The sequence below is a fragment of the Cynocephalus volans genome, chromosome X, assembly GCF_027409185.1.
Source record: "Cynocephalus volans isolate mCynVol1 chromosome X, mCynVol1.pri, whole genome shotgun sequence".
Taxonomy (NCBI): Eukaryota; Metazoa; Chordata; class Mammalia; order Dermoptera; family Cynocephalidae; genus Cynocephalus; species Cynocephalus volans.
The window spans coordinates 166,232,163-166,376,341 of record NC_084478.1 but is presented as its reverse complement, the minus strand read 5'-3'; the positions used below and the strand labels follow the sequence as shown (position 1 = coordinate 166,376,341).

Below are 144,179 nucleotides of genomic sequence, written 5' to 3'. Positions count from 1 at the left end.
GCAAACACTATTAGACCTAAAGAAAGAGATAGACCCCAAGATGATGATGGTTTTTGAGACAGCTGTGAGGCACACAAGCACATCCCTGATGATAGATCAAATGTATGGATAAATTTGTTTTCCTTCGGCTGGAGATGCTTAGACACAGCTTATATAAATCCTTTCACCTGCTGCACAGAGATCTTTTATGAAGCCACGAGCTCCAGGCTTGTGCCTCATCGTTTGGAGAGGATGTCCTCCAGGGCTAGGTATACTGAGGTCCTTGGTTGGTCTAAACTCATGGAGGACAAGGAAGGCTGTGCCAGGCTGAGGCCTTAATATCACCTTTCAAAAAAATAAGCCTTCATTCAAGACTTGTGGTTCCCTATCTGGCCTCTAAGGAGCTTAGTAGTCATCACTGTCCTCCTCACAGCAAGAAAAAAAGATGAACAAACTGCAAATCAATATCTCTTCTCAGATTTATTCGAGAACTGAGGCCACAGGGCAACCACTGTCCCCAAAATTGGAGCAACAGATGGGTGGATAGAGAGAATTACTGCTTACCAGAATAGAAGGCCAGAAGCAAAACCCATTTTTGGAGCCAGGGGTGGGGCAGAAAACTTAAACTGTCATTAATAAATTGCTAGAAAATCGGTTAAAACAATCTTGAGAGTTAAAAACTTCAAGGGTCCCAAATCTCAGGTTGTTATTTTTTTTTTAACTTTATTGAGGTATAATTTACATAGGATAAAATTCACCCAATTAAAATCTATAACACATTTATTTTTAATAAATTCACCAAGTCATCCAACCAGCATCACAGCCCCAGTTTTATAGCATTTCCACCATACTGTAAGATCCCAAATGCCCACTTATAGTGAATCCGTGTTCCAAGCCCATGCACATGCAAGCACTAATCTACTTACTACTGCTAATGATTTGCCTTTTCAGAAGATTTCATATGAAATGAATCATATCTCATGGCTTGTTTGTTTGATCTGTACTGTACCATGTTCATGTAGCTCTTTCCTTTTTATTACTGAACAGTATTCCATTGCTAGGATATAGTACATATTGCTTATCCATTGATCAGTTGATGAAAATTTGGGTTGTTATCACTTTTGCCATTATTGCAACTGTGTTGCTTTGAACATCCATGTACACGTCTTTGTGTGGACATATGTATGTTTTCTCTTGTATAGTGGAATTGCTGGTTCTATGGTAATTTTATATGCCAATATTGAAGACATTTGGTTGTTTGTACAAGGATACTTCAAAAAGTTCATGGAAATATTCTTTTTTAAGGGAATTTATTTTTTAATTGAAGTGTATGGATTGTACATACATATGGAGTATGGTCTTAGATTTCAAAACATGTGAACCATGTGTGATGGCCCAATCAGGGTAGTTAGCATATTAATCGTTACAGAAATTTATCATTTGTCTGGGATGAGAGCATTGTATGTCCTCTCTTCTATCCATTTGGGGACAGACAATAATTTATGGTTAATTATAGATGGCTAACAGAACTGTGCAGAACTAGAACTTATTTGTCCTATCTAGCTATAATGTTGCGTCCATTGTCCATTGTGTCCATTCATCCCCTCCCCACTCCCCTTCCCACCTTCCAGCAACCACAGTTCTACTCTGTACTTCTGAAAGTTCAACTTATTTTTTTAGCTCCCACATATGAATGAGAATATGTGGCATATATCTTTCTATGCCTGACTTATTTCACTTAACATAGTGCCTTCCAGGATCTTCCTTGCTGATGCAAATGACAGGATTTCATTTCTTTTTCATGGTCGCATAGTATTCCATTGTGTATATATACACCATTTCACTAATCCATTCATCTGTTGATGGACACCTAGAGAGATTCCATATCTTGACCACTGTGAATACTGCTGCAATAAACATGTGGTGCAGATATCTCTTCAGCATGCTAATTTCTATCCTTTGGATAAATACCCAGCAGTGGGATTGCTGGATAATAGGGTAGTTCTATTTTTAGTTTACTGAGAAACTTCCATGCAGTTTTCCATAATGGCTGTACTAATTAACATGGCCACTAACGGTGTGTAAGTGTTCTCTTTTCTCTGCATCCTTGCCAGCATTTGTTGTTCTCTGTTTTTTTGATAATAGCCAGTCTGACCGGGGTGAGATGATACTTCGTTGTGGATTTGATTTATGTTTTTTTGTTTTTTGGGTTTTTTTAATTAGTGATACTTAGCATTTTTCATATATCTCTTAGCCACTTTTATGTATTCTTCTGAGTAATGTCTATTCAGGTTATTTTTAATCCATTTTAAATTGGATTTTTTTTTTCTTTTTTCTGTTGAGTTGTTTAAAGTATTTGTATATTCTGTATATTAATCCCTTGCCAGATGAATAGAGAGCAAATATTTTCTCTCATTCTGCTGGGTGCCTCTTCACCCTTGAGTGTTTCCTTTGCTGTGCAAAAAGCTTTCCAGTTTGATGTAATCCCAGTTCTTTATTTTTGCTTTTGTTGCTTGTGCTTTAGAAGTGTTCTGCAGAAAATTTTTGTCCAGACCAATGCCTTGGAATGTTTCCCCTATGTTTTCTTATAGTAGTTTTATAATTTCAGGTATTACATTTAGTTCTTTAATCCATTTTGAGTTGATTTGGGTATAAGGTGAGAGATAAGGGTCTAGTTTCTTTCTACTGCACATAAATATCCAGTTATTCCAGCAACATTTATTGAAGAGTTATCCTTTCCTCAATATGTGGTCTTGGTGCTTTTATCAAAGACGAGTTGACTGTAAATATATGGATATATTTCTATATTCTCTACCTTATTCCATGTGTGTTTTTATGCCACTACCATGCTGTTTTTATTACCAAAGATTTGTAGTATATTTGGAAGTATGTAAGTATAATGCCTTCAGCTTTGTTCTATTTCTTTGGGATTGTTTGGCTATTTGAGTTTTTTAGAGGTTCCATATGAATTTTATATATGTCTCTTTTTTTTTTTCTTTTTCTGTGAAGAATGGCTTTGGCATTTTGATAGGGACTGCATTGAATCTGTAGATAATATCAGGTAGTAAGGTCATTTTGGCAATATTCATTCTTCCAATTCATGGAAATGGAATGCCTTTCCATTTTTTATATTTGTGTCCCCTCTAATTTCTTTCATTAGTCTTTCATAGTTTTTATTGCAGAGATCTTTCACTTTTTTGGTTAAATTTTTTCCACGGTATTTTACTTTTTGGAAGCTATTGTAAATGGAATTGCTTTCTTGATAACTTTCTGTACTAGATCATTTTCAGTGTATAGAAATGCTATTTAATTTTGAAAGTTGATTTTGTATCCTGCAACTTTACCGAATTCGTTCTTGAGTTCTATGAATTTTTTGGTGGAGTCTTTAGGTTTTTCTGTATATAGGATCATGTCACTCACAAATGGGAACCAGTTCTCTTCCTCTTTTCCAATTGGGATGTGCTTTGTCTCCCTTACCTAATTCCTCAGGCTCAAACTTGTAGTATCAGGGTAAATAAGAGTGCTGAGAATGGACATCATTGACTTGTGTTTCCTAACTCTTTATTCTTGAGTTAATTTTAAGAGTTTGTTTTTTTACTGGAAAATCATCCATTGATTTTAAGAATATTGATGTTCTTAAAAGAAAAGCTTTTAACTTTTCCCTATTCAGTATGATGATCACGGTGGGTTTGTCATATGAGGTCTTTACTGTCTTGAGATATTTTCCTTCAATACCTAATTTGTTGAGATTTTCTTATCATGAAGGGATGTTGAATTTTATCCAATGCTTTTTTCTACATCTATTGAGATAATCATATGATTTTTGTCCTTCATTTTGTTGAAGTGATATACCACATTTATTGATTGGAAAATGTTGAACCACACTTGCATTCCTGGGAAAAATCCCACTGGATCATAATGTCTAATTTTTATGAAGTGCTGTTAAATTCTTTTAGTGTGTATTTTGTAGACAGTTTTTGCAATTATGTTTACCAGTGACATTGGCTTGTAGTTTTCCTTTTTCATTCTGTCCTTGTCTGTATTGGTATCAAGATGAGGCAGGCCACATAGAATGGGCTTGGAATAATACCTTCCAGTTCAATTTTTAGGTCTAGATTGAAAAGAAATAATATTAATTCTGTAAACACTTGGTAGAATTCAGCAGTGAAACACTCTACTCCTGGACTTTTCTATTTTGGGAAACTTCTGATTACTGAATTGATCTTGTTGCTCATTGTTGGTTTGTTCAGATTATCTATTTCTGCTTGGTTCTGTCTTATTGGTTGTATGTGTCCAGAGATTATCATTTTCCTCCAGATTTTCCAACTTCTAGGCATGTAGTTGTTCATAATACTCTCTCATGATTCTTTGTATTACTGTGGTATGAGTTGTAATGTCTCCATTGTTTGTTTGTTTGTTTCTGATTTTTGTTATTTGAGTCTCTTCTGATTCCCAACTCACTGTGGCCAGCTGCTTCACTTGTCTTTCTATCCTGTCATTCTGAGTTTCTGAATCTCAGGGGTGGTTTCCTCAGCCTTTTGCTGAACTCTGGTATTTTCTCAAAGGAACTCTACTTAACATGTTACTATCTACTTGTGGTTTTGGACTGTTTTGGCATCAAGGGTGAGAGCTGGTTGCCTCTAGTCATCCATCTTGAACCATCCCATACTGTCTTTTAATTCTACTTTTCCATGAACTTTTTATGAGGTACCCTCATATTAGTGAGTTTAAAAAGTTTTTACATCCTGGGAATAAGTGCTCTATTGGACATATTCTTGAAAATATTTTTTTCCCACTCTGTGGCTTCTCTTCTTATTTTCTTGATTGTGACTCTTCCAGTAAAAACAGTTTTACATTTGATGGAGTACAATTCATTGATTTTATTTTTTTTGCATGAATTGTGCTTTTGGTGTTGTATTTAATAAAACTTTGCTTAAGCCAAGGTCATGAATATTATCTCCTGTGATTTAATTTTTGGATATCGTCTTAGGTTACAATGCAAATTGGTATTTTTGCAGGTTCATATCAAATTTTCAATCACCATTTGTTAAAAAGACTAACCTTTCCCCATGAAATTAGCAAATTGCAAATTGTTGAAAATTTCAAATTTTAAATTTGAAAATTATGTGAATTTTCAAAGTTTTGAAAATCAGTTGACCACAGGAATATGTGGGTTTATTTATGTACTGTCAATTTTGATACACTGATCTATATATGTACTCATACCAAAACTATATTGTCATGATTACCATATCATTATTCAAGATTTTGAATCAGGAAGTGAATGTCCTGTACCTTTATTTTTTCGAAATATTTTGAGGTTTTTCTGGGTCTTTTCAATTTTGGTATAAATTTTAGAATCACCTTGCCAATTTCAGCAAAAAAAAGAAAAAGTCTACTGGGATTTTTATCGGGATTGTATAGAAATAATAGACATCTGGACAACATCGACTGACTCATGTGCAAGGTGCATCTCTCTTTAAGTTTCTTTCAACTCCTCTCAGCAATGCTTTGTGGTTTCTAGTGTATGAGATGTGCCCCTTCTTTTGTTATATTTCTTCTGAAGTATTTTATTGTTTTCGATGCTATTGTGAATGGAATGGTTTTCTTCATTTCACTTTGGTTTCATTTATTTCCTGTATATAGAAAGGCAATTAATTTTGTATATATCAATGTTGTATCCTGCAACCTTGCTGAACTCTTTTAATGGTTCTCGCAGGTTTTGATTTGTTAGGGTTCTCTACATAGAGAATCATGTTGTCGATGAATAAAATCGAATAAAATCAATTGCACTTTTTCTTTCCAAGTTTTATTAAACAGTAACAATTCAGACTTCACTGGCTACACTCATACATGCGTGATATTGGGTCTCTATCCACTTGGAAGCATGACTCACTTGTTTTTTTTAGAATTCCTGAAGTTGCATCATGTGCATTCCAAATAGTACTCCAGTGAAATTAATACTTACTTCCCAGGTGTAGACATTGGGAAGCCATGGAAGGCCAGGGTCCACAGCAACATCTGTGGTCAGTAACTTATGGTATTAGAGATGTGTAGGTACTATCTACAGCGTTCCTATTTGCAGTTGCACCAGAAACTGGAAGTGTATGGCCACCTGACCCTTTGATTCAGGGACTGGTACAGAAGCAAGATGGTCACAATGATTATAATAAGCCAGAAAGTTGAGTGGCACCCATGGAATCAGACCTGTAGAGAAATATCGAGTCTGTTAGTAGAACACTGTATTTAGGGCCAAGATATCTGGACAGTCAACAAGCATGTTGCTTAATTTATACTTCAAAAAGTTTGTGGAATTAAATGTAAGACCTGAAACTATAAACCTCATAGAAGAAAACACAGGGGAACCACTTCAGGACATAGGTCTGGACAAAAACTTTATGGATAGTACCATAAAAGCATAGGCAACAAATGAAAAAATACATATAAAGAATTGGGATTATATCAAACTAAAAAGCATCTGCACACAAAAGGAAAACAATCAACAGAGTTTTCAAAAAAACCTGCTGAATGGGAGAAAATATTTGAAAACTATGCATGCAACATGGGACTAATATCAGGAATATACAAGGAACTCGATCAAATTACCAGTAAAATATTCGTAATTATAATCCAATTTAAAAATGAACAAAAGACCTGAACAGACATTTATCAAGGAAGACAAAGAAATGGCCAATAGGTACATGAAAAAATGCTCAACATCATTAAGCATCAGGGAAATGCAAATCAAAACCACACTGAGATATCATCTCACCCTAGTTAGACTGACAATTATTAAAAAGACAGAAAATGACAAATGCTGGTGAGGATGTGGAGCAAGGGGAACCCTCCTGCAATGTTGCTGGGACTATAATTAGAGCAGTCATCATGGAAAAGAATATGGAGGTTTCTCAAACAATTACAAATAGAACCACCATGTGATCCAGCAATCTCACCATTGAGGATAAACCCAAAGGAAAGGAAACCACCATGTCAAAGGGATCCCTGTACTCCCATATTCATTGCAGCTGTATTTACAATAGCCAAGACAGGTAACCAACCTACATGTGCATCGGCAGATGACGGGATAAGGAATATATTTTATATATATATATATATATATATATATATATATATATATATATATATATATATATATATATATATATATATATATATATATATATATATACACACACAATGGAATACTACTCTGCCATAAAACAGCATGAAATTCTGCACTCAAAGCAACATGGATGAGCTTGGTGAAAATCAGTTTAAGTGAAGTAAGCCAGGTGTGGAGTGTACTAACATTTATAAAGCAAATGTATTTCACAGGGCCTAGCTTTCAAACCCTGTAGTTTCAAGTATAACCTGAATTGTAACACACCAAAATTGCTGGCTCCGAGGGCAGATGTCCTTACTGCTACTAAACCTAATGACTCTTTCCATGACAATTATCTTACTGTTCTTTTTGTAACCACCCACGTTCCTTTTCTGTAACTTTCTGGCCTGGAGAATAAATACTGAGAGAAGACCCCAGTTCGTTATTAGTTTTCCAAGGAATGCCTCTCTCTTGAGGGTTCGTGAAAATTAACCCCTTCATGGCTTCTTATTGCTTGGAAGAAATGGGCTTTGAGTAATCCTTTTTGTGTCTCCGTCACCCTGGGAGAGAGGTGACAAATGGTGCCCCATGTGAGGAATTCTGGCTCTACGGATCAGAGATCGACCTTCCAAGCCTTGGAAAGTAAAGGACATCTGACCTTTATGTTTGCACATCCCGGTAAGGAAATATTCATCCCGGTAAAGGGATCGCAGACAGTTCTCAATTAGGGGTCCACGCCTGCAGCAGGACAAACTAGCTTGCAACCCGAAGGTTTTTTTCTTTATCTTTCCCTTTAAAATATGGAAAATTCTTTAACAAAAAGGAAGACTCAACATATATTACAACTCCAATGTCTGCTTAAAGCAGCCGGCTATAAAGTAACTGAATGGCAGCCTATAAAACTGTTAGTGGTTATTGGAAACTACATCCTTGGTACCCCAAGGAAGGGAGTCTTTACATAAAAATTTGGAAATTAATTGGTCACTGGTTAATTTATACAATGGGTCTCGTCATGTTATCCCACCTAACAGTTTGAAATCTATGTCAAGTCGCTCTGAGACCTATTCAAGACCTTAACAAAAACCAAAGAGATGTCTATGTCACCAAATAAGGATCAAAATTAATCTTTGCCAGTAACTGAAGAAATTTTACATTGGACAATCTAAAGTAAAAAAAGTTAATATTTCTTTGCAATATTGGTTTTGTTAGAGCATGTTTTCTTATCTTATCTGCACAATGCTTCTCTTCTCTCTTTAAAGCAGTGGTTCTTTTCTTACCTGCATGTGCTTCTTTGCTTAAGATTCTGGGACTTTATGAGAAAAGCAGCCACGGTGCCAAGCAGACCTCCTTTTGGGTCTACTGCTTTTCTCCTAAAAACCCCAAAAGTCAAATGGCTTTCATTAGCTCAGCACCTAATTTCAGTAACCCATTTAAGAAACAAAAACTAGATTAAGTCTACCTGTTTAACTAGATGGTCTCAAATTTTCTGGCATCCAGCTGGTTATCTTGAACAGACTTCTAAATTGTTTTCTAGGCTCTTCTATGTATTTCTTCACAAATTCCTATGGTAAAGTTCTATGCCTTTTTTTAGAAGAAAACTTTCTCTGCATCTTCTTGAAAAGGCTTGCATACTTGGCTTTGCAATGCAAATTTTGCCTTGCTTCATCTAAAACAGGGTGAGGACTCACAGATAAGCTTTAACATTCTTTTCAACACAATTTAAACCTGACTGTCCTTTTATGCAAGTGAGTTTTCTATTTTATCTGTCTCCTTATTATATTTAAATCAAAACCTATAAAATCCTTATTGTTTCTGTTTATGTCTACATGTTTTTGTATGTAAGTGGAGGTTATGTCTACTTGTTCATGTCTATATGTGTTTGCATTGCCTGCATGCTACCAAATTGGCTTATAATTAATGCACGCTTATTAAATAAATAAGTATACTTTTCAAGTTCACCTGACTTTTCCAAAGTTTTGATAAAATAAATAGATCTTCAAAATTTGATATAAACCTTTTGCCTAAATTTGTCTTTAGGTCAATATGCCTCTTCCTTATCTCAGCTCTCCCTCCTGGCCATGCTGGGAGAAACAATATCTGTTAGACATAATCTTTGTGAATGCTGCCCTCTGCTTTGAGCTCCACACGGCCTCACTGGATTCCACATAGCCCTAAATGCCACATGGACACTTGGAACCCAGGATGGCTATTGGAAGGAGACCTATGCCCAATATCTCAAAGGCCCTAGTTAACATTAACTGATAAGGGTATAAATTTAATACACCAAATTTTTGGCTGGGAGACTATAAATCTTTATCTGGTAAAAGTAGCTGAGGCTCAAACTGGGCTTTATATAATCCGCTCTGAAAAATGGACCTCTATTTACTGACCTGTATGTGTAAAATTTTTCTTATCAGCACAAATCGCTGCCTGGGTTTACCAATCAGGCAGGATTACATTTGTCTTTGGTAGAGGTCTTTTCAGTTGTACACCCTGCTGAAACCAGAAAAACCTTTCTCTATATAATTTTTAGACAAATGAGGCCAATTTAACATTGATAGAGAAAAAACAAGTATGTAATAAAGAGGTAAATTTTAAAAGGATATGGATATAAAAATGTGGTTGAGGTTAGAAAGGATAAAAAGAGGGGCCGAGCCCGTGGCGCTGGGGAGAGTGCAGCGCTGGGAGTGAAGCGACACTCCCGCCGCTGATTTGGATCCTATATAGGACTGGCCAGTGCACTCACTGGCTGAGTGCCGGCCACGAAAAAGACAAAAAAAAAAAAAAAAAAAAAAAAAAAAAAGAAAGGATAAAAAGAAAAGAAAATGATTTTTATGTGAGAAAGCATCTGGTACAAGGCATTCTTGTCCTAGAGTAAAATGACTGGTTATTTAGAAAGCAGGAATTATAGGACAAAATCAGTTAGTCTGAGTAAGTTGTGATAATGGTTTTTATGGGTTATTTTGTAAAAGAAACTTTAAAAATTGGCTAAAATTAAAATCAAATTATGTGTAAATTTTCTAAAAATTAAACATTAATATCAAATGTATTCTAACACAGGGTTAGAGTTTGCTCTCCTGCAATGGAATGACCAGATTTCCTGAAAACACTTAACTGCCCTTCATACAAAATTGTAAAAGGTTTTCTTTATCTCTTGGATCACTGGTCTAAGAAACTTATTTCTTGTTTTATCATGATAATTTCTTGTTCTCTCTCCCTTTGAAATCCTTTGTCATTTTTGTTTTATTTTTGGTAGTAATTTGTGATCTTATTCTACTAAGTGTTTTAAGCCTTTGTTATTTGACAATCTTTCTAAAACCAAATTCTAAAATCTCAGCCTTTTGACTTAAACTAACTTTGAGGAGTTCCAAGGACCCTGGAGCTTCTCAAAGGATATTGAGATGTATCAAAACTCATTGGCTTATTTGATAAATTAGACTATATGGGAAGGCATTGTCAGTACTGAAATGTTATGAATATGTGTTCCCAAAACTTGTAAGGTTATTGAAAATCTCTGTCTTGATATAAATGCAACCAGTCATAATCTTGGTTCAATTTTATTTAAAAAATTTTATGTCTTCAAATATTTCATGGAAAAACTCTGATAGGTACAGTTTCCTGACAAACTTTGGGTTCATACCTTTAAACTGAATTTCCAAAATTCTATTGAGGAAACTGATGGGTTTATGAAATTACTCACCAAGCTCAAAACAACAAAAGTTCATTAATGAACTGATTAAAAAGAATTATGGGTTTTACAATTTCCTTATTTTAAAACACTGATGGTTTTCTTAATGTTTTTGTTTTCCGGATTTAAGAAAACTCTCTCTCTAAAGTTATCTGTAACTGACAACAGTTTGGTAAAATATCATTTAAAACAGAAATAAAAGCATTTGTTTTCTCTCTGTTTGATCCCCCCAAATTTAATAATTATAAGTATCTTTATGATTATTATGACAATGTGGCTATTTTCATAATTTTGATAAAATTTAACTGTCTTTATAACAGGATGTAATTTAAAACTTTAAGTTATAAAATAGCATGTCTCTTCTAAGTTCCTGACCCCTCTTTATTTTGCCCTAACTGCTCTTTCATCTTGCTGTTTCATCTTTCCACCTGATGTGGGACATTACCACCTGGGAAATGAGCCTTCCCGGCACCGAGGGATCTATACAAGGAAAAGTAAGACCTTTTCAATCAAAATATTGATCATCATGCAGAAGCTAAGGAAGTTGATCTCGTAGAAGTGGAGAGTAGATTAGTGGTTACTAGAGAGTGATGGGGAGAGAGGAAGGGGACACAAAGCACAGTGTAACATTGGATAACTAGTCAAGATGATATTGAATGCTTCTAACACAAGGAAGTGAAAAATGCTTGAGGCGATGGATGTACTAATCACCATGATATGATCATTGCGCACAGTATAAATCTACCCTAGTATCATATTGTACTCCATAAATCTATACAATTATCACGGATTGGTTAAGAAAAATAAATTCAAAAAAGAGAAAAAAGAGACAGAGTGTAGAAAAGCAATTACCAGAGGCAGGAAAGAGAGTGGGAAGGGAGTGACAGGGAGAGGTTGGTAGACTGGCACAAAGTTACAAAATTACACTTAGATAGAAAGAATAAGTTCTGGTGCCCTAGGGTGACAATAGCTAATAATATTGTACTGTATGTTTCAAGGTTATAACCACGAAGAAATGAAAAATGTTTACGTGATAGATGTGCAAATTAATCTGATTAGATCATTATACAATATATGTATGTATGTGTTGAAACAACAAATTGTACCCTATAAACATGTACAATGATATAAAACCAAAAGTTTACAGAATTATTGAAAAGACAGTTTAGAGAATTCTAATTTATTCCACAACCAGTTTCTGCTATTACTATCATCTTATGTTAGTATTGTACTTTTGTCACAATTTATAAAAGAGAAGACAAAAACAACACATTAGAGGAATTTGAAGGCTTTAGTACCTATAGCTAGAAGAAATAAAGCCCGACTTCTATCCAGATTCACATAAATCCTCATAGTAGATATCTAATTACTTCTGTTTCTCTCACACTACACAATACGTGTGGTTCTCAGCAAAAAAAAAATTACAAATGACACCAAAAGGTAAGAAAATATATTGTCTAAAGAGACAAGGAAAGTAACAGAACAAGACTCAAATATGGCACCGATACTGGTATTATCAGACAGGAATTTAAAATAACTATGTTTAAAATGTTAAAAAATGGGGCTGTCCAGTTAGAGCACAGTGTTATAAAGCCAGGGTCAAAGGTTCGGATACCAATTGGACAGTGGCCAAAAAATAAACTTAGTAAAATAAAAATAAAATCAATTTAATGTTAAAAGACTTTACTGGACAATATAGACAACATGGAAAGACAGATGGGTAATGCAAGGATAGAAATATTATGTTCAGAAAGGTCCAGAGTATGGGAAACTGGACAGAACACAAGGCATGCTTTTATTTTCAATAAATAAACTAAAAAAAAAAAAAAAAAAAAAAAAGAAGTGTTGTGGGCGAAATCTATAGATTTTAAAAGACTTAAGCAACAGAAACAATCACAATGTGTAAATCCTGTTTGCAAATAGGATCAAAGAAACTCCACTGAAAAGAAGTATATGAGCAGCAATTACGTGTGACACATAATTGGACAGTTGTTTATATTAATGACTTACTTAAATGTTTTGAAATGAAAACCATGCTGACTTTAAGTTTTATAAAGAGTAGATATCTTTAGAAATACGGGCTGATGCACTTAGAGATGAAATCCTATGGTGTCTTGGATTTGCTTCACCTTATTCCAGCTTCTCAGATGCAGAAGAGGTAGGGGGATAGTTGACACCAGACTGGCACTTCACTGAAGATTGTTGATGGCGAATTTCTGGTTTACTGGGTTCTCTATACTATTTGCTGTAATGTGACATGCGCTTGAGACTTTTTGCAAAAAAGATTTTTTCTTACAAACATGATATTACATTTGAAATCCTAAGTAAAATAGATGATGTTTTAGAAAAAAAAAAAAAAAAAAAGGAGTTCAGGAATAAATTTGTTTATAAGGAAGAAAAACCTTTAATCAAATGATGCAAAATAAAACCATTTTAAGCCCAAGCCATATTCAAAAGTTCCTGGACAAGGCACTTTTGCAGGTCAGTTCTACAAATTTATCAGGGAAAACTCATCACCACCTTAAGTAAACATTTCTAAAGCATCCAAAACGTTGGGCAATTATTCAATTCATTTTCCCAGGGTAGCTGTCTTCCATTCAAGCACCAGAAGAGGACACCACCTTGAAAAGGACACTTGAGCCAAGCTCACAGGGAGAGACAAATATCTTAATTAAATTAACGGCACATTCAACACAGCAGTGAATTAACAGGCTGTGCCTAAGGAACAAAAATGTGATTTACTGTAACAAAATATTTTTAATTGTAATTTCCTACATTAACAATTGAGCAGACAGAAAGAAAAAACAACATTTGATCACATCAATGTGTATAGAAAAAGCTTGTGAAAGAAATTCAACACCACTTCATGGTAAAAACTTTTAGCAACATTAGATTAGAAGGAGAGTTTCAATAACTCCGGTTGCTAAGGAATGGCGCTGTCCCTGCTGTGGACTCGTTCTGGGCTCGCGAGACTTGGAGAAGCTCTTCCCGCGTTTTCCCCGCCAGGCGTGAGGACACGGCTGTGGAGAGGAGGCTGCCCCCATGGGCTTCCTACAGGTGCTGGTCGTGGAGAACTTCCAGTCGTGGCGGGGCCGCCAGGTCATTGGCCCCTTCAAGAGGTTCACCTGCATCATCGGCCCCAACGGCTCCAGTAACTAGGCACCTCAGGGCAGGACCTGAACTCCTCCACCCGGCCCAGTTGGGAGCACTTTGAGGGGACTGAGGGGACTTGAGGGCGGCCATGCAAACTGGGCTGCAGGAGGCCCCTACCAGGCCAGGATGGCCCCACCATGAGTCCCGGGCCCCAACCTCCACCCTCCCTCGAGCCGGGTCCTCCCCCTCCATGCCCCCTCGGGATGGTTTAGGTAAAACTGGATTTGGTCTTGACTGTTCACATTCTTTTTGCTATATGAAGGCCAAACTCAATATACTACTCCTCCATGACTAATTTAATGGGTGATATTTCATTTATGTTCATTGGAACTCGTGTTAGATATTTTTAATCTCAAAGAATTACTGGCACATTCATGTAGATTTCATTAAGGCAATGGATCATTTCCTGTTATATTTTAATTTAGTTGGTCATTCTTTTTATAGTAATTTCCTATTGTCACCACCTGCCAAAACTCGATATGTTCCTAATTTGGAGGAGGAGTAAAGGAAAAATTTCGGTTTTAATCTTAACCTTTACGTTTTCCATTCAGTTAGATTAAGCAAATAGTTGTTGACGTAAATCTAGTGCTAGGAGCAGAAGAAGATATGCAGAATAAGACAGCTATTGATCCTAACCTACAGGGAATGTAAGAAAGTAACACTAGATACTCTGGTTTCTCATCAGATTGTGTAAATCTTTTGCTTTTTATTGAAGATTTCCATGGAGAGAAACAACTCTGAGTCTTAAACGAATTTTTTGGATCCTTGTTTTGGCAAGGCTAATTATGTTGTTAAAACAGCGACTTTACTTATTGGCTTTTCATTAGAGTTTTACTTAACTTTCTTATTGTCTTCTTATACTAAGTAACTTAAAATTAATTGACTGATATTTTAACCTATATTCAAATTAGTTAAGATGTTTTATTTATTTATTTATTTATTATTATTTTAAAAACATATTTTATTTTATTTGTTTTTAAACTTTCCACAATTATCTATTTTTTTTTAAATTTTATTTTCTCGATATACATTGTGGTTGATTATTGTTGCCCCTTACCAAAAGATGAAAACTGCCTGGTCATTTTGTGAATTTATTTCATGAGCTTAAACTTGGGGGCAAGTGTTCTGTAAACTTGGGGGCAAGTGTTCTGGAAGCAATAGCTCCTTCCATTCTATTTGCAAGCTTTCAGATCACCCGCCTCTCTTACAGTCATCATTTCCATCTTTGTTAGGTCACCTCCTGAAACCATGTGGTGAAGTTGATTTTAATATATTGAATCCAACAGATACAAAATAATATTTTATTGTGTAATCAGTATAAAAGATTATTAATGAAATGTTTTACTTAAAAAAAGAGAAAATACCACATTAATTGAGATAGAATGCCAGGTAACAGTGGTTATGAAACTTTAAACAAGGAAAGTAAAACATTTGATTTGGGGAGGTACACATAGGAAGAGGTTTAGATCAGGAAAGGTTTTCCAGAGAAGATGGCGTGTGAGCTGTACTCAAAAGAGTAGTGTGTTTCCAGGGTTTTGTGAATGTCTATTTGTGCCACAGCTAATATTCCAAACTGGCCAGCATGTAGTGTTTATCTAAGGAAACAATAGAATATAAGGTTGGAATCCCCACACTTACTATACTTGGGTCAGAATTGCTTCTTTTATAGCCTTCCTTGCATAGGCCCAACACATTGCCATTTTCAGAGTGTTAGCATTTGCTGGTCCTGGGGCTTAGAAGGCTTTTCTCCCAGGGTTTCATCTGACTACCGACTTGATGAATTTTCCTTCACCCTTGATAAATGCTCCCTATTACAGCCAGTATATTACCAATCATGCCAGTTCTACCTCCTTAATAGCCCTGTGCTCTTCCCTATATTCCCACTGCTATCACTTCCCTTCAGGATCTTATCATCTCTTTTTTTGGATTAATGCAGTAACCTGATTACTGAGTTCCCAACCTTCAGGCTTATCCTACTGTAAATCCATGTGGCAAAGTGAAACCAGAGTAATCTTTATTTGTTCCATTTTATTTTCTTGATAGATGAAGAAAAGTCATTTGACAAGATTCAGGATTCATTTCCATCACCAAGATTTTCTCTGAATGCTGTGATTTTGAGCTAATTATATTTTCCCAATTCCCTATGTTGAATGTTTTACTTTTCTAACCAGGAAAGTGTTTCTTCAAAAAAAAAAAAATAATAATAATTCATAATGGCTGCAGAATTCTTAAAAAAAATAATCTTTTATTATTACATAAGCAATATATATCTTTGTAAAGAATTAGAAAACAAACAAGAATAAAGAAGTAAAACTGGGAGGGGAATGGGGAGAGAGAAGATTGGATACGGGGCTTAAAGAATACGTATGATTTGTAACAATGAATACGCTAATAAAAATAAACAAAATTTAAAAAAGGAAAAAAAAAGATCATATTCCCACAATTCAGAGATTACTACTCTAATACTTAGGGCCATATTTTAATGCAAACTTGTAAAAAATGAAAATGAGATTATCCAGTACATACTGTTTTCTGACTTATTGTTTTCACGAAATTATCTTTGCCTTTTTTAGTAAACGACCATTTCATCTGCTGCACAGCTCAAATTAAGATTTCCCGGCTGACTCCAAAATGTTCTTTGACCAAACCATTTTCAAAACTAGAAGCACGTATTGAATCTGGTTGTTGCAGCCCTTAACTCTCTCTTTATTCGGCACAGTCTTTTTATTTATAACAGTGACTTGTTGAAAAGATTAGAAAATTTTTCCTACAAAACATTTAGGTTTGTTTGACTGCTTCCTATTGGCTAGACTCCATCATAGGAGATATTGTGTACTTCACATTGCATTATGTCACATAATACCTGCTTATTGTACTCTTAGTAATGCTAAAAATTGACCCGTGGATTGGGATGGTGACGGTGATCTCCTGTACTGTGTAGATTTTCTCCTTCTTTCTAACTAGAATGTCCACTGTTACTTTGGTATTATTCAAATGTTCTCTATTGACATTTACTTTATGATTTTAATGCCAGTGAATAATCTTTGAATCAGCATTTCATTAAGGTTTACAAAATTAGTTTTTCTAATTCTGTCATGCTTTGCACATTCAATGGATGGTATTTCCCTGCTTCAAAAAAGAAAAGTGCTTTCTTTTAATAAATGGGTTTTTTTGATTAACCTAAAATACAATTCACATTGGAAAAACAAGATTAATGCCCCTTTCCTTTTAATTAATATCTTCAAACAAAAAAAAAAAAGATTTGAATAGCTGCCCTAAATGGTGAAAATGAATTTTTCTCTTTTATGTTTTGTTAGTATCATTATAGACTCATGAATTGTCATTGACGCAGTGTGTTTTAATCCACCAAAATCATTTTTGATGCTCATATTATTATAATTTCATTCAGTCAGAATTCCATCAAGCTTCTTCCTGTGATCTTTCGTTTCTGAAATATGATGTCCTAGTTCCCAGGCTCATCTTCAATTTTCCCTGCCTCAGACTTGGAATTAGTTAGTTCTCCAATGACTTCTAGTTCGTTTTAGTAGGAAAGATATTAGAGACCATCTAGGAACTAGACATACTCAGTGCATTCAGATAACATTGGTTCTGATCCATTTCAGTGTACAGGGCTAGAAAATATATGAAGTACTCTTTTAGAATTTTTATTTACAACAGCTTTATTGAGATGTAATTAACATATCATAAAATACATTCCTTTAAACTGCACTCTAATGGTTTTTAGGTTATTCGCAGAGTTGTGCAACCATCTTCAAATCACTGTGTACCAATTCCATAACATTTTCATCACCCCAAAAAGAAACCTCGTACTCATTAGCATTTGCTTGCTGTTATCTACTCTCCACCCATCCCTCGGCACCTACTTTCTGTCATTATAGATTTACCTCTTCTGCACATTTTTCTTTTTATGAGTGAGTTTGAGCATCTTTTCATATGGTTAAGGGCCTTTGTATTTCTTTCTGAATTGCTGTTTGTGTCCTTTGACCATTTTCCTGTAGGGTTATTGTCTGAGAAATCTTTGTAAAATATATTTTTGGAAAGAAAAATCCTTTAGTGGCTTCACATAATGTTCAACACAAAGTTTAATTCCTTTAATGTAGCATATTGTAATTCTTGCTTAACTTCCCCATCTTTGTCTCTTAGGTTTCCCAACCTTGTAAGCTCTGCTGTACCTACATAGAATTACTTGGTTTCTTACTGAAACGGTACAATGCTCTATCACTTCTCCGTACCTATGATGAAGCTATTCTCTTTCCTGGGATGGTATTTTATCTTCTGCACCCCCTTCTCTAAACTTTTAATTACTCTTTAAATCTTAGCTCACAATTATCTCCTGCAAAGCCTACTCAGAGCCTTCAATCATTAGTGCATCTTCTAAGCGCCTATATATTACTTTGTGTTTATTTTATCTTAGAATTTGTTAAATAGTCTATTAGAATTTCCTGCTTTTTTTTTTTTTTTTTTTTTTGTCCTTTTTTCGTGACCGGCACTCAACTAGTGAGTACACCGGCCAGTCCTATATAGGATCCGAACCCGCAGCGGGAGCATCGCAGCGCTCCCAGCGCCGCACTCTACCAAGTGCGCCAGGGGCTCGGCCCAGAATTTCCTGCTTTTAGTGGAAAGAGCATAGCTTTTGGAAATAGACACATCACTACGAAACATGATTTGTTTGACATTGAGCCTCTGTTTCTTTATTGGTAAAATGAAAATTAAATCCCTGTCTCATAAGATGGTTGCACAGACAAAATTACAAATGTGTGGTGTCTGGCATAAAATAGGGTTCAATGAAAATTGACATTCCCCACTGTAAGCACCTTGAAGGAGTAAAAAAATAAAATTACAAAAGAAAATTAGTTGAAAGATCTAATTGGCATTTATTTGTGATTGTATGATCAGGAAGTACCTCATTCTATTTTATAGAATGAAGTTCTGCTGAGCATGACAGAGCGGTTCGTTTTTCCTGGGAGGGACCAAGGAAACAGAACAATTAAAAGGAAGTGGACTGGTTAACATCAGGTCACTACAGGTTACTATTTTGTGAGGATTAAAGTAGAGACTTCCTTATTATGCCGACTCAGGTTAGCTGGGCTCTTTATAAATGGTTGCTGTGAATCTCCTATTTTCAGGAAAAACTGATCTGTTTGGGGATTTACCTGCTTCTTTAAAGTTTCAGTTGATTATGTAGCACTTCCATGAGTGACTCCATTTCGGTTTGGTCTCCTCTGCCGGGGCCTAGTGCTGGTGGCTAGTCCAAAATATGGCCTCCCATAAATTTTAACAGTGCAATTCTACAGATTTGTATTTTCAGCCTACTACTTAGCAAACTGCCTGATAAATAGGTGTTCAGAAAATGCTTCTAGAATGAATGAATGAACATCAGGGGGTAAGAGACTGAAAGTTGAAGAGTCCAGATAAGGAGGTTCATAAAAGTAAGGAGGACTTGAACTAGTAGAAGGGTGGTAAAGAAGCAGAGGAATGGGAGAGTCATGTAGAGTTAAAATCAAAAGGGACTTAGAGAATGACAGTGTAATTTTTATATCTTTGAATACTTGATCCATCTTTATCAAGTGATGACAGCCTAAAAGTTACTCTTTCAGCCTAATTTTCCTGATGTTGGTTCTAAATTATATACAGTAGAAGTCCCCAATCTGATCATTATAAAACCTGCCTTGATTCGTTCATTCATTTTTTCAACATGGTTGTTTAGCTAACACTAGCTGCAGGTAGGCACTTAATAAATGTTTTCTGTCCATCCTATCTGACCTTGCCTCTCTGTTACTCTATTTCATCACCCAGTTTATGTCCTTATACTTATTACAACATATAATTGTCTTTTTTGTGTACTGTCTGACACTTGACAGAATACAACCTTTATTAGTCAGGGACAATATTAATTGAATGAGTGAATTTGGGTGGGGAAGTATTTATTTTACGCAGATTTTAAATAAGGATTGATCAAAAATAGTTTCTGTTTAGTTATGTTAGTGTTAGACTTAATTATTCAATTCCACTAATGTTTATTTTGTCCTACATGCACTGTCTTACAGTAGCTAGCCCAAAAGCCACATTTTGTAGCTATTGGTTAACTTTGGTTAACTGTGACGTGGCTAAATGAATTTGCAGCATGTTAACCACTTCTGTTTTTTTTTTTTTTTTGAAAGATCCTAAATCTCTAAAACTAAGCCATATTTCTAGTGACTGACAGTATACCTTTCTCTTTCTTCATGTTACTTTCCTCCTTCTGTCACTGAAAATTTTAATTGCTTGTGGATATGGGGGAGGAATGTGAGAAAGGTAAAAATAAATAAATACAGATGGTAGTAGCTGCATTGATATTGCCTCTTGGAAAATAGAGGAAATTACTGGCCCATGGTTGGATAACAAATTTAACATTGGGGTGGGGAATCCCCAAGGCTATCCCCAGGTTCAGTGATTTTCAGGGAGGACTCACAGGATTTAGCACATAGTTGTACTCAGGACTATTTATTATAGTGATGAGATACAAAGCAAACACAGCAAAAGGAAAAGGCACGTGGGGCAAAGTCTGAGGAAACCAGGTGCAAGATTGTGAGCCTTCATCCACTGAAGTCACACAGTGCTTAATTCATCCAGTAACAAGTTCGCAGGTGTGAAATGGTGCCTACTCAGGAACCCCACTGAAGACTCAGTTTTTACAGGGAGATGGTCACACAGGTCCTCTCTGCCTGGCACATACCAAAATTCTAGATTCTTAGAAATAAATCATGTGCTGGGCCGAGCCCGTGGCGCACTTGGTAGAGTGCTGCGCTGGGAGCGCGGCAACGCTCCCGCCGCGGGTTCGGATCCTATATAGGACTGACCGGTGCACTCACTGGCTGAGTGCCGGTCACGAAAAAACGACAAAAAAAAAAAAGAAAGAAATCATGTGTTAGCATAAATCATGGTGTTTGCACAAACATTTAAGGCACAATGAGCTATTCTGATCAGGGAATGGTAGATACCCTCCCCAAATCCCAAACCCAATCCCCAGATGCCAGCCAACCTCGTAAGCAGGACTTTCACAGGATAGCAGTCTCAGGCCTGCTATATAATTTTTTGTAGCACCATCTCATACCAGTCATAAATAGTCTAGCAACCTTGGTTTGTCAGTTGGGAAGACCATGGATTTAGTTAGCCTTTGTTTTCTTCAGTATGTGAGTGCTTAGTGCAGCACTGAAGATGCTTATTTATAAAATAACAATAACTGAAATTCATAGACGTTAAATGATTATCTGGGGCGTAATGCCTAAAAATGGGAGAGAGCTGGGATTTAGATCCTTAAATTTAGATCTCTTAATGCTCCACCATAGCTGCATGATAGAAACAAGTAATCAAAGAAAAACTTGTCAGTCACGTGCAATATGAACATTGACAGGACAGAAGTATTTAGGCATGTATATTGGCTGTATTTCACTCCCAGTCGTGTCCTGATTTCTTCAGCTCTGGTCAAGGCTTTTTATAATTAAGAACGAATGAATTTTTCTCTTTCCTTCCCCAGGAAAATCTCATGTAATGGATGCACTCCGTTTTGTAATGGGAGAGAAAACAGCTAATTTAAGAGTGAAAAATATTCAAGAACTTATTCATGGAGCACATATTGGAAAATATCTTTCTTCTTCTGCAAGTGTAAAAATTGTGTATGTGGAGGAAAGCGGGGAAGAGAAAACATTTACAAGGATTATCCGAGGTAGTTTCTGCAGATTTTTGCTTTTGTCATTTGATTGTTTAGGATTAAGTCAGATTGCCTGTTCATTTTTTTCTTTCTTTGAAGGGTGATCATTGTTGTTCCACTGGCATAGTGAAGGAGAGGGTTTATTTCCCCCTGTTCAATAGAAAATCTCAGAGGCAAGGAACAGAATCTATTTGATGCTCCACTAAGACTCTTCCTTAAGCAGACATAATAAGGGTACTTCAAAATCTTTCTACAAAACTTTCGAAGTGCCCTTGTATTTGATCAAATCCCCCTACTGTCAAATAGCTTTTTTATATCTGGATATTTGGATCAGATACAAGGAGTCTACCTCAAAGAGAGAGAAGTTATAAAAGTTCTTCCTGAGGTTATGTTTATCTGCTTTTCTTATGATGAACTAATTACATGCATAGTTTTGGCTTGTATAGACAGATTTTCTTACCATGAAAAGCAACTCGAGTGAAATGTTTGAATTTGTATGTTGTGATTTCTTCATGAATTCCCTGTGTTGTCTGAATAAACAACATAGAGAGTTGTTTATTTATTTATTTTTTTATCTTATGCTTGGATTTCACAGAGCCTCTATAAATACGTGTTTTTGTTTTTGTTTTGTTGTTACTGTTCAATGTCCACCGGAACACATGTAATGTATAAACGCTGTCTTATTAACCTCCCCCAAATGCTATCACAGATGATTTTAGAAGTACTTACTCTTTTATACATGTGCCTTCATGAGTAATTTAAGCATTTCACCACTTTGTCACCTTGATATATTCAGTGACTAGTTTTCTCACTTTCTTTAGATTTTTAAATCAAAAGTTTCCATATCAGTAAGGATTCCTTTGCCTGCACTTTTTAAAATTGCAAAGCCTATCCCCGCTAAACAGAAACTTCCATTCCACATTCCCAGCTAATTTTTACTCCTCAGCATTTACCACTTTCTCATATACTATTTATTTTTATGGCATATCTTATTTTTGTTTGTCTTCCTGACTAGGATATAAGCTCCTTGAGATCAGAAATTTTTAACTGTTTTGTTCACCACTGTAGAATAGTCCTTGGCATATACGAGGGTCCTGCAAAAAGTTCATGGAAAGATTTGTATTATCTTTCAAATCTATTTTTTCCATGAACTTTCTAAAGTACCCTCCTAATAGACAATCAGTATTTGTTGGCAGATTAAATGCATTTATTAATATGTATATGATTATGTTATTGCATCACTGTCCGTTTCAATAACAAAAATAATTTTAATAAACTTCTTTGGTTGTAGAGAGATGTCTGATATTTATGTTTCCTGTAATAGTCTTTATCCTTTTATATTAGGCGGATGCTCAGAATTTCATTGTGATGATAATCCTGTGAGTTGTTCTGCTTACACAGCAGAGTTGGAAAAGATAGGCATAACAGTCAAAGCGCGACACTGCCTAGTTTCTCAGGTAAGTAGCTGTAGTAGTTTATTGGATTCATAGCTGGGAAAATACATCACTATATTTTATGTGTTGGTGTGATTTACTGTTTTTAAAAGGAAAGTGTAGAGTCGATTTCAATGAAAAAACCCAAAGAAAGGACCCAGTTTTTCGAGGAAATCAGCAGCTCAGGAGAACTAATGGGAGACTATGAGGAAAAGAAGAGAAAGTTACAAAAAACTGAAGAGGATGCACAGTTTAATTTTAATAAGAAAAAAAGTGTAGCTGCAGAGCGCAAACAAGCACAATTAGAGAAAGAAGAGGTAAGATGTCATGAAGATGTAACAAAGTAAGTGTTAGATACCAAAACTTTTTGTCTGTTAGAGTTGCTAGGTATTGGCATGGGATTACCAAGATGATTTCTTTAATAATATAAGAAAAAAAAAGCCCAGTGTTCAGTAAAGATAAACTTTTGGATATATATTTCACTATTTGCGTTCTTAATCCCAAACAGGCAGGACAACCTGAACTACTAAAATGTCTGATTTTCTCAACTAGAAACACGCTTGATAGGTTTATATCTTATGTAGCAGAGGTTCTGAAACTTCTGGATCTTGAGCCCCTTACACACTTAGAAACCACTGAGGACCACAAAGAGTTTTTGTGCATGTGGATTTTATCTACCAATCCTTATTGTATTTGAAATCAAACTGGAAATTTTAAAAAGAGATTAAATGGTCCATGTAAAAAACAGCAATAATAAACCTATTACATGTTAACATAAATAAGATTGTTATGAAAAATAACTACATTTTCCAAACAAATTATTTAGAAGAGCAACACAGTTTTACATTTTTACGGTCTCCTTAACATCTGGCTTAATAGAAGACAGCTAACTTCTCCTAAATACTTAGCATTAAATCTTTTTGTGCTAAGGCCTAGCAGTTTTATCCACCATTGGTTTTTACATCATCAGTGCAAATGTCAACACACTGAAAAAGGTAAACGATGTCTTAGTATTATTATGAAAATAGTTTTGTCCTCTGGGTTTCTCTAAAAGGGTCTTGGGGACCCCTAGGAAATCATGGCTGTACTTTCCAAATGCTGTGGTATGTCTTGGTGCCCTTCACAATGCCTAGTACGAAGGGTCCTCATGAAGTTCTTGGAAAGATTAGTATTATCTTTTAGCTCCATTTTCCCACGAACTTTGTGAAGGACTGTATAGTGCCTTGTCTATGGTTTGTAATCGTTTGCATTTTAGAGTAATCTTATTCAAACGTAAATCAGATCTTGTCTTTCCCTTGCATGAAAGCTTCCAGGGCAGTGCTTCCCGCTGCACTGAGAATCTAGTCTCCTTTCCTGCCTACTGATCTGGTATCTATTCACCTCTCAAGCCTTAACTTCCTCTATTTTGCTACCCTATTGACCTTTCTTATTTGGCGAATACATCAAGCTCCCATTTATCCTGGTGCTTTTGCTATTTCCTCTGCCTAGAGAGCTGTATGCCTGATTTTTTCATGGCTGGTTCTCTCGTTCACGTCTTTATAAAAATGCCGTTTTCTTTTCTCAAGCAGGCATTTGATGTCCACCACCCCCAGCCCTTGCCCCAATCTCAGTTAGCATCCCCTCCCTTGTACTGTCACATCAGCCTGTATTGTTTCTTTTGGAACATGTATTGCTGTATGAAATGATCTTGTTTATTATTTGTTTGTTTGTTTGTTCTCTGATTCCCCTTCCTCTACCCCGCCCCATACTGATAACTGGAATATAAGCTTTACAAGAGCATGGACAGTCTGTATAGTTCTTCACTATACTCCCAGCAGCACATAGAACAGGGCCTAGCACATAGTAGATACTCAATAAATATTTAAGGAAATAAATGAGAAGTGGATATGTTTCTTATTCGTGGTGTTTCTCTGTTTCTTCATATTTTTTTAATGTGTGTGTGTCCGCTTGTCAGTAAAAAGGTGTGGTAGCAGTGAAAGTCAAACTGCAGTAGTCACAGTGTAAAGAAATAACATAAAATTACAGAACTTGAAACATGATAAGGACAATTAGAATAGTCCAACTTCCTAATTTTTTACAACATCCTGGAGGATGACCATTTAGTTGTTACTTGAAATTCTTCATTGATTAGGAGCTCTCCTCTTGAGGGACTTCATTCCTTTATTTCTTTATTAATAGCATCAATGTTAAGGAAATTCTTCCTCTTCACCTATAATTAAGAACTATAATAGTCCTATTAGTTCTATCAGTAGGAAAATCACTTCCTGTAGCAGGAATTTTGCCTGGAATCCTTGAATTTAAAATTGCTAGGGACCGTACAAGTTACATGATGCTCTTTCATCAGTTTACAAATGAGGAGGCTGATGCTAGAAATGTTAATGGACTTGCCAAACTCCTCAAGACAGAAATGGGATTAGGAGCCGGGTTAGGGGTGCCACTCCATTGTTCTTACCAGCACACCACTGAGCGCATGGATACAAAATTAATGGTTTCCTGGTTTAATTTAGAAATGTATTCAGCAACCTTCCCCAAATAATGCTATTTTGGGCAAGAATACTGTTTCTTAGTGACACAAATGAAAATTCATTAGACATAATTTGTTGGTACAGTCGTTGGGTTTATGAAAGGTCAGCTTAAGTATACTCACTTTTTACTGCTGTTGAATTTTACTGTTTTATAGGCAGAGCGTTACCAGAGTCTCCTTGGAGAACTGAAAGTCATCAAGATACAACTACCCCTTTTCGTACTATATCACAATGAGAAGAAAATTCGTTTTCTGAATTCTGAGTTAGAGCGTGTGAATAGGAATTTGAGTGTCACAAAAGAGTCTCTTTCTCATCATGAAAACAGAGTTAAAGCCAAGAAAAAGGAACGTGGAATGCTAACCAGACAACTACATCAGACAGAAAAAGAAGTAAATTGAGTTTTTTTAAAATAGGTAGTAATAGCTGGGCTTTATGTTGATCAATAGAAAATAAAAAATAAATGACACTTTGAAAGTTGACTTTTTAAAATAATCTTTTTATTTTGGAATCCTTTTAAATATAAAGAAAAATTGTAAAGATAGTACAGAATTCCCCACCCTGTCTCTCCTGTTATTAACATCTTCGTGTGATAATTTGTCAGAATTAATAAATTAGTATTGTCCCAATATTTTTAATTTAAGTCCACACTTTATTCATATTTTCTTAATTTTTTCCTAATGTTCTTTTTCTGATCCAGAATACCTTATTACATTTAGTTGTCTGTCTCCTTAGGATTCTCTCAGCTATGACAGTTTCTCAGGCTTTTCTTGTTTTTGATGCCCTTGACAGTTTTAAGTATTGGTCAGGTTTTTGCAGAATGTTCCTCGGTCGGGATTTGTCTGAAAACTTTTCTTATAATTAGACTGGGGTTGTGGGATTCGGGGAGGAAGACGACAGAAATAAAATGCCATTCTCATCATAAGGCATCAGGATGATAACATGTGATATGTGTCATAGGACATATCACATCCTGTATCACATATCATAATATCAACATGATATCATGGTTGTTACGTTGACCCTGAGCACCTGACTTTGTCAGGATTCTCCATTGGAAAGGTCTTCTTTTATTTCCCCCAATTTCATACTATATTCTTTGGAAGGGAGTCACGAGGCAGAGCCCAAACCTGAGGAACGGGGCGTTATGTTCTGCATCCAGGGCAGAGCATCTAGATAATTTATTTAGAATTCTTCTATACGGGAGGTTTGTCTCTGAGTTATTTATTTATTCAATTATTTATTTACATCAGTATGGGTATGAGGATATTTTATATTTGAGGTTATAATCTAATACTGCATTGTTTATTTTGTTGCTTAGATTATGGCAGTTTACATTATGAAGAACTCTGAATTGACTCCTGTGTCCCTTCGACATATCCCCATCATTGAGATTTTGGTTTGGGGGCAATTCCTTACGTTTTTGGCACTACAAGATGTTCCAGGCTCATTTCGTAGGGGCCAGTCCTAGAATCAGCCTGCTTTAGCCTGTGTGAGCTTGCCCAGGAGTCAGTAATTTCTTCAAGGAGTTCTGGTCCTTTTAGTATTAGGAACTAAAAATCTGGGTGCTAGGTGTGCTCTTTCCTTCTGGATGTCTTTGTTTCTATGCTTTCTCAGCTGACAGAACTGGGAAATATGTGTGTGTAGAGTAACTCTTGTAAATACATATATCTAAATATTTCCATACATCGTCATCTGTATCTTCATTGAACTAAACTTGAGTTCATACTGTCTCTCCATTTTAATCCATTAACACATGGATCACTCTAGCCTTCTCTTGCTTATCTATAACCCCCTATTTCAATGGTGAGAAACCTGGCATCCACCATCAGCCATCCATTGGCTTAATTGTTAGATTCCAGTAATCACGTATAGCAGTATCGGAATTGTTCACCCATACCTCTAAGGGAAGCAACTTTATAACTGGAGTACAGTGCTTATGAACAATTCCTTTTGATTTTAGTCTTAACGACTCTGCTCATTTCCAAAATTACTTAGGTGAGCCAATTTCCTCCCACCCATTCAGTAAGGTTGTTTATACATTTGGAATTCTTTTGTCACATTCTCTTCCGTTTAGGATCCCTCAGGCTTTAAGTGATTTTTAAAAGAAATTTGCTTACGTTAAGAAGGTTCACTCTTGATGCTCTAAAATTCTATAGGTTTTAACAAATTCATACTGTCATGTGTCTGCCACTTCAATATCATACAGAGTAGTTAAAGCATAGTAAATGTTTAGTGAAATCTTTCATTTGTGTAAGGGTTTGTTGTTTGGAAATGCTTCTTTATTACAGCCTACACCATTTAAAAGATCATTTCAGTTATCATAACTCCTTCAATCTCAAGGTTCTTGCCAGGACAGTAACAAGTAATTGAGAACAGCATATATTAGAACAAAAAGCAGGTTATTGAAATCAGAAGTTAGTAAGAATAAAATTTTGGTCAACTTTACACTGTATACTAGTAACAATATCCAAGGCTTTTTATGCATCGCTTTTGAAATTATGAATATAAAATTCTGCCTGGAAAAAAAAAAAAAAAAAAACCTGAATTGTTTTCCTGCAAAGATGGTAGAGAGGAAGGAATGGGTTGGTGACAGTGAATTTTTAAATAAAAATATTCTCTTAAGGATTAAAAAATATTATGGGATTTCTAAATTTGCCAATTAATGCATTTGAAAATGAAAATTGGTGCTACATTTCCTTGGTCTAGTTCTCTAAATAATAAGTAGCTAGCATGTATATGCCTGGAAATCTTAACTTTATAGGATTTTTCACTGAAATTCTATCAGCTGGGCCTTCAAGACCCTGCTCGGCACCGCCTCGCCCAGGAAGTCTACCAGGTTTCTGCTAGGCACAGACGACCGGTCACTCTGGGTGCCTTTGTGGCACTGTGTAGATCTTTCTCGGGACTTGTTCACCTTTGTATCCTCCCGGTATAAACCGAGTCTTGCGCCCGCCTGCAGCCAGCTCTCCAGCAGGTTCAAGCGGACCTGGGAACTCTCCTACCACACTATTCCCAACCAGAAATTCGTTAGGCTTTTTTCCGAACTGGTGGCCGCAGAGATGGTATCTGCCTCCCAGTAACAGGGAGTTTACCAGGGGCCGGAGTCCACGGTGCGGTGGAGTGACAGTCGGCCTGCCCGTACTTCCTTGCCCTCCCAACACTGGCCAGGGACGCCCCACGCCACCAACCCGCCAGAGAACCACGGAGGGAGTGGGAGGGGAGGCCGCCCGTGTGCTCCGGAAAGCCCCGTGCCAGGCCAAGCAAGTGGCAGGGCTCAGTGATGGCCGAGCGGGGCAGAGCTGCCCACACCGGGGAAAATGGAGGCAGCACCGGGGCGGTGAGTGGCCTGGTGATGCAGGCGGGAGTCGGGTGGGCTTCTGCCGCCCACAGGACTGGTCCAGGGGTCACTCCCAGTGCTGTGCCAGGTCGGGTGCTCACTCTCTGTCTTTGGTTTGCACCTTCCCTGTTCTCGGCTGCTGCCGCCTCAGGCTGTTCAATCACGGCGTGGCTCGGGTGCTCCCAGGAATCTTCTTTAATGCTGGCCTGAAACCTCGAATCCTGAATAGGGCAGCTGGCTGCCTTCAGCGCGGCCCCGGCCTCCGAGATCCTGTCTGCATCCACAGCAGCCCTGGCACCGCGTTCCCTGTTTCGAGACTCGCTTTTGCAGCTAAGAAACAGTTCTTTTCCTGCTCCACATTTCAAAGCTGTTGCCTGTAAGTGAGGCAGCCTCTCCTGCCGGGGGCAAAGTGGCGGTCACCCCCCACGACCAGCCAGCAGCAGCGGTCCTCCCTTAAGAGATGGCAAGAGGAAGGTCCACAAGTTTCCCAGCTGCCTAAGGCCCAATGGCCGCCTTTTCCACCTCAGCTACTCCGTGCCAGCCACCGCAGCCACCGCCATCTTGAAAGTCTCTCCCTCATTTCTGAAGGAAAAGCTTGCTGGGTAAAGAATTGTTGACTGGCAATTTTTTTTTTTTTCATTTAGTATTTTGAATATATCATTCCACTTTCTTCTTGCCTGTAGGGTTTCAGTTGAGAAGTCTGCTGTTAGTCTGAAGGGGGATCCCCTATATGTGACTTGTTGCTTTTCTCTTGCTGCTTTTAGAGTTCTCACTTTGTCTTTGGCCTATGCAAATTTAACTATAATGTGTTTGGGGGAAGAATTTTTTGATTGAATCTTTTTGGCGACCTTAAAGATTTCTGAATTTGAAGATCTGTATCTCTCCCTACATCTGGGAAGTTTTCTATTACTATTTCCTTGAATAGATTTTCAATACCTTTTCCTTTCTCCTCCCCTTTTGCAATACCCACAATTCAGATGTTAGAGCGCTTGAGGTTGTCTGCTATCCATCTTAGATTTTCCTCCTTATTTTTAATTCTTTTTTCCTTTTTTTTTTTTTTTTTGTCTGCCAGGGTTATTTCAAGAAGACCATCTTCAAGATCTGAGTTTCTTTCTTCTGCTTGCTCTACTCCACTGCTCAAGCTCTGTGTTGCATTTCTTATTTCATTGAGTGAATCTTTCATTTCTATGGTATTAATCTCTTTGTGAATTTCCTCCTTCATATTCTGGATACTTTTTCTTGGTTCATTGTGTTTTCTGATTGAGTCTTCTTCTATTTCTTTGAGTTCTCTTAAGATCATTGCACAGAGTTCTATTTCAGACATTTCAAGGATCCCCTGTTCCATGGAGTCTGAAATTTGAGCGTTACTGTAAGCCTTCAGTGGTGTCACATCTTCTTGTTTATTGGTAGTTCTATTATTTTTTGTTGACGTTTGGTCATTTGGTAGAGGGTTTGCTTCTACTACACTGAGGATTGTTATGAGGATAAAGGTTTCTTCCTCTATTCTCAGGCTTTACCGGTGACTCTTCTTGTATCAGTGTAGTTGAGTGAGCAGTAAGTTACCTGTGGTGTGGCCCTGGGTGCTACTGTGGTGATGAATTGTCTTTGCTTGACATTAGGTGTGGTAGTGGCTATATTAAACCACCTTGGGTCCTGTTCCAGAATCTGTGGCCGAAATATGAGCCCACACTGGGTCTCCTTGGCTCACCTTGGTGGGGCAGGCTGCAGGTTGCTGGCACCTCCCTCCGTTTCCAAGGAGAGGGGAGGTGTCAGTCACACCACGCATGTCTCGTCATCTCACCATGGCAGGACAGGCCACGGGTCCTCACAGTAGACTTTTTATTTCTGCTTGGCAGAGTTATGATCTTTGTTTGGATAAATAAAGTTTGGCCTTTAAATAAGATTGCAGATTTGTGGAAAAACAATTAGTTTGATACAGACTAACTAGCATTAGTCTGCTTATATTTCATTACAGCTTCTAAACCTCTATCTAGGACAGCACGTAGTCAAAACTTGAAAAATATTGGGTTTTGACTAGAAAATGTAAAGTTCCGCCATTTTCCCAACAAAATAATCTTTATGTTGAGTTGGAAAAAAACACCAACTATGACTTTCTCAAGAAAGTCAGTCCCCGAGCCTCAGTTTCCTTATATGTAGAGTGCAGTAATGTGGTGAAATGCAACCTCTTCTCAGAATTCACTCCTGAGCAGCCTACTCTCTTGTCCCTCCCCATCCTTCTTCACCGAGAGGCTTTCAGAGTACTTTCTCTATACCTTTATTTCACTTGCTCTACCCAATATAACAAGGCAGAATTCAATATCAGTCACCAAGGGCATTTCTCAACCTCCTTCCTTAACTCCCCTCATCCAAAGAAAAGATGAGTAGTGGGATAATTTTTTGAAATATTAACCAATATTTTTTCCAAGGTTCTGTGTTCTCACATCCTTTCATGGTTTAATGTACTGCATTTAATGCTTCAGGAAAGTAAAAACAAATGGGATTTCAGTTTCAGATACTTAGCCATTTAGATTTTTATTTTAATTCAGGGCCAGGAGGTATCAGGAGTAAAGAATAGAAAAAGAGAAATACAGCTATAAATTAGACACTGGCCTGTGTCTTCTAGGCAGGACCCTGTATTCTAAAACTATCCCCCTTCCCAGTTGAATCTCAAGAAAGGATGGTTAATAATAGAATCCCATGATAGGCTGGTGTCTGAGTGCAAGGTGACCAGTGTCTCCACTTTTCCAAGTAAACTCTTGGAAGGTTGTAGGAACCTTGATCTGGGCAGAAGAAATGGCTGAATGGATGTGTAACCAATGGATTGGAGATGTTTTTTCTGGGTCCCAGGAGAGCAGTATAGTGTTTTAGCTTTATCACACAGTGGCATGGATATGACACCAGGAGCTATGGGACTCTAGAGTTCAGGCCATCTGGATCCTAAAGACAAAGCATTGACTAACTTCTTTCTCTGCATCTTACCTTCTCTTCATCTTATCTACCTTCCTGGTGCAGCTCAAAGCTCACCTACTTCAGTGAGGATGCAAGTCTACTAGGCTGGAAGTAGGTGGTTGCTCTTTGAAATATTCATGGCACTTTCCCATACTTCACTTTGGAAACTAATTAGTTTTTCTTTCCAAGTAGATTGCAAATTCCTTAAGGGTGAACTCAGTTCTTATATTCTTATCTTCAGTGAAGACACATAATGAGGACTTAATAAATATTTGGTGAGGTAGTGATGGAATTAATGTATGTATGTTTAATTGTAAATTAGAAAATAGCCCTGATGGAAAATATGAAAATAAAGTAAGGTTACTGAAATCAGGTGAAACTGAAAGACGTTTGTTAAATGACTATAATATATCAAACAAAGGGAAAAGAAATCAACTTCATATCCAAATTTCTGTGGCCCATGAATATAACTATTTTTAGATGAAGTCATCTTCCCTTTCTCTCATATATAAAGAACACACAAAAAAACAAACAAACAAACAAACAAAAAAACAGCGGGGTGGGGGAAGAAGATATAACAACCACAATTACCTGAAGTCGATATGACAAGCAAACATAGGGGGCATCGGTGGGGGGAGGGGGAGGGAGGAGCGAGGGAGGTTTTGGTGATGGGCAACAATAATCAACCACAATGTATATCGACAAAATAAAATTTAAAAAAAAATTAAAATAATAATAAATAAATAAATAAATAAATATTTCACCCTGACATCACCTTCCCAATGGCCATGAAAAGAATACTAATGGTCTTGTTGTGGTCTTTGGACAATCTGATATGTCAGTATAAATTAGCTCTACTTTTCCTGCTTGCCAGCTTCTATCTGCAACCAGTTTGCAACTTTGTTTCTCAAACTTGTAACCAAATAGACCACTTTAATGGTAAACACTCAACTTCCCCTTCCCAGGCATTGACATCTCTATGATCTCTCTGACCACCTTTAGACAATGCTCTGTCCCTCAGAAACTTCTTTTTACACAAATCTGAAGTAAACCTACCTTCTTCCCAGGAGGGCTAAAAATCTCTATTTCTCCTTTTATAGTACAAAATAAAAGGCTTATTCCCATCAGACTAAGTAGTAAATAAGCAATAAAGCTTGAATTAGAGGTGTGAGAGTAGTTTTCGATTCTGTCTGATGAATATTTATATATGTTGGCTAATTCCTTAGATAAATGATTTATTGAATAAAATATTTATCTTCTGCAAAAGTAGCAGTCAAAAAATAAAGTCGTTATACCGTTTGGTCAAATGGGAGAAAAAACCCCAACATATCATTGTAGGAAAATGTTGAAAGGTTTTACACATCCTAGACACTATACCTGGAAATAAATAAATCAGGGCAAGTAAATATGGCAGAAATTTCTTTTTCAGTACAGTTTTTTTTTTAAAAAAAATCTGTCAGTTGTTTATATGGATAATTCTTGGCAGTACTCTTCTTTTTCATTATAATACAAATCAAAATACTGTGATCCCCAAAACATTGACTCTATCGAGGCCGGTCAGAGCGTGATTCCAGGCCAATGCTCCTCTAACTGAGAGAAGCCTAATAGGTATAGTTAGTCAGAAGGCAGATTTGATATACACATTAAAGACCATTCAACACAATCACAAAATCTTTCCCTATGTCTTTCTGAAGAGGGAGAGAATGAAATGTGATAAATAGCTGGTTATTTTATATATAGGTGAAAAACTTAATTGACTTCCAGAAATGTATGAAAGGTATTTAATCAGTGAAAACAAGCCACAGACTGCAAAACTAATTAGTCAAATACAAAGAAGACAGAGAAGGAAAAGGAAAAGAATTGTTAGTTCTAATTATGTAGCAGATATTTTTCTTCTCTGTGCCTGCACTTCATTCAAAGATTTAGTTGCTTCTCAACAAAATCCTAAGCTATCAAAATGTCCCTCTTAAGAGAAAAAAAAAAATGGCTAACCAAAGCAGAATAATGAATGAAACTTATTATTTTACCTTTTCGTTAACCTGAGTGTCTAATAATATTGGATGTTTGATGCACAACCAAAAAATCAACAATTCTATGCTTCCTTTAAATTAAACTGAATGCCCAGTAAAATTCAGCTGCTTTTAATTAGCCAGTATACTTATTTTTATTCTCTGTCTCCTGTCTTTCTCTTTGACTATTTACTAAGTTTATCCCAATGCTTTTTGTACCTTCACTGCTTTGGGGGTAAAAAGAATTTCATTGAGTCTTATGGAGAGGAAAGAACAGTTAAAATGTGGTTTTTGTGTTGCCTGTGGAATTTTCTTATCCATGTGATGTTTTCTGTTGTTATAGAACTTGAATCATAGTGAGTGGCAAATGTATTAGCAGTAAGCAGGATACTGTAATGGCTGGGCATACTGACTTTATAGGCAGCTGCTGGAGTTGAAATCCCAAAAAACTTGCTATATGGGTGACCTTGAGCAAATTGTTTAATCATCGTGTGGTTTTTGTTTTCTCCTCTAGGAAATGGGCTTGATAACAATAGGTTCTATGGGAGGAATAAATAAGTTAAAACATGTAAAGTACTTAGAAAAGTGTCCACACTTAGTATATAAGTATCTAGTGCTAACAAATATTAATTACCAATTTAAAGTAATGTTAGGCTTCTCCCCTGTGTCTGCACCCAGGGGAGACTGCTCACCACCTATGAGTGCCAGTTAGGGGTTTAATAGGAGTGATAAATAAACTTCTACTATGTTTGTTATATCAGCTAGCATTAACTTAACTAATTTAAGTATCATTTGTGGTTTAGTACATTTTCCGCGTGTTTTTGCAAATACAAAGTCAATATTGTACAGCTTTCTGGTTGAAAATTATATAAGTGATATCAAGTTGCAAATTTTCCCTTGACATTATGTTTTCTCTTACATTTGTTGACATTTAAATGTGTAGATCTAGTTAATTCATGTTTAACTCTTGTAAATAATTAGCTTTTGTGAAAAAATCAGTTTATCTGTTCTGCTACTGATGGATTTTAAGACTGTTTCTAGTTTTTGTTTTTGTTTTAAATGGGCTCCAGCAAACATCCATGTACGTTTGCAGATGTGAAAGAATTTTTCTATAATGAATGCACAGCAGTGGATTTGCTGCATTTGGGACTTCCATCTTCAAATTTAATAGAGAGTTCCAAATTGTGCTTCTAAGTGCATATTTTAACACATTGGTTTATCCAGTTTAAATTAATTTCAACAATCTGATATGTACGAAATGGTATTTTCTTACTTATTGCATTTTCATAGTAACATTGAGCACATTTTTATATGTCTGATGGCTATTGAGGCATCTTCTTTTATATGTTACCTGAGCAAATCCGTTGTCTATCATTATATTGGAATGACTATCTCTTCATTATTGGTTTCCAAAAGCTTCTTGTTTATTCTCAATATTAAGCCCTTACACATTTTAGATGCTGTAAATATTCTCAACTGTGATTTATCTTTTTTGCTTAATTTATTGTGACTTAGTTCATTCCAGTAGTATTTAGTTTATTGAAGGTATTTTATTAATATTGTCCTTTTTGTCTCTCTTTGTGTCTTCTTAAAGAAAAATTTTTATGCCTAACATCATTAGGGAAAAATATCTCTTATGCTTTTTTCTGACCATTTTTACAAATCAGAAGTAAATATGTCAGTTCCTTACAAAAAATATTATACCCACTTCATGAGAGTGTTGTGAGACATAATAAAAACGAATATTTAAGGTTAAATGCAGAGCCTGGCACGTATATGGCAGATTTTCAAGAAATTCAAGAAATGTTAGGGTTTTTTTTGGTTGTTTGTTTGTTTGTTTTCTTTTGGTGGTTTGCTGGAATGTGGATCCAAACACATGACCTTAGGGTTATACAGCTGCACCATAACCAACTGAGCTGTTTGGTATCCAGGGGATCTGGCCTCAAAACATACTGTCTTCCTTTCTCCACCATATGTTTTTCCTGTACCTATAGTTGGGTTTCCTTCCCAATTCATGATATAATTGCAATTTATCCACCCAATCTGCAAATATGAGGAAGAAATTCTTCCTTAGATTTTGCTGGCTTCACTCTTTCCAAATATTTTCTGAGATCTAACACAAGTAGACTTGAACCTACTGGGTTCACTGGCCTTTTGGACACCCTTTCCCTCCACTTATTTCTCTTGCAAGGTACCCGCACACCAGACCACATTTGTTAATGCTAAGGGCAACTTGAGGCTTTAATATTTTCTTGACTATGCCTAGAAGAAAGTTATACTAGAAAACAATTCTCATATCCCAGGGCTTGAGTGATTCTTTTCTATACCATTTTTCCCTCACTGTTTTTTAAATCATGTTAAATTATTTTATTTATTTTCTTTTCTGCTTTACCTATGGATTTCACTGGAGACAGATGTCTGACTGTATTTGGAATGTGTTGATGATGAACCAATTCAAAAGTACATTTCTGATGTATTTTTTCCAAAATTAACTTGTATAAATCATTCTCCCTAAACTATTTAACCTCAATTGTTCTTAAGTTATTTTTCAAATGTAGTAAAATCCAAATATTAATACAAATTAAGATATTTTAAAAAACACACAAAAGGAGTCTTTTTTAAATAATGGTAATGTAGGTAACTTTTCCTGGTCTTCTCAGTGAGGGCTACTTGAAAATCAAGAAAAAAAAAAAAGTCTCTTTGAAGGTCTGAGAGAGCTACTATGACAATGAAGAACAGATGGGTCAAATTTCAGTAAAGGAGAGACCCAAGGAGACATGTCCAGTGTTAGGGCCAAATTTTCCCTGAGGCACTTGCTTACTCCGGAACGGATGGCTTAGAGGATGAAAAACTAAGCAGTGATTTTGACAGCCTAATATGGCTGGGTAGACAGATGCTGGCATTCATAACTGACAAGGTGAGATACTGTTGAACGCCTCTTTATTTGGACTGAGAACTGAAAGAGATGCATCCTTAGAATAAAAGCAAGCCAAAGGTAGATGATCCTTTGTAGTGGTTGAATGTCTGCCTGTCCAGAGTTCAATCTCTGAAGTTCTGTTAAGGTGATACGAGATTGCTCTGGTCCCCAAATACTGAACAGGAGCTGCTATAAATCCTGTCAAATTATTTCTACAAATAACTTTGTAAATACAGCGTGCAGACATAATTAAAAATAACTAAAAACAACGTCAAAAACATGCCCACAAAAGGACACGATTCAGAAACTAGGAGAAACAACAGACAGCAGAATTAAATTACCCAAAACTACAGATATGGACACATTTATTTTCTTTCTGTATTCAAGCCGATAAAAGTAAATATTGATAATACTGGCAGAGAATTACAATATAATAAGTAGAATAAAAGGTGAGTCTAGAAGTAAAACCAATCAAAACGAAACCAGACTTATCTATTCATTAACAGGCCACAGCCCGAAGCAGAATTAGTAAATGGGAAGAAAATATGTAAAAGATGAAGATGATCTTTCATCATCACATCACGTTCTCTGATTCCCTCTTATAAGAACCCTTGGGATTACATTGGAACCACCCAAATAATTCAGGATAATCTCCCATCTCAAGATACTTAATTACACTTGCAACATTCCTTTCGCAGTTAAGGTAACATATTCACAGGTTCAGGGATAGAATGTGGACTTCTTGGGACAGGCGCATTATTCTGCCTACCACAAGTGGATATGTCAGGTAGATAGTTGTATATAAACATGGAGCTCTGGAGAGAGGACTGAGGTTGGGAGCAAATTTGGAAGTCATCAACATACTGATATTGCTTAAAGCTAAGGAATGGCTGAACCTGAGGAATTTCAAATTTACAGGATGTGCACTCCAGGTGACTTGAGGTTGGAAAGCTCGGCAAGTGCCACACCTGGGAAGCCAAGAAGAGAGCAGCCATGCGGCCGAGTGGTCAACTAAGAGAAAAAGTATCCGTTGTATTTGGCATCATAAGTAACGTTCGTGATTGTGACAAGAGTGATTCCAACCTAACTGAAGTGAGCTGAAGAGTGAAATGGACCCAGCGAATGAAGCAACGAGTTTGCAAAACGTCACTGTTAAGAGCAGTGAACACACACGAAGGCTAGAGGAGTGTTTTAGTGAAGAAAGAGGTGTTTCCCTTTCTTTCCACAGTAAAGGAGATGGAGAATATATTCATTTGTTGATAGAAATCTAGCAGAGATGGAGAGATTTATAATGAAGGAGAGAGAAGGGGTAGCAGAAAAGGAAAGTCCTTGACAAGGAGCAGCAGTGTTCCTCCACAGCATAAGAGGAAGCCTGGGATGGCAGCAGAGCACTTCTCTGCGAATAGAAGAGGAAAGGCTGGGAAGATGGGCGCAAGCAGAAGCTGGCGGGTGACTTTGTGAACAGTCGTGAGGGAGATGTCCTTGAATAGCTCTGTCTTCTTACTGATAACACAGGTATGAGAGCCGCAAGTGGATGGAGTTAGGGAATCAGTTGGTGGGGAAAGGTTCCAAAAGTTTCTTCCAAAGGACAGAGGGAAAAAATTCTTTCAAAGGGCCAATGAGCCCCAGTCAAAATAAATGAGGGAAAGAGGAGGGCTGTGGAGTCCTCCTGACGACAAGGAATCTTCCCCTTGTGATGAAATGGATTTGGGAGTTCACTTTGGTAAGTCAGATAATTATAAACTAATTCTTTTGAAGTGACTATTTAATTATTTAACTATCATCAGCAATAATGATTAGACTGATGTGATTACTATATCATATAGTTGATTATAAGAGTGTTTCTTTTGTGCTGATACAACAGGAGTTATTACGTTGGCTGTTTGAAATTCACTGTACAGTAAGAACTTAACTTTTCAACGTATTTTAATGAGTTGTTAAGAAGTAGACATAAAAGTATGTGAAAATGATACAGTCTCCCTGGAGCCTTACATGAGCATTTGTCCCTAAGTCCTGACATACGTTAATGCCCCTGAGCTCCATCAAAATGGAAAACTCTGGGGAGAGAACAAGGCTCCTGTCGCGAAAGCATCACTGTTAAAGTCTAGGAGAGAAAAAAGGGCAGAGATCATGTTCAAAAAGGAAACAGCTGAAAACTTTCCAAAAGTAATTGTTTCACATCTTTCTCCCCCTGCAAATGCAGGACGGACCTACATGCAAAACTTGATTCAGATGTGGAGGATGACGATATGTTACACACCTAGAGAATTTAAGAGGTAGTTTGCTCTCACACAGGGAACTCCTGGAGTTAGTTGAGTTGGAGCAAGCAGTTGGCTTAGGCAAAAGCTGGGAGTGTGTTTCTGGGCCTTCATGGTGGCTAAGGGTTGTAACTAGAGAACAGTTCCAACACCCTGGAGATTCAAATTTCCTGCCTGCACTAAAAGAGGCAACTTCATAGCCTTCTCATGTGAAGAGCTGTGGGGCTAAAAGGGAAAGGGAGGGTGAGGTTTAAAAATAAGTCAGTGGTCAAACAGAAAATCGAGGTCAAACTCTTACAGTGATGAAAGCGGTGAAACCAGGTATCCAAAGACCACCACCGCCCACACACAAATTCTAGACGGAAACGGCAAGAAGAGACTACTGAAAATCTAAAACGAAGTGAAAAACATTTAAACAAGCAGAGGGTAGAAAAGACAGATTGAATTTATAGGAGTCACAATCACATTGACAAAAATATCTGATGAATATTCATAACCAATAAAAAAGAAACAACTGAATAAAATGAGGAGAGTGCGGAAAAAGTAATAGCCAACTTAAAAGTCTATACCCTACGAAAACATATTTTAATAGATTTTAAGGAAAGTAAACCTGATAGAATTTGCTAACTGAATAAACACCCCAAATTAAATTCTAAAGTGCATTCTTCCAGCAGAAAAGAAATAATCCCAAGTGGAATATTAGAAATGAGAATTTAAACACCAAAAACTAAAAAGTTTGTTGGTGAATCTAAATGACAAAAGAATATATGAAACAATTACTGTATGTTCTGATATTAAATTTTGAGATATTCGTAACCCAGAAGTCAGGAGTGGGGAGAAAGGTGTCTTCAGAGTTGTGCGTTGTATGGGAAGAGAGTAAACTCAACAATTGTCAAAACATCTAAACTAAAATTTTAAAAGAAGAGAAAAAGAAACATGAACACTGGAACATCAAGAAGCCTGAGTAAGATGATACACTTACACCACAAAATATTAGAATTGTATTAAGTAATGCTCCAAATATAGGCAAAGTTTGTATAACAGGCCATAAGCCAACCACATGCTGTCTTCCAGAGTTTATCTAAAATACAAACACAAAACTTAGGAAAGGAATCAAATAAAATCAAGTTATGCAAGAAGTTCTCTTTTTTCCAACATTAATATTCATGTCACTACGAGCAATGAAGAAGTTGTGGAATAAAAATTGAAGAAACTTATAAAGTCCCATAATATGTTCTACAACATTCAATATCAGCAAGCATCGAAGTATCATCTAAGTTCTAACAGAATGATGAACCAAGAAAGTTTTTAACAGCCATGCTCTCAGGTGGGTAAGGTATAAATTCAACAAACACCTTAAAACTCAAAAGACTTCAAGAACAGGGTGTTACTTTTTTTAACTATTCTGTATTTATATTACATTATTACTACATGAGCAATTTTTGAATGTATTTGTTTTTTATCTGTCAATCTACTGAAACGTAAATGCAATGAGAACTTGGAATGTGTTGATCAAGTTTGTACTCGTATCGTTAGCACCTTAAGACCGCCTAGGACAAAGCAGGCACTGGATAAATACGTGTGGAATGAATGAATGGAGAACAGGGCAAAAAAGGCTCAATAGTCCACTCTGAATGAAGATACATAATATGTTATTTCTGATAGACTATTACTGAAGGATTAACAATCAAGGATAATTGGTACAGGATGTTAGAAAATGGATAAAGAGGAAAATCTGGTATGATCTCTCTAGTCTAAATTAGTTAGAAGTAAAATAGATAACAAGGGCCTGGGCTGTAGGACGAGAGAAATTAGTTGTGCAGTCCAGGCTCCTCCACCAGTGTGTGTGACCTAAGAATAATAATAGCAGCTACTGCTCACCCTCACTTTGGGTTCATGTGTGGGGGAGGGAGAATTGAGAACAGAGTGGAGTGAGGGGAGGCTACGAGGAGGCGGGCCCAGCACAGGGCACCAGAGCCTGAAAGGGGATCAGGAAGGCAGCCCCTAATGAGACCTGAGTGCGAGATAAGGAAGGTGCCCAGAGAGGGGCCAGTTGGGACGGCACCCAGTAGCTGGACGTCAGAGTTTCAGATCCCAGAAGGAGAAAGACCATAGAAATGCCCGGGAAGAGGTGAGATGTTGGAATCCAGGCAGGGAGCTGAGAGCAGTCACGCTGGAAGATTGGTTACATACAGGGGAATTAAGCAAATACAAGGGTATTTCAAAAAGTTCGTGGAAAAATAGAATTGAAAGATGGTATGAATCTTTTCATTTACTTTTTGAAGTACCCTCCCATGCTAAGTAATGTCTTATGTAAATGTATTAAGGATAACGGGAGCCAGGCTTCTCACTTGAAAAAGAGGGTTACAAATATGGAAAGGGAGAAAACTAAATGGAATCTTGATGGATTGGAGTAGAGGTATTAATGTGAACTGGTGGATTTCAGTATAAAAGTAACTTTTGGAAATGAGAATAGATTTAAACTGTGTAAGTTTGCGAAATGGTTTATGTATGTGTTTACAAATATAGTCACGCATCACATAACCTAGATGGACACAGATACGACATTGGTCAGAGTAACAGGCCATGCCACATAGCCTGGGCGTGCAGTAGGCTCTACCATCTAGATTTGTGGTAAGTACACTCTATGATGTTCGCACAACAACAAAATCACATAATGAGACGCATTTCTCAGAATGAATCCCTATCGTTAAGTGATGCACGATTGTTTTGGCAACATATGTAGTATAAAGAAATAATTTCCCTAATAAATGAAAAAAATTAACCTGAATAAATATTTAGCAGCATGCATACAATAAGGTTTAGCTATAAGCACTTTTTGTATGGTATAATACAGGAAATAGGGAAATAGAGAAAAAAAGTGTAATAAGTAATAAGCGTAATAAGGTACTACAAGTGCAATTGGCACGACAAGCCAATAACTCCCTATATGTGATTATTTAAATTAAATATTTATTAACCAAATATCTTTTGTGAAAAATAAAACTCTCTACTCTCTTAGAACTTACAACGTGGTAGAAAGACAATATTCTGCATGACTGATTGCTACTTGGCAAAGTGTTTTCAAACTTAACAGTGTAAAAAAACAACCATTTTTTATGGTGCTTGCAGATTCTGTAGGTAGGAATTTGGATTGGGCACAAAGGGGATGGCTTGTCTCTGCTCCACAGTCTCTGGGGACTTTTCTGAGACGACTCCCAAGTTGGGGACTGGCATCATCTAGAGGCTCCTTCACTCACATGTTTGAACCCTGGGCTGAGATGACTGGAAGGCTGACCTCAGCTGGGACTGGTGAGCAGAGCACTTACGCATGGCCTCTCTCTGAGACGTGGGCATCTCACAGCACCGCAGCTGGATTCTGATTCTAACCTAGGCTTGGAACACACCCAGCATTGCTAGTACCTTACCCTATTGGCTGAAGCAGTCACAAACAGGCCCAGATTCAAGAGGAGAGAAATTAGACTGCACCTCTTCATGGGAAGTGACCTTTATAGAAGAGCGTGTATGATGGATGATATTGTTAGGGCCAACTTTGGAAAATACAATCAGCCACAGATTATGAGGAAGTTAAAACTAATATGATATACTTTTAAATAATGATAGAAAGTGCATCAAAGTATACTGTTAGTGTCCCTTTTAGACAGCAGGTTAAGGGAAGTCATTGCAGAAAAAGCTACATCTAGGCAGAGGCAAAGACGATTAAAATGAAAGAACTGTGCAAAGATCTGTGAATAGTATGTCCTAGCAGAGGCCATGATGAGCATAAAGGCTCTGAAATGGGAAAAACTTATCCTGTTTGAAAAAAAGAAAGACCAATGTGTCTGAAATGTAATGAGAGTAAAAATAGAGAAAGAACAGAGAGATTGGGGAAAATAGCAGGACCCAAATCTTACAACAATTAAACCCACTAAGTAATGCTAAGACATATGGAATCTATTATAATCATAATTGAAAGTCGTTGGTGAGTTTTAAGCAGGATGAGTAAGTTGATCTAATTTATTCTTTTACAAAGGTCACCCTTGGTGCCATATAGAGGAGTAAAAGTGAAAGCAGAGGGTCTTTAGCAGTCTGGAACAATAAGGCAGGGAGCAGAGGTTAGTGACATGTACTATGTGGGTAATGAAGGAGGCGGTAAGAAGAGGCCAAAGGAAGATACATTATTTTCACAGCACATGAGAGAATTTGCTGATGGATTGGAAGTGACATTGCAGAGGCAAAGAAAAATTAACGATAACTCCATAGCTTCTGGGCAAGAATTACTGAGTAAATTGTGGTGTCATTAACTGTGATGAGGAAAGCTGGGGTAGAGAAGACTTTGGGAGAGGAAGTAAAAGCTCTTGTTTGAATATATTAACTTTCAGATAACACATTAAGTGTTTTGTAGGCAGCTAGATGTATTGGGAAGAATGTCAGGAGAACAATCAAAATGGGGTATTCTTCAGCATCTAGTATATACAACTCCAAAATGCATTATAATTATGTAATGATTTACATGAAACAATTTTATAACTCAAGAAAAAATAACTTAGAAACACGTTACTAGTTAAATGTTTCTAATGCTACCCAGTACAGATTCACAAGGTAAACTTTTACTACTAAGTCACATTCTCTCCCTAACAAATAAGAAGTTACAGGAAGAAAAATGCATAGGCCCAAAATGGCCTGTATTATTTAACATCAGACTCAGTCCCTTACAGCATTTAAATTATTAACATGGTATTCAAGGTCAATGTCCAGAAACTTTATTCTGTTTGCAACCTCATTTCATTATTCAGCTCAACTTTAAACAAATGCTTCCAGCAAAGGTGAACAACCTCGATTATCTTCCTCCCAGGCTCTAAATCATCCATTCTTATGATCTCCAGGGTGTTTAAGAGGAGAGTGTTTGAGGTCGAGAGGTCTATGTGCTTGCCAGAGTGTATCTTGCAGTTAGGTAATTGCACTTGAGAACCTGTCTCTTCCCTTCCTGAGCCTTCTGGTCTATAAGATTTTTCTCAGGAGCACAAATTAATCATTCGAAAAAATTATTATTTATTATTTAGAAATTAGTTACCATATAACTTTCCAGAAGCAATAATTGCAACTAAAATTTATTGCACTCTTCCTATATGCTCTGCTTAAATGTGGTACAGAAATCCCAAGCCATATCAAAATTATCTTCATTTTGCATATGAGCAAACTAACACCTAGCAAGTGTAAGTTGTTTGTCCAAGTTCACACAGCTAGAAAGCAGTGGGGCTGTAACAGAATCCAATCAGTGTGACTCTACAGACAATGGTTAAAAGTGCAGTTAAGCCAGGAAATTTGAAAAAATCAAGGACATAAAGAGGAACAGGAAACAAAGAAATCAATTATAGTTATTGCTAATAAAGTTACTGTCATTGACATCTGATTTTATCCCGAGGTTTCCTGCTGCCAACTAAGTAGAAAAGGAAAACTTGGTGGATCCAGTAATGTCCTTTTTCTGACTTTGTAAAGATGGAGAGGGGGCTGCGAAGAATTCCAAAATAAAGATATACATGTCCCTGGAATTGAATGATAAAAGTATTTCTCTCTGGTGACCTGATGTCCACGAACATGATGTGTGTGCAGCATGTAGTCCACTGTCTTCCCTGATCTCCTTCTTGGGTTTCTTGATGGCCTCCTTGGATTTCTGTGCTCCTCCATGTTGCCGGACAGCTGACGTTAAGGACTTGCTTCTAAGTGTTTCCTTACCCTCTTCTTTTAGGTGTGCCCAGTGGAGGACAGTCAGGTAATCTTAGGGCCAGCTATAGGAGAGTGAAGTGGGGGAATTTATTCACCTCAGGTCCCCTCCTGCTGGGCCACTGCGGGTCATCTGTGTCCCTCTGTTACAGGCCACCTATCAGTCAGCCCTCTCAGGATTCTGGCAATTGCTTCTTCCCCACTCCTTCAGACATGGAGTAATGGCTCCTATCTATTGTGAGCCCAAAAGGACTACACTATCCATTGTCGAGTTTCCAAAACTCTGTCCACCTCTTTGCAAATAGTCCCTTTATAAAACTCCTCCACTCTCCTATCCTCCATGTCACACAGCTCATAAGTGTGAGATCCCACCCATACCTCCAAGGTAACTCATCCGCCGTCAGGATCTATAGGCTTTCCACTACCACATGAAAGTCATATCATACTACACAGATGACTCATCGATGAGAGAGGGCTGCCCATTTGCCTTTTAAATGTGTCAGATGTAACCACCCTGGAACAGGAGCGTCGCCTCACATTCAGCTATCCAAATACCTTGTAATTAAGTACTTGCTGCTTTAGGTGCTGCGTTGGACATTTCGTGTTATTGTACTTAACTTAAGAGTGTTGAATTTCTATAACTGTCTAACAAAATCAGCAGCAATTTTCCTAGCATTATCCACCTACCCCCTGCCCTGAACATTTACATCAACAACCATGTTGTCTACATATAGCAAAAAACACAATAGTCACCAGTAGCATTGTGGCTCATGGTAAACTTTTTGCATCTCTGTTTTTATTGTTCCTCAAACTCAGTTTTGTTTTTCCTAAGTCACTTGATAAATATGTACTTTTATTTGACGTAGAAATTACATGTATGATATGAGGTAATTAGATATGACAATTTTTAAATATTGTGTAGTTGTAGAATTCACTAAAATTTGTCCTTGGCTGCTATGTTACCCTGCTTAATAAATGAATACTGGATTCATTGTTTTTATCATTCTTGCCATCTTTAGCAAGAGATTTATTCTGTGTTTTCTTCTAGCAAGGTAAAAAGTCACTAGAAAGTTAAGGTCTTTGAAATAAAAAGTCATGCCCTTTTAGTGGAGAGAGTCGTGTATCAACCACTATGGAAAGCAGTATGTAGGATTCTCAAACAACTACAGATAGATCTTCCATGCGATCCAGCAATCCCACTTCTGGGTATATACCCAGAAGAATGGAAATCATCATGTCGGAGGGACATGGACGCCCATGTTCATCGCAGCTCTGTTGACAATAGACAAGACATGGAACCAACCTAAATGTCCAGCAATGGATGATTGGATAAGGAAACTGGTATATATACACCATGGAATACTACTCTGCCATAAAAAAGAATGAAATACTCCCATTTGCAACAACATGGATGAGCCTGGAGAAACTTATGTTGAGTGAAATAAGCAAAGCACAAAGGGATAAATACCACATGTACTCACTCGTAAGTGGGAGCTAAGAGAGAAAGAAGGAAAGAAAGACCAGAGTAGTGCATTAGACTTGCAGAGGGAGAGAACATTCCTTGGGCTACAAAGGGGAGTGGGGGGGGAAGTGGGAGGGGGAGGGAGGTTGGGGATTATTGGGTGTGGGACACGGGGTACAAATGCAATTTGTGGTAATAGGTATGCTGCCCGTGTAAATCTGGATTTCATATCAGGGGCACGAGGCGTGACAATCAGCTTTGTATCTCATGAATATTCATAACCAATGAAAAATTAAATTGCATTAAAAAATATATGCTTAATGTCAAGCAATATTGAAAGAACTTTTGAGATATTCACCAGCAAGAAAATATTGCAAAATATTGCAACATCTGGTTCTATGCAGGCCAATTCACTTTTTTCTTTTTCTTTTTCTTTTTTTAATAATTGCACAGTGTTCATTTGCTTTGCTTTTCTTTTGAGCTCCTGCTACACTATTTCAGATTTTCCTCAAGGTTTTTTCTTAGGCTAAAGAAACAATTGATGTACAGTTGCTGAGGAAACGTCAATAGTATATGTGAAAGTGTTTGTGACTACAATTGTGTGTGTGTCAGTAGTTCTGTGAAAACGTCCTCTTCCCTCAGAGTTCAAAGCAAAATAGACCATTTCAATAAAAAATATAATAAAAAAACTTTGACAACACATCTTAAACCTTCTCCCATTCAGTTACTGTTCACATTCCCTAGTCCCAGATCATAGTGATCATAATCACTAAGTGCCTTATAAATAATAATAATATAGTACTCTTTAGGGCAGACATTGGAATCAAAGAGCCAGACATGAAACCTAGATTTACCACCTAAAAGTTACGTGCAGACGTTGAGAAAATTAGCAACCCACCATTCTAAGTCTTTGAAGCATCAATAAAGCAGAATAAAAATCAGTCAAATCCTACCACCTCAAAAGATTAGTGTCTTTAAATGAATAAAAGGAGCAATGGCTATAGGAGACATCATTGGTTTCCCCGACACATAGTAGGTACAAAATAATTGGCAAGTTTTAAATATATTATTAATAAATCTCTTTTGTAATATGGTTTCCATCTCTTAAATTATTGATAGTATTCTCTTCAAGGTGAGTTAATAGAAATGGTTTAGGAAAAAGTATGAAATGAGTGATGTTAACCTTCAGCTTCCCTTACGTACGATTTATAGGCTGCTTTTAGCACTTTTTTTCCAGCTTAAATGAAGGCTTAATTGACAGATAGGAATTGTATATATTTATGATGAGAAACGTGATGTTTTGATATATGTATATGTTGTGAAATCAGGAAACCAATCTGGTTAATATATCCATCACCTCACGCACTTATCACTTTTCGTGGTGAGAACATGCAGTGTCTCTTGGCAATTTTCAAGTATACAATACATTAATTATAGTCACCATACTGTGTAATGGATCCTCAGAACATATTTCTCTTGAGGAACATCTCACCATTCCTCTCCCTCCCCCACTGGAGGCATTGGTAACTACCATTCTACTATCTGTTTCTATGAATTCAACTTTTTCTGATTACATATGTGTGAGATCATAAAATATTTGTCTTTCTGTGCCTATCTTATTTCATTTAGCATAATGTTCCCCAAATTCATTCATCTTGCTGCAAATGACAGGATTTCCTTCTTTATTTCAAGGTTGCATAGGATTCCATATATATGCTACATTTTCTTTGACCATTCATCTGTTGGGGGACACTTAGGTTGATTCCATATCTTGACTATTGTGAATAATGCTATACGGAACATAGGGATGCACGTGACTTTTCAACATACTAATTTCACTTATTTGTATATATACATAGAAGTGAGATTGTTGAATCATATGGTAGTTCCATTTTTATTTCTTTAAGGAAAGTTCATACTGTCTTTCATAATGGCTTTATTATTTTAGATCCTCACCAATAATGTACAAAGATTCCCTTCTCTCCACATCCTCACAAATACTTAACTTTTGTCTTTTTGATAATAGCCAAATACACGGGAGATAATATCTCATTGTGGTTTTAATTTGAATTTCCCTGATTAGTTCTATTAAGCATCTTTTTGTATCCCTGGTGGCCATTTGTATGTCTTATTTAAGAAATATCTATTTACATCCTTCGCTCATTTTTAAAGTGGATTATTTGTTTTCTTGCTGTTGAGGTTTTTGAGTTTTCTATGTTTTGAATATTCATCCCCTATCAGATTTGTGGTTTCCATATATTTTGTTCTCTTTTGTAGATTGTCTCTCTACTCCATTGCTGTGCAAAGGCTGTTTGGTTTGATGAAATCCCATTAGTCTATTTTTGCTTTTTGTTGCTTGTGCTTTTGAGATCATATCCAAAATAATCTTTGCCCATACCACTCTCAGGAAGTTTTCTCCTCATGTTTTCTTCTAGTGGTGTAACAGTTTCAGGTCTTACATTTAAGTTTTTTATTTTTATTTTTTTTAATAATAGCATAAAAATAAATGCTTAGGGAGAAATTTAACCAGGGAGGTGAAAGATCTGTTCACTGAAAAGTGTGAAACATTGATGAATTAAACTGAAGATACTAATAAATGAAAATATATCCCATGTTCATGGATTGGAAAAGTTAATATTGTTAAAATGTCTATACTACCAAAAGCAATGTACAGATTTGATGCAATCTTTATGCAATTTCTAATGACATTTTTCTCAGAAGTAGAGTTTCAACCTCATAAGCGAACGATGCAAAATAAAACCATTCTAAGCTCAAGCCATATTCAAAAGTTCCTGGACAAGGCAGTTTTGCAGGTCAGTTCTACAAATTTATCAGGGAAAACTCATCACCACCTTAAGTACACATTTCTAAGGCTTCCAAAACGTTGGGCAATTATTCAACTCATTTTCCCAGGGTAGATGTCTTCCATTCAAGCACCAGAAGAGGACACCACCATGAAAAGGACACTTGAGCCAAGCTCACAGGGAGAGACGAATATCTTAATTAAATTAACGGCACATTCAATACAGCAGTGAATTAATAGGCTGTGCCTAAGGAAGAAAAATGTGATTTACTGTAACAAAATATTTTTAATTGTAATTTCCTACATTAACAATTGAGCAGACAGAAAGAAAAACAGCATTTGATCACATCAATGTGTATAGAAAAAGCTTGTGAAAGAAATTCAACACAAGTTCATGGTAAAAACTGTTAGCAACATTACATTAGCAGGGGAGTTTCAATAACTCCGGTTGCTAAGGAACGGCGCTGTTCGTGCTGTGGTCCAGTTCTAGGCTCACGAGACTTGGAGAGGCTCTTACTGCATTTTTCCCTCCAGGCGCAAGGACGTGGATGAGGGAGGAGGCTGCCCCCATGGGCTTCCTGCAGGTGCTGGTCGTGGAGAACTTCAAGTCGTGGCGGGGCCGCCAGGTCATCGGCCCCTTCAAGAGGTTCACCTGCATCATCGGCCCCAAGGGCTCCAGGAACTGGGCACCTCGGGGCGGGACCTGAACTCCTCCACCCGGCCCAGTTGGGAGAACATTGAGGGGACTGAGGGGACTTGAGGGCAGCCATGCAAACTGGGCTGCGGGAGGCCCCTACCAGGCCAGGATGGCCCCACCATGAGTGCCCGGCCCTCGCCTGCCACCCCACTGAGGGGACGTGAGGTAGGCCATGCACACTGGACTGCGGGAGGCCCTGACCTGGCCGGGACGGCTCCAGCCTGAGTACCCGCCCCCACCCGCCACCCCCCTCAGGCCGGGTCCTCCCCCCCACCCTACACCTCCCTTGACCAGTACATGTTTGCCATTGTTGTAGCCTCTGAAAAAGTAGCAGAAAAATGTATTCGATTTCTGAAGAAGGAAAGAGTTGAACCTGAGACATTCCTTGCTCTAAATTAACTGGAGGTAAGAAATTTGTAATTTTTGGTATTTAGTAGTGATAAAAACTTGTCTGTCATAGTATGTCTTTATTGCCTAAAACTATGGTAGTGACTGAAAAAAATCGTTGCCAATTAACCCGTCATTTGCATGGCTGTTGTTGATGTATCAGCATGCAAAGAATAATATCAAGTAGCTGCTATGTTTCTTGATATGATAATATTTTTTTCCTAATCTAGTTTTGTCATAATTCTATCCTGGTGACTCTGATGTCATTGCTCTAGCAGTACAACACTCGCCATACCAGCCAGCAATGTATTTTGTTCTGTAGCAAATTACAAACGCTTCTCAACTTCACCATTGGTTTATGTCACGGTAAACCCATCGGTAAGTTGAGAATATCATCCGTTGACAATGCATTTAATACACCTAACCTACCGAACCGCATAGCTTAGCAACACAGTGCGCTGCAGGGTGTCGGCTGTTTACTCTTGATCACGTGGGTGGCTGAGAGCTGCGGTTTGCTGCCCCTGCCAGCATCACAAGAGAGCACCATACCTAGGCCAGGGAAAGACTGAAATTCAAAATTTGAAGTGCGGTTTATATTGAATGTATATCATTTTCACACCATCGTAAAGTCAAACGATCATACCTTGAGCCATCGTAAGCTAGGGACCATCTAGATAGGAGATGGATAATATGTATGGTCTGTGGGCTAGATGTCACCTCAGTCTCTATTGTGAATATTTGTTCCAGTGTGTCAACTCTTGGTGGGGCAGGCTAAATTTTGATCCTTGAGTTATGTGTTGAGATATGTTCACATATCCAAAATCTAAATTCCGGCAGCAGGAACTCTGTCATATCATAATTGATGTCCTTTGTGATTTTTTATTGCCTACCCAAGATAATGTTCTATTTGATCCGGCAGTCAAGACCCTGAACTGCAGGCAGTGTGCATAGTGGTTAACAGCCCATGCCTTAGAGTTGGAGTGCCCTGAGTTTGAATCTCAGCCCCACTTCTAATTTGCTCTCACTAAGTTGTTCATAACTTTTCTGGGCTTCAGTTTCTACATCTATGAAGTAGAAGAATAAATTCTTAACTTATTGGATTATTGCAAAGAATCATTACAGGTAAACCACCTGGCACAGGGCCTGCACAGAGGAGGGGCTCAGCAAATGCCATCTGCCCTTTGTACTAATACACTTTTGCTTAGAACTTCTGCCTCCTGAAACTTCTTAGCCCTAATTCATCTTCCTGTTAAAATCCTGTTCTACTTATTCCCCACTTGAGATGTTTTTCAAGGCAAACTCCTGTTTAACAACGTCTCATATAGAAGTATATCAAATATAAAGGGAATATTCTTATCCCTTTTCAGTGTCCAGTTCCTTAATAGTAACTACTTTAGATTGCTCCCATACGCTTCAATTTATATAAAATATATATTTGCAGGTGTATATACTCGTGTGTACGTGTGTATATATATATAACACAGGCAGACATATATACGTTTTGGTTATATGTAGCGTTTTTGCTTTGTTTTGCTTTGTTACCCAAAAGTGAGATCTTAGTTGCAGGTTTTCACTAATACATTGCAGGCACTTTTTTGATCTGTTTGTAGATCCAACCTACGAGTCATGACTAAGAAGGTCTGAAGCCTTTCCTGATCATTTATTCGTCAGGTGTTTTTTAAGTGCCATAATTTCGTACAGCTCTTTTGACACATATTTTAATGGATAGTATTTTCCACTACATTTCATGGTCTTCAGAGCATGGAGCACTTCTCATGCATTGTGTTCTCCCAAATAATTCGTGAGAGGGTTTAATCTGGAAATTAAATCTTCTGGGTTTTGATGAAGTTTTTTTTTAATATTACATGAGCCATTAGTGGGATATAGTTTATCGTGTTCTTGTCAAACTTTTATTATGTGTAAGTGCACGCTATTCATCATTTGTCGTCACGCCTGTATGTGTTTGGTGAGAAAGAACGTAATGACCATTTGGTTTATATTTTAGTGTATCTAATATATGAATTATTTTTTAAACATTTTAAGTGAAGCCAATCAATGAAAGATTGAGGGAGATTAAAGGCTGTAAAATGGCGATTGATGTCATACGGACTCAGTTTCCTCAGCTCAAGAAAGTGATTGAATTTGTGTGTGGAAATGGCCTTGTCTGTGAGACTGTGGAAGAAGCCAGGACTATTGCATTCGATGGACCTGAAAGACGGAAAGTAAGAAAAGATTTGTACTGGGTGCACTTTTGGATACATTGAAGCAGTATTTATAAGACTGATATATTACACAAACAATATTTATATGTGCTTCCATATGTTCTCTTTTATAAGGAAAACTAACATGGGACCAAGATGGTTATGGCTTCATTAGTTTTTATAATGCTCAGTTAAATTTTTGAAAATTTAACCTCTGTAGCAGTCCCCAACATCATAAATTATATTTTGGAAAATACATTTATTGTAATTATATCCTAAAGAAGTTCATTTTCTTTTTTTTTCTTTTCTTTTTTTTTCTTTTACTTCATATGAAATCAATATCTTTGCTGATCCTCAGATTTTCCCTACCTTTACCTATATAGCACATGTATTTTTATATACCAGGAAAGATTTTAGGTGTTTATTTTCATTCTGAGTTAATTCTTCTATTGCTTAATGGAGATACTGCCTTTTTACACATTCAAGGATAAACACATTTGAATTTAATGAAAGCACAATTGAAATGAGATTACTGAATACTAGTCTCTCAAGGGAATAATTTTGGTTTTAAAAATAAATATGGTTTCACTTTCAATCGAATAGTGTTTGTATTTAGTTGAATGATGTTAAATTCATGAAATTATCTCTCTCTCTCTCTCCTTTTTTTTTTTAAGCTACATTTGTGATGAAGTGTAACATAGCGTTAAGGACATAATCTCTGAATAAGACCAGTGATTGTACTTAGCAATTAATTATGTGACTTAGGCAAGTTTCTAAACCTCTAATTTTCATTTTCTTGTCTAAATTGGTGAAATGATATTGCCTGTTTCCTGTGGTTATGAGGATTAAGTTAAGTAATAACATGCAAAATGCTGTTATAGTGCCTGGAAAATAACACTCCAGTGATAGTCGTTTATTGTTTACTAGTCAGTTAACACATTTAATCTGGAATGTCCAGAATTGCAAACAGGCTATTCTTATGAGATGTAAGAATTTCCAGGATTAAATTTAGTGACTTATCTAACATGATTAACTTCGCATACGTTCGGAGCTGCCATCTATAATAATGTTAATAAGGATGAGATTACTGTCTTTTAGTAATTACTGTCATTGATTTCTACATATTAAATTTTAGCAAGTGTAATAAGCGAGCTATTAAGGTGTCTTCCTTATTTTGCTTCCTCATTAGCTAAAATTGAAATGTGTATTTGTAAAATTGACTTTTGAAGATTTGAGTGGTAAATTTATTGAAGTCGCATAAGGAAAAGTCTGTTTATTCCTTTACTTAGCAGACATATATGATCTGTAACTTGTTTACAATAACAAGCTTTACCCTGTACGTTGTGTCTTGTTCTCATCAGTATTTCAAAATTTTAACGTTTATTTGTCTTATTTGTATCTTCACTATATTCCAGGAACTTTTAGAAAATTTTCTGTGTTTTAGGTTGGGTACAACAATTGGATAGATGTCACATTTTCACAGAAATCATCTGATGTCTGCCATTTGTGCTCATGGCTTTCCGTAAGTTTGACATTATATATTAGAATTTTCTTTATTCAAACATTGCAAGTGATATCACAAAATATTTCGGTATATATATAAAGTATAGTATATATAATCTATATACATAACTACAAACTACATAAGTTAACAGCAATTCTGCAAGCTATAGTTTTGTTACCATATTTTTGTGATAATTCAATTTTTTAATAATTCAAAAACTTATGTACTAACATTTCAAAAACGAGCATCTCTTTACATATATTGCATTATTCTATTCACTCCCCTTAAATAGAGACACAACAGTTATTTGCTTCCTTCTCCCATAGACTGGTTATTATCTTAAAATATATATAGAAAGATATATTTATGTTTTGCCCTTTTAATATGATGAAGCAAAAAAAATGTCATTACATAGCCTGATGATTTGTGAAAAGATCATTTTTCGAAAATTGCTCACGTTGTACAAGAGTGAATAAAAGTACCGGGTACCATCGGGAATAAAATGTAATTGAACTTAATCCTCACACTTTATATCAGAGTAAGTTCTGTATGGATTAGAAATGTAAATGTGAAAAATAAAACCGTAAAAGTTTTAAGAGAAACCATGGAATTTTTTTCTCAATCCCAGAGGCAGGAATGCCTTTACAATATGACAGAAAACCCAAAAGCTATGAAAGATGGATAAATTCACGTAACATAAAGAATTCCTACATGGCAAAAACCACCATGAGCAAAATAAAAAAGAAAATGGCGAGCTGGGGGAAATATTTGCAACTCATGGAAAAGAACAAATTTTCCTGCAAATCAAGGGAAAAGAACAGTAATACAGTGGGAAAATGGACAAAGGATATGAACAAACTTGTTTTCATAAAAGGAAGTATAATTGCTCTAAATCATGAAAACTTAACCTCAGCTGTAAGATGGGAAAGGCCCCCTAAAACTACACGGAGGTTCTGTTTTCACCCGTCAGACCGACCAGCATCAGAAAGTGTGTCGAAATTCTGTGGGGCAGGAGGCCTTTCCTTCACGCTGAGAGTGTAAATTTCTACCTGATCTGTGAAGGGGAATTCCTAAAAGTTGTACCTTCTACCAACTTCACATATAGATCATTTTCACTGTATGAAGTGATGTGTTCACAAGGTGTATCCATTGATCCATTGTGTGTAATAGGAAAAGTTGGGACCAACCCAGATACCTATACAAGACTAGTTCAGTAAAATTAGAATACGTTCCTAGAATGCAATACTATGCAGCCTTAAGAAAGCATGAAGCTCTTGATGTATGTCCAAGTGTGAGACAATCTCCAAGATATATTCAGTTAAAAAAAAAACAATAAATAGACTCTTTGTGTAAAAATGGGGAAGAAATTTATGCATGTAATTGTTTCTATGTGCAAAAATATTTCTGGGAGAATAATCAAGAAATTGAAAGGATTGATTACGTCTAGGGATGGTAGTGGTGTTTGGGGCCAGGAAATCCAGGGACATTTTTCACTCTACTCTTACATATCTTTTAAATTTTGAACTATGTGAATATCTTACCCATTCCGAAATAAAATGTTAAAGGATATTATTTTTCATACCAATAAAAGAGGACTTAAAAATACAGTATACTTTGCATAACACAAAAATTGTAGGAGAATCTACTTCACCATCCTATAACACTAGAACAAGAATTTTTGAAACAATTGAAGTTTGTTCAGGAAATAGTGTGTTATCCTACAGAACAAGTTTTTAATGCCAAAGAATTCATTCTTTTTGCAGGCCCATGCCCTCTGACCTTCTTTGTAATGCTATTTAAAAATTTACTCAACTCTTTATTTATTTATTTATTTATTTTTTTTGTCTTTTTGTGACCAGTAAGGGGATCGCAACCCTTGGCGTGGTTTCGCCCCCATCGCGCTCAGCCAGTGAGCGCACCAGCCATTCTTATATAGGATCTGAACCTTCGGCAGGAGTGCCACTGCGCTCCCAAGCGCTGCACTCTCCCGAGTGCACCACGGGGCTGGCCCCTCGACTCCTTCTTTTATGTGAGATCCAGCTGTGCCAGCCAAGCTGTTTTTCAGAATGTAACCCCCAAGGTAGGCAGGGATTACGGCACTGAGCAACTCATATGAGCTATACGTGAAGGAAACTGCAGTCTGGGGGAAAAATGTTTTTCTGGAATAACAGTTTGACTGTAAGTCAAATGAAAGAAGATAACATGAGAGTGCATTAATATTTAGAAGAAATAACTTGTGTACCTAAAAACTACTGAAAACTCCTAAGATTCATAACTCATTGTATTGTTGGCTACTACATTTTTAGATTTGAAAGAGATGTATAACATAGTAGTTAAGAATATGGACTTAGGTATTTGACTGAGTTGGACTGTAGCCCCTGTGCTGTATTGCCTATGGCTTTTAGACAAATTACTTAATATCTTTAAGCAAGGCCCATTTTGTAAAATGGAAATAACATCTCCATCAAGTCAAATAATGTATAATCATTGTGTCAATGCACATTGTGTTCAGTAGTGAGTAGTTGCAATAACAACAGCATCAGCCACTGCAGCAATAAAGTAAAAACAACTCCAGAAAATCACTCTACACACTGTTCAAAGAGGCAAAATTGACTTGCCCACGTATCATGGTTGGGAAGAGAGAGTTGACACTAGAACTTAGGTTTATTTTTGCAGATTCTTATTAGCTCAAAATTCTTGTATACTTCTCTCGCTTCTCTCTAAGCAGGTCCCCATAGATTTTTTTTCCTGTTATAATTTGGTTTACATACATCAGAAATACAAGTTAATAAATGTTCAGTTTAGAAAACTTTGAAAAACAGGAGCTCAAAAGGAAAAAAAAAAAAAACAACTCATTCCCTAAGATAGTTGCCAAGTAAAATATTTGAACATACATATACAAAAAAATTATTTGTTTATCTGAAATTCAAATTTAGATGGGCATCTGGTATTTTTATTTGCCATATGTGGTAACCACACTCCAACAAGAACTGCTAGTGAGTATTATAGCATATATGTTATATCTTATGTTATTTTTTAAACAACTATATTTGTAAGTTATTTTTATATATACAACTGGGAATTTATAATAAGATTAACTATATATTTACCAATGTTTTCCATTGTATTTTTAGTTTACTTTTCTTTAGTGATCTCACTTTTATATCTTAATGTTTATCTGTCAGGAATTTATTTGTATGTACATAGTTAGATGTGAGTATTAGCTTTTTCCCCTAAATGGTTAATTACTTGCCATAATACAATATATATTGAATTTTTTACTTTTTCTTTAGTTAAATTTAGTGATTATAATATTATAATTTAGCCATTATAGTAGTCTAAATTATTAATTATACTTTGTTCTTTTTCCACCTGGTTTAATTTCTTATCTTTATTTTAACTAATATTTGTAGCATTCTTATTGTATATTAACATGCATTATAATTTATTGTAATCTATGAGAATTAATTCTTTAACAAAATAATCCAGGTACACATTATAAAGAAAATGCTAACTCACAAGCACTATATAACCAGCATGTTTAAAATGAAATTCATGTTCTTTTTACTAAATCTTGATCTCTCTTCTGTTCTTCAACTCAATCCTTGATGATACTATTCCAGCCAAACAAAATCCTGTTTCCCCAGGGATTCTTTCCTAACCTCTACATCCAAACAATCCCCAGGCTCTTCTTATAATATATCCTAAATATTTCTGGAATCTTTTCCCTTTTCTTAACCCTCAGTACTATTGGATGAATTTATACCATCATCTCTGGCATTGCTGGACCAATGCATTTTCCAAATAGTTGCCAGAATGGTCTATCTAAAGCTCCTCTCTGACATTTCTCTTTCTGTTGGGTTTCAATGTGTTCAGAGCCAGTCCTCCTCAGCTCCCGCTACAAGCTCCACTAGTCCTCAGTGGAATTCCATCCACGTTCTTCCTCTGATGGCTTCCAAAGATCTGGCCTGTCTACTAGCCTCATCTCTAAGTTAATCCGTAACTCTTGCAGGAATTCCAAATCCTTTTATATTGCTTCTTTGCCCTTCCCATCCCTGTGACACATGCACACTCATACACAATCCATTTTATGCATTCATGCCTTTCCTGCCAGCACACCACCACTGCCCTTTCCCTGGCTACCTCCTGTCTGTGTCAGAGACAACTGCCTGCTCAATATTCCTCTCTGCTTCTCCCTTACTCATGGACCTTGATTTCATTGTGTAGCAATCTAGGTGTAGCCACTGGATGTAAATGGTAGTCATAGGTGGGCCTGCCAGGAAAATTTCCTTATAGGACCCTTTTACCCTGACTCTCCCTTCCTGTCTTCTTTCTTGAAGCACAGACACTATGGCTGAAAATCTACGAGTCATCTTGGACCTCACAAGGACTTTGAAGGTTGTCATATAAGAGACACTGACATACACATATAAACACATTACTAGTACACACAGTGTAGAGGTAAAATATGCTTTATTGAGAACAATTTACAAGCAGGGAAGCAGTGGAGCCTTTCACTTATTCCATAAATCACTTGCTTACTAACAGGACTATAAACCTCAGGCTGTATTATACCTTGACTCCGTTTAAATTTTTTCATTGGTTCCAGTTTCACATCCATTTTGGAGGGAGTGATACTTTTGGTATTCTCAAATTATGACAGCTATTTTCAAAATATGCCATTGATATATATGACAAGATTCCTCAAGATACAGGATTACGTAATGCTAACTATTTGATACTGCATATAAGTATTCTTAGTTTTTGCTTGCCAGTGTTGAATATGTTTGGAACTAATATTCAGCTTATTTCAAACCTTAGTAATTGCTGCTAATTTGTTGTCTAGAATTGCTTTGGGCCTTTGTAAAAGGGGTTTTGTATTTGTGTTTTGTTTCTTGGCTGGTGTCCCTTCGTAAACAACATACTTTGTCATTAAAGTATAGTAAGTGGTTTTTCTCATCTTCAAATTTTCAGCTGTACAAATTGCCACTTTATGTCCTTATTTTTGTCTTCTTTATGTATGTTTTTTCAAGGTAAAATATTTTTGATTTTACAGACAGTGGCTCTTAATGGAACATTATCTTTAAAATCTGGGGTGATCTCTGGAGCATCAAGTAATTTATAAAACAAGGCTAGATGCTGGGATGAGAAAGAGTTAACGAATCTAAGAGTCAGAAGAAGCCAGCTAATCCAAGAGCTGAAGGTAAATCCATGTCATAAAAGTTACAAAATACTAGTGGAATAAGGGAGTGTTTTTTTAAACCAGGTTGGGGTTTTTTGGTAATAAAATTAGCACGCCTATCATTTAAAAATATTCAAATAATGCAGAATGGAATACAGTTAAAAATAAAAATTATATATCAGTGGTATTTGCTAAACACAATTTAATGCTTTGCCTCCTGAAGTGTTCTCTGTATGTGCAAGTATATGTATTTTCCTATTTCCATTGTTTTACAAAATATTTTTGCTGTAAGTATGTTTGCAACAAGCTTTTTCATTTAATGCCGTAAAATAACATGTTTTAATTTTCATATACAGAATTTTACTTTATTTTTTAATGAATTTTTTTGTCTTTTTTTTTTTGTGGCCAGCACTCAGCCAGTGAGTGCACCGGCCACTCCTATATAGGATCCGAACCCAGGGCGGGAGCGTCACTGCGCTCCCAGCGCCGCACTCTCCCAAGTGCGCCACGGGCTTGGCCCTAACCAGTCTCCTATTGATTTGTTTTTTGCTGTTCCAAATGGTGCAATATTAGACATTCTTTAGAGATGGAGAATAAAATAGTATCTAAGAGTATATACCCTATAGCCGAGCTGCCTGGGTTTGAATCCTGACTCTGCCACTCACTAGTGGTATGACCTTGAGCAAGGTCCTCTTTGTACCTTAGTTGTCCCAACTGTAAAATGGGGACAATAAAAGTACCTAACATTTACTGTTATTATAAGGAATACATCAAACAATTTAGATAAAATACTTAACACAATTCCTGGCCTATGAAGCACTCTATAAATGTATGATGTTATTATATCTTTATTTGCATAAATCTATCTCTCAGATGAATTTCTATAAGTGGAATATCTGGGTCTAATAATATGTGTATTTAAAATGTTCGTAGACAGTAGGTCAATTAGCTCAGCTGGTTAGCGTACAGTGTTATAACCCCAAGGTCAAGGGTTCTATCCCTTTACGAGTCAGCCACCAAAAAGTATATAAATAAATAAAATGTTTATAGATATTGCTAAATTCTCATCAAAAGAAAACCTGTAGTAGAGTGTGCATGTCCCTACATTGCAGCATTGGGTACTCGCAAATATTTTAATTTTTGTCAATCTGATTGATAGAAAACTGTAGTCTAGCTTGATATTCATTTCTTAATTTATAACAGGTTGAACATTTTCTCATGTATCTATTGGTTCCTTGTAAGTTTTTCTTCTGTGAACTGTGTGTTTATTTTCTGTGCACATTTTTCTATTAGGTTGTTTGTTATTTTATTACCTATTTTAAGTTATTTGTATAATGAGTAAATGACTCCTTAGTCATATACTCTTATGTTGTAAATTTTCTATGTTTGACATTTTTATTGGCTTTATTAGGGTATAATGAGCAAACACCTATTTTAAGTGTGGAATTGAATACATTTCAACAAATGTATGTCATTATGTAACCACCACCACAATCATGATATAGCTCATTTCCACTACCCCACCCCCACACACAGTCCCATTTTTATGCTCCTTTACACTCAGTCCCCTCCCCTAGACCCCTTAGGCCCGGGCAACCCAATCTTTCTGTCATTACAGTTTTTCCTCTTGCAGTAAGAAGTTTTTGCCCATGCTTTCTTTACTTAGCCTAGTGTTATTGATACTCATGTTGTGTGCGTATCAGCAGTTTATTCCTATTTATTGCCAAGTATCTGTTTGACACTGGACTTTATTCTTTTTTGTCATACATGTGTTTTTCATCTTTATGTAGCCAAATTTATTAATCTTTTATAACTTCTGGATCTTGTAATGTATCATGCTTAGAGAGATGTAATTCTTTCTTAAGCTCACAAAAGGAAGTCAATAATGCTTCCTTCTAGTGCTTTTGTGTATTTAACATTTACTTTTTTTTTTTTTTTCCTGTGGAATTTATTTTAATGACTCGGGATCCAGCATATCTTTACCAATTGACTAGTCATTTTATAAAAGTATCATTTGTTGAATATTGTACCCCCCAGACATACTTGAAATGTCAACTTTAGATACTAAATCGATAGAATGCTTCCAAATTATTTGTTTTTCCTATTTAGCTTTCTTCTTTTGTGTATACAAATTATAAGTTTCGGATTCAATTATTGAATCAAAAACTTGATTTTTTTGGCAATGTTATTTAACAACTTTTCATCTTTTTCTGTAAGCATAAGACCACATTTTATATTTTAGTCTAAGGTATAGAAATGTACAGCTTTTCAAAATTTTACAAATTTAGGTCTAGGCACAGAGAATGTTCTGGAAAGATGGTAACTTGAAATGAATCTTGTGTCTTATCCATGTCCATATGAAGTTCCTACCTGGTTTTTGTTTGTTTGTTTGTCTGTTATAATTTACTTTTTCTTTATTATACATACATGTGAGGTACAAGGTTGATTTTCAATAATTGTGTAGAACGTGTGGTGGTTGGATCAATATAGTTAGGTTATTCGTCATTACAATATGCAGTCATCCTTTGTGTCCATTGAACAATTCCTCATTAGCCCTCTTCTTTTTCACCTCCCCTCCCCTTTTCCACTTACAGTTTTCTAAAAGTTCAATGTATTACCGTGATTGTTGTTTCTTTTTTCTTTCTCTCTGCCTCTATTCATTGATCATTTGTTTATTTATGGATTCAGCTCCAGCTATGTGTGTGGTATTTCTCTTTCTGTACTTGGGTTGTTTCACTTAGGATAATTTTCTCCAGCCTCATCCATGTTGTTGCTAAAGGCAGAAGTTCACTCTTTTTATGGCTGAGTAGTATTCCAATGTTTATATATACCACAAATTCCTTATCCAGGCATCCAGCTATGGACATTTAGGTTGGTTGCATTGCCTAGCTATTGTAAATAGAGGTGCAGTAAACATGGGAGTGCAGGTACCCCTGTGACCTGATGTTTTCCAAACCTCTGGATGTATCCACAGGAATGGGATTGCTGGATCATATGGCAGTTCTCTCTGCAGTTGTTTGAGGAACCTCCATACTGTTCTCCATAATGGCTGTACTAATTTACAGTCCCAGCAACAGTGTAGGATGGTTCCCATATCTCCACATCCTTGCCAGCGATTGTTCTTCTCTGTCTTTTTGATAATAGCCAGTCTAACTGGGGTGAGGTGATATCTCAGTGTGGTTTTGATTTGTGTTTCCCTGCTGATTAGTTCTGTTGAGCATTTTTTCATATACCTGTTGGCCATTTGTATGTCTTCCTTTGAGAAATGTCTGTTCAGCTCCTTTGCCCAATTTTTACTTGGATCGTTGTTTGCTGTAAAGTTGTCTGAGCTCTTTACATATTCTGTATATTAGTCCTTTGTCAGTTACATAGTTGGCAAATATTTTCTCCCATTGTGTAGGATGTCTTTTCACTCTACTTGTTGTTTTCTTTGCTATGCAGAATCTGTTTAGTTTGATATAATCCCATTTGTTTATTTTTTCTTCTGTTGCCTGTGCTTTTGGTGTGCTATTCATAAAGTCATTGACCAGTCCTAAATCTTGGAGCATTTCCCCTACATTTTCATGGAGGAATTTAAAGTTTAAGGCCTTATATTTAGGTCTCTAATCCATTTTGAGTCAAGTTTGGTATATGGTGAAAGGTACAGATCAAGTTTCATTCTTCTACAAATGGATATTCAGTTTTCCCAGCAGCATTTATTGAAGAGATAGTCTTTTCCCCAGTGTATATCCTTGGGGCCTCTGTCAAAGATCAGTTGGCTGTAAATATGTGGGTTGATTTCTGAGTTCTCTGTACTGTTCCATTGGTCCACATGTCTGTTTCTGTGCCAGTACCATGCTATATTACAGATTCGTAATAAAGTTTGAAGTCAGAAAACTTAATACCTCTAGTACTTTACTTTTTTTGCTCATGATTGCTTTGGCTATTTGTGGTCTTTTGTTGTTCCATATGAATGCCAGATGTGTGTCTCACCTGAACCAAGTGACAGCTGGGTGGGAATGATATCTTGGGTTCTGGGGAGGCTGCTCGGAAAAGCTGATGCAGGGCTTCTTCCTCTTCATCTGTAAAGAGCACCTCGGGAAGAATGAGGACATGGGGATCCTAAGGGTAAGTTAAATTTGTCCCATGTGGGTATGGCAGGTCTTGAATTCCAGAAAGCTAATTATTTGCTGAACATGTAAGTTGTGGGGCTGCTCCTCTTTAGGGTGCTTTAATACCCAAACCTGACCCTCAGTGGGCAAAAAATACATAAAAGGATCTGAGATGTTCCAGGAGACAGGCAACAACTTGAACAAAAAAATAAATAAATAAAAATAAAGGAGCTTTAAGGAGATATAGTATAGTTTGACCCTCACCCCAACCTTGTTGCCTTAAAAAAAAAAAAAAAAAAGAAAAAAGAAAATAGAAGAAGAATAAAGACCTGGAACTAAATATATTTCTTAGGCACAGAATGAAATAGATGAATTGAAGGAGAGGATTCCCGTTGCTGACAACTAATTTAGCAACCAGAGAGACCAAATGGAAGAAGCATCTCAATGGAGGGAACAAAATTGCAAAGATAATGAAATCATGAAGTAAAGATTTCTGCTAATAGAGACTTAGCGGATAGACTTGGGGAACTTGACTTGAGAATAATAAAATCCCAGAAGGATGCAAAGGATCAGAGAGGAGGGTAACATATTTTTAAAAAATTCTCTAATTTGATAATGAACCTTAATATACCATTGACAGGAGACACTCAGTCCCACGTAGGTTTGGTGAGAAGAGGCCCACCATAGTGAAGATCTTGGTGTAATTCGTGATTGCTTAAGTTATAGAATCAGTGCTAAACAACCCTCCCTCCCACTTTTCAAAAAAAAGTTATACATAAAAAAATCAAGCTTATAGACTACAGAACTTGTTAGAACTGTGGAATAATAGCCACAGGAGAAAGGATTGTACCCCAGGATACCATTTACCTTTTAGGAGTCTGCATACAAGCAGATTCAGACACTATGTCATTCATAAACTCCATGTGACCAAGATACTAGAGAAAGTACTCTAAGCACCACTTGAATTAAATTAGACCTAATTATAATAAATTAATAATGCTAAACTAACAGCAAAACCAACATAATAGTAATGGAGAGAGATGTAAATAAGTTCCAAAGTTCTCATCTGTGAAGAGAGGAAATTAGAATAGTCTAAAGATTGAATCTTGAGGGGTGGGAGGGTAAGAGGTGGAACCAAAGTGTTAAACACAAGAACAGATAGCAAACCAACAAAAATGAATGAAAAGAACAAAAAATGGAAGGAATAGTATTTTTGTATAACAGACATTACGGTAAATGAGTGGATTTAATTTTCCCATTAAAAGACCAAGGTTGTCATAGGTTAAAAAGCTAAATGTGTCATTTACAAGAAGTCATCTTAAAATTGAATGTTGAAAATAATAGCATGAGCACCTAGCAAATGCATACAAACAAACAAAAAAAAGGAGTGACAATATCAGACAATGTGAAATTTAAATTTAAATATCCTTGGGTTGTATAGTACACTTTTAATAAAGATTTATTAAATGACTTGAACAAAGAAGATGTTATGTAATAAGAAACAAACTCTCCATTATAAACCAGTTTGCAGCACACAGCACCTAAGTATTAAAAGTGAGAATACTTCTTAATAAAGATGAAACTTATAGTGAAACATTTTAGTGGTATGACTCGAAGTTACTCGCAGGCTTTTATGCTTTAGTTTCCTTATCAATAGAATGGGAATAATAATAGCACCGATTTCATAACCTTGTTAAGGGGATTAAGTAGATTAATAGATAGAAGCTGCAAAGAACATGATAAGTGCTCAGTAAATGTGAAGTATAATGAACAATACCCATGAAACACTTAGAGGAACGGATCACATGCTGACCGCGATGGAAACCACAACAGATTCTGAAACGTACACGTTAGGTCACCTTCATCATACTCCATGTGACGTTAGAAATAGTGAATAAAAAAGTCTTCGCCTACATAGAAATTCAGTGTGCTTGTACATAGTTTAGGGATCAACAAGGAATCAAGAGGCAAATTATAAAATTCCTAGAAAATGATGAGTATGCCTCCTACCATTATTTTTGAGACACAGTAAAAGCTGCATCAAGAGTAAAATGTCTTAATTAAAAAAGAAGAAAGATGAAATACAAGGGAAGTTATTAATCACCTTAAGAGATTAGAACAATCACAAAACACTAAAACTATAAAAGGGAATTACTTTTAAAGCTGAAATTAATTACAACTCAGAAAAGGGACAAATGAATCTAAAACCTGGTTCCTTTGAATGACTAATACAGTAAACTCTTTGCAACCCTAATGGAGGAAAGAAAAGCCAGAAGCAAACATATGTGACCAGGAAAGAGAAAATTAAAAACCTTTGAAGAATCTTAGATGCAAATAACTATATAGTTTAAAACATGGAAAGCCTGGAAGAAATTATTTTCATAAAATATTAATTACCAAGATTGAACAGAAAAAAAGTGGGACTTTTGAAAAGACAGGCAGTAGCAGGCATTAATGTCATTGGCTGGCCCAGTCCCCATGCACATCTTCCTCCTTCCTTACCTGCCTCTATTGTAGAATCATAAAATACTAAGAGAACTTGATTTCCCAAGTTTCCTTGTGGCTAGGGGTGGCCATGTGACAGTTTTGGCCAATGAGATATAAATGGAAATGTTACTGTTACTTTTTGCATTTTCTTGTACTTGACTATAACACAGTCAAGAGGCCTGGAGCTGTAGCAGCAATCTTGCAGCAAGAGAAAAGCAAGCACGAGATAAAAGCCATTGAACTAAGAAACTGAGAATGGGTGCCATTGTTGAGCAACTGCATCACCCTAGACTGCTTTGGTTTGGGGGAAATACAAAACCAAAATATTTAAAGCCACTGTTAGTTGGCTGATCTACCATTTGAAAAAGGCTTAAGGAATATAAAATGGTACAGCTGCTGTGGAAAATAAGATGGTGTTTCCTCAAAAATAGAATGATCCAGAAATTCTACTTTGGGGTGTCTACCCAAAAGAATTGGAAGCAGGGTCTCAGGGATATTTGTACACCCATGTTCATAGCAGCATTATTCACAATAGCTAAAAGGTAGGAACAAGTCAACTGTCCATCGATGTACGAATGGATTAAAATGTGGTATATACATGTGAGTACAGTGGGCTGGGGGAATGGAGAATGAGTAGTTTAATGGACTTAGAGTTTCAGGTTTACAAAATGAAGATTTCTGAAGATTATTGCATGACATTGTAAATATTTAAACACTACTGAACTATACACTTAATAATAGTAAAGGTAGTAAATTTTGTGTTACGTGTATTTTACCACAAATTTTAAAAAAAGAGACTGGGTTTATAGCTGGCTGACGTCTATGTGATATCATTCTAATGTTATGAAAACCATTCTAGATAATGAAAAATATGGAAGCTTTCTAGTTCATTTTATAAAGATAGTATAAATTTAATATTAAATATTATAATGATAGTAAAACACCATATCTAAAGACTGACTTCCCTTATGAATTTAAATGTATAGTTTATATTTGTGCACCTCAAAAGGGAGAAACATATTCTCACAATAGGAATAAATGTAAATATGAAGGCACAGTAACTCCATAAATATATGCAATTATCATGGGTCAATTAAGAAAAAAAGAGAAAAGAAGAGAAATAGAATTAGAATAGTGGTCACCAGAGGCAGGGTGTGAGAGGGTGAGGGGGCCGGGACAGCTTGTTGGCCCAGTACAAAGCTACAGTTAGAGAGGAGGAATAAGTCCTGGTGCCCTAGGGTGACAGTAGCTAATGATATTGTATAGTATATTTCAAGAGAGCTACAAAAGAGTATCCTGAACCTTATAACCACAAAGGAATGAATGTCTAGGTGAGAGAAAATGCCAATTATTCTGATTAGAACATTGTACAATATATGCATGTATTGAAACAACAAACTGTGTCCCATAAACATTTACAATGAAAAAAAAAATTGTAATTTAAAAAGAAAAGTATGTCTTATTGAAAGACATTAAACAATGGAAAGGAAAGACATGCTCTACACATAGGTTAGAAGACCTTCCATTAATATATAACTTGAATGCAATTTTAATTAAAATACTACCAAGGATTTTTTTTTCTACTTATTTTATTTTTATTTTTATTTTATTTTATTTTATTTTATTTTATTTTGTCGATATACAATGTGCTTGATTATTGTGGCCAATTACTGAAACTTCCTTCCCTCCTCCCTCTCCCCCCTCCCTCCCAACAATGTCCTTTCTGTTTGCTTGTCCTATCAACTTCAAGGAATTGCAGTTGTTATGTTCCACCCACCCCAGTTTTTGTGTGTGTGTCTGTGTGTGTGTGTGAATTTATTTATTTTCAGCTCCCACCAATAAGTGAGAACATATGATATTTCTCTTTCTGTGCCATTCCTCTGGGTATATTCCCAGCAGTGGGATAGCTGGGTCATGTGGTAGATCTATCTACCAATTGTTTGAGGAACCTCCATACCATTTTCCATAGAAGCTGCACCATTTTGCAGTCCCACCAGCAATGTATGAGAGTTCCTTTTTCTCCGCAACCTCGCCAGCATTTATCATTCAGAATCTTTTGGATTTTAGCCATCCTAACAGGGGTGAGATGGTATCTCAGTGTGGTTTTGATTTGTATTTCCCGAATGCTGAGTGATGTTGAGCATTTTTACATATGTCTGTTGGCCATTTGTATATCTTCCTTAGAGAAATGCCTACTTAGTTCTTTTGCCCATTTTTTAATTGGGTTGCTTGTTTTTTTCCGGTAAAGTTGTTTGAGTTCCTTGTATATTCTGGATATTAATCCTTTGTCAGATGGATATTTTGCAAATATTTTCTCCCACTCTGTTGGTTGTCTTTTAACTCTGTTATTTGTTTCTTTTTTCTTTGCAGAAGCTTTTTCATTTGATATAATCCCATTTGTGTATTGTTCCATTGGTAGCCCGTGCTTTTGGGGTCATATTCATGAAGTTTGTGTCCAGTCCTACTTCCTGAAGTGTTTCTCCTATGTTTTCTTTAAGAAGTTTTATTGTTTCAGGGTGTATATGTAATTCCTTAATCCATTTAGAGTTGACTTTAGTTAATGGTGAAAGGAATGGGTCTAGTTTCATTCTCCTCCATATTGATATGCAGTTCTCCCAGCACCATTTGCTGAAGAGTCAGTCTCTTCCCCAGTGCATAGGCTTAGTGCCTTTCTCAAAGATCAGATGGCTGTAGGTGTGTGGGTTGATTTCTAGATTCTCTATTCTATTCCATTGATTAGTGTGTCGGTTTTATGCCAGTACCATGTTGTTTTGGTTATTATAGCTTTGTAGTATCGCTTAAAGCCAGGTAGTGTTATGCCTCCAGGTTTATTTTTTACTCAGTGTTGCTTGGGCTATGCGTGGTATTTTGTTATTCCATATAAATGACTGGATAGTTCTTTGCATTTCTGAGAAAAATGTCATTGGAATTTTGATGGGGTTGCATTGAATTTGTATATCACTTTGGGTAGTATGGACATTTTCACTGTTGATTCTTCCAATCCAAGAGCATGGGATATCTTTCCATCTTCTTGTATCCTCTCTAATTTCTCTCAGCAGTGGTTTGTAGTTCTTGTTATAGAGATTTTTCACCTCCTTGGTTAACTCAATTCCTAAGTTTTTTTTTTTTTTTTTTTTTTGCCGACTATTGTAAATGGGCATGCTTTCTTGATTTCCCTTTCTGCTTGTTCACTATTGGAGAATAGAAATGCTACTGATTTGGGGGTGTTGATTTTGTATCCTGCTACTGTGCTGAAATCGTTCATCAACTCCAAGAGTTTTTTTTAGAGGCTTTAGGCTGTTCAAAATATAGGATCATGTCATCTGCCAACAGGGACTGTTTAACTTCATCTTTTCCAATCTGGATGCCCTTTATTACGTTCTCTTCACTGAATGCTCTGGCTAGTACTTCCAACACTATGTTGAATAGAAGTGGCAAGAATGGCCATCCTTGTCTATTTTCTGTTCTTAAAGGAAAAGCTTTCAGCTTTTCCCCATTGAGGATGATATTGGCAGTGGGTTTTTCATATATGGCTTTAATTCTGTTGAGATACATTCCATCTATACCTAACTTATAGAGGTTCTTTGTCATGAATGAATGTTGAATTTTATCAAATGCTTTTACAGCATCTATAGAGATGACCATGTGGTCCTTCTATTTGATTTTATTAATAGGGTGTATAACATTTATTGATTTGCATATGTTGAACTAACCTTGGATCCCTGGGATTAATCCCACTTGATTGTGGTGAATAATTTTATGTATGTGTTGCTGTATTCTGTTTGCTAGTATTTTTGTGAGGACTTTTGCATCTATATTCATCAAGGATATCAGTCTGTAGTTCTCTTTTTTGGTTGTATCTTTGCCTGGTTTTGGTGTCAGGATGACGTTTGCTACATAGAATGAGTTTGGGAAATTTGCTTCTGTTTCAATATTTTGGAATAGTTTGTAAAGAATCGGTGTCAATTCCTCTTTGAATGTTTGGTAAAATTCTGCTGTGAATCCATCTGGTCCAGGGCTTTTCTTTGTTGGGAGCCTTCTGATAACAGCTTCAATCTCCTTTATTATTGGTCTGTTCAGATTTTCTAGGTCTTCATAGCTCATTTTTGGGAGCTTGTGTGTGTCCAGAAATTTATCCATTTCCTCCAGATTTTCAAATTTGTTGGCGTATAGTTGTTTATAGTCGTATCGAATGATGACTTGTATTTCAGATGAATCAGTTGTAATATCACCTTTTTCATTTCTAATTTTTGTTATTTGAATCTTCTCTCTTCTGTTTTTTGTTAGCCATGCTAATGGTTTGTCAATTTTATTTATCTTTTCAAGAAACCAACTTATTGTTTCATTGATATTTTGTATTGTTTTTTGGGTTTCAATTTCATTAAGTTCTGCTGTGATCTTAATGATTTCTTTCTGTCTGCTAACTTTAGGTTTGGATTGTTCTTTCTTTTCTAGTTCTTTAAGGTGAAGTGTTAGGTTGTTGACTTGCCATAATTCCATTCTTTTGAGGTGAGCATTTAATGCAATAAATTTCCCCCTTAGTACTGCTTTTGCAGTATCCACAGGTTTTGGTATGATGTATCATTATTTTCATTATTTTCAATATTTTTTTTTTTATTTCCTGCTTGATTTCTTCTTGGATCCATATGTCATTAAGCAGAATGCTGTTTAATTTCCATGTGTTTATATAGTTGTCAGAATATCATTTGTTATTGATTTCTAATTTTAATCCATTGTGGTGTGAGAAAATACATTGGATAATTCCAATTTTTTGAATTTGTTGAGACTTGATTTGTGACCTAATATGTGTTCTATCCTGGAGAATGATCCATGTGCTGATGAGAAGAATGAATATTCTGAGTTTGTTGGATGGAATGTTCTGTAGATATCTGCCAAGTCCAATTGGTCTAGAGTATTGTTTAGATCTTGAGTTTCTCTGCTGATTCTTTGCCTAGATCATCTGTCCAATATTGACAGTGGGGTATTCAGGTCCCCTGCTATTATGGTCTTAGTGTCTATTTCCTTCTTTAGGTCTAGTAGAGTTTGTTTTATAAATCTGGCTGCTCCAATATTGGGTGAGCATATATTTATAATTGTTATGTCTTCTTGATGGATCAGTCCTTTAACATTACGTAGTATCCCTCATTGTCTCTTTTTATGGTTTTTAGTTTAAAGTCTATTTAATCAGTTAGAAGTTCGTTTTTCTTTTCTGTTTGCATGGTAAATCTTTTTCCATCCTTTCACTCCTAGTCTATGTGAGTCTTTATGGGTGAGATTGGTGTCTTAAAGGCAGCATATAGTTGGGTCCTCCTTTTTAATCCAGTCAGCCACTCTGTGTCTTTTGATTGGGGAATTTAAGCCTTTTACATTAAGAGTTGTTATTGAAAAGTGTTGATTTATTCCTAGCATTTTATTGATTATTGTGTGGTTGTCTTAAGTGTCTTTTGTTCCTTGCTTTCTGATTTACTGTTTGTTTTTTGTATTTGTTGGTTCCTTGGGTTGTAGATAGCCTTTTTGTTTGTTTGTTTTCTTTTCATGAATGCCATTTTTAATAAAATAGTTGGTTTTGATTTTTCTTGGGTTTTTATTGCAGTGGTAGTTATTTTTCAGGAACCAAACCCGGTACACCCTTGAGAATTTCTTGTATGGGTGGTTGTGTGGTAGTGAACTCCCGCAGTTTTTGTTTGTCTGAGAAATATACTATTTGCCATTCATTTCAGAAGGATTGTCTTCCTGGGTAGAGTATTCTTGGCTGGCAATCTTTGGCTTTAGTATTTTGAATATATCATCCCATTCCTTTTTTGCTTTTAGGGTTTGTGATGAAAAGTCTGATGCTAGTCTGATTTGGGCTCCCTTATAGGTGATTTGATGCTTCTCTCTTGCAGCTTTTAAGATTCTCTCTTTGTCTTTTAGTTTTGCCAATTTGACTATAACATGTCTTGGAGAAGACCTTTTTGGGGTGAATACATTTGCAGATCTTTGAGCGTCCTGGATCTGAAGGTCTGTGATTTTTCCTATTCCTTGGGAAGTTTTCTGCCACTATTTTGTTGAATATGTTTTCAATGCAATCTCCTTTTTCCTCCCCTTCTGGAATACCCATGACTCTGATATTTGAGCGCATAAGGTTGTCTGATATCACTCTCAGATTTTCTTCATTGCCATTGATTCTTTTTTATTTATTTATTTTTTTGTCTGCCTGTATTATTTCAAACAGCCCATCTTCAAGTTCAGAGGTTCTCTCTTCAACTTCCGCAAGCCTGCTGGTTAAACTGTCCATTGTGTTTTTTATTTTGCTGAATAAATTCTTCAGTTCAGCAAGTTCTTTTACAGTTTTTTTCAGGGCATTGATTTCCTTGTACATTTCTTCTTTCAGGTCCTGTATACTTTTCTTTGTTTCATCATGTTGTCTAGCTGAGTTTTCTTGTATCTCAATCAGTTTCCTAGTAATTATCTCTCAAAATTCCTTGTCAAACATTTCAAGGGCTTCTTGTTCTATAGGATCTAGAGCTTGAGAGTTATTACCCTTTGGTGGTGTACTTTCTTGATTTTTCATATTTGTGGTATCTTTTCTTTGATGTTTAATCTTTGTGGCCAGGGGTTTCACAGTCCACAGGTTTGACACTATTGTCTGACTAAGATGTAGCTGGGGTTGCCAATTTGGTATGGCTACCTCAGTGACTGCTCAGTTGGCCACTAGTTTCTTGCATGTGTTGTTGCCTCGGGTCTTGAGCCTCCCCAGGGAGCCACCTCCCTGGTCAGCTTGGACTCGGCCAGGCTGCTGGGTCACGGGGTGTTATCTCAGGGTGTCTGGTCTCTGCTGAGCTTTCACCTCCCCTGCTGGACATTTCCCTGTTCTGCATGCACTGGGCCGGGCTACTGGGTTGCGTGGACACACTGCAGAATGTGTGGTCTCTGAGGAGCTTCCCCTTCCCCTGCTGGATGTCTCCCTGCTCCATGCGTGCTGGGCAGGGCTTGGGATCGAGCTGGGTGGCAGATGTGAAGCCTATCTGCTGGTGTATCATGTGGCGGCAGCCCCCCCACAGGGTGTGTGGTCTCTACAGAGCTTCCATCCCCTGCTGGACGTCTCTCTGCTCTGTATGCACTCGCTGGCCTGCTAGATCATGTGGCAGCGGTGTGGTCTCTATGGAGATTCTGCCTCCCCTATTGGACGTCACCCTGCTCTGTGTGAACTGGGCTGCGCTGGGAAAGGAGCTGGGTGCCAGCAGTGAAGCCTACCTTCTGTATCAAGCAGTGGCAGCCCCACAGGGTGTGTTCTTTCTGAAGAGCCTCTGCCTCCCCTGCTGGATGTCTTCCCGCTCCATGCACAATGGGCCAGGTGGGGAATGGAGCCTGGTGGCGGCAGTGAAGCCTATCTGCTGGATCGCATGATGACGGCCCCACAGGCCATGTGGTCTCCATGGAGCTTCTGCCTCCCCTGCTGGATGTCTCCCGGTTCTGTGTGCACTTGATGTTATGTTTTTATAGTTGTAAATCGGTTGATTTGTGGGAGTGACGCTAGGGACCGTCTTATCCGCCATCTTGACCAGAAGTACTCTGCGCAGCTCAAAGCCTCACGTTTTTAAAAAGAGGATATCAAACATCCCTGCTGGTCATATGCTGGCACCACTGGGTGCGCGGTCTCCAAAGATCTTGGGATTCTCCAGCTGGGCACCTCTCTGATCGGCACACACTCTAAAAATGTCCTTGTTGGCAGATGACATAATTGTTTACTCCGAAAATTTGGAGACCGACATGAAGAAGGGCTGTGTCCCAACTTGAAGCTGACAATGAGAAAACTAGTTTTGGAGGCTGGGAAGTCCAAAGTCTAAGGAACACATTTGGTGATGGCCTTGATGGTGGCAACAGTGACCCAGAGTTCTGACATGACAGAAAATAGCAGTGGACAGAGCATTTTAATTGATAAAATGATCTTCTAGTTCTCACAACTGAATTTCCTTCAGACTAGTCAAAAAATATATAATGAAAGAGTGTGAGGTAGCACTTACCTGCTGGCACACAGAATACTCTGAGAAACCATCAGAAACTAGTTGATGTAGTATTGGCATAGAAATGGATAGATAGCAAAGCTAGGAATTCCAAAAGTAGAGCCCAGTATATTTGACAACTCTGTATATAACAAACATGACATTTCAGTTTAGAGGAAAAGGATAGGTTATTTAATACATGGTATTAGCGCATCTAAAGAAAGTAATTTTGTGCCCCATCTTATGACATATATAAATTCTACATGGATTAAAAGATGAAAGTAAAATAATTTTTAAATGAGGATAAAAGCCATTGTGTACATTTTTTTAAAAGTTTTCAATGAAGAGCATAGGCTGTATCCTATAGAAGAACTCTGCAAATTGACATGAAGAAGACATTATGACAGAAACACCTGGGCGAGGGATAGAATTAGATAATTCAATAAATGAAGAAATCCAGGTGGTCAGTAAACATAAAGAAGTTATTTATATAGAATATAGTACTCAGAGGAATAGAAATTAAGATTACATTATGCCTATTGATAAGATATGGAAAATAAATATATATGTAAAATGCTTATTGCAGGTGGAGATGTAAGGAAAAGAGTACTCACATTAGTTATAGAAATGTGAATTATTACACCTTTTGTGAAAGTAATCCAGTATCAACTATTAAAATAAAAACGTGAATACTTTTGACCCATCAATCTCACCCAGGGAATTTATTTCATGGAAATAAAAACACCAGTACTTGAGGGCATACGTGCAGGTATGCTGTAGTGTTGTTCGTGGTGGCAAAAACCTGGAAACAAAGTAAATGCTCATCATTAAGAGAGTAGTTGAATAATTTTAGTACAGTCCCTCTCTGTAATAATATGCACCCATTGAAAGAATAAATTTAGAGCTTCATCGGTTGTCTTTTGTGAGTAGTTGAATGAGAAAAGTAAAAGGCAAAAACGCACTATCCATATGATTCTAAATTTGCAAAACAAGCCTGAAAAACCAACACAGATAGGTGAATATATATATATACCTTGTGTACTTGTATGTGATAAGGACTTGGAGTAAAAATACAGAACATGTACGAGGGAGTTAATTTGTTTGAGTAATAAGGTGACGGAAGGGAGAAGGGAATGGGGGAAGCAAGCAGAAAGACAAGGATGCCTGGAAAGTAAGGCAGTGAATCATGCCATCCTGATGATGCCGTTTCTCTGTGTTGAGGGGAACACGTCCACTCCCCGTTCTTCATTTTTCATACCTAGTCTTTTCCTGTAGGAGAGTATATTAGTTCTTTGAGGAGTTTATATGTCATCTAGGTTATTCCAGATGGCTAATGTACTTAAACGCCTGGTCTCTTATAAGAAGGAGGGGAGGTAGGGTGTTGTTGCATGTACAAATCACTGAATTATTACACGTGAAAGCACTTGGAAAAGAGAAAGTGTTGCTGGATTCTGTTTGCTAGTATTTTAGTAAGGATTTTTGCATCTATATTCATCAAGGATATCGGCCTGTAGTTTTCTTTTTTGGTTATATCCTTACCTGGTTTTGGTATCGGAATGATGTTTGCTTCATAGAATGAGTTTGGGAGATTTGCGTCTGTTTCAATCTTTTGGAATAGTTTGTAAATAATCGGTGTCAATTCCTCTTTGAATGTTTGATAAAATTCTGCTGTGAATCCATCTGGTCCAGGACTTCTCTCTTTTTGGGAGCCTTCTGATAACAGCTTCAATCTCCTTTATTGTTATTGGTCTGTTCAAATTTTCTGCGTCTTCATGGTTCTCTTTTGGGAGATTCTGTGTGTCCAGAAATTTATCCATTTCCTCCAGATTTTCAAATTTGTTGGCGAATATTTGTTTATAGTAGTCTCGAATGATTCTTTGTATTCAGATGGTTCAGTTGTAATATCGCCTTTTTCATTTCTAATTTTTGTTATTTGAATCTTCTCTCTTCTTTTTTTTGTTAGCCACGCTAATGGTTTGTCAATTTTATTTATCTTTTTAAAAAACCCACTTTTTGATTCACTGATCTTTTGTATTGTATGGGGGGTTTCAATTTCATTAAAATCTTCTCTGATCTTAATGATTTCTTTCCGTCAGCTAACTTTAGGTTTGGATTGTTCTTTCTTTTCTAGTTCTTTAAGGTGAAGTGTTACGTTGTTCACTTGCCATCTTTCCATTCTTCTGAGGTGAGCATTTAATGCAATAAATATCCCCCTTAATACTGCTTTTGCAGTATCCACAGGTTTTGGTATGATGTATCATTATTTTCATTAGTTTCAATAATTTTTTTGATTCCCTGCTTGATTTCTTCTTTGACCCATATGTCGTTAAGTAGAATGCTGTTTAATATCCATGTGTTTGTATAGTTTCCAGAATTTCGTTTGTTATTGATTTCTAGTTTTAATCCATTGTGGTCTGAGAAAATACATTGGATAATTCCATTTTTTTTTAATTTGTTGAGACTTGATTTGTGACCTAATATGTGATCTATCCTGGAGAATGATCCATTTGCTGATGAGAAGAATGAATGGTCTGAGGTTGTTGGATGGAATGTTCTGTAGATACCTGCCAAGTCCAATTGGTCTAGAGTATTGTTTAGATCTTGTAGTTCTCTGCTGATTCTTTGCCTAGATAATCTGTCCAATATTGACAGTGGGGTGTTCAAGTCCCATGCTATTATGGTATTAGTGTCTATTTCCTTCTTTAGGTCTAGTAGAGTTTGTTTTATAAATCTGGCTGCTCCAACATTGGGTGCATACATATTTATGATTGTTATGTCTTCTTGATGCATCAGTCCTTTTATCTTTACATAGTGTCCCTCATTGTCTCTTTTTATGGTTTTTAGTTTAAAGTCTATTTTGTCAGATATAAGAATAGCTACTCCAGCTCGTTTTTCTTTTCTGTTTGCATGGTAAATCTTTTTCCATACTTTCTCTCTGAGTCTATGTGAGTCTTTATTGGTGAAGTGGCTCTGTTATAGGCAGCATGTGGGATTTATCCTAGGGATGCAAGTGTGGTTCAACATATGCAAATCAATAAATGAGATACACCATATTAATAAAGTCAAACACAAGGACCATACGATCATCTATATAGTTGCTGAAAAAGCATTTGATAACATTCAGCATTCATTCATGACAAAGACCCTATATAAGTTAGGTATAGATGGAAAGTATCTCAACATAATTAAAGCCATATATGACAGACTTACTGCCAATGTCATCCTGAATGGGGAAAAGCTGAAAACTTTTCCTTTAAGAACAGGAAGTAGACATGGATGCCCACTCTCACCACTCCTATTCAACATAGTGTAGGAAGTACTAGCCAGAGCAATCAGAGAAAGGAAGGAAATAAAGGGCATCCATATTGGAAAAGAAGAAGTCAAACTGTCCCTGTTTGCAGATGACATGATCCTATATATCGAACAGCCTAAAGCTTCTACAAAAAAAACTCTGGGAGTTGATAAATGATTACAGCACAGTAGCGGGATACAAAATCAACACCGCCAAATCAGTAGCATTTGGTTTCTCCAATAGTGAACATGCAGGAAGAGAAATCAAGAAAGACTGCACATTTACAATATCCAGCAAAAAATAAAATACTTAGGAATTGAGTTAACCAAGGAGGTGAAAAATCTCTACAATGAGAACTACAAACCAGTACTGAGAGAAATTAGAGAGGATACAAGAGGATGGAAAGATATCCCATGCTCTTGGATTGGAAGAATCAACATAGGGAAAATGTCCATACTATCCAAAGTGATATAATAATTCAATAAAATCCCCATCAAAATTCCAATGACATTTTTCTCAGAAATGGAAAGAACTATCCAGACATTTATATGGAATAATAAAACACCATGCATAGCCAAAGCAATGCTGAATAAAAACAATAAAGCTGGAGGCATAACACTACCTGACTTTAAGCCATACTACAAAGCTATAATAACCAAAATAGTATGGTACTGGCATAAAAACAGACATACTGATCAATGGAATAGAAGAGAGAATCGAGAAATCAAGCCACACACTTACTGCCATCTGATCTTTGACAAAGGCACCAAGCCTATTCACTGGGGAAGGGGCTGCCTCTTCAGCAAATGGTGCTGGGATAACTGGATATCCATATGCAGGAGAATGAAACTAGACCCATACCTCTCACCATATACTAAAATCAACTCAAAATGGATTAAGGATTTAAGTATACGTCCTGAAGAAATAAAACTTCTTAAAGAAAACATAGGAGAAACACTTCAGGAAATAGGACTGGACACAGACTTCATGAATGTGACCCCAAAAGCACGGGCAACCAAAGGAAAAATAAACAAATGGGATTATATCAAATGAAAAAGCTTCTGCACAGAAAAAAGAAACAATTAACAGTGTTAAAAGACAACCAACAGAGTGGGAGAAAATATTTGCAAAATATACATCTGACAAAGGATTAATATCCAGAATATACAAGGAACTAGAACAACTTTACAAGAAAAAAACAAGCAACTCAATTAAAGAATGGGCAAAAGAGCTAAGTAGGCATTTCTCTCAGGAAGATATGCAAATGGCCAACAGACATATGAAAAAATGCTCAACATCACTCAGCCTCCCAGAAATGCAAATCAAAACTATACTGAGATACCATCTCACCCCTGTTAGGATGGCTAAAATCCAAAAGACTTTGAACGATAAATGCTGGTGAGGTTGCGGAGAAAAAGGAACTTGCGTACATTGTTGGTGGGACTGCAAAATGGTGCTGCCTCTATGGAAAATGGAATGGAGGTTCCTCAAACAATTGCAGATAGATCTAACATATGACCCAGGTATCCTACTGCTGGGAATATACCCAGAGGAATGGAAATCATCAAGTCGAAGGTATACCTGTTCCCCAATGTTCATCGCAGCACTCTTTACAGTAGCCAAGAGTTGGAACCAGCCCAAATGTCCATCATTGGATGAGTGGATACGGAAAATGTGGTACATCTACACAATGGAATACTACTCAGCTATAAATACTAATGAAATACTGACATTTGCAACAACACAGATGGACCTTGAGAGTATTATATTAAGTGAAACGAGTCAGGCACAGAAAGAGAAATACCACATGTTCTCACTTATTGGTGGGAGCTAAAAATAAATAAATAAATTCACACACACACACACACACACACACAGAAAAAAAAAACCGTGGGGGTTGTGTGTGTGAAGATATAACAACTACAATTCCTTGAAGTTGATACGACACCCAAACAGAAGGGACATTGTTGGGTGGGAGGGAGGAGAGGGAGGAGGGAGGGAGGCTTTGGTGATGGGCCTCAATAATCAACCACATTGTATATCAACAAAATAAAAATTAAAAATAAATAAATAAATAAATAAAATGAAAATTCTCACAATAAAAAAAATTAAAATTAAAATTAAAATTTTAAAAAAGAGAAAGTGCTTTTCTACTGTAAAATGTTCTTATATTTCTCTTCTTTTTTTAGGATTTAATGAAGACACTCCACAAGGAAACAGATTTGAAACAAATACAGACTCTAGTACAAGGAACTCATGCACGACTCAAATATTCACGGAGTGAACTAGAGATGATTAAAAAGAAGCACCTTGCTACTTTTTACCAGTTACTACAGACGTACACAAAATGTGATAAATTTGAATGAAAGCAGAGTTTCAGGAATTCTATAGATAGCATCATGTACTTTTTAGATACTTTACCTTATGACTGAGGTTATATTATTGTCCTTTAATTATTTTTATGGTACTTTTTATCCATCTATACTTGAATTCCTCTTAACTCATGGATACCTCTTTTATTCTAAAAGACACCTATCATGCATGTTAAAAGATGTTTTCTTCTTTGTTATTAGGAACAGTCTCAGCTACAAAGTGAACTACTAAATATTGAGTCTGAATGTATTTTTCAGGTTAAATATCCCTAATTTCTTTTATCATTTCACATTACCATGCATTTAAGGCCAGTTTTGCTCATCATCCTTGGGAAAATGCTTCCTTCCTACCCCATCCCCACATGCACACTTTTGTCAAAGCCCAGAAGGGAGCATAATGTCAAAATATTTTCTCAGCAGTACAGAGTATCATGGGACTCTGTGCATATAATTATAACTTTCCATGATTTGCATTATCAAATTGTGCTAATTGGATCAATCTACTGCATCAATCTTATTACATTTATATTTAATGCACATTCAACTAAAATCTGAAAGTTCTTAACATGTCCTTCTGTTAAGACAGGTCTCTCTCATCCTATAATTGTACATAAACTCAGGAGTTTAAAAATATTTGAGTTGAATTTCACTTTGGTGGATTTAGCTCACTCTAGTTTTCCCACATTTTTTTGATTCTTAATTTTCTGCTCTATTCCTCTCTTTTTTATACTGCCTAAGATGCTGCAGTATCACTCATTGATAAAGAATGTTTTCTCTGTTTACATCGAATGTTATATTTTGGTGTGACTAAAGTGAATCACTAAATTATTCCAATTTTATATTAAACACTTCATAAAACCAAACTCTTCGTAAGGTCAGTTTGCAAGTTTTCTTTATGGGTTTTCTGCATAAGAAATTTGAAAATTGATGGACATAGTTTATGGGCATAAAGGAAGAGAAAGCACTGGTTCCTCAGAATACAGTAATGTTTGGTAGAATTAGTTTTTGACCTAATCCGCAAAAAAATGAGGGAAAAATTTATATTGAAGCATTTGTCTACATGTTTCCTAAAATTATTAAACCAGCTGTTTTAAAATAATTTAAGAGGTAGAAGATGATATTTTTCAACACTTCTGTGAAGAAATTGGTGTGGAAAATACTCATGAATTTGAGAATGAACATGATAAACAGCATCAAGAAATGGATCCAAGAAGGTATTTTTATTAAAAGTTGTTTGCAAGCAGCTTACATGTATATAAATGTTATAACTATTATTTCATAATTAAGAGGAATTATGCCTGAGGTAATTTTTATTTCAGTTCCTCCAGAAATAGCAAATCAAAATTCATATTCTTCTACAGAGATCTAAATCTTTCATTCCATAATTTCTAAAAGAAAGCAGAGATATACAATATCAGAGAATGGGGGCATAATTACACTTGCACTGGTAATTAGAAGAATAATGTGACACTAATTTGCTTGGTTGTCTGTAAATATCCATATCTGCCGATAAAATTGATAATTTGCAATAAATAATGTATTACCAAAAATTACCCTAAACAAGATACAAAAAATCGAAGGATGCCAGCTACCATAGGACAGGTAAGTAAAAATTCTTTCTTCCCACCCCATCCCCACATGCACCAAGCACATATGGTTTCACAGGTGAATCATCCCAGCAAAATTTAAAGGCACAGGCAACTTCAGTGTTGAACGTTTAAACACATGACCAGTATTTGAACTTTTTCAGCATCTAGAAGAGGAAGAAATGCATTTTTTTATGGAATAAATCTAATATTCATGCGAAAATTTAAAAAGTTACACATAAATAAGGAACTAAAAATCAATCCTACCTGTAAATAACCAAATAATACAAGGTTAAACAGAAACCAGGAGTACAACAAAATGAATATACCATTACCTAGCGGATATCCGAAATATAAGGATGGTTCAGTATCAGGAAATCTATTGTGGTAATTCACCATGTTGATGGTCAAAGGAGAAAAATCACATGATCAACTCTAAGGATGATGAAAAAGGTACTTGACAAAATTCAACATCCATTCCTGATTGAAAGATCTTTTAGTGTGAACAGTTAGATTCCTGTGATAAGACAAAATACATCTCATTCGAAATCAGCATTGTGGTTTCGTGAAATAGCACTAGAAGTGTAAAAAGTCAGAAACAAAGGATACTATTTAGTACCACCACTGTCATCTAACATTCTTATGGAGATACTAGTCAATAGAGCTACACAAGAAAAATAAATAAGGTATAAAAATTAGGAAAGGAGGAGGTAAACTCATAACTCTTTGCAGGTTATATCATTTATATCTGGAAAACCCTAGAAAAGAAATGAAAAACTATTAGAAACAAAAGAATTCAGTCTTGTGTGTGGATATAAATATTAAAATGAAACTTTTTAAAAATTAAAAATACATAAAAATGAATTCAAAAATTGATAGCCATTTTATATACACACTACCTGTAACACAGTATATTGGGAGAAACAATCCCAATCATATCAGGGAAAAAAGGTAAAGTACCTTTTAACTTCGAAAAAAACCAAATTTGAAAACAATATGTAAAAAGGCCTTAAGAGGCAGTCCCTTCCCCAGTGAATAGGCTTGGTGCCTTTGTCAAAGATCAGCTGACAGTAAGTGTGTGGGTTGATTTCTCGATTCTCTATTCTATTCCATTGGTCAGTGTGTCTGTTTTTATGCCAGTACCATACTGTTTTGGTTATTATAGCTTTGTAGTATAGCTTAAAGTCAGGTAGTGTTATGCCTCCAGCTTTATTTTTTTTGCTCAGCATTGCTTTGTCTATGCGTGGTCTTTTATTGTTCCATATAAATGTCTGGATAGTTTTTTTCATTTCTGAGAAAAATGTCTTTGGAATTTTGATGGGGATTGCATTGAATTTGTATATCACTTTGGGTAGTATGGACATTTTCACTATGTTGATTCTTCCAATCCAAGAGCATGGGATATCTTTCCATCTTCTTGTATCCTCTCTAATTTCTCTCAGCAGTGGTATGTAGTTCTCATTATAGAGATTTTTCACCTCCTTGGTTAACTCAATTCCTATGTATTTTATTTTTTTGGTGGCTATTGTAAATGGGCAGGCTTTCTTGATTTCTCGTTCTGCATGTCCACTTGCCTCTTCAGCAAATGGTGCTGGGATAACTGGATATCCATATGCAGGAGAATGAAACTAGATCCATACCTCTCGCCGTATACTAAAATCAACTCAAAATGGATTAAGGATTTAAATATACATCCTGAAACAATAAAACTTCTTAAAGAAAACATAGGAGAAACACTTCAGGAAATAGGACTGGGCACAGACTTCATGAATACGACCCCAAAAGCACGGGCAACCAAAGGAAAAATAAACAAATGGGATTATATCAAACTAAAAAGCTTCTGCACAGCAAAAGAAACAATTAACAGAGTTAAAAGACAACCAACAGAATGGGAGAAAATATTTGCAAAATATATATCTGACAAAGGATTAATATCCAGAATATATAAGGAACTCAAACAACTGTACAAGAAGAAAACAAGCAACCCAATTAAAAAATGGGCAAAAGAGCTAAATAGGCATTTCTCTAAGGAAGATATCCAAATGGCTAACAGACATATGAAAAAATGCTCAACATCACTCTGCATCCGGGAAATGCAAATCAAAACCACATTGAGATACCATCTAACTCCAGTTAGGATGGCTAAAATCCAAAAGACTGTGAACGATAAATGCTGGCGAGGCTGCGGAGAAAAAGGAACTCTCATACATTGTTGGTGGGACTGCAAAATGGTGCAGCCTCTATGGAAAATGGTATGGAGGTTCCTCAAACAATTGCAGATAGATCTACCATATGACCCAGCTATCCCACTGTTGGGAATATACACAGAGGAATGGAAATCATCAAGTCGAAAGTATACCTGTTTCCCAATGTTTATCGCAGCACTCTTTACAATAGCCAAGAGTTGGAACCTGCCCAAATGCCCATCATCAGATGAGTGGATACGGAAAATGTGATACATCTACACAATGGAATACTACTCAGCTATAAAAACGAATGAAATACTGCCATTTGCAACAACATGGATGGACCTTGAGAGAATTATATTAAGTGAAACAAGTCAGGCACAGAAAGAGAAATACCACATGTTCTCACTTATTGGTGGGAGCTAAAAATTAATGTATAAATTCACACACACACACACACACACACACACACACACACACACACACACACACACACACAAACCGGGGGGGGGGGGAAGAAGATATAACAACCACAATTATTTGAAGTTGATACAACAAGCAAACAGAAAGGACATTGTTGGGGGGGAGGGGGAGAGGGAGAAGGGAGGGAGGTTTTGGTGATGGGGAGCAATAATCAGCCACAATGTATATCGACAAAATAAAATTTAAAAAAATAATAATAAAATAAATAAATAAAAATAAAATAAATAAATAAATAAAAATAAAATAAAAAGGCCTTAAACAAGAATGCAGGATATGAACAGAAACATGAACAAAAAGGAAAGGGATACTAGTTCTTTTATAGTTAAAGTGAATATTATAAAGAAGTTGGTTCTCCCTAAATTAATATATAACTTAAATATGACATTAATAAATGGTTGGACAAGTTTGTTTGTTTGTTTGTTTGTTTGTTTTATCTTGATAACTGGTTCTAAAATTCACATGTAAAACTGGCCAAGAAAAGTCTGAAAACGGTAATTAGAAAGGTTTAGAACTCCCAGGTTTTAAAAAATAACGTAAACCTTGAGTTACTGGCTCATAAATAGAGTCCAGAAATATACTCAGATCTATGAGGAGAAATTAGATATTTTACATGAGTGGAGAAAAGGTACACTCTTCAATTAATCATGTTGTGATACATGTGGCAGGAACGTGGGAAAAACCTGCTTGGATCCGTTTCTCAGTCTTTAGGACCACACCAGTTCCAGCTGAATCAAGGTTTTAATATAAAAAAAAAAAAAAATGAAGACATAAAAATAGTAGAATAAGTCATGGGAGAATTTAAAACAATGCCTTATTGGGGAAGGCCTTTGAGTATGACAAATCCCAGAAGCCATAAAAGAAAAAATGACAAAATGAAAATGCAAAGAAATTTTTTTTAAAAAACTGTGTGGCAGAAGCACCATGAAGAAAATGAGCAGATAAATGATACTCTGGTCGAAATAAACATGCCATCTTCTGAGAATTAGTAAGAGTAGCTGCTTCTTAGGAGGCTGAAAGCATAGAAAAGAGACATTTACCTTTTCGTATATCCTTATACATTTTGAATTTTGTACAATATGTATATATTATCTATTCAACTATAATATTTAAATCTAAATGTAGCATGTTGTTGGGCATCTCCGACAGGCGCACAGGACCCCAACAGGTTTTTCCTTTCCCTAGAGGGTTGGGGCCAAAAGGATTGCCCTTTTCTGCCCCACAGGACATGGGGCGAAAAGAGATTCCAGAAGATGGGTGAGCACGCCACTGATCTCCCAGATAGGGAACAAACACGCACGCAGCAGGGGTTCTGTCAGGCAGTTCCGTTTATTGTAACACAAAAGATCATATTTCTATGCCTAGCAGGCAGGGATTTCCAAGCTTAGGCCAATCCTTGAAAAGGTCAAATGTGCACGTGCCTTGTCTATGCTTAGCCCTCCCCCTTACCTTCCCTTGGGTGCCACCTTTTATCTGTTTAGGCCATCTGTTGTTTTTGCTTAGAAAAAGGGTGCAGTCCTGTAGCATGTGCCTCTTGGAGAAAATAGAGAAAATTTCCATTGTCCAGAAATGTAAACTCTTGGGATTTTGTCCCATTTCCTTGTATTTTTTCTCTGGGGAGCTGCTTTTGGCTGAGACTGGGAAGTGAGAAACACAATTTAAGAAATTGTTTAAGTTGAGAAATTCCGGATACTTAAATAGTCACTGGGGGGCAGTCCCATTCAGCGAGGTCGTGGGGAAGTTTCCTGGCCAGATACTCAGGGGTTCCTCTGGCAAGCAGTTCATGCTGAGGAGGCCGACATTGGAAGACTATGCACTATTGATGAAAAGAGGGTCTGCCATAACATAGCCAAAGGTAATGCGGTAGGGATTAGGTCGTATTGGTTCAAGGAAGAGCAAAGTCAGATGCAGTATGACCGTCCTGATTACTCTAAGCACATCACGGAACATTTGAATTTTTTATTGTTCCCAACTTTCTTAAAAATAAACCAATGGACATGGCTTTTACATATCTTGTGATGAGGATGAATAAAAACGATATTAATTCTGATTTGGGAGTCTCAATTCCCTAATCTGTAAAATGAAGAGAATGTCAACTTGCTATTAGAGTGATGTGGACTCACTAGGCACCTAATGAGTACTTAGATTTGTTCCCCATTACTCTTAAGTTTGCAAATTCAGAAATCAAGAGAATGTTGAACTTTCAGGGGGACAATTTTGTAGTAGGCATTTTAATAATCATATTTAGTTTAATAAGGCCTGTTACTAGAGATGTATTTTAGCAACACTAGATATTATTACTATACTTTTCCCTTTAGAAAAAAAAAAGTCTAGTATTAACAGCTAACATTAAATACGATCCATGAAACGAATATTCTTTGTAAATGAGTTAACTACCTAGTTCCTTTTTTCAATCGTATACTAATCGCCTATTGCCACTGGTTTATTTCAATCCTTAATCTCAGTCACAGTTCTTGAGTAGAATGTTTCTTTCCACCATAACTCCTCCTTTCTCCAGATGAGGATTCATTCATTATTTATTCAGCAAATACTGTCATTGCCCACCTTCTAGATTCAAGGCACCGTTTTAGTCCTTGATTTCCACATTGGTCTTACATTCTAGAGGGGGTGGCAAAGTACAAACAAGTAAATGAAAGAATAAGGTCATTTTAGGTAGTACTAAGTGCCATGAAAACAAATAGATTAACAATGACATTGTGTAGGGTGGGCAGGTGGAGAAAACTTATTTTGTGTGATTAGAGAAGGTCTGCAAGGAGGTACATTTGATAGGACACTAGATAAGTAAGAGGCAGCCTTACAAAGACCTAGAATCAAAGTGTTCTTGGGGAGGGAGAAGTATTGCAGAGTTCCTACCGTGGCCTGAGTGGGTCAGGTGAGGGACCTGATATGAGATGTGGTTGGAGAGAGAGTTTTATTCTATGTCGAGTGGGGAACCAGTGGAATGTTCGAAGTAGGAATCCAATTTGAAAAGTTGTATCCAGGGACTAAGAAAAACTTCCCCCAGGGGCTTTAGAATAATGGGGTGTCATAAACTCTTGATGGAAACTTTCATTGTCTACATTACTTCTCTTCCCTCTTTTGACTGTTCCAACTTAGTCATAATAAAAGACTTTTGGAATTTCATCTTGCTTCATTTTTGTCTTTTTTCTCCCCACTGGCCCAAACCGAGAGATTATAAAGATATAACTCTAGTGCACTGTCTTTCCGTTCGTCACAAATGAAAGTCACGGTGTGCCACTCAATGGAGGAGTTTAAATGGACTCGCCAGGTGTTGACCTTTCTTCTTGTCTCCCAATACTGGCTGCAGGAAATTTGACTACAACTTTTACCACTTTGAAGTGCTTTTTGAGGGAATACCTCAAATGATTTTTAAAAGCTGATCTCCCCGTTAGAATTACAGTCATTCCTTGGTACCTGCAGGGGATACCAAAATCTTATCCGTGGATGCTCAAGTCCCTGATATAAAATGGCATAGAATTTGTGTCGAACCTATGCACATCCCGTGGTACACTTTAAATCATCTCTAAATTACTTGTAGTATCTAGTACAATGTGAATGATATGGAACAGTTGTTATAACACTGTATTCTTTAGGGACTGATGGCAAGGACAAGTCTTTATGTGTTAAGTACAGATGCAGTTTTTTTTAAAAAAATGTTTTTGATCCATGGTTGGTTTGATCCAGTGCTGCAGAACCCACAGATGGTCAGTGGGAACAATTTTACATTAACTTCCTAACAGATACTTCTGAAATGTCAACATTTCACATTGGTTAATATCAAGCACTTCTGGCTTTGGAGTAGAAATAGAACAGGCAACAGTCGTCATATTTTCTAATTAACATTTTCTGCTGACTTGCATAATTATAACACTTACGTAAGGACATTTGGGTAGTAGAAATTTTTGTCACTTAATAATAACTAAATTGCAGGTCCATTAAAACCTTAGTCTAAGAAGGAAAAATAAAAAAACTTTAGTCTGAGGATTAGATTTTATGCTTTGGATTAATTAGGGAAGAGATCAGAATTCCTGTTGTTTGACAACCTGAAGTTTTATAACTTGATTACCTCTATAAAAATAAAAAAAAAATTTTAAAAACCCTGAATTTTTAAAACTGTAGAAAACTCAGTAGTAGAGTGATATTTCATAACCCTGGAGAAGTCTCCCACAGGCCTCAAGTCCTTTTTGGAAGGAGGCAAAGAAATGAATAAAAAGGTAATGTCCCTCCATGTCTTTAGTGGGATCCAATCTAGAAAACTCACACTGTTGAGAACTTGTAACTTGAATGAATGTCAGGAAGCAAAAACTAAAGTGTGCTCAAGTTTCTTTACTTTATTATGTACCAGGTTTCTGTATCTTCTATGAAATATCCAAGAAAATGGAACAACCTTCTCTCGGGCATTCCATTGAAATGACTGCCCAAGCTGCCTCCTGCTCCTACGTGAAGTTGCCTCTGCCCACTTTCCAGTTCCACCCCAAGCAAGGGACCCGGTACATAGGAGAGGAGAAAACTACACATTTGTGAACAAAACTTTTTGACGAATACATCTTAAAAATTGTATGTCTGTGTGTCATTTGGTTGAAGCTTTAGTCCAGCACTTCAAAAGAATACACTTTGGCTTTTATTTAGATGACTATACCTGTTAAATATTTACATTTGCAATCAAAATTATACTTAATTCACAATTTTGTTATGACTGGACAGAAGGAGCCTAGAAAACTCCTCCTTTCAGAATTTTCGCAAGCAGCTTTTCCCAGAGAAGGAAAAGATAGTAAAATCTTGTTGGATGTGCTGCTTAATAGCAACTTTTGAAGATTTGGAATTGGCGGAATATTGAAATACGTGCTGATTTAAAGTTCTCTCTGTAAGATTCGGTGTAGTGTAATGGTCAGCAATGGAATCTTTGGAGTTCAACATCAATTCTATTCCTGACTTTCCCACTTAATTCTTGGCAGTGTGACCTTGGGTAAATTACTTAACCTCTAGTTTCTCATCTTTGTAATAGAGATGATGATACTTTTCTCATATTATTATTCTGATTAAACAAGATAATGTATAAAAGCAGTTAGCACAGTTACAGAAGCCTGGCATGTGGTAAAGTTTCAATAAACAGCTCTTATTACCATTTTCTATAAGATTCCTGTTGGACTAACAAAAACAATTCTTAGATTGTAGTGTTTGTCAAATGGGTCCTCTGGTCTATTCCTAATATCTTAATCCTAAATTAGAAGTTTGTCATTTCACACAGAGCTTTAACAGCTTCCTAACTGGTCTTCCTGCCTATGATTTTTCTTTAGTGTATCCTATATTCCCTTTCCAGATTAATCTTCATAAAATGCCATTTATTTCACCTCAGTGACATGCTCCCAAGTTGCTTACCAGGCCAAGTTCAAAGCCTCAGACTGGCATTTAAATCTCTCCTTATCGTTTCAGGGTGTATATTTAAATCCTTAATCCATTTTGAGTTGATTTTAGTATACGGTGAGAGGTATGGATCTAGTTTCATTCTCCTGCATATGGATATCCAGTTATCCCAGCACCATTTGCTGATGAGGCAGTCCCTTCCCCAGTGAATAGGCTTGGTGCCTTTGTCAAAGATCAGCTGGCAGTAAGTGTGTGGGTTGATTTCTGGATTCTCTATTCTATTCCATTGGTCAGTGTGTCTGTTTTTATGCCAGTACCATCCTGTTTTGGTTATTATAGCTTTGTAGTATAGCTTAAAGTCAGGTAGTGTTATGCCACCAGCTTTATTTTTTTTGCTCAGCATTGCTTTGGCTATGCGTGGTCTTTTATTGTTCCATATAAATGTCTGGAGAGTTTTTTCCATTTCTGAAACAAATGTCTTTGGAATTTTGATGGGGATTGCATTGAATTTGTATATCACTTTGGGTAGTATGGACATTTTCACTATGTTGATTCTTCCAATCCAAGAGCATGGGATATCTTTCCATCTTCTTGTATCCTCTCTAATTTCTCTCAGCAGTGGTTTGTAGTTCTCATTATAGAGATTTTTCACCTCCTTGGTTAACTCAATTCCTAAGTATTTTATTTTTTTGGTGGCTATTGTAAATGGGCAGGCTTTCTTGATTTCTCCTTCTGCATGTTCACTATTGGAGAAAAGAAATGCTACTGATTTTTGTGTGTTGATTTTGTATCCTGCTACTGTGCTGAAATCATTTATCAATTCCAACAGTTTTTTTGTAGAGGTTTTAGGCTGTTCGATATATAGGATCATGTCATCAGCAAACAGGGACAGTTTGACTTCCTCTTTTCCAATCTGGATGCCCTTTATTTCCTTCTCTTCTCTGATTGCTCTGGAAAATGGTATGGAGGTTCCTCAAACAATTGCAGATAGATCTACCATACGACCCAGCTATCCCACTGTTGGGAATATACACAGAGGAATGGAAATCATCAAGTAGAAGGTATACCTGTTCCCCAATGTTCATCGCAGCACTCTTTACAATAGCCAAGAGTTGGAACCAGCCCAAATGTCCATCATCAGATGAGTGGATACGGAAAATGTGGTACATCTTCACAATGGAGTACTACTCAGCTATACAAATGAATGAAATACTGCCATTTGCAATAACATGGATGGACCTTGAGAGAATTATATTAAGTGAAACAAGTCAGGCACAGAAAGAGAAATACCACATGTTCTCACTTATTGGTGGGAGCTAAAAATTAAATATAAATTCACACACACACACACACACACACACACACACACACACACACACACAAAAAAAAACCGGGGGGGGGGTGGGAAGGAGATATAACAACCACAATTACTTGAAGTTGATACGACAAGCAAACAGAAAGGACATTGTTGGGGGGGAGGGGGAGAGGGAGAAGGGAGGGAGGTTTTGGTGATGGGGAGCAATAATCAGCCACAAAGTATATCGACAAAATAAAACTTAAAAAAATAATAATAATAAATAAATAAATAAATACATCTCTCCTTATCTCTCTTCCTGCGATGAGCAAACTGTCTTTATTCTCCTTCTGCTTTGTTTAAAGCTGTTCCTACCTCGTGACTATTTCTTTAAATTCTCTTCTATTTGTCTTTGAGCTGGGCAGTCTGCTGCTTTCTTCTTTCCCTGAGCTCCCATTGTTCTGATTGTCTATAATTTTAGTATTATTCTGAAGTGCTGCCTTATTTGCTAATTGATTCTTGAATCTCTCTTACTTCATCAAGCTGAAGCTCTTTGTAGGCAGGGCCAGAGTCTAATCCTTTTTTCCTCCCTTCTTCTCCGTGTTCAACATAGTGTATAAGGGTAGGTGCTGGGTCTGGCTGATTAGCTCAGTTGGTTAGAGTGTTGTGCTGTTAACACCAAGGTCCAGGGTTCAGTCCCCATACCACCTAAACGCAGGGGGAAAAGAAAAAAAACAACAACAACAAAAAAAAAAACAACGACAGGTGCCCAGTACATATGTGTTGGTTGCTGAGTCTCTCCTACTGAGCTTCAATCATAGGATCTGAATACGATACGGCTGATGATGAATATCAACCCAGGTGATACTGTTCTGGAAGCTGGTTCAGGCTCTGGAGGGATGAGCTTAATTTTATCAAAAGCAGATAAGATGCTAGGGTAAGTGAGATGGATCTTGATGACAAAGAAAACATTCAATTTTTTCATAATAATGAAAAGTTAAAGAGAGAAAGATAATTGGGAAAATGCTTGCATAACTTTGTGCTAGAGAGCATTCTCCTCAAAACCAAATGTAGGTAACTATTCTTTTTCCTTCCGTTTTGTATATTTTTTTCAGTCACTCTATCTATCCCTCCACTTTCTTTGTTTTCTCTTGTTCCATGCTTTTGAATTCTGACATTTTTTTTTTTTTTGAAAGTAAACTTTTTACTGGAGCAAAACACAGCTACAGAAAAGAGTGCAGATCATAAGTGTATACCTTAATGAATTCTTACATAATGATCACACTCACATAGATTTACCCAGATCAAAGTAGGGAATGTTCCTGCACCACAGAAATCTCCTCATGTCCCTTTCCAGATTCTATCCTCCCCAAAGGTGACTGCTATTCTGACTTTTATCACCATTGGTTCGTTTTGCCTGTTTTGAAGCTTATATAAATGGAATCATACAGTATGTGCTTTTTTATATCTGGCTTCCTTCCTTCATCATTATTTTTATTAGATTTAGCCATTGCATGTAGCAGTAGCTCCTTCATTTTAGTTGCTGTATAGTACTCCATCTTGTAAATAAATCACCATTTATTTATCCACCTTGTTGATGGACGTTTGCGTTGGAATAGTGGAATATTACCAATAGTGCTGCTCTGAACATTCTTACTCTTTTCCTTTTTCGATATACATCTACACTTTGTTGTTGAATAATAGTACCAGGTGAATGCTCAGTATGATCAGCTGCTGCAGAAGAGTTATATACTGTTAGAGCTAAGGTACTGTAGTTGTTGTTCATAAATTAACCATAATACAGAATATCTAAGTTAAAGCTAGATTATGAAGAGTATTCTTTAGGAAAGTCTCTAAAAATTGTCAGTTGATAAAAGTACTGCTTGAACGTAGGTACCTGATCAAAACCAAGTGGTATGTATTAAGCATAAATTTATTTTTATGTTCCTACCACTTTATTTCTGGTTACTACTATCCTAGTTGATTAGTGCCCTCTTTGACGACCTAATTCCTCTGAGTGTTAGGGTGGCTTTGCTTGTCTGGCTTCCTGTGCAGTGTTCGCATCCCTAGATCATAATAGACTACTGAACAGTCACACATTCTCTTTGGGGAGATTTTATAAAGATTACAGTCAGAAATATACTGAAATTAGACTTAGACCTTTTGTTCTTCGACCTAAGGCCATGACATACAAACATAGTCCAGGTTATGCCCGGTCCTTAAATTTGTGCTGGGCTCCTCAGATCTTTTGTTTGACTCTCTTCTGTACGTAATTAAAGGCAGTCACTTCTTCACAATCTGTGACAAATTCCTAAATTTTCTTTCATTTGACAAAATAGATTTATAAAAATCTGTGAGACAGGAGAAGTGCCCATATTTCTAAAATCTGTGGTATTGGAGGAGTGTAAAGGTATGAATACACTATGAGTGAGCAAGAAATTGCTGCCATTTACCTTTAGGATAGAGATCTTTTTCCTCATAACTTTCTTTTCGAATTGTTTAGCTTATGTGACGAATTAATTTTTATGCCCTGAGAACACGAGGACTTGCAGTTGGAGTTATATTTCAAAAGACATCCTGGAATTTAATCTTTTCATTAATGAACTATAGACTGATTGATCAGGATAGTCTCCAAATGCTGTCAAATCACCTCAGATAGAGGTGGGCAGAAAGTTAATTACTTTAAGTTAAAATGTAGTACTATTCTCTGGAATCGCAGTATTACTATACTAAACAGTTTGAAAGTTCTTGAGATGCACACGAAAGTAGAAATACTTGTTGAATATAGGACGGGTTCAACTTCATCCATAATAAAAGTAGTACAAATTAAAACCATAATGATATACTTTATTCACTTTTTTAGACTGATGCAGATAAAAAGTTCGATAAGTTTGTAGGGGAGAGTATGGAGAAATAGGCACTCTGATACATTGTTGGTAGAAGTACAAATTGGTACCATTCTTTGGAGGACAATTTATTAATATTTTTCAAAATAAAAAAATTACATACACCTTGAGCAAGCAATTAATTCCATTTTTAGAGCTTTACCCTGTGGAGGTGTACTGGCTCCTAGTACAAAGTCTTAGGCACAAGAATTTTCATTGTAGTATTGTTTATATTAGCATAAGACTAGAAATAAGCTAAATGTTCATCTGGAGGTGTCTGGTTAAGTAAACGATGTCATAGTCATACAATAGAATATAATAGCGCTTAAAAAGAATGAAGGACATCCATGATCCCTGAAATGACATTGGTAAGTAAGAAGGAAGGTGCAGGACAGTGTGTTAATACAGTGTGTATTAAAAACAGAGATACTTGTATGCTTGGATAGGCCCTGACTCTCATGGGAAGGGTAAATAACTGGTAATATGGTTGTCTCTGAAGGAGAGACTGCTTGGGGATCAGGGATGGGATGGAGACTTTTGTAACCATGAACTATTTGTATTATTTTTTCACATACGTGTGATACCTTTGCAAAATAAATTTTTGACACATTTTTATAAACTAATGAATACGTATTCTGAAATATCTTAAATTATTTTCTACTTAAGTTGGATCACAAGGACGAGTTATAAGTTTTGAAATACGAAAAGACCACCATGATCTGGCTAAGAAGAAATAAAACACTGGCATGATTCATGGAAATTCAGTCATGTAGAAGAATGGCCAGACAATGTGGATTTTATTCTTAAGGATATTTCAGGAGCAAGTGAAGACATAAAATCTTTAACGTTTGATGCGGTAAGTTTTCTAAAGTAGGTCCTATGTTATTACTTTGAGTACAAAGAAAACAAGGATCAGGCTTATTTCCTATGGGCAAGGATCTTCCTTCATTATTTGGTCCATTTCTGCCTCTAGGGGTGGAAAGATGATTTTCCTTTAATGGCCTTTAATATCATGATTAGATTTGGGGCAGAGACATACTGAGTCAGGTGCCAAGGTTGTCAATGAATGTGGATAATGAGCAAAGACTAGGAGGAAGAGTTGAGCATCCTGAACCTCGGTATTTCCAGGATAAAGGAATAATAATTTGGAAGCAGCGTTGGGAGAATATTGAGGATATTGCCTAACTTCAGTTGTGAGAACTGGGGGGATCACTAGCTTCCATTCGAAAGGGAATATGAAAGAGGCATCTTTAGACAGTTAAAGTCAAGATGTAGAGAGGAAGAAGAGCAGTAGGAGTTTGAGTTAGGGAGAAGCAGAGTAGTATGAAGATGACTGAGAGAAGAGAAGAGAGGATGATATTGTAGGCTGTGATCAAAGACGGTGGAGACGTGCAACAAGGAGGTATTAGCTGGCTTCAGAGTTTTGGAATTCTAGTATAAGTTGCCTTATGCTTGGTGATGCCACCTAACAATTCATAGCTTGACTGAGTGAGGCCTGGGACAAGAGTCTTCCTTGCTTTCATCAATTGGCTGCTGGGAGCTTGGATTATTTTGCTGACGAAACAAAGTTCAAAGAGGAGAGAAAGTTATTTTTATCAGCACTGGTTTCTATTTGTAACATAACTAAAGTGTATAGTTTTAGTGGCACAGCTTACTGGACACAAAGACCACAGTTCTTTTTCCTCACGTCTGTTTGGCTTGCATATTACAGTCAATAAGGGAGAAAGGGCTCTACTTACAATGTCAAAAATACCTAGCAGAGGGCCAGCCCGGTGGCTCACTCGGGAGAGTGCAGCGCTCTAGCGCCGAGTCCACGGGTTCGGATCCTATATAGGGATGGCCGGTGCGCTCACTGGCTGAGCGTGGTGCAGACCACACTGTGCTGAGGGTTGTGATCCCCTTACTGGTTCAAAAAAAAAAAATTCCTAGTGGATTAATTGGTCATCAGAATTTTGCTTGATAAGCACGAAACACAACAGAGGGTTTAAACAATATAGTTGTCGCTTTATAGAAACCTGGTGAACCATTCCTATTCTAAAAAGAATACTTATTAGATTTATTCAGTTAAATCTCTCTTGAATAATAGTGCCAGATGAATATTCAGTATGAGAGAATATAGAAAGAGGAGGGGTATGAACTGCAGGGAAAGCTACATACTGTTAGGACCAAAGAATTATAGTTGGTGTTCATGAATAAAGTAGTCATAATATAGAACTATAAAGTAAAGGCTAGATTATGAAGAATTTTCTTTTCTTTAAAAAGTCTCTAAAAATTATCAGTTGGTTAACGTACTGCTTGAGGGTAGGTGCCTGATCAAAAATAAAAAGGTATATATTAAACATAACTTTCTTTTCATGTTCCTACCACTTTTGCTTCTGGTTACTTTTATCGTATTTGAGTATTGTGCCCTTTGATTACTTAATTCCTCTCCTAGCTGCCATCTCACCTTCTAGACCTTCTCTCCTCCAATTCATTCCCATCATTTCTAGATTATTTCTTCCTAAATTATACTTCTGGTACTGTCTCTGTCCTGCTGAAAAACCAATCAGAAGCTTTTCATTCAAAAACTTTTGCTATCCTTCAGAATCTGATTTCGACTTCCTTTCTACTTCAGTCCTTTATGTAACCTGCTTATACTCCTGCCGACCAAAATTAGGTAAATGAATAAAAAAGGTGTGAAACCACAAAGACAACGAGAATGCAAAAAGAGACAATGGCTAATAAAAAGAGTTTAATAAATTTTTGAAACATCCCTACTAACCATCAGGAGAGGAATGGACACAGTAAAATACCAACAATAAATATACTGTGTCTGATTTAATAAATCTCAAAGACATGATGCTTAGTTAAAAAGAGCATTATAAAAGAATATGTGTGAAGTGGCCACACGTATGTAAAATTTAAACTATGGAACATGTATTGTTTATAGCTGTATATGTATGTCGTAAAAGTATAAGATAATTTGGGAATGTTACCAATTCCAAGACAATGACTATTTCTGAGAAGGAAGGGAAAGGAATAGAGGGAAATTGGTTTTGGAGTCCATTCAGCCTGGTTCACTGCTGGGTTCAGTCATAGCCAATATGACCTTGGGTAAGTTTATTTGATCTTTCTGTGCCTCAGTTGTCTCACGTGTTAAACAGGAATAATAATAGTACCTATTTCATAGAGTTGTTGTGGGTTAAATGGGAGAGTTCATATAAAGTGCAGAGAACAGTGCCTGGTACATAAAAAGTATTAAGTAAATGTTAGCTATGGTTTTCATCTTTATGATTTCCCTCCTTTCTCTTTTCTAACCACCTGTTTAAATTCTACTCTTCCTTTAAATCTTAGATCAAAGGTCATCTCCTGCATGGAATATCCCTTAATCATCTAGCTGGAAGACTGATACCTTCCTCTGAATTACCAAACCACTTTGTTTATTGAGTCAATAAGCATTTACTAAGGATCTGCCACGTGCCATGTATTGTGCTAAGCCAAAAATGAATTATACATTCAAAGGAGCTTTCAATCTAGAAGAAGAGATAGACATATGAACAGCAGTTACTCCGAAGTATAAAACACCACGGCTGTAGAATTAGGTACAATGAGGAGATGAAGCTGCAAATGCAGTCGCGAGGGGCTAAATAATGAAAAATATGTGTGTATATTTAGCTAGGGCATACGGACATTATCTTGTAGATAACGCAAATCTATTGATAAATTTTTAAGTAGGACAGTAGAATGTCCAGATTCGTATTTTAGAATAATTCAGGTGGAAGAATGGAAACTGGAAGTCTTTGAAGAAAACCATTGTAATATTGCAACAAGATATGATGAGGTCTTGACTTACTGTAGTGGCAGAAGGATTAATTTGAGAAAAACTTAAGAGGTAGATTTGTGGGACTTTAATTCAAACAGAAGCATCAAAACCTCACAGATTCTCAAAAGAGAATTCAAGGTAAAGAAAGTAACTCCAAGTTTCTGGTTTGAGTGACTGAACGAGTGGTAATACTATTGACTGAGAAGAGAACATTCAGGAGGATTAGCAGTTTTCTTGGTTATCTGATTTTGGTCCTTGTCAAGAATATAGTAAAACTGCCGTGTAAGAACCTATTTGTGCCATCATGTAGACCCTTTGATTCAGTCATTGAAATCCTTACTTGGATGTAGACTAGGCATCTTAAACTCATGTCCAAACCTGAATTCTAGATTTCCCCCAAGCTTGCTCTTTCCATAGTCACCATCATTTTCCTTATTAGTAATTGACATCTCCATTCGTTTAGTGGCTTGGGATGGAAACTTTGGATTCAATCTTGACTCTTCCCTTTTCTCATATCCCACAGCCAATTCCAATTCTAATTGGCTTTACCTTCGCAATACATACCATGTCATACCCACTGCTATTTGCTATTGCAAGCCACCATCCTTGCATTCTCACTGTCTTTTCCGCGTATTGATTTTTTTGATTGCTTGGTGGGTGGCTGGTAAGAGGATGTGAACCCTTGACTTTGGTGTTATCAGAACCACGTTCTAACCAAGTGAGCTAACAGGCCAACCCTGTATGTAGATTTTAAAAGTAAGTCAAAGTATACTTAATGCCACTGAACTGTACACTTAAAATGATTGAAATGGCAAATTTTATGTTTCTTTTACCACACACAATTTTATTTTTTTAAAGTGAAGTTATGTCATTCTTTAAAACTCTCCAGTGGCTTTTCTCTTTGTAGACAGAAAATCTTGCTAAAGCCTGCAGGACTTTACATAATCTGTCCCTCCCCTAGTCCCACCACATCCCCAATGTCTTAGACTTCACCTCTTACCACTTTCCCCTTCTGTCTCTTCAGCCTCCACAGGTAGCCTGCTGCCTCCAGCATTTGTATTTGCTGTTCTCTGCGCCTAGAGCACTGCTCCTCCCTGGATTTCCAAAGGGCAAGCTAATCATTTTCTTCAGGTTTCTTCACTGACTAACCTATGTCTAAAATGGAACCTCCTTCCCCTGCCCTGTCACTCTGTCCCTCTTATTTTGCTTTATAATTCCACAGTTCTCCATGTAGCTCATCGCTCTCTGTCCTATGTATTTATATACAAGGGCACTTCAAAAAGTTCATAGAAAGATAAGTATCATGTATCTTTTTTTTTGGTTGCTGGCTGGTACTGTATTAGCTTTCAATTCAGTGTTTCCATGAACTTTTTGAAGTACCCTTGTATTTGATGGATTTTTGTTTAATGTCTATCCCTTTATTAGAATATAAGTTCTCATGAAACAAAATAGAATATAAGTTCCCATTATATCTTTACCACTTAGTAAAACGCTTGGCATGAAGAAGGGGCTTAATAAATATTTGGTGAATAAATTAATAATGAATGATGTCCCTTGACCCAGTAATACTGTTTTAAAAACACATAAGCAAAGAATAATTTATCATTTAGTAAATATATGTGCCAACAACTCTAAGCTTTCTGGAGTTATTCAATAATAAATGGTACTATATTTTTTATTTTGACCAGATTTGTTTTCAGTTCATCTTTTATTTGAAAAGTTCAATCATCGATTTACTTATTTGGCATCTTTTGTGAAAATAGCCCTGAACTCTGCAATTGAATAAAGAATAAGGAAGAAATAAGGGACATGTTACTTGCATATTAGACCCTCTAAAATTAATATCCAGAGCTTTTCCTTTGAACATAAGAAATAAAAACAGTTTTGAAATTATATGAATTTTTATTGCCAAAGCTGGACTAAAGATTTAAATTTATAAAATTTTGGCAGTAGAAATTCACATTATCTCAAATATGTTTTAATGTATTATGTTGTAATGGCATGTCTTGCACTTGGAAATCTTGATAATACAGGAATCTTTCTTTGACTATATTCATAATCACATATATTGCCAAAGAAAGATCCCTGTATTATCAGTATTGCCAAGTGCAAGACATGCCATGATGATTTTTATATACAGACAAGTACTATGACCGATTGTATAATAGTAAACATACCCTTTGGGAAGCAGTAAAATAAAAGTTAATAGGACTATTCTAACAAATGAAATACTTTAACTGGCTAATTGCTTTCCAAATGTGTGTCATTTCACCACATTAAGAAAAGAAAACCTGGGCTGGCCTATGGAGCCATTTTTCTGTGTAACGTGATATATAAATACTCTTTTAGTTTGCCTAAGTACCAGACTAAAATGTTCATTTTGTAGGGCCAGCCCGTGACTCACTCGGGAGAGTGTGGCGCTGATAACACCAAGGCCACGGGTTTGGATCCTATATAGGAATGGCCGGTTCGCTCACTGACTAAGCATGATGCTGACAACACCAAGCCAAGGGTTGAGATCCCCTTACCTGTTATCTTTTTTAAAAAATATAAAATAAAATAAAATAAGATAAAATAAAATAAAATAAAATAAAATAAAATAATAAAAGAAAAGAAAAAATAAAATAAAATAAAATAAAGTAAAATAATAAAATATTTAAAATAATGTTCATTTTGTAACTGAATAAAGAATATATGTCATCTCATAAAACTTATTAAATCACACATTTTGCAAATTCAGTTATATTGCTATTTAAATCATCCTTTGCATAAATAGTAATATCATATGCATATTTCATCTGACAATTTTGAAGAGAAGTTTTTAAAGTGTAAAGTTAAATTATGGTCTCTGTATTTTTTTTTTCTTTTTACTTAATATCCTGTGAAATTACTATTACGTGCCCTAATTTGCATTTTACTCCCCCCCCCAATTTAACTATAGTATTTAAATGTGGGTAAGAGGTACAGTGAACATAAATATAAAGTTATTATTTTACAAGAAATGTAAAGTATATTCTTCACTTTTCCGAAACTATCACACAGGTTACTGAACTTTTAGATGGAATCCGCATCTGTGGACTAGCATCTGTGAACTCTCATGTGAAAAGATAAGCGAGGTCATTGTCAGACATTGGTTGGTTTGCCTTGCAAAACAAAAAAATGGAATTTTATCTCAAAAAAATAAAACCTAAAATCACCACAAATTCACAGTTACATTCTCGAAAGAAAATTGGAGTTGAAGGTGAGATGTTTCAAGAGGATGATCATTGTGAGCTTTGATTTTATTTTATTCATGTGTTTGCAGTAATAAAGGGAGAATGGGTTCCTGAGTGTACTGACCAATAGATTACAAAAATATACCTCAGCGATTTTTTTCCCCAATAGAAATTGAAATGTGGTGTTTATTCTGTTAAAGGAAAATGTGTATATGATAGAACAATGACTTTTCCTGACTTTTTTGTAAAACTCTGGTACTTTTGATGAATTGAGCTTCTTATAATATTCATATTTGTCACAAGGATCTTGGCTTGTGAAATAATTAAAATACATTAAGGAATGTTTTAAATTTAAATCAGTGATCATTAGTGAAGAAAATGAATTTAATAGGACCTGCTATGCCAATAGCTTGTATTCTAAAAAGCAACTTCTAAAATGCTGCTGGGATTCTTCAAAGGATTAAGAGTAGGTCCCTGTTGTGTGCACGCATTATTTAAACCATGAAAAAGTTTTCAGATATCCATTGATTTATGATATGGGCTTATCCATTTGGTTATAAAGCCATACATAACTTTATCATGTAATCATTGACAAATTGTTTCTATACAATAACTGGCAGAGTGGCTCCAGAACAAATACTAGAAAAAAATGTTTCAGAGAAAAAAACTTAGAGTAAAGGGACAGTAATTTTTATTTTAACAGTTTTTGTGAACGATTTATAAAATATTTTGTGTAGCTTATAGTACATATTTTGTTCTCCAACAGAAGAATCCCATTCTGATTTTCCATATGGATCATTTCCCCATATTGCTAGACCTAAACACTGGCAAACTGGTCATACAGGTGAGTCATGTTTTCAGACTACATATATTAAATGGTGTTTTTTCTTCTAATTCATGACTTACTTTTTTCCTCTCTTAAATCAGCTTTTCTTGTCAAGTTGAAGAAGTTCAAACCACAATTTAACTGAGTACCCCAGATGACAGCAACTGATTTGAAGACAGAAGAGGATCAGAATAGAACTTTGTGTTGCAAACCACTACTTTCATAGATTGGTATTTTTAACTATTACTATGATTTTTAAAGCTTTTACATACAATTTTGAAAAAGGAACAAAAACTAAAGAAAGATATGTAACATTTCAGAACTGCCTAAATGTCTCATTTGGACACTTGTCTTGCAGTTTGACATTTTGCAGTGAATGATTCCAAATTGCTTTCCTTGAGCCATCTCTTTCTTCACTTCCAGTAAACCACTCCATAGACTTGTCTTCATGAAATTGGTTTCCTTTCTTCATTTGATTGATGGTCATTGGCTACTGAAATAAAGCATGCAATTTAAGATAAATTTTATGTATCTGTATAATTTAAATACGTATTTCAATGGTAGTATGTACCTTTAAAAATATTAAAGAAATCTGGGTTATAATAAATAATAGGTGGGAAATGATAAGAATGATAAATCACCTCAAAAATTGTAAAAAAAAGATGTAACAATTCTTGAATCTCTGTTATTCCTCTTAGAATCTTTTTATCCAGCTTGAAATAAATTCAGAATTGTTCTATGTTATGATATAAATCAAATGTTTGGGGAAACATGAATTAATAAGGAATAGGCTTATTATTATTCATAGGGACCAGTTATTTAGCATTTGCCATGTACCATACATTATGTATGATTTTACTTAAAATGTGCAACTCATATTTAAGGTCGTCCATATTTTACAGATAAACAGAAGCTTAGAATGGTTAGTTTGTTTAAATATAGGTATTTTATAGGTTTTAAAATACAGGTTGAATATCCCTTTTCCACAATGCTTGGGATCAGAAGTGTTTCAGACTTCAATTTTTTTTTTTCATTTTGGAATATTTGCAGAATACATACCAGTTGAGAATCCCTTATCCAAAATCTGAAGTGCTCTGATGAGCATTTCCTTTGAGCATCATGTTGACACTCAAAAGTTTCAGATATTGGAGCACTTCAGAATTCCAGTTTTCGGATTAGGGATGCCCAACCTGTAGTAATGCCTGAGAGGACATGTGCTGCTATTCCTGAATTTATCACTTAGGCTAGAACTATTTAAAATTATATATAGCCTTAACACCAAGGTCATGGGTTTGGATTCCCATACTGGCCAGCCGCCCAAAAAAAAAAAAAAAAATATATATATATATATATATATATATATATATATATATATAAAATATATATATATATATAATATATATATATAATATATAATATACAGTATATATATATAATAATATATATACAATATATATATATACAAAATATTTATATATATATTGTATATATGTGTGTGTGTGTAAATTTTTTAAATAATATTTTACAGACTATGGAAAATTTTAACCTAAAATCTATGCCTTTATAGAGCTTATAGTCTATGGTAGAGCTAGACATTAAGTAATAAAGAAATATAAGATTAAAATTGTTTTAAATGCTCCAAAGAAGTACAGGATACTATGAGTAACCAAAATAGGGGTTTTGCTGTAGCAAGTGACAATTGAGCAGAGACCCAAATGGTAAGTAGGAATTAACTACAGCACAGAAAATGAGAACAAAAAAGGCCAATGATGTTGCAGTTAAGAAAAAAGACTGGAAAGATGGATGGGGGTCCGGCCATGCAAGATCTTATAGGCCTGTAAAGGAAAGATTGTCTATCCTAAGAAAAATGGGCTACCATTGAATTAATTAAGAGATAATAAGCTTACATTTTTGTTTTGAAAAAAATCACTCTAGCTGCATTTGGAGGACTAATTGAATCAGGAGCAGAGTATTTTTCTGGTGTTAAATTTCTGTATAACTACCTGAACACCTATACAATAATTATGCCTTTAAAGTTTTCATAACATCTCCAGATATATAGAAACTGTGAAGTACATTTTTAAATTCCATCATGGACTACTCCCGTTATTTCTGGCCTTCTATTTAACTACTAGCAAAATTCTGTCATTCTTTTATTGTTTTGAATGCCTGTTATGAGTCAGATCCTAATTGTCTTCTTGGAGAGAGAATGGCTTAAGAGCAAAGAAAAGTTCTGTCCTTTCCTACTATTTCATGTAGAATACTTAGTTTCTGTTCAGCACAATGTTCATTTCAACAAGACCTCTCTAACCGTGTTCATTCTAATTTTAAGTTAAGGTGAAGACCAAACTATTTAAGAATTTATTTCTATACTTAATGAAGGCCCGCTTTAAGCCCTTTCTCTGGCCCTCCTCTGAAGACTGCGTATGTTTATTATCTGGCTCACAGGACAGATGCCTTCTAATGTAACCCTTCTATGTCCATGTCTGGCTCTCACTTATCATACTGTAAACTTCTAGAGATTTGGGACTGTCTCAAAATTGTCTTTCCAATGCTTTCCAGAGGCCCTGCCTTTTCCATCCAGTAAATGACCAGTAACATTTGCTGATTGCTTTAAGCCCACACTAGACTATGAGTTATTTCATCTGTTGACTTGGTTGGTCTAGGGAGAGAGTTAGATGTCTGTGTATATTGTGGATTGTGGAAGGCTTTGCTTTTTGTTTGTTTGTTTTCGGTGGCTGGGTGGTACAGGGATCCGAACTCTTGACCTTGGTGATACAATACCACACTCAAACCAACTGAGCTAACTGGCCAGCCCTGATTTTGAACTTTATATTTCAGAGGCAGTGGGAACTTTTGAAAGATTCATGGTCATTTAAAAGAAGATATTTTAAGTAAGTTGATCTGTTAGTGGTGTCTGAGTATTTAAAGGGAGGAAAAAAACTGTTAAATCAGATTTCATAGTAATGCAAGGGTACTTCAAAATGTTTGTAGAAAAATAGAATTAAAAGATAATATGAATCTTGCCGTGAACTTTTCTAAGTACTTTTATACATAACTATGGGATTAGTAGTGGGAAAAGGGCAGATAGAAAAAATATTGTAGGACCGGCCCATGGCTCACTTGGGAGTGTGTGGTGCTGATAACACGAAGGCCACGGATTCGGATCCCTATATAGGGATGGCTGGTTGGCTCACTTGGGAGAGCGTGGTGTTGACAACACCAAGTCAAGGGTTAAGAGAGAGAAAGAGAGCGAAAGAGAGAGAGAGAGAGAGAGAGAGAGAGAGAGAGAGAGAAAGAGAGAGAGAGAGAGAGAAGAAGAAGGAGGAGGAGGAGGAGGAGGGGGAGGGGAGGAGGAGGAGGAAGAAGAAGAAGAAGAAGAAGGAAGAAGAAAAAAAGAAGAAGAAGATGAAGAAGAAGAAGAGGAGGAGGAGGAGGAGGGAGGAAGAAGAAGAGGAGGAGGAGGAGGAGGAGGAGAAGAAGAACCAGATAAGCTGTTGACTTGTTTGATATAGAGGGAAAGAATAAATGTACTTTCAGACGTCTGCTACTCAGAAGCCCTTTCCCTTACTTCTCTGGGCATAACAGGACTCAGTCAATGCCCAGCTCGTTTATTACTGCCTCTGCAAAGCTTCACCAAATCACACACCCCACAGAATTAATTCTGCAATTTTTTTGTGCTTCTAATTGTTGATCATATAATTAGCATAGCCCTTATCACATTATTAATTTATATTTCCTGATTATGCCTTAAGTATAAAGATCCTAACCATGGATAACTAGGACGGTGGTAATGACAAAAATAAATGAGAAAGTCCAAAGCAGGATCTATTTTTGAGGAAAAAGTATTTGCTTTTAGATTATCTAATAGTTGGAATATTCCGTGATTACCTTCATGACCCAGGCTAAGGCTTGGTATATTTTTTTCCCTTGACTTCACTCGAAAATGTCAGGTGTGCCAGGATAATACATAATACATACCCATGTTTCACCTGGCCCAGCCTAGGTGTCATAAGGCGTAAGACAGCATAAGGTAAAGAGAAACAAAAGTTGTTAATTTAAAAATGTGCTGTTTATTCGGATAGAACTGGGTTCCCATCCTGTTTTTGTTATTGCTATTGTTTTACCTGGTAACAGTGTGACTTTTCTGAGTTTGTTTTGTTCATCAGTAAAACGAGCATCATAATGTCACTTCAAGATTTCTTTGGGGGTTGAGTGTTAAGTGAGATTACCTTTATAAACGCCTGGCTCATGACTGGTGATTGTGATGTATGTAAATTTGTAAAGAATGCTTCAGCTATTCCTCACCCCCAAAGTGAGACGTTTTGACAGTGTTTTCATCCCCCCTTGTCAAATTGAAAAAACATTTTATTCTTAATGTCATAAACATGTTTATGTAAAACTTGTGTTTTGAACATGTTGTTTTTAAGAAAAAAAATTTAAAGGTAGAAAAACATGTTTTTACCTGAAAATCAAGAAGTTGCTTGTGTGGGCCGAGCCTGTGGCGCACTCAGGAGAGTGCAGCGCTGGGAGCGCAGCGACGCTCCCGCCGCAGGTTCGGATCCTATATAGGAATGGCCGGTGCGCTCATTGGCTGAGTGCCAGTCACGGAAAAGACAAAAAAAAAAAAAAAAAAAAAAAAAAAAAAAGAAGTTGCTTGTGTTTGAAACAAAAGTGGAAGTACTGATAGCCATCTATACTAAATTTTAGTATAAAAGCCTGGAGCAGAGCATCAGCTCTTGTGTTTCTCTTGGAGAATGCTGAATTGAGTTTTCTGCAACCACAACTCATCAGGTAATTCCAACCTTATGTGGACTGAAGGAAGAAAAATTTGCTAGCAGAGGTCACTACTGGGAATCTGACGCTGCTTAGGCAGTGAGAGACTGAGCCCACTCTCGATAACATCATGTGTCCCTATTACCCTCCACTTTTCCCTCTCCCTGACCCCCATTAGTTCACTCTCTGTTAAGCCTATTGGAGGAAAATGAATATACATTTTTACTGATCAAATGTGCGTGTGATCAGTACTTTTTCTTTGTGTTGCCTATACTTGTATTCTGAAACAAAAGCTTTTACAGTTAACCTTCAGTTAATACTGAGAATAAGACAGTGATGGGTAAATACTTGTTGCTTCCTGTATAGGACCTATGAATCCTAAATGAAGGCTTTTATCCAGGGACAGGATGAAATCACAGTTCCTTCTAAAATCAATACCTGACTTTTCATCCATAGTCAAAACCTGCTTTGTTCCCAAAGCACACTGTCTGGCAGAGTCTCTTACTCCCTGGGTGGGCTCCAATTTCCTGTTGTGATGTCAAGGCCTAGATTATAGTGTTACCACTGTAAATATCTATCTACAGGAGCTAATGTGAATAAAATGTAACTGTTTCTGTTCTGCTTTCTGTACATATCTGTTCAGATTGTCTTTGGAATTCTCTCTCAACTCACTCAATACAACCTTTCATCAAGGACTTGGTTCTTAATTTCACCACTAGTTCTGTAGCAGTTTACTGTCACTGCCAAAGGCAGGATATCATTGAAGGCACAGTAGAGCATAATAGTTAGGAATTCTGGTTCTAGTCAAGTGTCAGACGTGGATTCAAATGCCATTCCACCACCTTGGGCAAATTACTTAACCTCTGGAAGTCTCAGTTTCCTTATCTGCCAAATGGAGATAATACTATTTACCTTATGGTTAGCTGTGAATATTAAATGATATTATGAATGTAAAATGCTTACTCTATTGCCTGTGGCATTTTATACATCCAGTAAATCTTACCTATTATGAGTATCAAAGAGTGTAAAGGCAAAAGGAGCTGGGAGAAAGGGTAGGGATGCTAAAATGCAATTCTTTTAATTTAGCTTATGGTGGACTTTAGTTACCTTCAAATATGAGTGAAAAAATAAAAATTATGCTTGGAATTGTTGAAAAGGAAGAGACTATGCTTGTTAGTCAATTTTTTTGAGTGATTGCTATTGCCAGGGAAGGGAACAATGACTAGGCATGACACCTACCTTCAAAAGTCTTAGAGTCTAGTTTCCCCCTTTAATAAAGCTTCGATAGCCGCTGTTAATCTCATAGGGACGTGGTAAAAATAAATAGGTGAAATTCTGAAATACTGTGGGTCTGCTAATTTCTCATGACAGAGTTAAAAAGAATCATGAGAAATCTGTCAGTCCTATCTTCATTTGGTTAGAAATCTGGAAGAAAGGCTTTATAAGAAATTAAAAGGATCACTGATAGTAAAATATTATTCTAGTACTGTTTTGAATCTAGAAATGTCACAGAACTACTATATCTATTTAAAACTAATTTGAATGAAACTTAGGGTGTGGTTGTACTTCCAGTTCATATGATTATTTTCTAATTAATATGGTATTATTTACAGCAACTTAAACCCCAAGAAAAATGAAATATGAAAATAAATTATGGTTCTTATAACAGGTCAGCTTTAAAAATTAGGTTTTCAAAGACTAAATAATGACATGAGATAATGTTTTATGATAAAAAGCAGGCTTTGATATAGTATTGTTCTAATTTTGTTAGAAATAAAGTATATAAAAGGAAACAAAAAGTTAGATGATGAGATTAGAAGTAAATTTATTTTCTTCTTGAAATTCCTTTTGGTTTTTTGTTTGGTTTTTTTTTTTGGCGGCTGGCCAGTACAGGGAGCCTCACCTGTGACCTTGATGTTACCAGACCTACGCTTTCCCAAGTGAGCTAACTGGCCTGTCCTTGAAACCCCTTTTTAATAAAATAAACATTTCAAAGAAACGATTCACTCTCTTAAAATACTTAATACTTAAAATGCTTGAGGCTTATGTTGCATTAGGTTTCAATTTAATGTATCACATTAATAATCCTTTTTATATAGGTATGCTACCAAAAAAAGATAAGGACACAAGACAAAAAGTGGTAACTGAAAGGGGAAAACTTCCAATACTAACCTAACTTATATTGTTGTAGTACATAAATTATTACGTATCCATGCCTGTAAGGACTAACTTGAGCTCAATAACTAACATGCATAAATCTAATTCTGGTGTATCACTGAATCATACCTTGAGAATAGCTACAAGCTTGAGAAGGATCAACTATTATGTCCATTGAGATTGAGTTGTGTAACTCCTGAGAATGTTTTTCCCTCACCTCTACTGTATCACTGGATGATGATGATGTAGACAATCCCAGTCTAACATATCTTTTTCTTCCTGTTTTACCACAGAGTGAACAATCAACTGGTTTGGCACTAGGTCCCCGGGGCAATTGAACTTCATCTCTGTTGTACCTTCTGACAGCTCCACTGTGAAGCACAGAGCGTTCTCGTTGCCATATATAATGGGTTGGTGCAATGGCCATAACCTATAGTGCAAAGCTTACTTTTAGAATTTTAATAAGATTTTAGTAAAATTAAGTACAAAAATTATAACAAAAAAGAACAGCTGTCTCTAAAAGTAAGATAAAAATCTAAGTTACTGATTTTTAAAAAAATCTCCAGATAAGGCAGTATTAGTAAGCAGTAGTCCCCCCTTATCTGAGGTTTCACTTTCCACGGTTTCAGTTACCCGGGGTCAACTGCAGTCTGCAAATATTACATACAATAAAATATTTTGAGAGTGGGTCCACATTCACATAACTTTTATTGCAGTATACTGTTATAATTGTTCTATTTTATTATTAGTTATTGTTGTTAATCTCCTATAGTGCCTAATTTATACATTAAACTCTCTTGGTGTCCATGTGGGATTGGTTCCAGGCGCTCTCTCATATACCAAAATCCATGGATGCTCAAGCCCCTGATACAAAATGGCACAGTATTTTCATATAACCTAAGCACATCCTCCCATATACTTTAAATCATTTCTAGCTTATAATATCTAATACAACGTAAATACAATGTAAATAGTTATTATACTGAATTGTTCAGAGAATAATGACAAGAAAAAAAGAGTACATGTTTAGTACAGACACAATTTCTTTTCTGAATATTTTCAATTTGCAGTTGGTTAAATCCCTCTGATATGGAGGGCTGACAGTATTTAAATTATTCCAAACAGGAAAAAGGACTGAAGCAAACTTCCAGACTGTATTTCCTTTTAATTCTGAATATTCTAAGTGTGGGAAAGATAATACAGTTAGCCCAGAACAATACTTTGGAATGCGTTGGGTTAAAAAATTTAATTGAGGTTCCCAACTACGTATGTATGTTAGGCTAATCTTAAAGTGTTTGCAATTATGGCCAGGGATATGGTGAATAAGAACACATGTAAATTACTTCATCTCTCTGTTGTTCAGTTTCCTCATATGTAATATGGAGATAATGAGTGTCTATTTTAGAGGATTGTTGTGAGGATTAGATGAGGTATTATTTATAAAACACTTAGAGTCCTCACTATCTGTCAGGCATTGTTCTGTAAAATCTGTTAAATAAATCATGGGCTTTAAGTCAGGATAGACTTAAGTTTCTCATTCTGGCTCTGCCACTTGCTAGCTGAATAACACTGGGTAAGTTATTTTATCTTTCTGAGGCTAAATTTGTTCATCTGTAAAATGGAGATACTATCTACCTTACAGGATTGTTCTAAGGATTAGATGATATGTGTAAAATCCTTATCACTTAGTAAGCATCTGGCAAATGACAGCCATTTAAGAAGTAAAGCTAGAAAAAAAATGTGCCTATGTGCTGACCTCATGGAATCTAAAACTTCAAAGCTTTCTAAGCAAAAACTCTAGTTGCAGTTATCAGCAACACAAAGTAAATAAGAATTGTATTATGTGAGAGCTAAACAGTGACTTTCAATTGCTTAGACTAGTGATTTGCAAACTGTTTTGAGAGCCCTATGGTTTCAAGGAGGTGTTATTAGGGGCCCCAGGAGGGGGAAAGGGAAGATGGAGCAGGCAGAGCAGCTCAGTTTGGGGGATTGTGGCTACAATTTTGTTTGGAAAGAAAGCTTTTGCTGTTAAAAGTAAAAACCTTTTGAAAAAACTCCTGTTTTAGACTCGTTCTCCCAGAAAATGGGGTTACTGTGGTCTACCTCAAGATAATGACATAATCTTTTGTTATTTTTTTATAGAACTGATTTTAAAATCCTTCAAAAAAGTTTTCAACTAAAGACATGTAATAAAGTTTCATATATAAAAAAGTAGAAGAAAATAAAGATAACTCTAACTGTAAACATTTCTATAACAATATGCAACTAGTTTCAAAGCTTCCTAAGATGAGGAAGTAGAATTCGAATTTCTTATTCCTTCCATATTTATCTACTGTTTTTTCCTCAACACTTCTATATCTTTATTTCCTGTGTCTGGAAATGTCCTCTCCCTTTGTCTTAGTATTGCTCTTCCCGCAACACCCAGCATAAATCCCAACTTTCTAAGAACTCCAGCTTTCAGATATCTTTTGGGGGGGGCAGCCGGCGGATGTGGGGATAATATATCATTTTTAGTGATTGAGGAAGATAATTAAGAATTAGAGAGGCCATTGACATTATGAACCTACAACAACATGATTTTTGTAGGAATCCTATAGCAGAGTCTAGCAAGAAGAGCGGAGGGAAATAGGAAGCAAAAGGCACAAAATGGAAAGTTCGACAAACTTATTTTTGCAATAAGCTAGGTATTATAGTCTGTCCATATGCTAACTCAGCTAGAAAAATACACACCCAAACTTGTTTATTTTTTAATACGTTTGTATATATTTTATACACTCATATACAATAATCTTTCTCCCCTCTATCATATAATTAGAGTATTACTGTGATAAAAGCAGTGAATTAAAAATAAAATTGTACCAGGGCTGAGAGCCAAATTTTGGTCTTAATACTATCAGTTTTATGACCCTGGGCAAATCATACAACTTTCTGGGTCAGGATGTCTTTTCTACATGAGAAAACAGGTCACTTTCAGTCCTCAAATGCTATGATTCATGAATGTGACTGCTCTAAAGCACTGGTAGCAGCTTACGTACTAGAAATGTTATCCTCCTTTTTACTTTATCTTAGTCTTCAGTCATTATTAGTAATGGGGGGTGCCTTTGGTGAGTGTTCCTAAAATTTAATACTTGGCTCTCTGTTTTTCTCTATTTATACTGTACTTCTCTGTGATCTTGAGGTATAGCATAGGTGCTAAAAGCACTGACTCTGGAGTCAGGCTGCCTAGATTTGAATACCGGTGTGCTGCTTTACTAATTATGTGTCCTTGAAGAAGCACTTAACCTTTCTGTGCCTTAGTTTCCTTATCTGGGATTACCTAGCTAGCTCTCAGAACTGTTGTGAGATGATGACTTTACAGACTACCCTGATTTGATCACTACACATCATATACATGGACTGAAATATAACTCTGCCCCCATAAATATCTACAATCAATACGTTTCAACTAAAAAATAAATTAAACAAAAGAATTGTAAGAGTTCATACGTGTGCAGTACTTAGAAAAGTGCCTGGCAAGTCCCCAAACAATATATATATATATATTTTTTTTTTTTTAATTACAAAATTGTATTTACTTAGAAGCATTCAGAATGTCAACAAAACAGCTGCAACTTTTTTTTTCGCAATTGCAGAGTAGTATTCAGTTAACAGAACAACAATTATTTTGTATAAGCTGCATCAGAGACAACCGAAGATGAAAAAAACTACCATCCCCATTTATACCTAATTTGTGCTGTGCACTAACAGGAACCTGCTTTAAATTTCCATGCCAATTTACAACCCTCATCCTGTACCAGGCAAGGTTAGTGGCTATTGATAATACCACCAGGACAGGGCTATCTAAAGACACATTCAGTACTGTGTTAACTGTGCAAAAAAAAAGACACTGTACAGTTTAAAAACAAATCTTACACAGCCTTACATTTCAATTTTTTTCTTTAAAAGGAGTGAGTTGTGTGCAGGGGGGTTAATTGCTTTACAGACTAGAAAAAAACTGCTCTAGAACCAATTTATTCACCATCATCACCTTCCTCTTCCTCCTCATCCTCTTCCTCTTCAACCTTGTCTTCCTCCTCCTCTTCTTTTTCTTGCTTTGTGCAGCCTTGACAACTACCTTGTTTGCTGCATCAGGCTTTCCTTTGCTCGGTGTGCAGCAATATCCTTTTCATAGTTTTCCTTCAGCTTAGCAGCCCTCTTTTCATAAGGCTGCTTATCATCTGCAGCAGTGTTGTTCCACATCTCTCCCAGTTTCTTTGTAACATCGCCAATGGATAGGCAGGGATCTTCTTCTTTGACTTTTGGGCGATACTCAGAAAAGAACAAGAAAAAGGCCGAAGGAAGCCTCTTGGGTGCACTGGGATCCTTGAACTTTTTTGTTTCTCCTTTAGGAGGGATATAAGATTTCATTTCTCTTTCATAACAGACCTCTGTCCGCCTTTGCCATGTCTTCAAATTTTCCTTTCTCTTTAGCAGACATGGTCTTCCACCTCTCTGAGCACTTCTTAGAAAACCCTGAAAAGTTGACTGAAGCATCTGGGTGCTTCTTTTTGTGCTCCTCCTGACAAGTTTGCACAAAGAATGCATATGATGACATTTTGCCTCTCGGCTTCTTAGGATCTCCTTTGCCCATGTTTAGTTATTTTTCCTCAGTGAGGCACAGAGTCGCCCAGGGCCCATCTGGCTCTCACTTGCCCTGCGCTGTCTCTGTGGACCTCAATGTACTGCAATCCTCAAACAACATGGGCATTACTTTCGCCTTCAATCTCTTATCTTCTCTATTAAGCTTTAAACATCACTTATATATGGTAAGTCATCTACCATTAATGTCCATAATTCATTTAATTATCTAGTTCTCACCTAAAATTCATACGTCTAAGTACCATATTCCTTATCTTCCCGATAAACCAGCTTGCTTCTGTAACCTTACCTATTTCCATTACGGAATCCATTACTGTTCCGGCTATATAAATTTGAAACTTACAGATCCCTCTTCCATATGCCCTATATCCAAAGGGTCACCAATTAATAACTGGTAATTTTGTAACATTTCGAGCATCAATTTTATTTTCAGTACTGCTATTAACCCAGTTCACACCCTTGCTTCCTGAGCTAAGTCTAGCAGTTCCCAGTACAGTTCCTACATTGGCTCTCTTCTGCATACTGTCCTTGGGTTATTCTGTCCAAAAACACTGCTTATATTACATCACTGCTTTCTAAATTCCTAATCTGGAATCAAGTAGTAGCTAACAGAGGACTCACCTATGATGATTCTGTGGCACCTCGGCCAGAGTATGTAACAGGAATAGAGAAAAGCTTCCTCTTGATTAAATTACTATTCTCCATGATGCATGAAAGGGACTAGTATTGGAGTCTAACTCTCATTAAATATGCATCCTCCATTATCTGTGAACCAGTCTAGAAACAAAGCCATCACCAACATACATACATTCCACCTTAAAGGCGCTGATGTTCAAGAAGGTAACCTTATCTTACATGATAAGAGCAGAGTAAGAAGGGGAAAAGACTTTACTCTTTTCTGGAGAAGCCCTACATGTATTTTTCAATTTAACCATACTCCATCTCATTCTCAAAAAGCATTTGAGACAGCTGACAAAAAGAGGGGAAAAAAAAATTAATTAAACTGCGACCCAAAAGGAAAAATTGGGTAAAGGGGGAAAGCAGACACGCCAGTAATAAAACATAATAGAGCTGATGTGGTTATGGATAATACCTGGCTCTTAGCTTCTTTGCAGCCAAGGTTAAAAAAAGAAGAAACAAATTACAAAACTCGTTATCATCTCAAAGGAGAGCACATGTCCTTTCTATTAAGGACTGACCTTAATTAAAGCTGGCTCTGCCACTTATTAACTTTATGGCCATGGACAAATCATAACCTTTCTAGGCCAGGTTTCTCTTCTGTGAAATGGAAAGAATACTTAATTTAATTCCTGAGAATTAAATTATTTAATTTAATTTAATAAGAATTAAATACCATTTAATTCCTGAGAAAAGATATAAATGCATTTTCTAAACTAACCAATATGAGAGGTTTATATGGAGGCTAGATGTCACAAAGAAAACAGAACACTGGGAAGTCACTAGATGTCAAGTCAAGTTCTGGCTTTGCCACTTATTTGTATGATCTTGAGTAAATCCCAACCTGCTTGGCACTCGGCTTCAACAGCTGTAAAATGAGAATGCCACCACTCTCACAGGTATTTTTTGAGGATAATTTATACGAAAATATTTACAATTTGTAAAGCATTATGCAAATGTAAAGTATTATTAATGGGAACCAGTTTGTAGCTACCATCCAAACTGGGGTTTATTTTTGCATATGAGACTAAAACCATATTTTGTTTAGCAGTATGCCAGTACCAGGCTTTCAATAACAAAAGCATATACTGCTTAACTAAATTTCTAACAGCATATCTTGCTACTTTAGCAAAAGACAGGGCAGGGATGATGCATTTTTTTATAATAAACCCCCACAGCACTGATCTTGGAATGTTACTCATCGATTAGCTGTTAAATGAATACGTAAGAGAACAAGTTAAAATCTACTATGTAGTTGCCTTTTGTATACACCAACACAACTCAAATGTACCTGGTTGGAATAGCCGTAACCCTGCAGCTTATCTACATGCACTGGAGAAAGGGGCAGTGTAAAGTGAGCTCAGTGAAATATTTTTTTTTTTTTCTTTTTGGGGCAACTGGCTGGTACAGGGATCCAAACCCTTGACCTTGGTGTTATAACACTGCACTCTAACCAGCTGAGCTAAACAGCCAGCCCTCAGTCAAGTATTTTATAGTTTGTTTTTCTACTTCATACATATGGTATGAAAAAGAATTGGAAGCCTTAAGTTCCATTCATTCTATCAGTCAGCAAATATTTATTGAGTATCTATTATGTGCCAGGCACTGTTCTAAGCACTGGAGATACAATAAGAACAAAATTAAGACCCTGCCATCTTGGACTTTATATTTTAGTAGGGGAAATAGATGTTAGCAATATAAATATGTAAAAAAGAATATGTTATATAGTGGTTGAGTGCTATGAAAAAAATTGGAACTAAGAAAAGGAATACAGAGTAATAGTGAGAGGTAGTACTTTTTATTTTAACGGCTTTATTGAGCTAAAACTCCAATACTATACAATTCACCCATTTAAAATATACAATACAACGACTTTCAGTATATTCAGAGTTGTGCAACAATCACCACAAATTTACATTCCCATCACCTCATAAAGAAAGATGCTCCATTCCTCACTCCCCTTAGCTCCTAGCAACCAGTTCTCTACTTTGTCTCTTCGGATCTGTCTGTTCTGCACATTTCATATACATTGAATCATACAATATGTGGTCCCTTGTGACTGATTTTGTTCGCTTAGCATGTTTTTAAGGTACATCCATGTCGTAGCTTGTGTCGGTACTTCATCTTTTAATTGCTAAGTAATGTTTCATTGTATGGATATACAATATTTTGCTTTCATCAGTGGACTGGCATTTGGGTAGTTTAAACTTTTGGCTGTTTTGAATAACGCTGCTATGAACATTCAAATAAAAGTTTTTGTGTGGACATAGTTTTCATTTCTTTTGGCTATATAGCAAGGAGTGCAATTATGGTAACTCTGTTTAACCTTTTTAGGAACTGCAAGACGTTTATCCAGAGCAACTACACCATTTTACATTTCCAACAGAAGTGTATGAATCTCCACATCCTTGCCAACAATTGTTATTGTCTTTTTGTTCATGGCAATCATAGAGCCTGTGAAGTAGTATCTCCTTGTGGTTTTGACTTGTATTTCCCTGATGGCCAATGATGTTAAACATCTTTTCATGTGCCTGTTGGCCATTTGTACAGCTTCTCTGGAGAAATGTCTATTCGGAGATTTTGTCCATTTTTTAATCAGGTTGTCATTTTATTACTGAAATGTAAGAGCGCTTTATATATTCTAGATACAAATCCCGTATCAAACAGGTGATTTGCAAAAATTTTCTCCCATTTTGTGGGTTGTCTCTTCACTTGGTTTCCTTTTAAGTCAAAATATTTAATTTTGATGATGTCCTCTTTATATTTTATGTTGCTTGTACTTTTGGTATCATGTCTAAGAAACCTAATTCAAGGTCATGAAGACTTACTCCTTTGCTTTCTCCTAAAAGTTTTACAGTTTTTACTCTTACATTTAGGTAATCCATTTTGAGTTAACTTTTATATATAGTATAAAGTAGGGGGTCCAACTTATTGTCCTATATGTAGATGTCCAGTTGTCCCAGCTCCATTTGTTGAAAAATCTATTCTTTCCCCATTGAATTTTCTTGGCATCCTTGTCAAAATCCAACTGAACATAATTGTGAGAGTTATTACTGGACAATTCAATTCTGTTCCATTGAGGGAGATAATACTTTATATAGGATGGTAAAGAAAGGTCTCTCTGAGGTAACATTTAAGCAGAATCCTGAATGTAGTGAGGAAGTGAAGCATACTGATATCTGGGGTAAAGGTATCCCAGGTAATGGAAATGGTAAGTGCAAAGACCCTGAGTGTGCCTGGCATGTTTGAGGAACTGTAAGAAGGCCAGTATAGCTGGAGTGAAGTGAGCAAGGATAGGAGATGAGGTCAAAGACATAGGAGAGGAGAGTTGATAGACCATGTAGAGCCACAACAAGGACTTTGTCTTCTACTCTGAGAGAACGGGAAGCCACTGGAGGCTTTTCAGTAGAGAAGTCATGTTTTGACTTACTTTTTAAAAGATTTACTCTGGCTGCTGTGTGAAGAATAGACTACACAGGAGAAAGACGATAAGAGAGAATATTTGGAAGGATACGACAATAATCAAGATAAGAGATGACAAAGTAAGGTGTGAGGGCTGGAGGTGGTCAGAAATGGTAGGATGCTGGATAGTTTTTCAAGGTATGGATGTGAGAAAAAGAAGAGTCAAGGGTAACAGTTTTTTGGCGAGAGCAACTTAAAGGATGGAGTTGCTATTTATTAGTATGTGGAGGACTGCAGGGGGAGGAGGTTTGGAGGTCTGTGTGGGAGAATGAGTAGTTCAATTTTAGGCATGTTAAGTGTGAGGAGTGAATTACACAATAAAATATGAACAGGAAATTCGACATGCAGACCTTTAATTGGGAGAGATGTATTAGATGTCGGTGTTGAGGCCTTGAGAGTGAACAAGATCACCTATTAAGTTAATATAAATAGAGAAGAGAAGAGGTCCTACAACTGAGCTGTGGCGCACTCTAATGAGGTTGGTGAGGTAAAAAGGAACTCGCAAAAGTGACTGAAAATATTCTGGTGTCCTCAAAATCAAGTGAAAAGAGTATTTCAGAAAGAAATGAGGGACTGTGTCAATTGCTGTTGTTAAGTTGAGGACTAAGAACTAACTTTTGGGTTTGGCAATATAGACATACTTGGTGCCTTGAGAAGACTCTATGGAATGATGGGGAAAAGACTTTGTATAGTAGGTTCAAAGAGAATGGAAAGAAAGGAGGTAGAGACAGAGTACAGGACAACACTTTAAGGAGTTTCGTTAGGACGGAGGCAGCAGAGAAAAATGTAGTAATAGCTGGAAGTTTTTTTTGGTGGGTTTGTTTTTAATTGATGGAGATTTTAAAGCAATTTGGTATTCTAATGTCAGTGATCCAAAAAAATAGAAACTGTAAAATGCGGAAAAAGGGACAATTACTGGAGTGATGTCCCTGAGAAGGGAAGAAAAGATGAGATCTAGTGCACAATAGAGGGAATGGACTTGGACAGGAGCAAAGATAGTTCTTTCATGGTAACAAAGGGAGGGCAGAATATATGGGTGCACATGCAGGTAGCATAGTACATGTGGTGGAAGAATGTTTAACATTCTTTTTAAATTGCTTCTTTTTTCTCAGTAAAGAGAATGCATAATTGTTATCAATGGCGTGTGAGGACAGAGATGGGACATATTAGAAGTATACGAATTGTTTGACTTCATTAAATTTACCGTTTATAGCTAAAACAGATAATAGACAAGCAAATAATTACAATTTTTTTCAGTAGTATAGAAAGAAACAAACAAGGTACTGTGATATAGGATGAAGAGATTATTAATCATTTAAGGTGAACTTTCTGAAGAGGTAAAACTTAAGTTACATTAATCTTTAAAAATGTTAAGAAAATTTAAAAGAATAAAAAAGCATATGAATAATATATATAAAAAAATCTATATTCCTAAGGCCCAGATACTAATGTTGCTATTTTTGCAAGCCTGTTTTAAATTAAAACAAATAACAGTGTCTAATAGTCTTTTACTAAGTACTCATCAAATCAAAGTGTACTTAATGAATGAATTCTAACAAATGTTAAGGAACAACCTAGCTTGCCCCAGCAAGAGCTTTTTTTTTTTTTTTCCCATTTCTAGGAGATTAGGCAGTAAAAATTTATAAAATAGGACTTTGCACTTTCAAAATTTAGAGTGAAAAGGAACCTTAGTTTTATTGCTGACCTAAAGCACGAATCTCCTCTGTAACAACCAGCTGCTTGTTTTTAAAAAAAACATGAGTGGTAGGAATCTAAGCAAGAGTCTATCTCATTTTCAGATAACTGTTAGAATAATATTCTTCATACTGAGCTAGTATTTCTTCTTTTAGTTTTCCATCCACAGATCTTAGTTCTCTGCTTTATATGTAGTCAAAAAGACAAATAAAATGTATTTCCTGCCCCACTGTGGTCCTTTAAATATTTGAAAACAGATAGCCAGTTTTCTGAATCTTTACTTTATACTAAAAATCTCTGATACTTTTTCTTATTTCATATATGAAATTTTTCTTCTTAGACTCTCCTCTATTCTAGTTGTTGTCCTCTGGATGTACAGTTGTTAGTCAATGTTCTTCTTTAAAAGTGTGGCGTGCAGAACCAAATACAGTATTTTAGGTATAATCTTATGATTAGTCCCTCTTTTCTTCAGTCTAAGTCTAAACATTCTGTAAGTCTCATTACACAACTGAGTTTACAGCTGTCTGGAACGTTTTAGTCATTTACATATAAGCTATTAAGCCACATCATTCTTAGGCTCTTTTATAGTTTGGGTCCAGCAGCTGAGCTAATTCCAGCTCCAACAGTGCACATTAACGTTATTGCAGTTAAAATGTTAGTCTGTGTATCTTGAGATTGCATGGGCGGTCTGCCGTGAGGTAAGCCACTGCCTGTCCTTGCCTCTTGCTTCAGACATCTTATGCTGTTAGCTGAGTGTCCCACAGGGTCTGAAGCACTTACTTTGAAAAAATGGGAGTGTTCAAATACAGCCCCCTATCATGTCCAAGGAAAGCAACAGGCTTTTTAAGCCTGTGTAAATTATCCACTCCTGATCTGGGGAAGTAGTGGCAAAAAAAATAAATAGTAACAATTCAGGACTCTTTCGATGCCCTGTAATTGGAATGAGTCCAGTTTAAATGATTTAATGAGGACTCATTAAATTGAGAGGGCCTTATACAACCAACTTATCAACTTTTTCTATCGAATTTAATCTTGTAAAGATTTGGCCTGCTCTACACTCTTCTAAGTTATTTCTGAGTCCTTGCATTTCCCCCAACAGTTAACAATTCTCCTAATTTAATTTAACCCACAAATATGCATATTTGCTGTGTCTTCATATCATTAATAAATATAATTAACAAGGTTAGTTCTCGGCAGAATACTGTGACACAACACTAAAGTCTTCCCTCAGGTTTGACACTAATCCATTAACTGGCTCTTTTGGCCTATAGTCATTTAATTGGGTATGATGTCATTTAATTACAGCATTTTCTAGCCCACAGTTATCAGACTTTTCTGAACTAGTATTAGAGCATACTGGGATCATTGCTTTCCGTTTAATTTTCTACTCTAGAATTTTTCTTGAGTTTGAAATAATAACCTTATCAAAAATTAAAACATTGGATACAAAAACTGATTTTTAAATTTTTAGTGTCCTGCTGGTTTCTTAATAAAATCTAACATCGAGGAATATCACTTAATGTATTCTATGTGAAAAGAGGTACAGTTTTCAAATATCTTTTAATTTATTTAAATTATAAACCATGTGGTTGGTATTTCAATCTTGGGAACTTGAAATTTCACATACTTCATTTTGTGGAAATTATTATTTAACTCCAGAGTTATTACTATCCTTAATAAGATATTTTAGTATGTTCATAACACCCATTCCCAACATACTGGTGATCTTTTAGACAGGAGAAACACACTAAAATAAAAATACTTACTACAGAAGTAGGCTGCTCTGAAAAACAGATATGACAATTTTAATTATTGTGGTAAAAATTAAAACAGCAACACTGTAATACAAAAGTTGTATTCATGGCAATTTAATGAATGAGGTTAACAGTCTACCCTCACATAGGCCAAAAACAACAACAACAACAATAACCAAAAAAGAAACAATAGAAGCACATCGAAAAATAAGGATATTAGATAAACAGAAGACAATTTAAAATCCTTACCTCCTCACAGCATCGCCTGCTTACAATAGCCCTATAGTCAATCCTATCCCAGAGCTGGTCCCTTAACTTTAAGAAATTAGGGAAAAGTTTTCTCCAGTTTTTCCCTAAAGCCCAGGGAAAAATTTCATGCTTGGATTCTTCGTCTTCTTCTTCAACTGTATTAGCGAGATACCTAACAAAGACCAACAACCCAAAAAAGAAATGGGTAAAGGATAGAAACAGTTCCCAAAGAAATACAAATGGCTTATAAACAAATAAAAGATGTTCAGCCTTCTCATAATTAAAGAAATGCAGATCAAAAATAGAGATAGAATGAATTTTACCTTGAGGAGTTTTCGATATTTTGTATTCCTATAAATCTTTAGCTTTGCTCTGGGATGTAGTTAAGAAACTTGGAAACAGTCGAATCCTTTCAGGTACTGGTTGGTGGATCTGGAGCAATGATCAGTCTGGGACGAATTATTCCCAACTACTGAGGCAAGACCTTCCTGAAGACTATTTTCAATACTCCATGAATTATGAGTTGTTTTTAGTCTGACTAGTGGAAACAGGCACTATTTCTAGCCCTATGTCAATGTTACGCACTGTTCCCCTAATCCTTTCTTTCTAGACTCAGGTAGTTTCCTTATACACATATGGAAATCAACTTTCTGCTGAATACTTGAGGGGGAACAGACATGCATAGAAGCAGGAAAACATGGCCCATAATAAGGAGAATAATCAATCAATCAAAACCATTCCAAAACTGACACACATGGTATACGTAACAAGGACATTAAAACAGTTTTAATTATTCCGTATATTCAAAAAGTTGAGTATGCACATTGAAAATGTACTTTGAGAGATGAAAACTACAATGTGTACAAGGAAAAATACATAGAATGGGATTAATGGTAGATTAAATAGAGCAGAAGAAAAGATTTGTAAAGAGATATTAACGGAAATTATCCAAAATGAAACACATGGAGGAAAAAAAAAAAAAAACAAATCATGCAAAGAGCATCAATTAAGTGTGGCACAACTTCAAGAAACCCAATAAAGCTAAAATTGGAGTCTCTGAATGGTGACAGGTGTAAATACCAAGGTCAAGGGTTTGGATCTCCTTACAGGACAGCTGCCAAAAAAAAAAAAAAAAAATCAAAATTTGATAAAAACTGTAAGCCCACAAAGAAGCTCAATGAACCCCAAAGTACAAGAGAGAAATGAAGAAAATTACACTAAGGTACATTATAATCAAACTGCTCAAAACCAGTGACAAAGACAAAATCTTAAAAGCAGTCAGAGGAAAAAAAAAAAGACATGTTATATAACACAGGTACAGAGGTAAGCATGGAGCAAATTTTCCATCATATAAGCCCCACAGATGACTTCCCGAGAACAAATGGGGTGTTGGCTGATTAGCTAATTTGGTTAGAGCACAGCCTTGTAAAACCAGGGTTATGGGTTCAGATCCCCATACTGGCCAGCTGCCAAAAAAAGAAAAAGGAAAAAAAAGAAAAATGGGCAACTTTACAATGAAAATATTACAAAACACCATGAGTTGAAACACACTGAAGTCAGAAGATAATGAAATTAATAGACACAGAATATAGAAATAACTATGTCTAACGTGTTAAAAGCTTAAAGTACCTTGACAATATGGTAAGGGGATAAGCATATTTGGAAAATAAGACAATAGAACTTCTATAAGTGAAAATGTTTATAATGAAACTCATAAGCATATTAGACATAAGCTGGAGATCAAATCGGTGAACTGAAAGACAAATCTAAAGAAATTATCTAAAATGCAGCCAAGAGAAAGAAAGAAAGAAAATGTCAAAAATAAGTGATGTGGAAGACAGAGTGAGGCATAACATGTTTAACTGCTTTCAAAAGGAGATAATAGAGGAGATGGGAAAGAGGAATATATGAAGAGACAGCTGGCTAGAATTTTCCAAGAGCTGTTCCAAGAGATGTTTGTTGAAAGACATCAATCTCCAAATCAAAGAAGCTCATCAAACCCCAAGCAGTTTATAAAACTGAAACCAGTGCCAAACTCCAAAGAAAAAAGAGGTCTTAAACGCATCCAGAAAGGAAGCAAATGATCCCAAGTGGATTTTTGAGATACGAAAAGGAATGGTAAGCAACAATATGTGAGGGTACTTCGAAAAGTACATGGAAAGATTTGTATTATCTTTTTTTAAAAACTTTAACCTGTAGGATCTGACACCATTAATTCTATTTTTCCATGAGCTTTCTGAGGTACCCTTGTCAATGTGTGGATAAACCTAAACAAATATTGAATATACAAAACAATAATAATAATGTCTAACTTGTTGAAGGGCATAGGCAGAACTGCAGAATTGCAAAGTAAGAGAATATAAGTTAGGTAGGAGGTGATTAGTGTCAAAATGCTTAACAGTCTTGTAAAAATAACAACTAGATAACTGCAGAAAAGACATAGACTGCATAATTTCCAAACCAGTAGAGGAAAAATATAAATCAAAAAAACAAAACAAACAAACAAACAAACAAAAAAACCCCAAAAAAAAAACAATAAAAAGAAGACAAAAATGGAGACAAAAAAGAAAAAAAATAAAAAAACAGATAAAATGGGACTAATCAAAAAAACAAAATGCAAAAGCAACAATACCGGGCCAGCCCATCACTCACTTGGGACAGTGTGATGCTGATAACACCAAGGCTACAGGTTCAGATCCCTATATAGTGATGGCCAGTTAGCTCACTTCGGAGATCGTGGTGCTGACAATACCAAGTCAAGGGTTAAGATCCCTTTACCAGTCATCTTTTTTTTTTTTTTTAAAGCAACAATATTATTCAGTTGTTAAAATGAATTACAGCTATATATAGAGAAAAATATAAATAAATCTGAAACTCATAACATTATAAAGCAAAAGAAGTAAGTCACAGAAGAATAATACACATGGTTCTTTTATATAAAGCTAAAAAAAGCAAATAATATTTTTTTTGAGATATATAAAAAGAATAAAGAAAAGAAAGAAGATAATTACTGTGGAAGGCAGGGGGCTCTGATTGTGAAACTGTATTGGGAGCTTCTGAGATTCTCACAATGTTCTTTTCTTAAGCTGAGTCTTGGGTACATGTGTATTTGTTTTAATTTTATTCTTCCTCACACACTCCATATGGTCTTTTGTACATATTACACATTAAAAAATTAAAAACACATAAGAGTGTATATAGTACACTTCCATTTATTTAATACACACATTGGTTCATGTATAGAAAATTATTTCTTAGATATACAGAAAACTGTTAATAGGAGAAACAGTTACTTTTAATTGTATACCTTCTTTTGTACTTTTTCACCATGTGTATATTCATACTCACAGTAATATAAAATGAACACCTACACATTACTTTATTCTCCTTTAATGTAATTGCACATATTTTAATATAACATTGTTATAAAGCATCTAATTGTTAAATCCACGCAGATTATATAATATGGATCAAATAATATCCACTGAGAAATTACATATAGTAATTTCTTACTTTAGTTTCTCTGATAGCTCTTAGCAAAGAGTGGAAAGAGCTAGGGGCTGGCCCCTTAACATGACTGCTGATTAAAATATGGAAAATCTACAATGTGCTATTGCACTACATAAAGACCACACTATGATTCTATTCTAGATTAACAATTTTTCAGGGTCAATATGACAAAATATCTGTATCATGCATACAGAAGTTGTTCTCTAATTTGAAACAGATTTCCTTTGTGTAGTGTCCATGCCTTTTTCACAACAATTCATTATGTTTATTCAAATAAAGGTTTGAGAACTTCCTATACGTTACTCATTGAAGGATGAAATAAAAAAGTAAGATACACATTCCTTGCCCTTCACGAGCCACCAGTTAAGTAGAGAGGAGGCAAGTAAATAGGAAACAACTGTGAAAAAGTACATGGTAGAATAGTAATAGAAGTTTAGTGTCTTATAAGAATATATAGAAAGGAAATGTTATAAGACTATATAGAAAGGAGAAGAACTTGAGCTTTAGAACTGTGGCTAACTAAGAAAATATTTAATGAGAAGAACTATTGAGTCAGGCTCTACAAAATGTATGATTAGACATAAAATGGAAATTATAACTCATGTGATTTTTTACTATAGAATTTATAGTACAACATGCAATGCAACTTTACAGATGACTATATAGTGTAAGTTAAATAGTGCTTCAATGGCAATAACTTTTTAAAATAAGTAAAACAAATCCAATTTCGGGCATATAGTAAAACTTAAACTTCTTTTGGTTTGTTTTTAATTCTCAGATGAAAAAACTACAAAATAGATATTCCATCTACACACAGATATAATACAATACTGAGACATGTAAATAGCAACTTAACTTAGTGGTCAATGGCTCAATTTTGCCATTGGTAAACCACACGTGAATGTGTGCCCGGCTCTCATGCCTACTAACTTTTCTGATCTTGGAAAGTACTTAATCTTTCTAAGTCTCAGTTTCCTCATCTGTAAAATGGGGATAATAAAATATGTGTTTTATAGGAAAGAGTAAATGAGTTAATATATAAAAAAATATGCGGTTCCTTGCACAAAGTACTACGTAATATTATTATATTCTTCCCATTTAGCGATCATCACAAATTTTAAAGAGTTCATTTTTCCATATGTACTGGAAAATATTCTCCTGAATATCTGCAAACATCAGTTTCTTCTAGTCCTATTTCTTTAACTCTTTCATTTTGAATTAAATGGACTTTAAGTAAAAGCTTATTCTTCAGTGCTGACAGCTTCTATAGTATTCGACTTAAATATTTTTACATATAGTTCCCTAGTTAACTACTTAAAATTATATTCATGCATTCCCAACTGCAGCATTGTATCCAGGTACACAGTAGAAAAGAAAATATGTCCTCCAATTACACAGATTCTAGCTGAATTCTGAACCATAGATTAGAAAACCATGCTATTAAAAACACTTAGATCAGAAAGCTAATATAAAGTCAAAGAAAAAAATGGAAAACAAACTATCTTCCTTTGTTAGAGTTCAGTGTGTTCGGTAAGACAGTCAGTGGATACTAAAGGGATTAAATATGAATAACTCCTATGTTATAGACTTAGATTCACAAAGAGTATGTCTAGAACATTTTCCACAAGCTGTTCAATGTAAAAGGGCAATAATGATGATTTTTACTATATATTAACTGAAAATTTCAAAGAGAATATTCAGCTTTAAAAAATATCTCAAGTCATATAGAGGGGAATTTGGGATAATTTATATGGGAGCCCTCTGAAAAATGTAAAAAGCACAATACAAATACACGTGGAATATTGAACAATAAATCTTAAGTTTACAGCATTATAAGGTCAATGAAAAGAACATAAAAATATTCTATTACAGTAAAAAACATATAGCTTTTATACAGGAAGGCCTAGTCAAAGAAGATATCAAGTTGCAAACAGCCTCTCTTATAACTAATTAACATAAAAATCACTAAATAGAAAGCATACTTACAGAGCAATAAAGAAATTTATCCTGGTATACCCATTTACAGTAAATTTAGCCCTCTTGAAATAAACAAAGGTCATAGCCAAAAGATACTATAAGGAAAAAGTTAAAAAGGAATATTAATGTTGTGCTTTCTTAAATAAAACTTCTTTAAAATAGTTAACTTAAAAAAATTCTGATCAACAATAAAACAATAAAGCACTATTTATCCTTATTATAGAATTACCTATTTGAGTACTCATTTTTTTAGTTTCCTGTAATCCATATGAACAGTGACAAATAGTTACCTGACCATTTATAACAAGTAACTAAAATGGACTTCTAAACTTTATTATAGCCAATAATTTTTGAAAACCCCATTTTTTTCCTAACTTAAATTTTGAACCTATAGAGAACTTAATAGTAAAGTAAATAACCATACATCCTTCATGTAGATTCACCAATTGTTAATATTTTGCTACATATGCTTGATATCTCTGTGTGTGTTATGTGTATACATAATTTTTTTCTGAATCCTATAAGTAAGTTGCAGTCATCCATACTCACTTTTAAAATAACCTTTAAGGGGCAGGCCCATGGCTCACTCGGGAGAGTGTGGTGCTGATAACACCAAGGCCACGGGTTCGGATCCCATAGGGATGGCCGGCTAGCTCAGTGGGGAAGCATGGTGCTGACAACACCAGATCAAGGGTTAAGATCCCCTTACCGGTCATCTGCTAAAAAAAATTTTTAAAAAAACACAAAACGTTATAAATGACTTCTAAATGACTTCAGGCATTAGAATAATAAGGCTCAATTTTCGGGGGAAAAACATTTTAAATGTATTATTAGATACATATATGTCTTAGATATGTCTAGCCTGATATTAGAACATATGCCAGGTTGTGAATGTTCAAATTAGAAAAAAGTTGTAATAATAATGTATTAGAATCTCTCTCATAAGATACTTATTCATCCTGTCATCATAGGACTGGCCATAAACATGATTCCAAGTATTCACAGTAATCTCCAGTAAAGGACGCTTGAAATAGTGCTGTTACAGTACTTCTGGTTAGTTACTTTTCAAACACTTCCCCCTGCTGTCCAACAACTTTAATGTACATACAACTGTAAAGTTTAAAACTTCACAATGCCACATATATTGGACATTTGCTATTAAAGCATTACTGTTATTTTTTTACTAAAGAGTTAGTAACATTTTGATTATGTTTTAAAAGATCCTTTTTCTTTTAGAAGTACATCATGATATATTTATGGATAAAATGTTAGGCTGTCCAGGATCTGATCAAGATAATTCAGTCTTTGAGGACAGGGATTAGGAGAAACAAGAATAGCCAGGAGTTGATGATCACTGTAGCTAGACGAGGCACATGGAGGTTTTTTGTCCTATTCTACTTTAGGTTGCGTGTGTTTGAAATTTTCCAAAATGAAATTCCCAAAATAAATATGATTTTAAAAAAAAACAAAAAAAAAAACCCTCTTATTTTATCTTTGTCATCTTAGGATAAAAGCTCACATCAATACTAACGAGTATTTATTTATCTTTTCTTTTTCCAAACATTTGATTGGCGGCTATTTAATCGGTAGCTAAGCTTTCTTTTCTGTTGGTTGCTACACTATTTAAGTGTGATATGAACTTATGCTGAATTTTCTAATATGAAAGCCTGGTCCAAAACGGCATTTACAAAGCTGAAATTTTAACTATACAGCTAAATCTAAAGAGCACAGAAAATATCACTTTCCTCGTATGTTAGACATTTTTTAATAAAACACTGATTCCTAAATAAATAACATGTTAAACCATTTTACCCTTTACCCTAAAGATTATTGGGATTTGTTTTGTCTGAATTACTTACAAAATATTAAAATGTACCACAAACTGCCTTAGTGTCCTGAATTGTCAGAATACTTTTTCTCCACAGCCTGATAAAAGGTAATAATTCTGATGAAAATGTATACAATCTATACAATTCTTGTTTTGAATCAAACAGATATGGACTACAGCCACTTAAATCTAATCAGTAATATTCTACAATTCCTCAAGTATAGATGAATCTATGCTGTTTGCTAATTCCAAAAATTAATGTGTAAGAATTCTGCTTTGAAGGAGCAATGCAGGCTCTTTTCCTAACCTTAGATAGAAAATTCTTACAAGGTCTCATTTAAAGTTCTGATGGACTAAACATAATGATGCTGGTTAATTATTATATCGCTACCAAATTTACCTTGTCTGCAATTTTACAGCAGCAGTCCATCCACAAGAAATCTTGAATTAAGTCGTCATCTACAACAAAAAATACCTATGACTTGTCTTTTAAAAACAGAATGTTTCCTTTTGAAGAATTAATTTCTATAACCGGAGATTGTAGATGTTTAGAAATCAAACAAAAATGGCTGGAACAGTGTTGTTTAAGGTGTAGTTTTCAGTTCTTGAGTATATTGCAAGAACTGTACAAAAAGCTACTGTCTTACCATTCATCTTCCCGTCTGCTTTGCCTTAATATATAGCTCAGATTGGAAGGGGAATAGTAGAAGTGTTTGCTTTATTCAATATCCAACAACACTTTTGAGAAATGTGTCTTGGGTAACTCTAGACTAGCTTTTCATTCTTTCCAAAAACCAATCTTAAAAAGTGGAATTGGAATCCAATAAAAGATAACTCAGTCTTTAAGAAATAATGACTTAATGAATAGTCTGTTTTCCAGATATGTTTCACTTTTTCTACTACTTTCTTCGTTTAGTTTCCAGGGTATTTTTAGTTTTGGATTCTTCTCTCCTACTTATCTCTGTTCCACTTATCTATCATTCAAATATATATACGAGTATCTACGTAAAAATGTTTATAACTTATTAGTTTTTTATAATTGACACTTAATTGTGGAAAAACTGAATATTAGGACAAAAGATCAACAATCAAAAATACTGTTTTAGGGCTGGCTGGTTAGCTCAGTTGGTTAGAACATGGTGCTTATAACACCAAGGTACAGTGTTCAATCCTTGTACTTATATATAGATAGTTTTTAAAAGAACATCTAAAATACAAGTTAAAACCACTTACTTTAATTTTAAAGGCCTAAAATATAAAATATCCAAATATATTGGTTAGCAGTCAGTATATAATCTGGAAAATCTTTTTTCTATTTCTACCCTCCATTTGAAGTTAAGTAACAAAGCATAACTACTTTATATTCTTTTTTACTCCCTAGAAATGTCATCAATGAGACAAATATATATAAAATCCTAAGAACAGCTACTGATTTCCTGAGAATAATTAGTTTCTGCCTTGTTAATTCCTTTTCTATGGCTTAAATTATCTAAAATATTAGAGACAGGTATTTTTTTCCCATTTCTCATGACCAGTTATGAGTACTAAAATAGTTTGTGGGTAATAATTTTGTTCTACTCTTAATAAAAAATGAAATTTGTATTAACGTTCTAGATCCTGATGGGACAGTATTTTTATGTCTTTTTCTACTTATATTCCATATATATATATATATATATATATATATATATATATATATATTTATTTATTTATTTATTTATTTATTTTTTTTTTTTGATCTCATCTTTTCATTTTGCTTTTCTTTAAGTATTAACCAGCTTGCCTGAACGCATTTGGCCTTCCTCTATAAACAAGGAAGCTGGTTACTTGTATCTAGCAGAATATAATATCCGCTTCACTTCATTCATTCCTACAGATATTTACCAAAACCCATCTACCTTTATTTTAATCTCTCTATCTTACTACCCTACCTCAAAACACAAAACAAAAAAATCTCTTCTCTTTCTTGGCTAGTTGAAGTACTATAAATAAGTTTCTTTTTGCCTACTTGTTACAAAATTTATCAGCAAAACAGCATTATCTCATGATCTGAACAAGTTCACACTCAATTTCATTATATGAACATGATGATAAAGCATAGTTAAGTTTTAACAAATTCCCAAGACGTAGTACTGAAACTTCTCTTGGTTGACCAACATTCCCAATTTGCTTCATTTTAGCAGTGAAAATCCTGGGAAACCCTGTCACACTGGGTGAGTTAGCTCACCTGAATCTTTCTGTAGTATTTTACTATAGGTCAAACAAAACCATGCTATGAACCTGAATTGCCCAGAATTTATATTTGACACTTGGATTTAAGTAGTCTCTTTAAGCTAAGTGAGTCTGAACTTTTAAACCATGAGCAAGCAAGCAAAACAAATAAAAAGCCGACATTAAAAAACAAACAAACAAACAAAAAACACTAAGTAAAACAAAACAAATTTGATTGCAGATGGGAAATCTGACACAGAAATTAACAGCATCCTCTTTGTTCATTATGAAAATGATAAAATAGATGTTTACATTCTAATTTTTAAGGACTTTATAATTACTGCTAGTAGAATCGTTTAAACCTACCAAATAATTTAAAGAAAGCAGTCATTTCCTGATGCTGTATAACTAAACAAGGTCCTTTCAGGTGTGTAGATTTGCTGTTATTATGTGCATTTTTTTCAGATGCTTGCCAACTATCTTTAAAAACAGGACACTTTAGATGAACGAGTTTTTTAGGCTGATGTGATCTATTTGATCCTGATTTTACATGAACAGTGGCAGTGGTTTGCGTCTCACAACACATCTGACTGTTCCTCATTTTGGTTTCCCAAGATTCCTGTAAAAGTAAAACACAAAATTATTTATCACACTCACTCATTAATTTTATAAAAACAGCTAATTGGATGATACTACCAGATGGAGTCATTTGAAATGTTACTGCTATTAAAATGTTATTTGTGACAATGACTCACATTAGAAATTGCTTTTTGAATTCAGTGCTGGGAAAAGCTATGCTTTCTACAGATAACTGATACACTTCCTCTTCCCAAATAATAAGGTTCTGTATACCATTTTGCTTTGGCTACTATGGAACTCAAAACCAAATGTGAAAGTAATTATAGAAACTATGCTGAATTTATAATCTATTTGTGGTGTTCTTTTTTCCTGCTTGCATAATTTTATGTTACATACCGCCTCAAATATTTTAAAGAACAAGACACACTATTTCCAGAACTTAATTATTAAATCAAGTATTATATTAAAAAGTAACCCCTGAACACAAAATAATATCTTCTTATTGGTAATAAATCTTATTGGTAAATTCCTTGATCTATTAAAAAATTCATATATTCAATAAGAATTTATTGGTATTGACTGAAAAGTTGAAAACAAGTCTAGCAAAGAAATGTATGGTATATGTGCTTTGAAGGATTTTCATAAATTGTTCTAATATTAAAGTGTGAATGTATGACCCTGCTATTTGAGTATCTGATTATAAGTGTATGTGAATATACAGTGTTATAATCTAATAAAATCTGAAACAAAGTTAATACATCAATATTTACAATATGCATAATCATTACCTTGTTTGGTGGTAAGCGGTTCACTTAATTACTACACTTAGTATTACTTTTATGATCAAAGTATTTCTGGGGTGATGGGAAACGAAGGTATGAACAGAACAATCAGGAAAACTACTCTAAGACCCTAATGAGAACCTCTGAATCCATAACTCACAGTGACCCAGGCAGCCATGCCTCCCTCAGTGTTCAAGGAGTTAGGTACAGACTCTTCTTCCTGACCCTCAGAAACTTCCCTGCCACAGGAAGAAAGGGAAAATAAGATTGGATGTAGTGAGGCAAGAGCAGCACTGTCCAATATAATGAGAGCCACCTATGGAATTTTATATTTTTAGGGCCACATTAAAAAAACAAACAGGTAAAATTAATTTTAACATATATTTTATGGAACCCAATATATCCAAAATATCATTTTAACATGTAATCAATATAAAAATTAATAACATATTTTACATTCTAAGTCACTGAAATCTGGTTTGTATTTTACATTTACAACATATCTCAATTCTGATGCTAATTTTTCAACAAAGTAAAATGTAGTCCTATCAAAAAAATGATGTAGTGTGTAAGGGAAAAATATTTTACATTCCTCCAGTTTTTTATTTAAAGTAAAAATTAAATGCTTCAGTTGTACCAGCCACATTTCCAGTATTTAATAACTACACGTGGCTAGTCACTAGCATGTTAGAAAGTACAGGGCTACACTATGAAGAACTAGGCAGAGGGAATTTTATTCAATCAGTCGTACAGTTGCTTCTCTTCCCGGCTCTCCCTGACATCTTTCTTCCTATATCCTAAGGTCCAGCCAAATTGAAAGCAATTATGGAGTTGGCGGGGGGGAGTGGGGGCTACAAACCCTATAGGAAGAGGAATAGGTGATAAATTGAGCCTGGAGTCTTGTGCAAGAACTTTCTGCTTTCCTACCCACCTCATCTGGGAGATAGCTGGATGTCTCATCTGCATCTTATTTTTTTTTTTCAAAGTAAGAGCAGCCTTACATCTAGATGGAAAAAACTAAACAGTCAGGCTTCTCAAATTGGGGTATAGGGGATAGGCTCAGGGATGAGACATACCAGAATACAGAATAAGTACGGCACATCTTCCAGGAGGTAAGTTTTACTCAAAGGCAAGGAACTTAAAAAGTGTTTTTATGTTAAAACAATCAAGGATATGCAGTACCACAAAAAAGAATGCATATTTTCTATTAATCATAAGGTAAAATGTCATCTTCACAGTACGCATCTTTACACTATTCCACTAGACCTTTATTTATTTTTTGGAATACTTCATATAAAATTTGAGGAAATTGAAAGAGAAGAAATTTCTGAAATTCCCCACGTAGAGATTCATTGAAGTTAATAAGCAAATACTGGCAGGAAAATTGTGGATAAGTAGCTTAAGGGGAGATGTTGTTAGTGCTACAGTCTTGGTCAAATTCCACCTTGAGGTAGCTTTTAATTTTGCTCTTAGTTTATTTAGATATATCAAGAGAACAAGAGTTCTGATGGCAAGCATGAGGAAAAGAATGAAAGGAAAATTAAAATACGGGCCATCTCAATAAGGGCAAGAGACAGGGAAAGAGGAAGGACTATGCTCACATATGGTAAAGTCCTTTAATGAATTTTTACATGGACTCTACCAACACTGAAAAATATCATTCCAGAATTGGTACATTCATACTTGAATAGAATGTCGGGGATTTTTTTTTTTTTTTTTTTTTTTTTGCAAATACATCACATCAATTTCACAGGCATCTGAAATAATTTCTTCTCTCTGGGAATAATATAACGGTTGGTGGTTCACAGAATCATACAATAGGAAAAGCAGTAGTCTGGGGATTCATTGTCTATATGAAAAACCTAATAGCAATGTCCTTAGGCAATTCAGTCGGAGAAGGCAGGTAAGCCTTAACTTAAAATTGCAGTTGCACACTGAGCACTTAATATATGCCAGACGCTGTGTTAAATGTTATACATGTATTATCTCATTTACTTCTCAAAACACCTGTATAAGGTGGGTTATAGAGTGTCTTACTTTGTAAGTCAGAAATTTGAGGTTTAGAGAATTTAAGACATTTTCCCATAACCACATAAGTAGTAAGTGATAAAACTATCACTTGAATCCAGGACCGACTGACACCAAAGTCCCAGATTCTTTAACCACTAAAGAACTGTTTTAAATATTAAATAAAGTCATGTATAAAACATTTGACACATAGTAAGCACTCCAATATTACTTACTGTCACCTTGCCAGGAAAACATAAACATAGCTATGAGGCTACTCTTTATATAAATTTAATTCTAGCATTACCAGTGTAAATGTGTACAATAAGTGGAGACTCAGTGGTTAACTAAGCCATTACTGAGGGGAAAAAAGATGGGCTTATCACCTTTTTTGCTAAAATAAAATAGCTTTTAAAAAAGAATCCTTCAGATCCTCTCACCATCCAGCTGTCCCCCCACCCCCCTAAAAAATATCCTTTTTGAAATGACTACAGCATTTTTCTCTATCATAATAGAAGGATCTAATCATTGAAAAACAATACAGAAAGTGTAGGACAGATATTCTGGCAAAATTGCTGAAAGCTTTCCTCCATAGTTTTGATGTTTTAAAGATCTTTTCTAATTTAAATAATCATCTAATGATTATAGAACACTTTTGACCTTAGCCAAGTGCTAGGTGCTATGGTGTTTGTAAAATACAGTCATGCACTGCATAATGATGCTTCTGTCACACAATGGACTGCATATAGGATGGTGGGCCAATAAGATTACAATGGAGCTGAAAAATCCGCATCGAATACTGACACTGTAGCAATAATAACATCATAGTGCAATTACTTTATTTTTTAAAATAAATTCAGTGTAGCCTAAGTGTACGGTTTTTATAAAGTCTACAGCAGTGTGCTACCAATATCTTAAGCCTTCACATTCACTCACCACTCACTGACTCACCAAGAGCAACTTTCAGTACTGCAAGCTCCATTCATGATAAGTGCCATTGCTGTACCATTTTTTTTATCTTTTATACCATATTTTTACCATACCTATTCTATGTTTTGATATGTTTAGATACACGAATACTTACCATTGTGGTACAAATTGCCTAGTGTATACAGTACAGTAACATGCTATGCTGTACAAGTTTGTAGCCTAGGAGCCATAGGCTACGCCATATAGCCTAGGTGTGTAGTAGGCTGTGCCATCTAGGTTTGTCTAAGTACATTCTATGATATTTGCACAACGATGAAGTCACCTAAAGACATATTTCTCAGAAAGTATCTTAGTTGTTAAGTGACACATGACTGCAATTACATAGCACATAAATCAAATCTGATTAGCAATCCAACAAATTAGTGAAGAAAGGAGCATTGTTATAACTCAATAAAGTGACAGGAATACATGGAAACCAGATTTGAATAACATTAAAGGAATGATGTTCTAGAAAATGAGGCAGGAGATGTGAACACGTGCACCCCCCCCCCTTTTTTTTAAATGTGGAAGTGATTAGAAGGAAGAAAATGAACAGCAGCTAGAAGGGACAGTAGTCAAATGAAAAGTTTTTTTGTTTTGTTTTGTTTTGTTTTGTTTTAAAGACAGAAGATAGTTAAGCATGTCTCAAGGCAAAAGGACAAAACCAGGTGAAAGTATCTGTTAAAATACTGGAGAACAGACCTGGATTTAAGATCTGATTCTGTCTCACCAGCTATGTGGCCTTAGGCTATTTAACTTCTGAGAGACTTGGTTTCCTCACTTATGATATGGAGATAATAAAAGTACCTATCTCTATTTAAAATCTGGTACATAGCAAGTACTCTATAAAAATATCTATGATTAGGTATTATGAATTATACATATTTTGTAGGGATAATGAGAAAAGGAACTATATAGATAATGCCTAGCACAGTGCTGAATGCTTAGCAAAAACTTAGTATATAGCAGTACCATTATTATATCATTAGCTCTTTTACAGGACACGTCTGTAAAAGGGTGTCTTACAGGGAAAGAAGAATCTGCCTAGGTCAGCAAGCCCAATTTCGCCTCAACTACTACGTATAATTTAAACGTTAAGACCATTTTATGGGTAACAGAGATCAGTGGTTATGTCAGAGAATAGAATTTGTAAATAGACATGCTCTCAATTTTAACACAGCATGGGCTAATCGGTCTTTAAATGTTAAATTACTTCCAAGGTCTTCTAAAACGTGGAGGCTAGGTGGCCTCCGGGCATACTGGATGTCACGTAAGAAGACAACACTGGTCAGTTTTGAGAAATGGGCTACGGGCCTAGCACTGAGATACCGCAGTTCGGATCTCACGATTCGGGTGCAGCCGCTCCTGGGAAAAAGGTGTGCTGAGTGGGACACAGGAGAAAGAGGCAGGACAGACTCAGAAGACCACTCCCCATCCCACCAAGGCTGCCGGCGGGCGGCCGCGGAGGCAGGAGCTCTTCCACCGGGAGCATGATCCACAGGAGCCAAGGGCTGGGAGCCTCTCTCCCAACGCTAGGGCCGCCTGAGGGGCGCCCCCCGGTGGGACGCTTCGGGGCCCCGTTACCTCTCCTCTGTCCCCTCCCGCTTGGTCCTACCCCAGCTCGGGGCGGGCCCTTCCTCCCCCCGGGCCCCTGGTCGCCGCGTCTCTGCAGCCCCAGGCCGAAGGAGCTGGAGTGTATGTGCTCGTCGCCGCGAAGTCACTGAGGAGGTTCCCCGGCGGAAGCGTGTGGGCCGCGGCCACCTTCTCACACAAGGTGGGCGGCGGAGCGGACGGAGGGGCCGGGCACGACCGACGCTGGAGATACGCCTGCTCGCCCGACCTCGGGGTGCGAGCAAAGGTACCTGCGAAAACCTGTGGCTCTGTGAGCTGCGGCCTGGAGGCAAAGTCGGCCTGACCCAGAGCCCTCCGAGACTCGGACGGTTGCTTGCAGATCGCTACAGGGAAGCGACCCCAGCTCAGAGCTCTCCCGCCGACCAGGGGCCGAGCGAGCGCGAGGCCTGAGGGGGCCAATCAGAGCGCAGAGCCGGCCGCGGGGCGCGCCGGGCCACGCCCACGCCCCGCCCCCGGCCGCCCTCCCGGATGTCCGGCTCCCCAACCGCCTCCTGCTCCAACCTCGCCCTGCTTACTCTCTGGGCCGGGCACTGGCGAAATCCGCCCGAGCCTCCTCACTGCACCTCTATCCCTGGGCCACTTCTCCAAGTCAGCCTTGTGTGGAGACGGCGAGGCCCTCGGGGCTGGGCTGCAGGCCTCCCCTCAGCTCTGCCCCCAGCGCCCAGCACAGCGCCTGGCACACGCACTGGCGGCGCTCAGACCCCGGACACTTCCAGACATGGAGGCGCACTTGGCAGCAGCCTTTATGATGTCCTTACACTTCCAGTGGTGTTCAAAATAATTGCATGAAATGAGGAAGAGCCCGCTTAACCAAGAAGAAGGAAAGGTGTGAATGCTGTGGGGTTTTGTGAGGAGAGGGAGATGTTATTCTATGGTTCGTCTACAACAGAATTTGTTTTTTTTTTTTTTTTTGCTTATCCTAGCGCTTGGCGAGTTGCCTCGGATGTAGTAGGTGCTTAATAAATACTTGTGGATTGAATAAGGATTTCTTTCCCCTCTTGACACCCCTTGTCTTCACTTCCCTTCTAACGTATAACCTGCTTTCTGTCTGTTAATGTATCATGGCCTTTTTCCATGTGGCTGTAGTCCTTCTAAACATTTTTAATGACTGCATAATATTCCAGAGTGGATGGGTAATATTTAAACCAATTTGCTATTTGGATTGCTTTCATATTTTACTGCTAAAATTATTACACTTTGGGCCGACCCCGTGGTGCACTCGGGAGAGTGTGGCGCTGGGAGCGCAGCAGCGCTCCCACCGTGGGTTGGGATCCTACATAGGGATGGCTGGTGCACTCACTGGCTGAGCGCGGTGCGGCCGGTCACAAAAAAGACCAAAATAAATAAATAATTAAAAAAAAATTATTACACTTAAAAAGCAATTTAGCCTTGCCTATTTGTGGTACTTTCCAGCAATGAGTTCATCAGTCAGCAACTCTGAAGAACACGTGTCCCCTTCTTTCTTGGACTCGCACAACAAGATAATGGCAAAATCACACGTATGAAGAGGAGGCCATCTGGGAAGTAATTTTTCCTTGCAAATGCCTTTGATACTTTCTCCATGTTCCTTAAATGGGGTAATGGACCAGTATCAACTGGTTGTAGAAATATACAGGAAAACTGTTGCTTAATGCTTCCATTCCTCTGGCTTTTCCTGAGGATCCTTCCGTGGTTTGTTGGTCGGTTGGTCTGTCTCATTTCTTTCTTTTGCAAGGTATCAGGGTTTCCTGTGATTACTAATTTCCAACCTTGACTATAAAATATTGACTGGACAGTGAATGTCCACTACATGGAAAATACTGTTATAAAATGGGAGGCAAGGAAAGTAAACAATGACTACAACATGGAATTCTCCTTCTAGACCTTTCTAGACAAATACAGACACATATGACTAAAATACAAGGGACTATGAGTTATGCCATGAAGGAGTTCTGTACACAGTGCAAAGGGAAAGTAAGTTAGGAGAATGTACTCCTTAGGAACCCAAAATTGTCAAAAAGGAATTTGTATTATGTAAACTTTGCATATACAAGTCAGCAAGTACACATAAATGTTAACAAAGCTACTAGGGAAGCAACTTATTCCTTAAGTTCTGGCTTCTAGTTAAGGGTTACTATCAGTGAGGCCTTCATGAGTGTTCTCATCCCTGTGTTTTTTTCTGTGTAAGGAAAAGTAAATGGAAAAATCAGACCTAGTTTGAATTCAGGCACTACCATTTTACTAGCTGTATCAATGTGGGCAAATTATTTAACATTGTTATGCTTTGGTAAATATATATGTGGGGTGATACCACCTACTTTGTGTGTTTGGGACAAATTTGATATTGAGGGTAAAATGTCTAGCAGTGGATTGGTACATAGTAGGTGTTCTTTTTTTGTTCCCTTCTTGCCTCCTGTATTTGATCTGGGTCTTGGATGAGGATAATTCAATAAGCATTTGACTGAATAGCCTCTGAACTATTTTCTGAAGTCCTTCCCCTCTTCTTATCCATCCAGTCCACAATCTCTTACTAAAAAGAATTATTCCCTTACTAAAAAAAAATCTGATCATCCCCTGTGCTGTGTCTGCAATGCCTCCAGTTTGTCCCTATTCTATTTTCCTAAATGCATCTCACGACTATCAACTGAGAATTCTTTACTCCAGACTTACTCATATACTTGCTTTTCTCTGAACATGTCTTGAACTTTCCCACTTCCTTGACCTTGGTTACCCATAATGTGCTCTCTTATGATTGCCCTCTAAACTTTCTATCCAGTGTCCATCCTTTAAGATCCAGCTTAAATCAATCAGCCTATTATCGTTAGAGTGCTTAGTAAGTGTAGGGTTCTGTGCCACTCTTGAATTCCTGTAGCATTTTCTGAAGTTCTCACTTGTTTATGTAATCTTATTAACAAGCTATCTCTTTTTATAACAAATTATGTGTAAACAATTTTACATAAATGGGATTGTATTCATATGCTTAAAAAGGAAATACTTCATATGTACAAAGGAATATATGTAACATATACGTAGGCTGAAACATAATAAAACAAAGCTCATGAGGCTACCACCCACTACAGGAATCTAACATCAAAGAAACAATATCAAAAATATTGTTGAGGGCCGAGCCCGTGGCGCACTTGGTAGAGTGCTGTGCTGGGAGCGCGGCGACGCTCCCGCCGCGGGTTCGGATCCTATATAGGACTGACCAGTGCACTCACTGGCTGAGTGCCAGTCACGAAAAAACGACAAAAAAAAAAAAATATATATATTGTTGAGATTCTGTATGTTCCTCCTCACATTAGTCCCCATGAAGTGACATTTTTGCCTGTTACTGTGCTTTTCTTTAGACTTAGTGTCGTAACACAAGTTTTGTGAACTTTACACTCAACCCTTGTATTCTTCAGATTTGGTCATACTAATACATACATTGTGAATCATTTTCTTTGTTGTTTAGCACTCTGTTCTATGAATGTACCATAATATATCAATCCTCCTGTCAATGGGCATGAGTCATTTTTTGATACTATGAATGCCATTAGTATTTTTGTACACAGCCAGTCATCAGCTGCAATGCCTGTGTAGGGCCTTATTTACGGCTGACACAGGTTCTGATTAGTTGGTGGTCTGAATCGTCAGTGCCTGCATCTTAAAGCCAAACATTTTGAATACTGCTCCTGCTTTTATAAACCCCACGGTACATATATGTAGTTTTTCTATAAATGTTTAAAAGTGAAATTGATGGGTTGTAGGGTATGCACATGTTCAGCTTTACAGGATTATGAATTCTAAATCCATTTTCCAAGTAGTTTTAACAGTTTTGAGTTTCCATTAGTTTACATCTTGCCAACTTCACATTTTCAGATTTTTCGCAACCATCTTTGGATTTTTTCAGTACCTTTTCTAGGAAATGTTCTACCCAGTCTCCCAAACCACTACTACGTAGGAATAGCAGGTATGTTCATGTAATATCCCTCCCCTTTCTTACTTGATGGTCATAAGAGCCCTTGATTCAAGCTGGCCCACATTCCTTTTGTGGGATTTTACATTGGAACAAAGAATTCAGCCTGGCTGACTGCTCTTATTTTTATTTACTTATTTTTTAAAAATTGTACCAATTACTTTTATTTTTTTGTTTGTTAATTTATTTTTTACATTCTATGATGTTGCAGAGCATTTGGGGGGAGGGGCAGAGGGGAAGCAGGAAGGAAATGTGGGGAGAAAAGAGGAGGGGCAGGGTTGAGACATGTGGCAACCCTCTCATTCCTGCAGGGGAGACCAGGGGGCTTCCAGCAGTGTCTTGGTCATTGCTGGACTGGGTGCAGATGTCAGGGGTATGTGGCTGAAGCTCTCGCCACCCCCCACCACCCCATCTTGGGAGCCTGGGGCACTTCTTGCAGTGTCTCAGTGGTCATTGCTGGGCTGGTTGTTGGTGTTGGGGGGGGCATGGCCGAGGACTGAGGCACCCCACTACCCTGGCTAGGGAGAGCCCAGGGCTCTTCCTGCAGCGGCTCAGTGGTCGTCAGTGAGCTGGTTGTGGGTATCAGGGGGCATAGCTGAGGCCCCCAGCCCTCCCTCCTCCCTGGCTTGGTAGCCCAGGGGAATTCTGTTCTGTCTAGGTTTTATAGGTGTTCTCTGGTGATGTGAGATCTTTACTAGTTAATACTAAACTTTGTCTCTTATCTGTAGGTATTTTGTTTTTACTTCCAGTTCTGTGTTAGAATATTTGCTGTTCCTATCACTTAAACTCTGCACTGGAACTAATTTGTTGTCCTTTGCTTACTTCTAAAACGGGGGAACTTCATGTGGGGACCAGCACTTGAGCTCTGTGGTTGAGCTAAATTGTTACTTAGCTGCTGATTCACTGGGGAAGGCTTTTTGTGCAGGTCAGGTTTTAATGGTTAACTTTATAGATACTTCTGACTCTCGTGAGATCTGGTACACGTGCATTGTGTAGACACTCTGGTCTGGTCCTGATATTTTTTAGCTAACTGCACCCCCTGGAGTTCTCTATTCCTCAACAGTCTCCACCGAGTGGTCCTGCACTGATTGCAGGGCAGATCAGTTGTCCATGCTGTGCCGCTGGTGCCCGTCTCCCCCACTGCCCGTGCTCCAAACACTTCCCATGGGTTGGGCCATGCACCAGTGCCTTGTGATGACTCACCAGCCACTGAGTGGCTCCCCACTACTATGTGGATCCATGGGAACCCTATTAGTAGTCTTGCTGGTCTGGGGGCCACCAAGGCCCTCTTCTCCCCTGCGGCCTCCAAGCAACTTCATCCAAAGGGTACAGCTGTGGCTTATGCCGGCTCCTGCTCTGTGTGCTCACCAGCTCTAGCCTGGAAGCAGCCAGGGCTTGAAACAGGGTGGTTCTTTCTTTCTCTCATCATGGCTTCTCCTGCCTTCAAGCACTCCGTAGGTCTCCCCTCTTCTTCCTCTGATCTCTAGTGGACCCAGCTTGGCTGTGATTGCTTTTTTAATACTTGTAAATTGGTTGATTTGTAGGAGAGAGTGATGTTAGACGCTGGCAATTGTCTATTCCTCCATCTTGACTGGAAGACTGACTGCTCTTTTAAATGGAAGACATAAAACTCCAAGAAGTATCAGGAATAATCAAACAAGATAAAAAGAACTATATTAAATTTATATACAAAGTAGTCCTTTTTGTTCCTTGTTATAAATATCTTTTTGTTGGTCTCTCTTTCCCCATACTTGCTTCTGCCCATAACGTAATTCCCTGTTAAGTGAGGCAACAGCCTCTCCACTTTCAAGTTTGGATTCCTGGTTTGGAGTGTTCAAATTTACTGGGTGAATTTTGAAAGATGAGATACTACTCAGACTATAGCACTTTCCTAAAAACATGAACTGGCTCACTACAAAGGTGACTTTAAGATCAATAAGCCAGATGACTACAGAAATGGAGAGGCCAGAAAGTAATGACCAGGATCTAGGAATGTTCGTTTCTCAACAGGCATCTTCCCCCATGTGACTGTCAGGTTCTAGATGCAAAACGTTCTTTCAAGTAACTGCATACTTTGACTTCTTATATTTACCAGTATTCTACAAAATAAGGACCACGGTTTTGACAAAGAATCATTTATCTTGACAGCACAGACTCAAACCAATTTTCTCTTGAGGCTTTTTCAAGCATTCTTGTCCAAAGAGACAAAAGCAACTACATGAGGATAAATGAAAACTGGAACCTTATGGTTTGTGGCAAGTTTCTTCAGGTCAAGGTGTCAAAACTGTAATAGAAGTAGTCATTTTTGAAACTCATTTGCCATTCTTATAACAAATATTTGCATGCTACCATGTGCCAGGCACTACTGTAGAAGGAAGAGATACATCAGTCAACCAAAGAGGAAAAAAAAAAACAAAAAAAAACCTCTGCCCATATAACCTTACATTCAAGTCACATACAATGACACTGAATGTATGGCTTTTAGTGCCAAGGTTTTGCAAGAACATTAAACATAACCTAATGGATCTGTATATGGAATAATTGAGGCTCTATTAAAATTGGAATGGATTACAACTGTGTCAATTTGTCAGTGAGCATACCCAGGGTATAGGGAACTCATGTGCTAAAGGATTAGGATCTCCTTCCCAAAACAGTCTTTACATTACCATTACAGAAAGATTTTCACCTAGATCTTTGAAATGATTGATCAAATTAATTTCAATTGGAGTTACCAGGCCCCAGCTGGATATGAGTTATACAACACCTGAGACAATTATCATAAGATAGAGATTTGTGTTTCTAAAACTTCTTACTGCAGTCATACACCATGTAACAATTATATGTGCTGAGTTGGACCCTGGGCATCACAAGATTTTCTGACGTAATCAATAGCTTTTTAATTATTAATTTGGTAAATAAGTAGTTTCCTGAGTTCGAACAGACATAAGCTTTCTCATGTGACTCTACCCTCTCAGGAATTTTTATTAAATTAAGAGCTAGACACAAAGTTCATGTTCATTAAGAATGATAAACAGTGTGTCAGTCTCTTGCTAAGTGGCAGCATTTTCAGAAACTGTGCCAATTATCAGTTTGAGAGTTATATATTAGAGGTAGCCTAATGTAAAGTTTCAATACTCTGGTTTTGTTTCCTGAGCTCAATCATTTTGGTTCAACAAATATACTAGGAGGCTTAAGACTTCAAAGTTAATTCAAATTAAGTTTGTTACATAAGGAGCACCTTCTAGACTTTTTCCCTGTTATAATTTTTGTCTTTGAGACTTGTCAATAATCAGTTTATATATGATAAACCATAACTTCGTGTGCCTTTTAATAATTGGTGTCATAATCTGTCAGGACTTTCTGGGGATGAATTTTGGCCTGTACATATATTAAATTACTCAGGTGAGGCAGCTGTAAAAATTAACATGCATCTTACTCAGGTTCCCAACTTTTTGCATGTAATGTCAGAAAGAAATGCTGAAATGAACCTATAACCTCAGGCAGTCAGTTTGTTCTCTCGCTCTCCCTCCACACGCGCGCGTGCACACACACATGCAGCCCCCTTCCACCCTCATACACTTGCAACCTTCCACCCTATAGATACCCAAAACCATGTGGTATTACAAGTAAGATTTTATAACCACAAAGATCCCTAAAAGGAAAGAAGCAAAGATTTATGGCCGTTTTTTATAAAGATAAGGGTTAATAAAACACTGGCAACCTGAATGAGGAAAGAAGTAAATTACAATGAGAAATTAAAGAAGCTTATGGTGTAAGTTAACGAACTCAAAAGGTGATGGTTGAAGGAAACAAGCTTTAACTTTTAACATTTCCAAACAAGGGGATTTATTTAGAAATTCTGGCATTAAAACATACTGGCAAAACCCAGTTTTAAAAGATCAAAATTGTGACACTGTATCTAAGTTTCCCTTTTGTTGATAAAACACTATAAAGATAATAAAAATGATAAAAGGTGCATACTCATATGGAACCAGTATAGTTGTATACTTATATGGAACCAGTTCCCATTAACTTACTGTTTATTTTACAAATTGTGCTGTTACTTTAAAATTCTTCTAACCACTTTTTATCAGTCTTAGGAAATTATAAACCTTTGAAAGCTACTAGCAAAAAGGGGGACAACCTATTTCTAAGTGGCTGCATTAGTAAAGTAAGGCTTATAGTAAGTGTCTTCTCAGGTGCAGCTTTGATTCACTCATGGACTTATTAGGAAAAGAGGTGGATTAAGTTGTGTAGAAATAAGAATTCAGACTGACCACCCTCCTTCCCTAACATACTTTTAGCATAAAAATGTTTTAAAAAATCAGTCTTTGGTTCAAAATTTCTGATTGCCATGGAGACAAAGGGATATACCTGAACTTATAAAATGAGACATATTTCAATTCCTTGGCTCAATATAATACACTT

At 36.3% G+C, this 144,179-nt stretch overlaps 2 protein-coding genes, 1 non-coding gene and 2 pseudogenes across 3 annotated transcripts; 3 read left to right on the top strand and 2 right to left on the bottom strand.

Annotated features, from left to right (window-relative positions):
* The first annotated feature begins 13,811 nt into the window (after positions 1 to 13,811).
* Positions 13,812 to 27,059, top strand: LOC134368514 (structural maintenance of chromosomes protein 1B-like). Its single transcript, XM_063084955.1, has 6 exons — positions 13,812 to 13,920; positions 21,460 to 21,648; positions 22,978 to 23,090; positions 23,180 to 23,383; positions 25,747 to 25,980; positions 26,910 to 27,059. Exons 1-6 carry the CDS (start codon positions 13,812 to 13,814, stop codon positions 27,057 to 27,059), a joined length of 999 nt encoding a protein of 332 aa, XP_062941025.1.
* LOC134368748 (U5 spliceosomal RNA) lies at positions 14,588 to 14,703 on the top strand. The gene has a single exon (XR_010022458.1). It is a non-coding gene; the product is annotated as a U5 spliceosomal RNA (small nuclear RNA).
* Positions 27,060 to 52,221: 25,162 nt separating the features above from the next.
* On the top strand, positions 52,222 to 101,052 carry LOC134368513 (tRNA (adenine(58)-N(1))-methyltransferase, mitochondrial-like; annotated as a pseudogene).
* Positions 101,053 to 101,353: 301 nt separating this feature from the next.
* LOC134367195 (speedy protein A-like) lies at positions 101,354 to 130,443 on the bottom strand. The gene is made up of 6 exons (XM_063083846.1): positions 130,209 to 130,443; positions 128,032 to 128,090; positions 125,813 to 125,898; positions 120,317 to 120,488; positions 107,970 to 108,270; positions 101,354 to 101,400 (listed from the first exon to the last, which is right to left on the bottom strand). The coding sequence occupies exons 1-6, from the start codon at positions 130,441 to 130,443 to the stop codon at positions 101,354 to 101,356; spliced, it is 900 nt and encodes a 299-aa protein (XP_062939916.1).
* LOC134367197 (high mobility group protein B1-like) lies at positions 111,851 to 112,470 on the bottom strand (annotated as a pseudogene).
* Positions 130,444 to 144,179: the final 13,736 nt, after the last annotated feature.

Excerpts from the sequence above, each read along its gene's own strand:
- LOC134368514 (XM_063084955.1), top strand. The coding sequence starts at position 13,812 with ATGGGCTTCCTACAGGTGCTGGTCGTGGAGAACTTCCAGTCGTGGCGG. Across the intron at positions 21,649-22,977 it reads ATTTACAAGGATTATCCGAG|GCGGATGCTCAGAATTTCAT; the intron begins GTAGTTTCTGCA and ends CTTTTATATTAG. Across the intron at positions 23,384-25,746 it reads CACAATTAGAGAAAGAAGAG|GCAGAGCGTTACCAGAGTCT; the intron begins GTAAGATGTCAT and ends ACTGTTTTATAG.
- LOC134367195 (XM_063083846.1), bottom strand. The coding sequence starts at position 130,443 with ATGAGGAACAGTCAGATGTGTTGTGAGACGCAAACCACTGCCACTGTT. Across the intron at positions 128,091-130,208 it reads TGCTTTCTTTAAATTATTTG|ATGACGACTTAATTCAAGAT; the intron begins GTAGGTTTAAAC and ends TTTTTGTTGTAG. Across the intron at positions 120,489-125,812 it reads ATAAATTTCTTTATTGCTCT|GTATCTCGCTAATACAGTTG; the intron begins GTAAGTATGCTT and ends GGTCTTTGTTAG.